Source organism: Mesoplodon mirus, assembly GCF_964341445.2.
Source record: "Mesoplodon mirus genome assembly, chromosome: 2".
Lineage (NCBI taxonomy): Eukaryota > Metazoa > Chordata > Mammalia > Artiodactyla > Ziphiidae > Mesoplodon > Mesoplodon mirus.
In genome coordinates, this window is record NC_138977.1 from 16,363,461 (window position 1) to 16,507,639 (window position 144,179).

Sequence of the window (144,179 nt, forward strand, 5' to 3'; positions counted from 1 at the left end):
ATAAGGATGAGAAATGGTGATTGAACTTTTTAACAAGAAGCATAGTCCAACAGGAGAACTGCCTTACAGAGTAATGAGCCCCAGTCATTTCTACTTTTGACATGCAAGCACATTCACCATTTGTCAAGGGGATGCCTGAAAATGATAATGTTACTAAGAATTTTGTACTCAAGTAACTTTTTTGTATATCTTATCCATGAGCTACTGTGCTTTTACAATTTTCCCATATTTATGCCCTTATATATCGAGACTTAGAGATTGAACCCTATAAGGTTAGGGAGTTAGTGTGAGGTGAGAGAATTGTCTTCATATGTTGAGGTGTAAAATTATAATGGACCATTGCAGAATGTAAAAGACAAGCTCTTCGGAAACTTCACAAATCAGCTTACTGGGCTTCCCTGGTGGCGCAGTGGTTGAGAGTCTGCCTGCCAATGCAGGGGACGCGGGTTCGAGCCCCGGTCCGGGAAGATCCCACATGCCGCGGAGCAGCTGGGCCCGTGAATCATGGCCGCTGAGCCTGCGCGTCCGGAGTCTGTGCTCCGCAATGGAAGAGACCACAACAGTGAGAAGTCCGCGTACCACCAAAAAAAAAAATTAAATAAATAAATCAGCTTACCATGTCTTCTTTTAATTTTAGCAATAATGAAATAGCACTGGCCCTTGGCCACTGGGAGTTGATTATTAGAAATACAGTAAGTGAGGAAGATATTTTACTGGCATAAGTTTGGCCAAATGACTGGGCCCACCCACTACTGATCCTCATATCCATTTTGGCTTTGCAGGAGGGGGACTTAATATCTCTAGTACCATGAGCCTGTTTGTCTTCAGCTCTGTTCCCAATACCTTCAGGAGACTCCCCAATTCCCATTTCAGATAGACAAGTAACAAAAGTAATCTGTTAGGTTCTATCTCCACTGAAGAAAGGACCTGATATTTAAAGAAATTTAAAAGTGGAGCATGGAATAAATTCCTAAAAATAAGATTTGGGAGTCTGTTTAATCTGCTGTCAACAATATTTTGGGACTCTCATCATCGGAATACTTCTTAGGAAACTGGTCAATCACTTTGGAATAATATGGTTTATTTAAAATCTGAAAAACCTGAAAGCATACCATGGAAAGAAGACAATCTATTTTAGCCTAAACTACAAGGTTAAGGTTTGTCTGTTTTAATATACAATTTTAGAAGACTTTCTGGAATCTCACTTAACTCTCTAAACACATTTGAAGTTTCCATGGTGATTATCCCCTTTTTTTCATGGGGAGACCAAGGCATAAAGAGGCGAAGTAATTCAGTTGAGCCATGAAGGACCAAAAGAAGGAGCCAGGATTGAACACAGAGCTCACGCTCTTTGCTAGTTCATGCACCTTTTGGCCTTCCTACCATTTTAGGTGATTTTATTCAGTGACACGCTAGGAAAGAGGAAGAAGGCAAGGATGGAAAGGAAGTTTAATTTGGGGCTCAATAATGGTGCCAGCTGAATAATCTTCTCAGCACCACACAAGTTAAAGTATGCCCATCAGTGTTGGAGTCTTCGCTATACAATTTCTTCAGTGTCAAAGATGTCAACTGCAAACCTTGAGATGTGCTGCGAAAGAATTCTGAGATTGCTCTTGCGTGACCTCACAACAGCTTATCTCTCAGATTCAATAAGAATACAGAGGACAGTCCAGAGCCTGTGCTCCGCAACGGGAGAAGTCACAACAGTGAGAGTCCTGCGCACCACAAAAAAAAAAAAAAAAAAAAAAAAAAAAAAAAAAGAATACAGAGGACGAATTGTGAAAAAAACAAAAGCAAAAACATCTTTTCATTTCTCAGATTAGGGTGGTTTAGTTCTCTTCACAGGTTTTCTTTTAATAAAGTGCTCTTAAATTGCACACTTCTACATAATTAAAACATTCAAGTAGGTTAGAATACAAAATGTTTGTATAAATATTCCCTCAAAATATTAAATTAAACAAAAAGTATCAGATCAAACAAAAGTTTTATTTTGTTTTGTTTTATGATAGAGATAATAAGTTTTACTCTGAAAATCTTTTTAAGAAAAATAAAAAAATACAAGATAAAAACCATCCACAATTCACTACCAGGAGATAAGCACTGTTAACATTTTCTATTTTAAATATATGTATATATTCACAGATATGTATATATGCATATGTACATATAAATGCATAGATACATGCAACAAAATATCATGAAGGTGTTTCCACATTCATAAAAGTTTTTTAATACTATTTTGTGGCAGAATATTCCATCTTATTCCCCAATAATTAATGTCCTTGACAAGTGTTTGTAATAACATAAACTTTAATGAGCATCTTCCTTTTTAGCATAAGTTCCTAAACATATCACTGCAAGTTCAAAGAGTATGGTTCTTTAACATAGATGTATATTGTTTTGATGTATCAATAACTTTGATGTATATTGTCAGGTCACACCCCCCTGAAAGGTCATACTCCAAGAATAAGACAGTAACTTTCCTTGAACATTAATTAAAACTGGGTATTGTCAGAAAATATATTTTCCTAATTATATTGGAAAGGCAAAAAAAAAATATTCTGTTATCTCAGTTCTTGAATATCCATGTGTTTAATTTCTACTGAGATAAATATACTTTTCCATTTTGTTGGCCTTCTGTTTCTTCTATGATGTTGTTATTTTCAGGTGCAAAGTCATTGTTTTATTATTGATTAGCAAAAGGTCTTTTCATATGAAGGATATCAAATCTGTATTATGTATTACTTTTTCATGAACTTTCACATTTTCCTTTTCATCTTGTGTGTTGAGCCAAAAATCTTTTAATTCCTATGTAAGAAAAAAAATCAAGTCTTTCTTTTATGTATTCTGCTTTTGGAGTTATGCATAAAATGTCCTCTCTACCCCAGTTGTATGCAAATAGTCACCCATGTTCTCTTTTAGAATGTTATAATTTTGTTTTTTACGTTTAAATCTTTAACATATAAGAAATTTATTTTGGTATTGGAAGTAGATACCTAACTTTAATTTTTTTAAGATGGTTAAAAACCTGTCAAAAATCACCTGTTAAATAATACATTCTACTCATCACATTTACTGTATATTAAATTCATCTATATCTAATCTCTCCACACACACATATGGGCAAATATACCTATGTATATATGTAGATAGCTATATATATTTCTGTGTCTGTACTTTCTATTTTATACCATCGATCTGTCTCTTCTTGCAGTCGCCACTGTTTCAATGAATTCTTTTACCTTAAAAATACCCCTGATCTATTAAGATAAAGCTGACCTACTATATTACTCCTATTTTTCCTTTTTTTTTTTTGCCTAACCATTTAAAAATGCATTTCTCAGATTTTGTTTTTATTTTTTTCATCTACAGGTCTTATCTTTTAAATAGACATTCTATTATCAAGCATTCTTGGAATAGGCATCTAATGTTTTTCACGGAAATGCCTAGCAGTCAGGCATCAGAATCAAAGAAATCAAAATGCTATTGAATTCCTGCAACAATGATTGTGACCAACATCAGGACTGACCATGTGTGCTGAAAACTCCCTAGTTAAAGCAGAGCAAGGAGCAGGAAGTGAGGTAATGTGAGTGCTCCACTGTGAGTTCATGGCCACACCCCAATTTATTTCTGGAAAGTGCATGTGACATCTATTCACATACATTGCTATCTTTATACTCTCCAGGATATGACAAATAAAGTAACAGCTCCAAAGGCAGTCTGTTTTAGAAAATTACTTAGAAGAGAGGGTAAAATTAGGTTTTATACACAAAACAGACACTTAGAGGCTCTTCTGAGACTTGGTATAACTTAGGATAAAACAACCTAGTTTTTGGGGTGTTTTGATCAATCAACTTGCTCTATCCACTCTTGGAATAAGTCCTTCCCTGCACCGTGCAGCAGTGAAATGTATGTCCTCCTTATAAACAGGTAAAGGTGTACCTTTGGAATAGTTTTCTTGGCAGAACAGATGAATTAATATTGACTCACTGACACTCTTTTGTCCAGGGGCTTCATGCCTAAAGGTATATAAAGCACGATTGGCTGAGTTTAGACGTGTGGCCTGTGGCTGGGGAGAAGTGTAGAATTATTTGCCACACACACAGAGGGATTTCAGTCAGGGCTGAGGCTGCATTAGCACCATGTTTTAATCAATTGCTATTAACATTAAAGAGATCCCTAATACACAGTGTATCTTGCCTGATTGGCATTCTGGTCCAAAGACTCCATCTCTCCCTACTTCATTGATTTGTTACAAGGGCATTCCATCCCAGTGCCATTCCAATCACATTTCCTAGAGAAGAGTATCCACAGGGTCTTATAAGTACTTTTTCCTTTTCCTTCATCGAATTCCAACAATAAGACCAGGAATGAGCAGTGAGCATTCACATGTCTTTACTTAATTCTATTAGAAATATCCTGAAAAACCTCCCTGGCCATCAGATAAGAAGTCTTTTCACTTACTCAAGTCAGAGCATGATCTACTTAATAAAGTTTTGCACTTATCTCCAGAAGGTGGTCTTTACTAATCTGGCTTTCAAGTTGGAAAGAGAGAAGAAAAGTTGATTCTTTGTGGATTCTGTTCTAAAATTTAACCCTCAGGCAATTAAAGCCTCTCTATCCAAACCAAGTCGTTGTTGAATGAGGCCCCTTTATAAACACTCCAAAACATACTTTCAAAACAAAAGTTAGAAAGACTGTAAGATCCATTCTCAAGAAAGATCTCTTTCTGTTCAAACCCCGTCCTGACCTTTTTGTTGAAGAAGAACAAAATAATGTAGTAACAAAAACACAAGTGGCTGCCAAAGGAAGAGAAAAAAAAAGTTCCTGTAAGGGACTGAAACAATAAATCTCCTCTCTGCTGAACTCCCAAAGGGAGTGTGTGCATTTCCTCCTGTTCTTTATCAGAGCCCCCGAAATAAGTAGGCATGGGCAGTGGCTGTTCAAATCCAGCACACCTTTTCCATTTGCTAAGAAGGCCCTGCCAGGCTGGGAGGGAGTTGTCCCTGCCTGACTCTGGAGAGAAGAGCCACTGTGACGATCCACAGGCACCATGAAACTGCTTCAAGGGACCATACTTTGTCTTCTTCTGTCCAGTCTCTGTAGCGGTGTGGACGACGCAGGTACCCTTTTCTCTTATTGTTCTGACGGTGTGGATCAGAAATCACTAGTGGGCGGCTCTGAGCCTCAGTTTACCTTCAGGGGGCCTCCCCTGAGAAGTAGACGCAGCAGTGCATTTGCTGAGTTGAGTGTGTGTGCGTGGATGGGGGTTGCGTGGAGAAGGCTCCACAGAGAGGATGTTTGTTTTCACGGAAGGAAAGTGTTTGCCGCTGCAGCGGCCTTGAAGTGTGTTCCATGGCATCGTAAAGGTACCGGGAATATACAATAGCCTTTTCAGAGAGTAACAATCTGGGGATCAAATGCTGGCTAAAAATGGACTACTTCTCAAAAATGTGCTCTTTTCAGACGTAAGTCTAGAAATAACAAGATTGTCATGTACCGGTGAAAGGCTGTAATCAGAAACATTGCTCTGCAGATGCTGGCCTATATTTGTCCCAACTATCTTTTGACTCTGATAAATTGAGAGGTTGGATGAAACTGCCTGGGGAAGTGAATCTTAATATCTCGAGGGGTGAGGGTAAGAATGGAGGAGAGACACTTGATTAAAGTTTATGGATGCTTGCTCTAGAAATTAACACAGATCTACACATATACATACAATATTTTGCATAACATTTCAGTGAATTTATAGACATAAAAACCCTACCCACTGACTGCAGGTTCTGAAACTTAGATAAAGGATATATATGCACCTACATAAGCCCTGACTATATTAATGACCAGTTGCAAGAAATTATTACATTTGACTTTTAACCCTTCCGGAGGGACTTACTGTAAGCAATTAGATTTAATCAATATTTATTAGGCTCTCACCATGTATTCAGCAGTGCAAGGGATACAAAAATGAGTAAGACATTGTCCTTGCCCACAGTGGCAAATGCACTATTGGGAGAAATAAGCATGTAAATCTAACATAAGACAGATTTAATAGGTGTGAAAACTAAAGTACAAACTATCATAAAAGAACACGGTTGGGACACATTGATTCTGGCTCTGAGGAGCCCTGGAAAAAACTCAATTCTAATTTTATTGTGCATGTGCTCTTTTCAAACTTCACTGCTTACAAAATTCCATTTGCAGTGATTAGGTAGGAAAAAATAAGCACACTCCTTCTTGAACAATATTTATCATTAATTTCTCAAAATATGTATATAAATTTAGTACAGGTACCCAAACACTGCAAAATCACATACGATTGATTACAATCCATCTGGGAGTTTCCAGGGTTAAGCTGCAGTGGGTATAAGACCAGAAAATTTAACTTAGATGAGTTACAAAGTTCTGATTTTTTAAAAATAAAGAATATTTATGAGATGAGAGCAATCAATGCACTAGCTTATAAGTAACTCTTCAGTTTGCATGGGAGAGATAGATAGGAATGGATTACATGCACTTCAGAAAGCAAAGTGGAATAGAATCAATAGAAGCAGCCTACAAAACCTGACCGTAAGGAAGCTGGAAAGCTGAAGGATAACCCAGAGATGACCTGGCAGATTTTTCTATTATGATCATTTTAGGAAAAAACCAGCGTCCTTTAGCTCATTGGTAATGAGCCCAACCTCTCTACTAATAGTGTCTTCTTTCTAATGAACTATTAACCAAAGTAAGATAATTTTTTTAATTTAATTTAATTTATTTATTTATACAGCATGTTCTTACTAGTTACCCATTTTATACATATTAGTGTATATATGTCAAGAGTAAGATAATTTCTTATTTGAGCAGAGACAACGGTTACATAATGACTATCTCCTTCAACCTCTGCCAGGGAGCCTTTGTTAATTTAAGGCAAGTGTCTGTAAAATCTACCCCATTTATCCTAGAAAAAGAAGTGCTGGCCCAGGAGCATAAATTGACCATCGGAGTGAGGCCTACAAGGAACTGGAAGAGATTTTCCCATCCACGTGTATGATTTTTTTTGCACCTGGTTCTGACTGTTTTATGTTTTCCTTCCCAGATACAGTTCAGGAAATGAAGCATTTCCTAAGCTGATTTATTAAGTTCTTTTCCTAACCCCCTGTACCGGAAACACATTGATTTCAAAGCTTTATATGTTCCCCAAGCTTAGAATGCTTAACATATTTCATCAGCAGAGTTGATTATAGGAGTACAGAAGGAGGCATTTCATCTGCCTTAAATTCACAAGTTGTCAAGAAGATCCATGATTTTTTGCATAGTAATTTATTCCTAAATAATGATCTTTTAGAGAAATTGACTACTTTTCTGACTTTTTTGTCAGTTTCGGATTTAAATAAATACAATATAGCTTTTTGTGCTCTTCGTGAAAACCAAGGAAATCTTTCTGCATGGCAGTGAGTGACTTTATTACTTGGTGAGCGGTACAATATTTTATAATTTCCAATTTGGAAAGCTGTTCTATTGAAATATGTATGGGAGGTTCTTGAAAAGGAACTGTCATTCTTTCCCAAGGTTTTCTAAATTGTATTTAAAACTGAACAGGCCCCTGCATGGCTTTTAAACTCCTTTGGCTTTTAAGTCTAGACTGATGAGCTTTAGACTGTCAGGACTGAGAAAAGTTAAATGAAGAAGGATTCCAAGAAAAAGGAGGCCCTGGAAGCAATTTACTTTTCAAGTGCCATTTGCTTTTTGAACTTTACATTAACTTAGGAAAGATTAAAATGTTTTAGCCATCTGCAAGCAGGAACACACTCGCTTTATTGGTGTCTGAAGAAGAATTTAATTGCTTGTTGAAATTCATTTGTTAGGGATTGAACATTCAATGTCATGGAAAAACAAATGGATTGAACACCCTCTAAGACAAACACTATGCTAGACGCTGTAGGTTTATAGCGATCACTGTGACTCAGCCCTTGTCCTAGAAGTGGTGAGGAGAGAGGAGCGCCAAATAAATATGTTTGATTCTATCGTAAGTCTTAAGTGGTAAATAAAGAATGCTGTGGAGAATTCACAGCTAGCTTAGTTTTGGGTGTAGGAACATCAGAAAAGCCTTCATATAAAAGTGGAAATCATGATAAACTTTGAAACTTGAAAAACAGGTTGGAAGGATGGAATTTCTTGAATAGGAACTTTAAAACATCAGTATGTTCCAGTCTAGAAATGTAAGGAGGTCACAGATTGGACAGAGGTTAAGTGTTGGAAACATAGCCTCAGGATATGTTGGATACCAGGATGAGAAATATTGACTCAGATAGTTAATTATACTGGATTCTCTAAATGTGTTTGAGCATGGGAATTATATGATTGGGACCATAAACTGAGAAGATTAATCTGTCAACAGGGTATACATTAGACTATTGCAGTCAGGAGAGAGAAAAGCTAAAGAAAATGGTTCAAATGTTATTGCAAGTCTGAAAGTCTGTCAATAAAATAAAAAGAAGGGTCTAGGGAAGAGCTTTAAAGAAGTAGAAAGTTTGTGACTTGACATATTATTGACTGGCTATGAGAGAGATAGTGACTGAGACGTAGAGTGTTATTTGAATAATAGCAGTAGGAAAATGGATTGGGACCAGACGTATGGAAAGATAGGAGGAGATGGTTTCGGGAGAAAATGATGAACTTGATTTTGGACATGGTGAGTTCGAAGTCTTAATAAGGTATTCAAATAGAGATGTCCAATGGTAGGTTAAAATTGTCTGGTTGGTAGATGGAATGCCCCTGGAGGTGATGGTGGGGGATGAGGGTTCTTTACACTTGTCTGCCAAGAGTTTCTAGTCCTGTCCTGCTCACTGGAAGCTTAATAACATAGTGAAGCAATTTATTTCTCTGCTGGATGCCCATATTTATAACTCTCTTATGGCACTTATTTTCCAACTTTATCTTAGTTATTTGTGTGCATATCTTATCTCCTGTACCAGACTATAAGCACCATTAAAGTAAGGACCATATTTATTATAGTCTGTATAGTAACAGTTCTAAACACATAAGCTGAATGAATGCATAAATGAATGATATGGTTGCCTATCCATTTTTAATTTCTTCCTCTGATAATCACTTTTGTTTACTACCTTATCCTTGTGAAAGAGTTGTGGACAGGTATGAATCACAGAACATAACATGAAAACAAGTGGAGTATTTTGATTCCTGGCTATGAAAGCGCGAGCCAAATATATGGAAAGGGGCTTCTTATCAAAGTAAGTCAATTCCCAAACTCTGGCAGAGGAGATGATGTTAGGGGTAGGTGGACGACCTAGTACCAGGTGACGGTAATTTACAGCAAACCTGGAGGAATAAACTACTCTGACTATAATCACTGGGAGGAAGAATATCTAAATACAATTGATTCTACTTCTCCTTTTTTGGGTATCAAATACTTTATGTAATATCTTCTATGGTTATAAATATTCAAAGAGAAACCTTATTACCAACTAACTTCCCAAAAATACAAAATGGCTTTTTTTTAAAAAGCAAAGTTCACATAAGAGAAGTTGGAAGAAAATTAAATAAATATCATACATCATTAATACATGTGTTATTTTAGGTAACATATGTGTTGCTTCAGAGCAGATTATCTTACTTGTTACTTCCTCTTAGCTTAGTCACTATCAATAGATCTTACCTGAAGTGGGTGATCTATTATAGAAAGAGTGAATCAGTGCGGAAACAAATTCAATGGGAAAAGTTTCCAAGCCTTTTATTTAGCATACTTTGTTTACTACTCTTTTTTTCTTCAATGATCTTTAAAAGTAGAAGTGATCATTCTAGAATTCTTATTTTTAAGAGATTCATAAGAGTTGTCACTGGCAAATTGGCAATTTTTTCTTGCTGATTGTAATTATTCAGATATTGAGAAAAAAAAGATGAACGTCTGAAGGTTTCAAAAAGCTTCTAATTTACTGGATAATTGCCCATCCTTTCCTTGATGACGTTATATTTCAAGCTTCAGGTAAATATTTTAACTTGTGAATAATTATCTAGTCCAAGCTCCTTATATTCTTTTTTCTTAGTCATCACTTTCCAACTTCCTCTTCACTTCTGAGAACAATTTGAGATGTGTTTTTCTAAACCTTTAATGTCAAAGCAGGAATTTACTCTAAACGACATTCCATTCAATTCCTGTGTAGTAAATGTCTCCATTCCTGTTACTGAATTCCTGTGGGTCATGATAGCTCTGTCAGGTTAGGATAATAATGCCTCTTGAGTGTTAAAAGAAGCTCTTTTAGTTAACAAGTAAGATCCTTTTTCTTTTTCTACTGTTGCACACAATATCAGCAGTAGCATGGGAAACATTAGTGGTGTCAATCACATCTAGAAGGGTCACTATATGATTCCCCAATTTTGGCAACCATAAAATAAATAGTTTTCTAAACTTGAATAGGGGTTTTGTGTCTTGTAGAATGACATATCAGTAGAGATAATCATAACTAGTCTCTAAATAGAAGCAGCCACCTACATCCTCTCTGGATGCCTTTAATCTAACCATTGCTATGGCAACCTCTCAGGTGTAGCTTGACAGTATCTTGTCTCATGTGAATGAGTATCTCTTGCTTTCCTGTCTCCTGTTGTTCTCATACTAAGGCATGCTTCACCTACAGAAACCCACCTGGCACTGTTGTGTATCTGAGCTAGAAGTGCAGGAGCCTTAGCACCCTATGAGACAGGCTTTGCCCAAAAGAAGAATGGGGCCAGTGAATAAATGCTTTCCTCTTCTATTGCTGCTCCATTTTCACTATTTTAGTTCTCTACTCCTTTTCTTGAGATCACTTTCCTTTACAAACTTTGTTTTGCATACAAACCCTTGTCTCAGGCTCTGCTTTTTGGAGAAATTCAGGATTGATTATTTTCTGATGGGAACATTTTGGTTTGGATGATAATATATACATGACACCAGAGTTTCTCTGATATTCTAATTGATATTCACTAACTTTCTTCCTCTGCATTTCAAGAAAAAATTCGAAAAAGCTTTTGTTGAATAAGTTAAACAACATTCAAAGCAGGTCCTTTCCTAAGGCAATCATTTGTCTGTATAGAGTCAATAAGGAACTATATTGTGAGGTTGGTAGTCAAAAATGTCAACGCCATTGATTTTATTCTTAGTGTGCTGCTCATCTGAAATGTAAACTGATTTTTATTCTGTTTAATCAGTCATATTCTGGCCTAAACCTAAATTAGTTGTGTCAAAAAACAGAGAATGGAGACTTCCCTGGTGGTCCAGTGGCTAAGACTCTGCACTTGCACTGCAGGGAGTGTGTGTTCCATCCCCGGCTGGGGAACTAACTGCAAGCTGCAAGGTGTGGCCAAAAAAAAAAAAAAAAAAAAAAAAGGAAAGAAAAATGGAGATCACAACCAGGTCTGGTCCAAGTTAACCAAGATATGTATTGTTACAACATCTACTGACATCTACCATTTGTTGTACCTGGCACTTTACACACATTACTTCCATCACAACATTTCAAGGCCAGCTTTATCATTCCCATTTTACTGATTAGGACACCGAGGCTTGGAGATAGTGTAAAGTTATCCTAGAGTGATAGTGCTTAAAATCAAATCGGAGAATATTATTCTTCAAAATCTTCCCTTCTAGCTTGCTATCCTCCAATGCAGTACAACTGCAATAAGTTGAGTTTTTCTGATCAAAAGAATAAGGGTAGAGACTTTCCACTTGAGTCGTTTGGAAGCACTGCTGCCTCTCATAGCCCCTTCAGCACCTCTAAACTGCAAACTAAGACCACAGTGCTATGAATGAATTTCTACTTAGTGCTAATTAGCCACTTAATATCCTGTATTCAATTAATTATTAGGGGATGGGTTAAAGGAATTGTAGTCATTTCCCTACCTACTCACTGTTATGTTGGTTGGAAAAAAATAATGTTCTTGGCTCTGATACAAATGTCAGTGCAGCTAATATGGGACTTAGAAGAGAAGGAAAGAAGCAAAGAGGAAATAACTATTAGTGAAATAATTACTTAGTGTCACGTCTATAATTCTTCTGGAGCCAGACTGTCTGGGTTCAAATTCCAGCTCTGCCACTTGCTATCTGTGTGAACTCGGGCAAGTTACTTAACCTTCAGCTTTTTCAGCTATAAAATAGGGATGAGTACAGTCTTACCTCATAGGGATATTGGAAGGATCGTGTGAGGTAATACACAAAAAACACTGAGAATAGTGTCCAGCCTATAATGACTCTATGTTTTGCTCAGTTTGGGAACTCAGAATCCTACAGATTATAACATCCCATTCCTTAGACAAACTACTTTATTGCCAAGTTGATTCCAATCTAGAATCAGCAAATATTTAAATAATTACAATGTTCATTCTCACAAAGAGAAAAACCAGCACTTAATTTTTCACAATAGAATTGAAGTAGGAATGAAATACGATTGCCAGTTATGTTCTTAATCATAATATATACAGGCACAATTTGACATATACAGACTGGTATATTATCTAAGATGCTTTTCAGATTTGTAAGTTATTTAACTCACTGTATAAACTAATCACTCAAATTAATAAGCAAAATTGTACTTGTGTTTAATGAAAATTCTAACTTTTTAATCTGAGAAGAGTCAACATCCTCAAATATTATTTCTTATCTTAAAGTATTGAGCATTGCTTACTCTTAGAGGTGGGATAGGTTAGTGGAAGGAACTTTGTTCTTAATGTGAGAACCAACCAACTTTGGATCCAGCTTCTTAGTATGCTGAAGTCAGCCAAGACACTAAGTGCTTGTTACCCTCAGTTTCTTTATCTAAAAATGAGAAAAATGATAATTGTTGACACAATATTGGTGTTAAATGATAATTGGAAAACCTATTTTAGATGCTCTGTAAGTCATAAATCACTATTAAAATTTAGTTATTAATATGCAACCTAACATTTAACACACAGAATCAATAGATGAAGAGGAATGTACTTCATAATTTGAGAATTTTTCTTTACTGTCTGGGCCTTTAACTGCCAATCCATCATTGCTCTTTTAGCCATATACCTTTACATATTTTTTATGGCTGCTACACACTCAAATTGCCATGTGTTGAAATTATGCCCAAGTTAAAAAAAACACACACAGAAAATCATTTGTATCACACATTGAACTTATTTTTTTTTCCCACATCTTTATTGGAGTATAACTGCTTTACAATGTTGTGTTAGTTTGTGCTGTACAACAAAGTGAATCAGCTATATGTATATATATATCCCCATATCCCCACCTTCTTGAGCCTCCCTCCCACCCTCCCTATCCCACCCCCCTAGGTCTTCACAAAGCATCGAGTTGATCTTGTGTTACACAGCAGCTTCCCACTAGCTATCTATTTTACACTTGGTAGTGTACATATGTCAGTGCTACTCTCTCACTTCATCCCAGCTTCCCCTTCCCCCCCGAACTTACTTTTAACTGAAGTGGGAAAAGAAACGATTTGTGTGTGTGTGTGTGGGGGGGGGTATGAACTGTGAAGTCGTCCTCCTAGGGCATTCAGTAAGTATGAGGACATAAATGCTGAACTCTCACACACTTTCCCTAGGGAAGAGAGGCCACTCCTGCATTTGTCAGCTCAAGGCTATTCTGACAACTCCTCTGTCCAACAATGAGACGTCCCCCAGTTATCTCTCCCCCTGAAAATCCAATTTTAAAAAGTGAGAATCACCATTTTAAATGCACATAATTTACTAATTTAAAGGTTTATTAATGATAATTGCATTCTTGGGATTAAGATAATTAAATTATGTGAATCTATAAACTTTTTTTTTCTTTTTTCTTTTTCATTTTCTGACGGCCTCATTTGTTGGGTGCAAGTTTTATATCAATTAATGTTTAAAACTCTCTAGATTTGCAAAGTAGAAGAAAATGACAATGTTGTCAATCATTTAAAAACCCCTTATTAGAGTCCATTACAACCTAACTAAACATAAATCTCTTTTTATGCAAGGACAAGGCTTGGAGATAGTGTAAAGGGTAGAGCAAGGACAAGGTCTAATTGATCATTGTTTTCCCCATGACCTATCTCTGAACACAGAGGTGATGCTGACCAACTGGCTCTTGCTTTAATTTGGAGAACTGTATTTCTTCAAAAGCCAGCAGAGTTGAAAATACCCAAGTCATTCCTGGCTTTGTTTTCAGTGACTTGAGGACAATATTTATTTATTTATTTATTTATTTATTTATTTATTTATTTTTTGCGGTATGCGGGCCTCTCACTGCTGTGGCCTCTCCCGCTGTGGAGCACAGGCCCCGGACGCGCAGGCTCAGTGGCCATGGCTCATGGGCCCAGCCGCTCTGCAGCATGTGGGATCCTCCTGGACCGGGGCACGAACCCGTGTCCCCTGCATTGGCAGGTGGACTCTCAACCACTGCGCCACCAGGGAAGCCCACAGTATTTATTTTTATCCTTGGCCTGGGTTGTGGAGAAGCTGTGAGTGTCATTTTAGGATACTGTCTTCATTGGCTGAACTTATTTGATTTGCTTTATGAAGTTGACCTACTGTCTTATATTTGTATGAATAGCAGAAAATGCCTGCCCTTCGTTTACATCAACTGTCCAAATCACACAAGAATGGCGTGATTATCTGAAGGCAAGTGCTGAATCATTCCTGTGTCTTGCTCACAAGAAAAAATTGGTATCCTTTTATTCTAGGCACCATTCATCAGGTAATCCTGAATCATTTAGCTCAGAATAATCCTTACCCCCACTAGAACAAAATGTAAAATTATGGAACTTCAAGACACACTGATTACAGAAGCCACCTCTCTGTTTCTGAAGTCTTGGTTCAGAAGGTCGAATAAATAACTTTATCCTAACTAATCCTGTTCAGAAGTAAAGGTATCCAATAATTCAATTATTCCCAAGTTTTAAAATTGTCACTGATCAATAAATAATCAAAATGCCATCTGGGCAGTTGACGTGGGACTAACAGCTTTTTCATTTGTCAAATAAAAACACAAAAGTCCTACAACGCATATACTATTTTACGAGTGTATTACATAAAAGAAAACCTACTGTATCTCCTTCCATATATTTGGAATATAATGATGTTCTCTTCCCTTCTTTTCTCATTGAGCTCTGGCTGGTGTCACAGACCAACGCTGTGCAACTGTGTGGGGCACACTGTCCTCTGAGCCAAGACCATTTGGCTTTCGTCACCAGCAGCCACAAGCTTGCTGTGTGACTGAGCTAAGCAATTTTTTTTTCTAACCTCTCAAGACTTTCATTTCTCCATCTATAAAATGATGTGGTTTGACTAATCGATACTGAAGTTTTCTTCTGGATCTACAATTGTATGATCTTACTGTAGCAAGCAATTTCTGTACATTTAGCCTCAAGTTATCTTGCTTCATTTTCATTTTGTTATTCCTAAATATGTTCATTCTGGAGCAAGTTGTTCAATTCTGTTCCCTAATGTTTACCTCCTTTGGGAATTTTCAGATAGGGCTGTTAGAACGGATCTTCTTTGCATGTGAAAAAGCCAATTCTCTGCTGTGAGCAACATTTCTCAGAGTACATACCAATGAAAGATATTTTTTCCATTTTTCTACATGGCATTATTTGTATTTGGCTTGGCTGAGGGAGGGGTAGAAAAAAGGACTGAGAGAGAGAGAAGGAAATTTTCTGACATCAGAAAAAGACTGAGAGGAAAAATGAGGTTAAAAGAGATGGAGAAAGTGATTGAGGCTGATAGAGAGACAGAGGCTCTCTGAAGGGGCTGGGATGGAGAAAGGTCAAGAATGAGAAGTGGAGAAAGGCTGATAGAGAGATGGGGAGACATTCCTTTTTTTTTCAACAACTTTATTGGAGTATAATTGCTTTACAATGCTGTGTTATTTTCTGCTGTATAACAAAGTGAATGAGCTATACATATACATATATCCCCATATCCCTTCCCTCTTGCGTCTCCCTCCCATCCTCCCTATCCCACTCCTCTAGGTGGTCACAGAGCACTGAGCTGATCTCCCTGTGCTATGCGGCTGCTTCCCACTAGCTAGCTGTTTTACATTTGGTCGTGTATATATGTCCATGCTACTCTCTCACTTCATCCCAGCTTACCCTTCCCCCTCATGTGTCCTCAAGTCCATTCTCTACTTCTGGGTCTTTATTCCTGTCCTGCCCCTAGGTTCTTCAGAGCCAAATTTTTTTTTTTTTAGATTCCATATATATGTGTTAGCATATGGTATTTGTTTTTCTCTTTCTGAATTACTTCACTCTGTATGACAGACTCTAGGTCCATCCACCTCACTACAAATAGATAGGGAGACATTCTAAATGCTCTAATGGTTTGGGAAGAGCTTTCCCCAATGGCCCTCTAGCCACTTTTACAGATCTAATACCTTGTAGAGTTCTTTCTTATCATTAAATCTCTCGCCAGTTCATTCCTCCATCCATTGCTTTGGCTGAATGCTGAAGTTTTCAAAGCACTTTCACTGATCAAATATCTCATTTAATCCTTGACATTAGCCAGGGGATTGGCCAAGCTGGTGTTACTTGTGCTCATTATCAGAGGAGAAAAGCCCAAGGACTCGCACTTTGTGACTCAAAGCAGTGGCCCTCAATGTTAAAATATCTATTAAAATATTTTTTCCCAGTGTTCACTCCCAGTGATCTCCAGGCCACTCCCTTTCAGTAAAACTCAGAAAACTATTTTTCCAGCAATTACTGCCGATAATTTTTATACACTTGTACATTGAAATACACTCTGAGAAATCCTGGACTAGACTCAAGTTTGTGACTAGTCATCTGAGCTCTTTTCACTGTCCCATACCTGCAAGATAACCAAAGGTGTCTGGAGGTGTTTATCTTTCAGAAAAGTGCTAGGGTGTAGTGCCTTCAGGGAAAATTTTGGTATTAATGCAGTGTAACCTAATTTCTTCTTCTTCTTTTTTTTTTTTTTTGCTTATACTAGTTTAGGATAATAGTAAACTTGATTTGGCCAAGACAAATATTAGTGGAAACGTTGAAATCTCCCTAGTCACATACGCTTAAATTCCAGGTTTTTTTGACCATCTCTTTATAAGGAGATAGTCTTTACTCCCTACTCATTGTAAGATCTTACTGATTGCTTTCCATTCTGCTATTAATCTCCCTTCTGTTTTCATTAATACCAAAAGACCATGAGCCTCTGCTGTATAGGCTGCTCAAGAAAATTAGCCACCTTGAATAATGGTTTGATTAGGGAAACAGCTATAGTAGTCCTATTAAAGTTTCAAGCGGGGTCAGGATGTGTTTGATAATCCAAACACAAGTATTTCTGGTTCCCAGAGAACTGTTAAGAGCCAGAGGAATTTGAGAAGGTAGGGAGGATTAAATGATTAACATTTGAGCATGAAGAGAAATGGAGAAGCGGTGAGGTTATGAATCTGGGCAATATATACAGGAATACCTCCAGTATTAGAAAATGACAAGCAAAACTGTAAACTGGTCATTACCCTGCTATTTCTTAATAAACCAGGATAAGATAAGTTTTAGAAAGAAGTCAACAGCCTCTCTTCCAGAGTTTTACAAACTAGAAACCTCTGATATCTAACTGGCACAAGTGTGTTGTTTGACTACAGGCTACTATTTAAAAATCAGCAAGTTTCACAAAACAACAACGGTGACAGAGAAAGAAAGAGAAAATCTTATTTTCAGCTCTTTTGGCAACTCTGGGTCTCATATGTCCTCACAGCAGCACTCGGTTAAACCTGAGTAATAAGTGCCCCCTTTAAATTGGGGAATGCTCTCATTCCTACAAAAGTATGTGCACTTCCACCCAATCTGACTCTCTCATTTGCTGCTTTGCAGATGTGGGCATAGGGTTAATCCCTTCACCTGTAGGATTTCATCTAAGCATTACATGTGCAATTTGCAAAGCTATCACCATGTGCATGGTGGTTCAATAGATTTTTGAAAGGATAGGGTTCTGGGACAATTTTCTACAACTAACTAGGCTTGTCAGCTCAATCTCAGAATTTTAAAGACATTCCAGTCATCATTTTCTTTTTTCTTTTTCATAAAGATTAATGCTTTTATTACAATATGCTATAAATAATTAACTTAGCCCTGATTAGTACTCTTGTTTCACAGTCTTGAGAAAGCATAAAACTTCGAAAATAATTTAAACAATTTAGAAACAACAAATCATAGCATACGATTAAAATGTTACTTTATTTTTCTTTCCCATCACCTCTTTACAATTTATTTGGTGAACATAAACTTCCTGCCCTTAATAAAAATATTGAGGCTCCATGACCTTTTTGTTTACTCTTAAGAAATGGACAGTTCTGTGGACAACAAAATTTGCAGAGGCTATCAATTTAAAATTAGAATATATGATACAAAATCATAACTGAAAATTCTCTCCTGTAGCTCATGCCTGTGTCAGATGGAATTCTACAATTGGCTTCTTTACAAGTTCTCTATTTTCTGGTTCCCTGTTCCCTCTCCAGCCCCCTTCTGACCACTCCACATTGGGAGCAGGGTAAGAGAGGAATGAGACAGTTGAATGAAACTTATTACTTGACCTGGCACCATATGTAGTGCCCAGAGCCTGGAAGATGGTTAAAACCAATAGCCAAATGGTGCATTTTCATGGGTTCCACAAAGGTGTGCTTTTGGACCTGTCTCCCCATGCAGCAACTTGGTTCATGAGGATGGATCCTAGTCTGGGAGTTCAGTGGTTACTCCTTCCAAAGCACTGGTAATCCTGTGTTACCTCAGAGCTTCTTGATGCTAAAGTGTCCAACTCTCCACACAGTCCCAAGGAACAGGACTCAAAACAGTCCACTCTTTCATTCTCGCTCTTCATTTGGTCCACAGGAAACAGTCTTATATCTCTTTCTCTAACACTCCCTGCTCAGGTAGGCTTATTCTCAACATAGTAATAAGCTTCCCGGTCCTACACCAAAGCAGCTAGGCAGCAATCCTTCATTCTCTTGATTTCCCAGGGGTAAATCAGATCCAAGGCCACTATGCCTTTCAGCTGTAGGGACCACATAGTAAGGTAGGTTTGAATTGCAGGGGGACAGACGAGCCTGGCTCCTTAGGGGTGAAGGAAGTTGGAATGGGATTCAAAAGAAGTATTCTGCAAAGACGACCTCTTCTCAAATAATATCTATATCTCTCTCCACACTTTTATTCTTTTTATGTTACACAGTGGGTAAAGAGATTCAAGGGTCCACAGACAGGTTTTGGATATTTTATTTGAAATTCTGCATACAATGATTTATCCCACCCCTTTGTAATTTTACCTATTTTGGTACCTGATTAAAACTTTAATGTTCACATATTGTGCCAGATGTCTTACACCAACATTTCCTTTGAAACAGCTAAAGACCTGGATGTGTATTTTCTCTGAGTTTATTGTAATCATGCTATAAACCAATATTATAATTAGAACAGTGAAATTTCTGTATGCTTAGAAATGAAGATATTCATTTATAAAAAACCTATGGATATAGAAAAAAGAATCATGATAGAAATTAGAACAATATTTTGAATATGAAGGGAAATAAAATATTTTATAACAGTATATGTATGATACAGCTAAACTAGTAATTAGAAGAAACTTTATAGTCTTAAATGCACACATTAGAAAGAAAATAATTTTTAAAAGGCTAAAGTAAACCCACATAAAGTATAAGGGAGAAAATAATAATAAAAGCAAAGTTAATGAAATAGAAAAGAAATATATAATGCAAAGAATTCATGTGTATATTAATAAGGTTGCTAAACCTCTGCCAATACTAATCAAGCAAAAGGAGAGAAGAAGCAAATCAATAAAAATACAGGATCATCTGAACACATGCAGGGAACACACTTTTAAGAATTCAACATTTCTTCTTGATAAAAACATTTAAGAAGCAAGACTATAGGGGATTTTCTTAATCTGATAGGGTACCTTCAAAAACTACAGCAATCATTATACATAATGGAGAAATGTTAGCTTTCGCTTGAGAATGAGAATGAAACAATCTTGCCTAGCAATGCTACTTTTATAAAACACTGTACTAAATATGCTAGCTAGTTCAGTAAAACAAGAAAAGTAGATAAAAAGTAATTAGAAAGGAAAAATAAAAGCTGCTTATATCTGAATCACTTTGCTGTATACCTGAAACTAATATAACATTGTAAATCAACTGTATTTCAATAAATAAATAAATAACTATCTTTTGTAAATCATCCTTTCAAGTAAAAATGGTATTCTGCAGAAAAAAAACGGAAAGTTCACTTTGTAACTCAAGCTGCATAGGTGCTTTTCCTTGAGACACCATTGTAATTGTTATGCTGCGGAAGTGTTTTATGAATACTTCTTGTTTTGTCGCAGATAACAATAAAAAAAGTACATTCAAATAATATTTAATAACTTTTACTGTCATTAAAGAGATCCTAAGTGAAAAAAGAGAAAACCTTAAGAAATACCACGACAAGAAAGTTATGGAGAGAAATGTCATCAGCCCTCGGAAGCATTTCTGACAAGAACAATCTTGTTTTAGCAAATAAATCTCTATTGTTGTTAATCATACACTATTTGCAAGTTCCCCATTTCCCTCACATCTCTGGAACAAATCCCTTATGAATAGGGGAGATACTGTGTACTTTTTTAAAGTTTTAATTTAGCTATTATTGATTTCCTCCCAGTCTCATTCTGTTATTCTCTTATTGAAGGGTGTCATTCACCTTTACTTACTTAGGGTCAGAAAACTTTCATGTAAGACTTGCCTTTGCTCAGGTTTGTCCTCTTGCATTGAGGTAGCCTTTTGTAAGATGTTTCTACCTGGGATTATTTAGTAGTCAGAGGCATTCATCATATTTAATTTGAGTAGTTGATTTGTAAATCTGCCCCACTAGACTGAAGCCTGACCCTTATGTTAGTGTACCTCAAGATCTCTGGTCTCCACCAGGTCCTTATTGTGAGGCTAGGACCTGTCTTCTGAAGTCTAGATTGAAGCTTGCTTTGTATGCTTCTTGGTGTTTCAGACAGGCTGTCATGAGAAGGAGTAGTGTTTAATCCTCCTTAGGACTTTGATTTCATTCATATTCGGCTTTCTCCTATCTCCATCTAATTCAGGGTAAGAGAAGTACTTTAAAACATTTTTACCACTTTTAAAAACTGTTAAAACATTTATTAAAAGTACTTATAAGCAAAGCCATGTGCTTTGTTTTCTATAAAATCGTTTCAACAAAGTGGCACATCTGACTTTATAATTTAACAATAATACCATATTTGCTTATTAATTGAGATTTTACAAAGCACTTTTACATACATTATCTCTACAAAACCCTAAAATGCAGGCAAACTGGTATATGTTAACTATTTTCAATTTATGAATAGAGTTTTAAATACTTAAGGGAGTTTAATTAACCAAATATATAAATGGGATTAAAAGTTAAAGAGACCCTAAGTGATTGCTAAACTTTCTACATTAATAAGTAGAATAATAACATTTGTAAATTGAACTTAAAAACTTGAGAGAAATAGACTTTTTATTACATGAATTAAAAAAAAACCTGAATATTAACTTCAAAACTAAATTAATCTCTACAAAACCTTTTCTGCACACAAAATATATACTTGGGGACATTAAAAAAAAGCAAAAACACACATTTAACAACTTGAAGAATATACTTGCAAAACATATATTAAATATCAGCATCTTAAATATAAGATATATAAGTGAATTCATTGGACTGGTAAGGGAAATAAATAATTAATTTTATGCCATCACTTAGCACAGTCCTAGAACATAGTAGGCGTTCAGTTATCATCTGTGTTAGATGAATGAAAAGGGACTCATTAAATGTTCAATTGTGTGATTTAAGAATTGCATATTTAGAAATTCTGAGGAGAGGATAGTCACTGTAGATGCAACTAATAAATAAGGATTCATGCAGATAGTACAGCTTCAGTTGAACTTTAAAGAAAAAAATTATCCATGTTCTATAAAAGTTTTATTAAATAAAAAAGAGGGAGGAACAACACAAACAAAGCTACAGAGTAGGAAATAAAAACGCCATGTTTAAGGGATAGAAAACCAGATTATCTATTGGGGAGCAATGGGAAATTTGAGTGCGTAGATTCAGATTTTAAACAAAACATTGAAGTTTCTTCCAGAATACAGCAATTTATTTTTTTAAATTGAATAATCTTTGTACTTGAAAGTAATCCAACAAATTGTAAGTAATGTGGTAGCCAGTCTCCAAGATGGCCTCCAATGATCCTTTCCTCTTGGTATTTAAGCACTTGGGTGGGCCATTCTCACACTTACTTAGGACTGAATTGTGTGAGTCTTGGAAGTCAGTGGAAGTGACGTGTGATTTCCAAAGCTAGGTAGTAAAAGACACATGGCTTCTACCGAGGTCTCTCAGATTGCTCTCTCTGGAGGAAGCCAGCCATCGTGTTATGTTGTGAGAACAGTCAGGCAGAGAGACCCAGTGGAAAATAACTGAGACCTTCCACTGACAGCCAGCATCAACTTGCCAGCAAGGGGAATGAGCCACCTTGTAAATGGATTTTCCAGACCCATCAAGCCCTGAGCTGACTGCAGAAACTGTGAGAGACAATAAATGGTTATTGTTTTAAGACACATGCTTAGGAATAATTTGTTGTGCAGCAATAGATAGCTAATGCAAATGTCATCACATAAAATTTGAAATACATTTGAGTTTTTGACACTCAGATGAACAGAATGAATATCCTGTATCAAGGGAATTTTTCTAGATTGCAAGGTAAATTCTTTTCTCTTAAACTATATCCACAGTAAATATTCGATTAATATTGGCAACATCCTTGCCTATTAAATTCATAAAGTTCAGAGCTTTAATTTATCATTGAAGAACTGGTGCAGATAGAACTAGAATGATGCTTTATTACCTTTTTTTGTGATACTATATTACTACTACCAACAGTAATAAATTTTATAAGCATATAGTTTTTTCTATTCTTCCAACATAGATAATTAAAAAGTTACACATTCTAATTAAGGAAGTTATCATGTTATTTTCATGGCAGATATATTTTACTAATTAATTTGGTTTATAGTTATCATTTGCATTTCTTTTTTTTTTTTTTTTTTTTTTTTTCTTTTTGCGGTATGCGGGCCTCTCACTGTTGTGGCCTCTCCCGTTGCGGAGCACAGGCTCCGGATGCGCAGGCCCAGCGGCCATGGCTCACGGGCCCAGCCGCTCCGCGGCATATGGGATCCTCCCAGACCGGGGCACGAACCCGTATCCCCTGCATCGGCAGGCGGACTCTCAACCACTGCGCCACCAGGGAGGCCCCTCATTTGCATTTCTTGATGTGCTTACATGAGAATTAATTTATTAATGAACTGTATTTGTCCATTTATTTTCTCTGCACATTAGTAAAATAATTACTGAATTTTTTCATCTAATGAAACAAAAAGGTGAAATTTTAGGGTGAAATTTTTAACTTTCATTCACATATTGGGAAATTAAGTTAAGGAGACAAACAATATTAAAGAAACAAATTTGGAAAGGATTAAATTAGTTTCAGATATTATTTCCTCAGATTAAAGAGTAAATCATTCCAACACCTTTTTCTTCTCCTCCTGGAATTCAATTTACCTCTGTACTCACATAAGTTTGTTCTTTGACAATTTTGCTCCTATTTGTTTAAACTGCAGAGATGTAAACTGAATTCATGTTCTAATAAAAAACTAACCACTACTGAGCAAAATAGCAATAGTTACTTCTTAGTTGTATAGCACGATCTCGTCATACAGTTCCAGTGCAAGTATAATTTTATAAAATATATTTTATAATATGATAAGTATCATATTAATTATTCATTTCTTGCTTGGGGGTTCCTTTGCCTTTACACCTTTTTCTGATGTATTTATTTTTACCCTGTTTTACTAAATTTGCACATTTTTTGCTTTTGCTCTTTTGTTGTTTACTTTATATTTATGCCTACTAAACTTTGTCCTGTAAATGAATAATAATTTAATTATTTTTATATTGCAAATTTCCTTACTATTATCCAAGATATTAAAAATGCAGCTCAACACACTCTCCTTTAAAAACATGATTTAGATTCTAACTGGATTATTGTCGGTCATATTGTGCCTTTTTTTATACAGTTGATCCTTGAACAACATGGGTTTGAACTGTGTGGGTCCACTTATATGTGGATTTTTTTAAATAGTAAATACTACAGTACTATGCAATTGGAGGTTGGTTGAATCCATGGATGCAAAACCTCAAATACAGAGGATAAGGAAGAATTGTGGAGAAGGAGGGCAGACTATAAATTATGTGTAGACTGCACAGAGGGTCAGCACCCCTAGCCCCCATGTTGTTCAAGGATCAACTGTGTAACATTTTCTCCACATAGGTATTTGAGACATTGAATAATTATTGATCACCTATTCAGCCCTTAGTTTCTACCTGTATTATCAGTCCCTTAAACAATACTGAGCTTTGGGCTGCTCTGACCCTGATTCTTAAAGAAAGATGGGAATAACGCATGGTGTTATGAGATAAAAAGGGAAGGATAAAAACGGAGTTCAGGCTGACATTCTGTCATATGGAGAAGCTAAAATTTAGGACATTACAAGGTACTTTAAAACTTACTGAGTGGGGACTTCCCTGGTGGTGTAGTGGTAAAGAATCCGCCGGCCAATGCAGGGTACACGGGTTCAAGCCCTGGTCCAGGAAGATCCCACATGCCACGGAGTAACTAAACCCATGTGCCACAACTACCTAGCCTGTGCTCTAGAGCCTGTGAGCCACAACTACTGAGCCCACGAAGCACAACTACTGAAGCCCGCACACCTAGAGCCCATGAGAAGAGAAGCCACTGCAACAAGAGAAGCCACTGCAATGAGAAGCCCGCGCACTGCAACGAAGAGTAGACCCTGATCGCCACAACTAGAGAAAGCCCATGTGCAGCAACGAAGACCCAACACAGCCAAAAATGAATAAATAAATAAATTTATTAAAAAAAAAAACTTACTGAGTGGCCTTAAAAGGCTCTCACCCAGGGCTTCCCTGGTGGCGCAGTGGTTGAGAGTCCGCCTGCTGATGCAGGGGCCGTGGGTTTGTGTCCCAGTCAGGGAGGATCCCACATGCCGCAGAGCGGCTGGGCCCATGAGCCATGGCCGCTGGGCCTGCGCGTCTGGAGCCTGTGCTCCGCAGCGGGAGAGGCCACAACAGTGAGAGGCCCGCGTACCGCAAAACAAACAAACAAACAAACAAAAAGGCTCTCACCCAAAGCAGTATTTCCAGGGTATGTAATGGGTACAACTGGTGGTACTTGAGATAATTTTAGGCATAAATGGAATTAAACAACATTGATTCAAATCTCTATGATACTTACAGTTATACAAGTGTATGTTTGGTGTTATGTCTTACTGTGCTGTAACACTCATTAATTTCACTTTTCAACATAGGGAGAGCAGGACTCAAGCACAGAACCATCATAGTCAATGATATCTTTATAGAATATGAATTTTGTCATAGTATTTATTTTTATAGTTAATTTTTTCAGTGACTTGATTTTAAGAAAAAGAGTAAGGAACCAATAGCAGATAGAGTAGAGAATATGAATAAGCTCATAAAACTTGTACAGGAGTGAATGAAATTTTGGACACACTTTACTAGAGATTAAACCTTAGGAGGCTGCTATAACCAAATATGGCATTTCCTTTTGACAGCTTTTCTTTTCTCACTAGGAAGTTGCTAAAATGGACAAGAGTTTTAAAGACACTTTTATAGTTGGTAAGTGACTCTTCTGAATTTTAGCAAACACATTTCACTTCAACCCTTATCACCCAGGAGAATAGGAAGTATAATGCTTTCAAATGTTACAGAAGTCTCACTAGAAATAAGAAAAATGCCAAAAACATAGAAAATTCCCCATAAATTCTTCCCAGATTTTAAAATGACCCCTATATCAGAAAAAAATCATAAATCCAAGTTTATGCAGCATTCAACACTGTTGAGTTCACAAAAAAAGCAGAGAAATGTTTACAAATAGTAATAAAGCATAAAGGCATAATGATTCAGCAACAAATTTAAACTCAGAAATTTTATTTCAGTATGAAGTTTCAATAGTAGATCATATGTTCAATATAAATTCAACCCAAGTTTGTATTTTCTATTTTTAGTTGGTAGTAATTCTATTTAAAGTGATAGATTAATTATAATAGTTTGAAGATTCTGGCTATTCAGGTAAAACTTATATTTAGCATATAATAAACAGTTAATAAATGCCTATTGTCAAGCACTAGTAATGGGAGATACACAGATAAATGTTAATGCGATCTATTAGAATTGCTTGAAATTGATTATTCTGGTATATTTTACACAATGATTCTAAACTAATAAAAATGTTTAGTTATCACTAATCAGTAGAGAAATGCAAATCAAAACTACAATGAAGTATCACTTCACACCAGTCAGAATGGCCATCGTAAAAAATCTACAAACAATAAATGCTGGAGAGGGTGTGGAGAAAAGGGAACCCTCTTGCACTGTTGGTGGGAATGTAAATTGATACAGCCACTATGGAGAACAGTATAGAGGTTCCTTCAAAAACTACAAATAGAACTACCATATGACCCAGCAATCCCACTATTGGGCATATACCCTGAGAAAACCACAATAAAAAAAAGAGACATGTACCACAATGTGTATTGCAGCTCTATTTACAATAGCCAGGACATGGAAGCAACCTAAGTGTCCATCAACAGATGAATGGATAAAGAAGATGTGGCACATATATACAATGGAATATTACTCCACCATAAAAAGATGAAATTGAGTTATTTGTAGTGAGGTGGATGGACCTAGAGTCTGTCCTACAGAGTAAAGTAAGTCAGAAAGAGAAAAACAAATACTGTATGCTAACACATATATATGGAATCTAAAAAAAGAAAAAAAAAAAAAAGGTTCTCATGAACCTAGGGGCAGTACAGGAATAAGGACCCAGACATGGAGAATGGACTTGAGGCCATGGGAAGGGGGAAGGGTAAGCTGGGATAAAGTGAGAGAGTAGCATTGACATATATACACTACCAAATGTAAAATAGATAGCTAGTGGGAAGCAGCTGCATAGAACAGGGAGGTCAGCTCAGTGCTTTGTGACCACCTAGAGGGGTGGGATAGGGAGGGTGGGAGGGAGATGCAAGAGGGAGGGGTTATGAGGATATATGTATACATATAGCTGATTCACTTTGTTATAAAGCAGAAACTAACACACCATTGTAAAGCAATTATACTCCAATAAAGATGTTAAAAAAATGTTTAGTTATACCATGTTTCTTAGGCATACTGGATAAAAGAAATTAAGTATGTATCGATAATAATGCGAGATTACAGCTATTGGTCTTCTCTCATTAATATTGCTGTTAGGAAAGTAAATTTAATTGTTCTGGCATGAATTCATCTTCAAAACCAGAAAAAATCAGTTTACATATAAATGTCAACTGCGATCTAATGGTAACCTTCACACTTAGAAAACACTTTATTACTTAATACTGGTGGTATCTCAGATTTAAGTAATTATCGCTGCTGCATTGAAGTGCTTGTTCTATAGCTCCATAGTCTATTTGTTCTGATTATCCATCCTGCCATATTTGTGAAGCAAACAATTTATAGCCATCTCTGGAATAATTTGCTATAGAGCAAATTTACACTTATCTTCTGCAGCAAACACATAACTGTGACTCAGCAAATTTGATTCTGAGTCTAGTAAACAGCATTTAATAAAATAAAAATAATTTTATATAATTCAGATAACTCCTGGATATCTCCACCTTTAATGTAAAAACATGTTCAGATTATAGACTTACTTGCTGCTCTGGGAAAAAGCCCAATGCAGCCCATTTCTTCAAATCTTTCTTGGTGGAGGGAGGATTGAATTCTCATGTTCACCTTTCTTCCCACCTTCTTGCATCCTTCAAATTTTGTACTCCACTTGGTTTCTTGTGACATTTTCTTTAACTTTGCACTGGCAACAACCAAAATGTAGTTCCCCTTTCTTTCCTGCATGCCAGGAAGATCCACTTAACTAAAGTCTTGCTGGGTATTTGCAGACTGCATGTGGAATAGGTGACTTTACTGAAGGAAGGGAGGTTTTACAACAGAGTGGTGCAAAGTTAAGAATGTGTTTTAGATATCTCCATTCTTAAAAGTCTTTTGGATGCTTTACCTTCTTTCTTGGTCTATTCTCTCTCCTCTCCCCCCATATCTTCTGCTCTCTTACCCTTAAGGGTAAAAAATAACAGATCATTTCCATTTCCTTGGGCAGAACAATTCAGTTCTCTCTAGCTCTTTCTCTTACATTTCTTATAGTTTTGGACATCCTTTTGAATTTCCAAAATCACTCTGGCAAGTGTACACCTAACTGTTTGTTCTTAGATAAGAACAAATTTTCCATCCTAGTCGTCATCTTGGCATTTGGGAAGGGATTTTGGAATGGTTCATTCTTCTAGTTAAATTTGAATGATATTATGCAAGAGGGCACTACTTTTAAATGATGAGGCAAATTTGAGTTGATTGAGAAATAAAAGTATACAGTCTTCCTTCTCTTTAAATATGGATTTCCTGAGTTCTTCCATTGTCAGCAGAGCTGAATGTATCAGAAAGATACTTTCCAACCAGGCTTTGAAAACATATTCTGTAAACGTGTCTGTTGCCTACTATTAAATAACAAAAATCTGTTGCAATGTTCAGTGTAAGCTCTTTCTTTTTCCAAAGGCTGCATCTGTCCCACAACACGCAGAGTTATTTTTAAATGTGTTAGATTTAGTTAACCCATCACAAGTGACTCTTCGATGGCATCCTAAAGGAATGTTCAAAATATTTTTAATTTGGAAAATATACCATATAAAAGCTAGTCTCCAAAATCAGAAAGTAGACACCGTGACTTCTTCTCTGTTCTTATATAAATACCTGATAGGCTCCTACTGGGCATGTGGTTCCATCTGAGCAAAACTGAGCAGTTTTTCCATCTCCAGTGTGGAGATTAACAGAAAGAAAAAGTATGCTTTTATTCTAGCACTTAGAACTGGCACATATTGGAAACAAAGAGCTATAAATCCCCTTCTCTGTAAGTCTTTGCTTGTTTGTTTCTAATTAAAAAGTATGAGTCATGGGTGTTTAAAGACTGACCCTAATTATTTGCAGGGAATGGATACGACAAGATATCAAATTCTGGCTCAGTTTGTGATGCTATATAAAGTCATCAGTCAAATAAACAAAACTGTACTGTTATTGACATACTGAGATCCACAAAGGAGTGGTCCCCCAATGTTTTGAAGATAAGTACCTCATTTACATGAAAATGGTGAACCCCTTCCCAGTAAGATAATAATTGCACCCACTAATTGAGAAAACAGAATGCTGCTAAATATTTAGCAATTTTTAAACATTTGTATTTCATTAATCACAATAGAAACTATATAAATTTTAAAATGGTAGCATATATGTGTGAATCATTTTTTTCAATATGCAGACAATATTTACTTTGAATATAGATTCAGCGATCCCTGGTTGAAACTCTGTAGATCCCAATAGTACCATGCCCACCGCATGGTAGCAACCGTGGACCTATGGAACAGCAACATAGAAAACCTCTTTCTTCTACTACATGAAACTGACTTTCATGTTTTCTTTATTCTATCCTGTAATCTTTCTGTTCCATTATTATAATCACAGTTTCTTAAAAGAAATGGTAAAAGGATATCAGAAAAAGATAATACTAAAAATAATTTATAAAATCTGGCAAAGTTGTTGTCAAAGTTAGGATGTAATTGGGAGAATCAGGTTATGATTTAGGGAGGAGCTTACGTTTTATTCAGAAAGACTTTACTAGCTTGAACTTACTGACTGTGTTGGACATGGCTCTGTAAGTAGTTAATCAAGTATTTAGGGACAGTATAAGCAAGAAACATCAATTTGACCTATTGGTAGAGCTCTAAAATGTATCTCATGTCATCGACTTTTTAATCAGGATAAATTCAAGTGTAACCTAGATGTTAGCTGCATCTCTCAAGTTTTATATATATTAATGTTTTGCTCTGCACAGAAACCCTATAGGGTATGTTTCTATAATTTTAAAAACAGAGGCTAAAGAGATTAAGTAATTTGCATAAGGTCACATAGCTGGTAAATTGTGGAGACCTGCAGTCACCTACTTCCTACACTACACTGCCCCTTGCTTTATTCCATGCTAAGATATTTTTTCATTTATTTAGTGTCTTTTCTTGCATTCTCAGGAGACCCTGAATATATATGCTAAAAATAATTTGATGCAAATGAAATAAAGAGGGCAAAATAGTTCTTTGATGTGATCAACGTAAATTAATTGGTGATTTTGCTGTAAAAGTGAGACTGAACAATAATATATTCACTATATCACTGTTGCTTTACCCCAAAACAAGAAAGGAAAAAAAATTTTTTGTATCATTTCCCTAAACCCAGAACAACTAACAAATAAAGGACACTGAAAAAAATCATGTCTTAGAAAGCCCTTCATAAATTTTCTGAGTCATATGATATTACAATAAAAGTTGACTTTCTTGCTTTAAAATTTTTTAATAAAGTTGTTTCGCACTAATATTCTATTGATGAACAAGATAAGATATAACTTCAAGTGAAGAGATTTTGTTCTGTTTTATTTAATAATCCCTGATGGATGATGTGACTGGTCAACAACAACAAAAAAAACGGAGGTACTACTGATGACAAATACTTCTTACTTTCAGTAATTTATATATCTTAATTAGTTTCATTTGTTTTCATAATTATTAGCAACAATATGAGGAAAAACATTGTGCTCTAAAGTACTCTAAATAATACTGAATAGTAGCACAGAAATACTGCAACCACAAACATGACATTGCTGTTCTAAGACTAGCCAATGTAGAGGAAAAGCACATGAAAGATGGGATTAGAACATCTGAGTGTAAACAAGGCTCTAACACCTTCTACTGTGACTCTTGGCAAGTCACAATCAGACCTCAGTTTCTTCATCTATAAAATGAAGATAACAGTATTGTCTGTTCTACTATTCTATGAAATTGTTAAAATCAAATGATGTCAGTGAAAGCAATTATTATTACACATGTTTGTGTTCTTGGAATGTCTGTCATTTAAAGTTTTTTGTCACTTCAAATAATGCTTTTTAGGGCAAGAAAAGATTGTCTTTGACTTTTCAGAAGATAGAAATAACTTTTTGTCCTTGTATTTTACCCCTTAATAACTGAATTTACCATCTTTCAACAGATACAAATTAAAAAGCATTTAAAATCAGAGAGTTTTTCTTTACACTTAGAGAAGACAAAAATAGAGTAGATGCGATGATAAATATGACATCTCAAAGTCAGCCAAATATCATTTTCTAGCTTCAAATGCAATACTGTAGACTTTTTTTACAAACTCAGCTGTCACTCATTAAGTGTAGACATGAACACACACACACAGACCCACACACACACATTGCTGAGAAGGAGCTGTCTAGCTTATTGTATATGAGCTCTATTCTTTCATGTAGATACTAGCTTCCCTATATAAAATATTTCATCATTTGTTCTGCTATGTAAAGAAAAAGTTTCAACACAAAGTATTCCAAATATCTATTCCAAACTTTGTCTTTCACATTTTCTCTATTTCTGGGTAGACTAACACCCTAAAGGGAAATACATTTTGTCCAGGTAACATTATCAGATTGCAAATAAACATAATCATTTTCTCCCTTGTAATACAGAATGCCTTTTGGGGCTTAGATTTCTCCCAGGTGATGAGTTTATAATTCTATAAAGCCTTTGTATATAACTGCTAAAGTACAAGCCCCCTTCTTGGTATGTAGAAATGCAACTTATGCTTAATTATTTGCCATAATGGATATTTACATTGTAATTTAATCTTACAGGTAATATAATTTTATAGTTGAAGAGATTTTGTTCAACAGACACTTTTCATAGAGAGGAAACTGAGGCCCAAAGTGGTGAAGTGGCTCACACAGTTACATAATTAGCTGATGTCACAATTGCCAAGGCTGTGTGTCCTTCCACCTCCCGTGGTGTCATTTCATGTATGTCCATCACTCTTCTAATGTCACTGCTGGTGGAAAGTGTCTAGTGAGGCCTTTCCTGTTCCTGAAGAAATGCCAGGAGAGTCTGTAGTGAAGACCCAGGATTTCAAGTGGTGACATTCTAAGCTCAGAGGAAAGCTGGGGGTGCCATTAGAGACAGAAGAGGACCACTCCTCCTCCGTTATCACTGCCCCTGTGTGGAGCCCAGAGAAAGGACAGAGCAGCGCTGTTCCTCCCAGGACCGAGAGGGCCCTGGATTGATCCCCCTCCTGAGACAAGCCCAAGAGACTTGCTTGTAAGGTTTGCTGGTGCCGACAAGAACCTGCAAAGCCTAAGCATCTTGTTTCCTGGGAAGATGCTTTTTGAGCCACACAACCACAGCTCCTCTCTGGGGTCAGAGCAGAGCATGGTGGGAAGGATCTGGGGATGGTTGATCTAAGAGCCCAGGAGTATGGCCAGGTCACTCCTTTCCCCTAATACTCCCACACCTATAAATATTAAATATAACCTTTGCTTTTTTATACTTCAAAGAGCTGAAACTTTCCAAACCTGATACAGTATACAAAAAGTCCCCTTATAATAGAGTCCACAATCTCAAATATCTCGTTATTAGGCAACCTGAGTTTTAAAGAATCACAGTTATTTTGTAAAGGAAAAATACCTGCATTGCCCCATAATTTCAAACCTGACACGTGGGTGAATGGAGGAAACTTGCCTTGGGAGCCTCCACCTGTGTGTTAGCCAGAACACCTTGGATTCTCAGGTCCATTTTGCAGATATTGTTGTTTTCTGTTTAAGAAATTCACCAATGTACTGCTGCCTTCCCGTTCACCCCAGAGGGGCCAGGTGGCTGAGACACCTGTCCATGCTCGAGCCTGCCAGGCCTGGCACTCCTTCCCCACCTCACAGATGGCTGGCAACCCGAGGGGATTCGTCTTTAAGGCATAGCTCTCTCCCACTTACCTGCGTATTTTCCTCTCTGTGAGAGAGATCTTCTTTTTATTTTTATTTTTTTTTAACATCGTTATTGAAGTATAATTGCTTTACAATGCTGTGTTAGTTTCTGCTTTATAACAAAGTGAATCAGTTATACATACACATATATCCCCATATCCCTTCCCTCTTGCGTCTTCCTCCCACCCTCCCTATCCCACCTCTCTAGGTGGTCACAAAGCACCAAGGTGATCTCCCTGTGCTATGTGGCTGCTTCCCACTAGCTATCTATTTTACATTTCGTAGTGTATATATGTCCATGCCACTCTCTCACTTCGTCCCAGCGTACCCTTCCCCCTCCCCGTGTCCTCAAGTCCATTCTCTACATCTGCATCTTTATTCTAACTTATCCCCCAAATTCATCCCACCTAGGAAAGGTAAGCATTCTAAAACCTTTTGTGCTCGCTACAGTATTTTGTTAGCCTTAATTGAAAAAGTAAACTTCAAATCCTTTTTTTTTTTGAGTTGCCACTAGCTCTGATGTTTTCATTGAAAATTAAATTTTTCTGTTTTCCTCTCCCAAAAGATTCTATTTTTAAGTGTCTAATATCCCCAAGGCCCCATTTCAGGCCTTATGTTATATAGCCTCTGTTTTATTTGGCACTATTGTCTTTGCCCTCCTCTTTGACTATCCTTTCTTCTTTTTCTACCATGAAGCATGATTTTTCTTTCCTTCTTGTGCTCATTTATCTGATTCCTTTTGAAATCTGTTCCACGGAGAAAATGATTCTCGTTATCCTAGGCACATAGAGAGACATCACCTTACTTTGATTTCACTTGTATACAACGAGCTATGCATAGTATTAATTATACAGCACCATTTTTTGTTTGTTTGTTTGTTTGTTTGTTTTGCGGTACGCAGGCCTCTCACTGTTGTGGCCTCTCCCATTGCGGAGCACAGGCTCCAGACGCGCAGGCTCAGCAGCCATGGCTCACGGGCCCAGCCGCTCCACGGCATGTGGGATCTTCCCGGACCGGGGCACGAACCCGTGTCCCCTGCATCGGCAGGCGGACTCTCAACCACTGCACCACTGGGGAAGCCCTACAGCACCATTTTTATATGGCACCTTAGCATAACCTTATAGGTGTTTCATGCATGTATAGCTTGAGTATCAAAATAAAGTCTAAGATCCTCTAGGAAAAACATATTTTTAATTTTTGCTTAGGTCTTATTGAAATAAATGCTTAGTAAATGTTTATTGAGGTATGTAACTCATTGGCTAGTAGTTTACTTATACATTTCATATAGGATATCATGAAATTTTTAGATCAATGCAAGTAGAAGTCATCAGGAATACATCATCACGTAATAATTGTTGTTTTCTTTTGATTGAGGAAAAAAATTAACTTCATTTAATTTGGTTGGCAATGAACCAAAGTGACCTGTGCTGTATAAAAGAGCAAGGATCACCATTAATGGAAAAACGTGTTGCTATGACACTGATAATCAAAAGGAGTTGGTGCCTTGTATTTCATGAAGGCTCTCTTTTGATGGGAATATAGAAAGTGGTATCATATTTCATTTATTTATTTTTATTATATTACTATAGAAATATATTTTACTTATATATAAATTTTTGTATATTATACTATGTAATTAACATTTTAATATATTTTTAATGTGTGAGGGAAAATTGAAATTTTCCACTTAACTTTGCTAATTCTTTGCTACTTCTTTTCTGACAAAGAAGATATAGGGTATATGTTGAACAAAAATTATAATGCTAGCAACTACTGACAAAGTACTATGAAAAAGGACCTTCTCACTATTTATAATACCCCAATTTGTGCATTGCCATCACACACAAACGTTAAGAAGTGGATCTCTATTCACTATGAGCCATGATACATAGGTGAGAAGCAACCACAAATGACAACTGAAAATTGACAATTACTTTATTTCAAGATAAAATCTGTATAAAGTTCCTAAAAGCCTAAGGGGTGGCATATATGGGAGATGGCATTGCATGAAGACAATATGAAATAGTAGAAATTGTATGTTGTAAGCTATTGAAATATAAAATTAGCTACTTTACCTTCAATTCCATAGAGCAGTTGATCTAGGTGATGAGATTATTACCTAATAATGGTACTTTGAAGGTTTATAAGACCATTTAGTAGTTAGCATTTTGAATTTACTGTAATTATATATTTCTAAAGAAACTATTCTTCTGTTTCCTTAAAGAACTTAAAACCTTCTTCTGAAATTGTGTTTATGGTTAAAACTGGCAAAGTAAATATTTTCAAAGGGAAACTTCAGCACTATCTCTGCCACAATTGCATTCCACGTACCCAAGTGGTAGAATTAGAAAAATTAACTTTTTACTAATTGGTGCTATGATCTTTTGAAACTACCTTAAACTCATACATTTGCTAAGCTATAAAATGTAGAACTTCTATTACATTAAGATCTTTTTGAAAAGTTCTTTCCAGATCTCAAGTTCTAGAATTCTAAGTTACTGTCATTCAGTATTTGTGTTGATCTAGAAGAAGCAAGATCAATCTTCTTTAGTAGTGGATTTTCAGTGGACTTTAGAAACAGAATTGGTAGGGAAAAAGAAAGCTGGAGAAGCAATTGCTCCTTATGAGGATGGATGAAATTCTAACTCTTAGAGACTATTTGTGAGTTACCTCTAAATGTAATTACAAAGCATGTCTGAGAAGATTGGAGTCGATGACTTGATTATGTGAAAACAGGAGAAAGTATGAATCTTGGTTTCTAGCCATAAACTGAACTCTCAAAGTTCTTATGATTTTTATAATTAAAATAGTTATTTTATTAAAATCCCAATAATGCTTCATCCTTTCATAGTGCAGGAAACTGGTGTTATGGCATCCCTTGTGCTCTCTCAGTTGGAGTGTATGGATATAGGGTAGAGTCAGGATGAAATGCCATCTGTTTCTCCCAAGAGTAGCACTATCTGGTTTGGCACAAGCAAAGCTGTGAAGCACAGGTCTCCTTGTTAAATTATTCTTTAATCATTTTGGAGATAAAGAGAGGGAAAATGCTACCTCACAGTGTCCTTTGAAGAGAAAACACTTCAGAATTAACCATTTTCCTCAATGGTTTATTACGAGATCAAATCAGACCTAGAAGAGATTTACAGATAATACAGTAAAAGCATAACTGATGGTTACTTGAATCCTGGTCAATAAAACCTTCAACAGTGGTAGTTACAGGGAATACTTCTTTTCCACCGTATGAGGAAAGTTTCTATTTGCAGAATTTTTTTTAACTCAGTAAATCTCTATTTTTATTTTTCAATTGTAAATAGTTTTAAAAGATTGGAAATATTTTAAAGCTTTCAGTCTAATATGAAAACATTTTACATGTGTTTATGTATATGTACATGACAGTATGAATGCTTGTTATTAAAAAAGAAAAAAAAAAAACAGTGAGGTATTTTGCCTGTTTCCTCATCCTAGGCACGTAGAGGTAAAACACTGGTGCATCTAGTCACTTCCACATTTTTAATATCACACTCCGTCAAAGGCAGAAAGCAGGTGGAGTGGGGGTATGTGGCTTGGCATGGAGCCAGCTTCCCATGGCCAGATGTGTGATGGTTCAGGGTATCTTCTCTGGAGTCAAAAGTGTCTGGATTCAAATTCCAACTGTATTACTTCCTAGTGTATAATAGGGACAAGTTGCTTACCATTTTTGATCCTCATCTGTAAAATGGTGTTAAGAGTATAAACATTATAGGGTCTTAGAATTAAATGATATAATCCATGGAAAGTACTCACATACTACCTGGCACATAGTGACACTCAGTATTCTTAGGGGTTGTTTGTCAGTCCTTGCCAAAAGAGGGAATACTTTCTGTTGAACAATCTGAAGAACTAGTAATGGAGACATTGATGAGTGCTAATGGATTAAGGCTTTACTCAGGGAAATCCGTGGCCAAATGTGTAGAAGGGCGGTGAGGAGGAGAAGCCTTACAGCACATTTCAACCTTACCACATAAGTAGCTAGAAATGTGTCTTGTTGTAGTTTGCCTCAAGTCATTGTATGGATGAGAACTCACCGACCTCACATGATGACTTCAAGAGGGCCGACCACATTGGTAAACATAAAAATGGCGGCTTTCAATTCTGTTCAACTGGTATCTTCTCATTCTCTGCCCCACTTATTTCCCCATCGTGTTTCCTACGTTTGAATTTCCATTTGGTCACTTCCCATGACTCCCCACAGACTCGTGGATAAAGTCCCAAGTCTCTGGCTTGGTGTTCAAAGTCCTTTACAATCTGGTCTCCAGAATTTTACCAGACACATCCACCATGTCCTGTCATAGGACACAGCAATCCAGCCAAACAGAGCTCTTTGCAGTGCCCTCAAATACCTCTCACTCTCCCACTTCAGACCTTCACTCATGCTCTTTCCTCTTCCTGTGTCACCATATTACTCACTCTTCAAGCTCCAGCCCCTATGTCAACTCTCTCATGAAGTATTCCTTGCTCATGCCAGCAGGGCGGTCATTTTTTATCTTATAAATTCTTGCCCCAATTTTTTCTTGTCCCACAGTTTTCACATTTTTAGCTGGAATCACAGTAAGAGATACATTTTGCATTAACACACATTTCATTCTCAAACACACACACACACACATGCACACACAATGCTAAACAAAAGCTTCATGAAACAATACTTACCCTCATTATTTGCAGTATTAATCTAATATTGCCTCTTTTCTCTTTCATTTGGAAAAAAAAGCTCTGGCTGCAATGTATTAAATAGACTTAAATTACTCTTCAATTGTATCATAATCTGAAGTTTGAAAAACACTGGTCTACACAACTCATACAGAATATTCTTTATTATTTATTGTGTATAGGCATTATGTTCCCTACCAGATTAAAAGCTACTCAAGGGCCTCCCTGGTGGCGCAGTGGTTGAGAGTCCGCCTGCCGATGCAGGGGATACGGGTTCGTGCCCCGGTCTGGGGGGATCCCATGTGCCGCGGAGCGGCTGGGCCCGTGAGCCATGGCCGCTGAGCCTGTGCGTCCGGAGCCTGTGCTCCGCAGCGGGAGAGGCCGCAGCGGTGAGAGGCCCGCGTACAGCAAAAAAAAAAAAAAAAAAGCTACTCAAGGGTGATACTATGTGGTGCAACATAGAGTCTTTTTCATTATCTAATCATGCTTTTCATATTAGTTCCCCAATAAGTATGTGTGGAAGCAAAAAAGGAAAGAAAAAAGTAAGGGAGGGAGGAAAGAAATATGAAAAATATCTCTGGAGTTGTTGATTATACTCAGAAATTAAGGTTGTTGCTATTTAGCAAGTCAACAGAGAGAGATCATTCAAGTTATTTACTGGGGAAATTTCCAGTCCATGGGGTATCTGCCTCTTCAAATAACTTCTTCTTCAATCTCAATTTAAACTTAGAAATTAGTGTTACATCATGGACTCTAGGACAGAAAGAAAAATAGTGAGAATAAAATGACTAATAGAGAAAAGGTAACCTCATACACACTGTGTTCCTTTTCTCTGTTGAGTATTGAGGGGAAGGAGAGGATGGGAGTAAGACCAAGGGTGTGAAGTGTTTCTCCAGAGGTGAAAAAAGCTTTTGACTTGATTTCGGTAAGGCCCGTGAAAAAGCAGTTCTGTCATTCCTGTATGTGCGGAACACATCGGTATGTGCTGCATACATCAAGCAATTTCTGTGAGCTGTCTGTAAACAAAGTCAGCGCTAAGCACTAACACTCCCAAGCCCCTCAAGTCTAAAAAGAAACCAGGAAGTACACTCTATCTCATGACATCTCAAATACTGCTTTTCAATGAGTTGAAAGATTTTTTTTTTCTCAGATTCAAAGAGGAAAATTTTGGATGAAATTTAAAGTTGAGAAGTCATACAAATGACATACAATTACTGTAATGACATACTCAGTTTGACTGGGATTTGAACATGAGTCTTTGTTATTCAAAGTCCATCCTCTCAACTACCTGTTGTACTGACTCTGTATACAGCTGACCCTTAAGTAACATGAGTTTGCACTGCGTGGGTCCACTTATACGCAGATTTTTTCAATAATAAATACTACAGTGCTACAATCTGAAGTTGTTTGAATCTTTGGATGCAGAGAAACCTTGGATAGGAAGGGCCACATATAAGTTATAATTGGATTTTCTATCGCATGGAAGGAAGACGCCCCTAACCCCCAAGTTGTTAAAGGGTCAACTGTTCTGTATACAAAGTAACAACATAAAAATAGTACTTTCCATGAACAGGAATATTTTTTCCACATCCTTTGTAAACATTTGTTTGCTGGTTTTTGATCTGCAACATAACAGTGAGTATACAGAGACAAATCCAACAAATGCAGAATTAAAAAATATATAAATGCCAATAAGTTACAATAATATTATATGAAACAAATCTTTCCATAGATCACTGAGAACTAAATCCTACATACTTCACTTTTAAAAAATAATATTGCAATGGAAGTTTTAAGAATTACTGTAAGATATTGGTTTTCTATTGCCAAAAAATAATTATTAAAAATAAATATATAATATACATAACAATGTATTGTCTTCACTTTTGTGCCTTTGAGAGAAATACGTCATTTGAAAAGGCAGATTTATGGTGGCTCTATCCCCAAGAATGTAGGCTTGTTGCAATTATTGAATTTCATTAAAATTTATTGTCTCTTTAGAATATATATGTAGTATATGGAGAGAGAGAGAGAGAGAGAAATGCTATGTACCAAAAAGAGATGCACTAATACTGAGATTTTAGTATTTAGTAACTTTAACATGCTCTAAAACATTCAGTAAAATATCCACTGCCCAGAGAGTGCCTATTTAATTATTTCATTGGACAATGTTAGTTTAGTTGGATTACAAATATTGTTAAGTTTCAAACTCATACATTTATTCCTCACTAGTTCTGTCAGATATTATTTTGTTTCAGAACCACAGACTGCTTCTGCCAACCATCTTAAAAATTCATGCCATTGGTGAGAAGCAGATGGAGTTAGTGTATGAATACTGAAATCAAGGCTGAATTCATTACAATTAGAAAATTAATTCCAAAACCATACCCGATGCAGTAGTATACATACAGTTTACTTTGTTTAAATATACTAGGCTGTTGATTGGCAAAATAAATGTAAATTTTACTGCAACTGCTTTAACACAATTTACTTTTTTCAGAAGTCAAAAATACAACCACTCCTGTATTATCATCAACTTCTGCAACAAAAACATCTGTACCAACATCAAACACAACGTCAACACCAAATGTTGCAGAGAATTCAACAGTTGAAATATCTACTAAAGGTAGGATTAACTCTTCATGAAATTTACTTTAACTTTAACAAATTAAATTAGTAGCACCCATATAAATTAATCATAGGAAAATAATTTGGGAATCTCATATCTGTGTTATGAAGGTCTAGGTTATTTCACTATTTTGAAACTCATGTGTTATTTTGGGTTGAATACAAAACCATAAGATCACAGTGGGCTTCTTCGATGATATCGCTTTGGGTCACTTCCTGTTTGGGAATGATCCTATTGTGATGGTTACATATACAAAGTTTATTTTTAGAGAAGAAAAAACTGTCATTTCTCAGTCATAAAAATATCTTTCTAAATATTCCAGTTCCCCACTTAAGCAGCACAGCTAACAAGGTGAAACTGTATTCATAACAGAGCTGCTTGTATATTTTGGAGATTAATCTTTTGTCAGTTGTTTCCTTTGTCAGTTGCTTTGTTTGCATAGCACAGGGAGATCAGCTGGATGCTTTGTGACAATTTAGAGGGGTGGGATAGGGAGGGTGGGAGGGAAGCTCACAAGGGAGAGGATGTGGGGATGTATGTATACATATAGCTGATTCACTTTGTTGTACAGCAGAAACTAAACACAACATTGTAAATCAATTATACTCCAATAAAGATATAAAAAAATAAAGTACTAGGTAAACTGTGCAGAGCCAAATGTCTCCTCCCTCAAACACAGCATGTGTATATATAAGAACCAAGATTTTATGAATGTCACATAGTAAAAATAGAACCCTTGCCCTAATCACAAAAGGACATTCTAACATGTTTTAAGAGAAAAGGGAATGCTACCATGAGTAGCAAATCAGTAAGTTGTGTTCACTACTTAAAGCAGATCTTTATCCTTTTATTGGTCCCCCTGTCCTGTATGAGTGCCATCGTATCTGAAACAACATTTACTACATGCTCACTCTACGCAAGGAATTATTCTTCATACGATGAAGATTAAAAAGATGACTAAGGGCCAGTCGGAGCATGCGGCAACTGCAGGGAGTGGGGGGAGGGGCATGGGAAAAAAGAGGTGACTAAGGGTTAGTTACTGCCCTCAGAAGCCTAGGAGAGGGCTTTGTACAGAGTGGGAAATCAGTGGATTGTTTCATAAATGAAAAAAGTTAATTAATTACAGGAGTTTGCTAGTTCCTTTATTATTTATGTTTATTGGAAGTTTCAAAGCCACAACTAAATCAACAAAATGAAATCTTATTTTGGGAAAAAAAGGCACATTACTCTTAGGTCCTATTGACCAGGTAATTTTTCCCACTGGGAAAAATAAAATGATTTTAAATAATTCACTTTTAAAGAGACCTAAGTAACAATCTGCAGTAGAAATTTGCTTTTGGGACCTCTCATACAAAAGTGTGTGTGTGTGTGTGTGTGTGTGTGTGTGTTTATCGGGCCACCCAAGCATTCAGTACTTACATTCTTCACCTTGGACAAAAGAAGCTGGAAAATGGAAAAATATAGACAAAGGTTTACCCAGTACCTATAGAAGGACTTTGATTCACCTTCAGATTTGACTTACGTTTCTTTACTCCATGACAGGTGAGATGAAATTGTAATTAATAATAATGTCATCTATCTAGGATCTACCAGCAAGGAACTCTTAGAAACATCTCTGCTGTCAACGCTGTCTTCAGTAACCACAGTAGTTAATGGTGAAGGTGAGTAATGTATCTGGTTTGCCATCATTTTTCTTTTATGTATATCATCACATACCTTACCATAATAGTCACCCTTTTAAAGTATTCAATTAAGTGGGTTTTAGCATATTCACAAGCTTCTGCAAACATCTGGGACATTTTCATCACCCCCAAAAGAAACCCTACGTCTATTACCAATCACTCCCCATTCCACCCTTCCTCTAACCCCTGGCAACCACTACTTTCTGTTTCTATAGATTTACCTATTCTAGAAATTTCATATAAATGGAATCATATGATATATGATCTTTTGTGTCTGGCTTCTTTCACTTAGCATAATGTTCTTAGATTCATCCATGCTATAACATGTACCTGTAGTTTATTTTTTTCTATGACTGAATGATATTTCATTGTGTAGATAGACCACATTTTGTTTATCTGTTTATTAGTTGATGGACATTTGGGTTGTTTCTACTTTTTGCCTATTGCAAATAATGATGCTAAGAACAATTATGTACATGTTTTTGTGTGACCATGTGTTTTCATTTCTCTTGGGTATTGTCAAAAATTAATGAACAGAAACCTCAGTATTTCAAATAGAGTTGATGGGCCAGAAGAGGGAGCTCTCACACCCTGAGACAATAGCAGAGCCCAACAGGAAGCAGAGACTCTCTTCTTTCCTGGCAAGGACTCAATCAATGAAAAGTCAGGGACTCTTTGTTCACTATCGCCCTCCCCACTTCCTTTTCCCCTCTATAAAAATGTTCTTCTTCCCTTGCCATGTGGGAACTTACACATGACTTGCCATGGTTGCAGACCCTGAATTGCAATTCTCTTCTGATCCCAAATAAATGCATCTTGGCTGGAGAAATATCTGTCAGTCCATTGGCTTCAGGTCAACAGTGAATACCTTGAAGTGGAATTGTGGAGTCACATGGTAACTCTATGTTTAACTTTTTGAGGAACTGATTTCCAAAGCAGCTTCACTATATTACATTCCCACCAGAAAGGTATAAGGGTACCTTCTCTGCACTGATGAGTCTGTCTCCAGTAAAAGGAAAACTTATATCCTGCCTTTAGGCAGAAAAGGGAGATATTTTAATGCATTTGCTACTTCTTAATTGCATTCAGTTTAAAATAATTTTATATCAAAATGCATATTTTGGGGTGACATATTCTGGTTTCCTTTAGTAGTTTGTGCAGTGGATCAAATCAGAGAAATACTTGCTCAACTCAAGATCACAAAGATTTAGATCAATGTTTTCTTCTAAGAAGTTTATACTTTCAGGTTTTAAAATCTTTGATATAGTGTGAGTTAGATGTCCAGCTTCATTCTTTTGCATGTAGTCATCCAGTTGTGCTAACACCATTTGTTGAAAAGACTATTCTTTTCCCATTTGAATTATGATAGCACCCTTGATAAAAGTCAGTTGGCCATAAAGGTATGTTTTTACTCCTGGACTTTCAATTCTAATCCATTTATCTGTATATCTATTCTTATGCCAGAATCATACAGTCCTGGTTATCATAGCTTTGCATTAAGTTTTGAAATTGGGAAATGTGAATCCTCCAACTTTTTCTTCTTTTTCTAGATTGTTTTGACTATTCTGGGTCACTTGAATTTCCATATGAATTTTAGGATAAACTTGTCCTAACTTTCTGCAAAAAGTCAGCTGGGATTGTGATAGGGATTGCATTGAATCTATAGATCAATTTGGGAAGTACTGCCATCTTCACAGCTGTAAGTCCTCCAAATCATGATTACAGGATGCCTTTATTTAGGTCTTCTTTAATTTCCTTTGATAATGTTTATAGTTTTCAGTGCAGAAGACTTTCACTTCTTTTGTTCAATTTATTCCTAATATTTTATTCATTTTATTGCTACTGTAAATGGAATCATTTTCCTCAATTTTGTTTTTGGATTGTTCATTGCTACTGTATAGAAATACAATTTATTTTCATATATTGATATTATATCCTTCCACCTTGTTGAACTCATTTATTGGTTCAAGTTGTGTGTGTGTGTGGTGTGTGTATTCCTTAGTAATTTCTATATATAAGATTTATCTGAAAATGGAGATAGTTTTACTTCCTCCTTTCCAATATGGATGTCTTTTATTTTCTTGCCTATTTGCCCTGACTAGAACTTCCAGTTCAATATTGAATAGAGTGGTAAGAGAGAGCATCCTTTTCTTGTTCCTAATTTTAGGGGAATGATTTCAGTATGTCACCATTAAGTATGATATTATTGTAGGTTTTTCAGAGATGTCCTTAATCAGGTTGAGGAAGTCCTTTTATATTACTAGTTTGCTGAGTGTTTTCATCATGCAAAAGTGTTAGATTTTGTTAAACGCCGTTCTTAGTGTATTAAGATTATTATGTGGTTTTTAATCCCTTATTTTATTAATATGGTATATGACATTGATTTTCATATGTGGGACCAATCTTGCATTCCTGTGGTAAATCCCACTTGGTGATGGTATATCATGCCTTTTATATGTTGCTAGATTTGTTATCAATTATTTTGTTAAGAATTTTCATGTCTGTATTCATAAGAGATATAAGTTTGTAGTTTTCTTCTGTTGTCTTTGTCTGATTTTGGTATCAGGTTAATAATAGTCCCACAGGATGCACTGTGAAGTGTTTTCTTCTCTACTAATTTTTGGAAAAATCTGTAAACAATTGATGGTAAATATTCCTTAAATGTTTGGTAGAAGGTACCAGTGAAAAATCTTGTCCTGGGATTTTCTTTGTGGAAAGCTTTTGATTACTAATTCAGTCTCTTTACTTGGTATAGGCCTTTTCAGATTTTCTATTTCTTCTTGACTCAGTTTTGGTAGTTGATGCAACTGGGGTGTTAAAGTCTTCTACTATTATTGTGTTATTGTCAATTCTCCCTTTATTTTTGTTAATATTTGCCTTATATATGTAGGTACTGCTATGTTGGGTGCATGTATATTTACAATTATTTGATCTTGTGGATTGATCCCTTGATCATTATGTAATGTCTTTCTTCATCTCTTGTTGCAGTCTTATTTTAAAGTCTATTTTGAGTAACTCAAAGTGGAGTAAATACTGCCAGCAGTTTACGTTCAAGAGTTCAGAATGCTACTCCCACTGGAAGGGCTGTGTCCTGGCAAGCTGCCCTCTGCCTGACTTCCTAGAATGCTCTGGAAGGTGCATTTTTCTGACCAACAGTCAGAATTAATTACTTTTTCAATTGCTAAAATGTGGGGGCCAGAGCTGTGTAGACTTAGATGAAAGGGAGGAAAATATTTCATTTTTGCAACTCCAGCCTGAATGGGCAATATTGCACATTGCTCAGCTTGATTTGTTTGTTAATTCAATTAAGCTCAACAGCCCACCTACAGGGGTTTGGTTAAATAAATTATAATACATGGATTTAAAAAGAAGTAAGTAGCTCTAAAATATACCATCATAAAAATGTGTCTAATGTATGAAGTGTTTAATGCACTTTGAGCAATCATACCTCAATAAAGTGGTTTTTTAAAAATAAATTTTAAAAAAAGTCTAAATTGTCTGTTATGAGTACACCCCAGCTTTCTTTTCATTTTCATTTGCATGGAATACCTTTTTCCATCCTCTCCTGTTCAGTCTATGTGTGTCTTTAGATCTGAAGTGAGTCTCCTATAGGCAGTGTATATATGGGTCTTGCTTTTCATTTTTTTTTTTTAAATCCATTCAGCCACTCTATGTCTTTTGACTAGAACAGTTAATTCCCTTACATTTAAGGTGATTATTGATAGGTATGTGTTTATTTTCATTTTGTTAATTGTTTTCTGGTTGTTTTGTACTGCTTTTCTGTTCCTTTCTTCTTCTTTTGCTCTATTCCCTTATGATTTGATGAAAATCTTTAGTGTTATGTTTGGATTTCTTTCTCTTTTATGTGTGTCTCTATTATAGATTTTTGGTTTGTGATTATCATGAGGCTTATATATACTTATCTCTCTCTTTCTCTCTCTCTATATATGTTTAATGTTTTTGACATCAACTTTTACATCTTTTTGTTTTAGGTATCCCTTAAATACTTATTGTTGATATAGATGATTTTACTGCCTTGTCTTTTAACTTTCCTACTAGCTTTATGTGGTTGATCTACTACATTTACTGTATGTTTGCTTTTACCAATGAGATTTCTACTTTCATAATTTTCATATTTCTAGTTGTGGTCTTTTCTACTTCACTTAGGGAAATCCCTTTAACATTTCTTGTAGAGCTGGTTTAGTGGTGCTGAACTCTTTTAGCCTTTGCTTGCCTGTAAAACTCTTTATCTCTTCTTCAAATCTGAATGATATGTTTTCCAATTAGATTATTCTTGGTTGTAGGTTTTTTCCTTTCATTACCTTGAATTTATCATGCCACTCCCTTCTGGCTTACAAAGATTCTGCTGAAAATTCAGCACATAGTCTTATGGGAGTTCTCTTGTATGTAACTAGTTGCTTTTCTCTTGGTGCTTTTAAGATTCTCTTCTTGTCTTTAATATTTGTCATTTTAATTATAATGTTTCTTGCTGTAAACCACTTTAGGTTCATCTTGTTTGGAACTCTCTGTACTTTCCAGAAATAGATGCATGTTTCCTTTTCCAGGTTAGGGGAGTTTGCAGCTATTATTTCTTCAAATATGTTCTCTGCTTTTTTCTCTTTTTTCTCCTTCTAGGACCCCTTATAATGTGAATGTTAGTATGCTTGATCTTATCCCAGAGGTCTCTTAAACTGTCCCCATCTTTTAAAATTCTTTTTTTCTTTTTTGTTCAGCTTGGGTGATTTTTCACTACTCGGTCTCCAGTTCACTGATCATTCCTCTGTATTATCTAATCTCCTGCTGATTCCTTCTAGTGTATTTTTTATTTCAGTTATTGTATTCTTCAGCTCTGTTTGATTCTTTTTTATATTTTCTAACTCTTTATTAACTTCTCAACGTGATCATTCATTCTTCTCCCAAGTTCACTGAGCATTTTCATGATCATTACCTTGACCTCCTTATCATGTAGATTACTTATCTCCACTTCACTTAGTTCTTCTTGGGTTTTGTCTTGTTCCTTCATTTGGAACATATTCTTTTGTCTCTTCATTTTGCCTATCTCTATACATTTATTTCTATGTATTATGTAAGTTGGTTGTGTTTTCCAATCTTTGAGAAGTGGCCTTATGTAGGAGACATCCTATGGGGCTCAGCAGCCCACATCCTTCTGGTCACCAGAGCTGTATGCTCTAGGGGTGCCCCCTGTGTTGACTGTGTGGGCCCTTCTGTTGTGGTGGAACCAACTACTGTGGGCACACTGGTAGGCAGGGCTGGCCCCCAGGCCAGTTGGCTGCCAAGCCGTAACTCATATGGTGACTGCCAGCCCACTGGTAGGTAGGCCCAGGATCTGGCATGGCTGGCTGTGTGACTCAGCAGGTCCCGGAGCTGGTGCCTTCCTGCTGGTAGATAGGACCAGGTCCCAGTGTGGCTGCTGTGCAACCTGGGGAGTCCTAGAGCTGGTGAAAGCCTGTTGGCAGGAGGGGTTGGGACCCGGAGCAGCTGGTTGCAGAGCCCCAGATCTCTAGAGACTGGTGCCTGCCTGCTGGTGGGTGGGTAAGCCCCTGGCACTTCAAGGCTGGAGGGAGGTTTCCAAAATTGTGCTTGTCATCACCAGCATCCTCATGGTAGAACAAGCTCCCCAGAATGTTTGCTGCCAGCATCTATGTTCCCAAGGGGAATCCGCGTTGCTTCCTCTCTCTCTGTGAGGCTCTCCAAGATCAGCAAACGAATCTGACGCAGGCTCCTTTCAAATTACTGCCTTTGTACTGGAACTCAAAGCATGTGAAACTTTGCATGAGCCCTTTAAGAGTGGAGTCTCTGTTTCCTATAGCCCTCTGGCTCTCCTATTACACAAGCCCTGCAGGCCTTCAAAGCCAGATGTTCTGGGCACTCATTTTCCTGGGAGTGTAGGACATGCAGGTAGCGGGTCCCAATGTAGAATTCAGACCCCTCGTTCCTTGGGGAGAACCTCTGGAATTGTGATAATCCTCCTGTTTGTGTGTCACCTATCTGTGGGTGTGGGTCTTGACTATACTACATCTCTACCCCTCCTACCTGTCTTGTTGTGGTTCCTTCTTTGTATCTTTAGTTGTGGAAAATCTTTTCTGCTAGTCTTCAGGTGACTTTCATAGATAGTTGTCCTGTAAATAGTTGTAATTTCTCTGTACCTGTGGGCAGAGTTAGCTCAGGGTCTTCCTACCCCATAATCTTGCCCACACCTCAGGATATATTATCATTTTTTAAAGATTATTTTAAAATTGTTTAAAAACCAAAAAACTGAGTTTCAGAGAGCTTAAATGACTTAACAAAAAGCACAAACTTCATAATAACAATTTGGAATTTGAAAGTTGGCTCTTTAATTTAAAATTTTTCTCTCCATTGAACTAATTCATAATCAACTATTACTTAATGAGTAAGTATTACTATTTTCATCTCAACTATTTAGACTTCACTATTAAATAGTGAGCCCCTCAGGTTTTAACAGTGCTTATATAGCACTTTTCCTTCCTACACAAAATAGTCACAGAATTCTGTAACTTTTTGCCTTTCTTTTCCCTTTTTGGTGCATGTTCTGGTTCTTTCCCTGCTTTTAGGCTATATTTTGAGTGAGATTGCCAGCCTGCTATGAATGGTTATTTCTTTTAGGTTGCTCCTTTAAGTGGAAAACACATACACACATACATAAACACACACAACCAACTTGTTAGCATTGTGTTTTAAAAAGAGTAAATAAGTCCAAGTGAAAGGTGATATTCTTGAGCATAGTATAGAAACATTATTAGCAGATGAATTTCACAATAACACAAGATCTTGTTATTTCTGCCTACTCTGATGTTGTTCATCTTACTTTCAGTGTGGTCAGACAATGTCTGATTTTGGGACCCTCAAAATTAATGCAATTAGTTGTTGTCTAAAATTGTTTGTAATTAGCAGAAACGTTTCCTCATAAAATCTTTTGCGAAAGTCCAAAATGTGAATATATCAGACAAATAGAAGTTCAACCTCCCAGTTTGAAGCAGTGTGGTGGTATGTGCAGGGTGGACTGCTAGCCATTTCTCTCTCTTACCACCAAGTCTGTGAGGCTTCCCTACTGAACCCTTAGGACTTTAGTAGTACAGTTAAAATTTACTGAAATAAGTCATTATTCTGTTTAGTTAAATTCTATTCATAGTAAAATAAGTAATGAATGTGTTCTACAACTGGAAAACAAACAAAGCAATTCTTTTTCACCCTCCACCTAAGCTGGGAATAACCTCATCTGTAATTGTTAATTACAGTTTTTCCAAAGGGGCAGCTCAAATGTTTGAGAAGCTTTTAATGTCCCCATAAGCACTGTTGCTGATCTTTTATATGTAAGAACTTATGGGTAAATAGGATCAATTGATATGAGAAAATAAAGAAGAAGCTCCTACCAATATTTGCTCTGGCTCCAAGAAACACTTAAAATAGATTTTAAGGAAATAGAAAGTCAACCTCTATTTGTTAGTGAAGTCTCTAAGAAAGAACGAAGGGATTAAAAAATTACTACATTGCTCTGAGGGCACCAAATACCTCAACCCACTTGATTTGGGGGATATATAATGCAAAAAGCCACTCTAAGTACAGATATAAGTTTATTCATGACCTAGGATCAGTCCCAAGTTCCTATATGAGCTTACCCTGGTAAATTGGGTTAGAGAATTGATAAATCTGGAGACACCTAAACACCTTATTAGGCCAGGCCTAAACAGCAGGGAGGTCTCAGTAGTCTGCTCTGGCCTACTTTCCTGGGGTCATACTACATGGTACTTGATGGTTTTGCAAGAGGTAGGACATTGCTAAACACGCAATTCCAAGGGACCCTTAATGCCTACCTTAATCTACCCTCTAAATAATATGGAAAAGAAAAAGGAAATTTAAATCTATATAGAAATAAAACTTTCCCCTCTTCTTGTCTCCCACTGAAAGCTATAGTCCTACTTTACGTACATTCCTTCACCAGCACCATTTTGTGCTTCTCCAGAAACTTTGGGGACACCAGGATAGTCTGGTTGCATGATCTAAGCTCCTCTTCCTCAGGAGTGAGTACTAGAGGGAACTACGTCTTACGTTCTCTTTGAATTGTTCAGGTATTTGGCCGACATTCCTTCACATCTTTTTCCCTTGGGTTTAGCATTTTAACTTATTTACATTCTGAGGCATTCCTTTTTACTCCAATGGAGGCGTTCAGAAGAATCTGAGCAAAACCTCAAGAAGCTTCTTTGCCATTCTTTGCCACTGCTTTGACGCATCTTCCTAGGATCATTGGTATAAACATTTAGGCCCTTCACAGTCTTTCTATGGGCTCTTTAATATTACCTCAGAAGTCACTTAAATGAATCAGGATATTAATTAATTTTACCCCAGACTACCCTCATTGTTATGGGTACATAATTTCTATGAAGCACTAGCCCATAAAATGATCCCTGAAAATGGAGCTACTTGGGCAATTGTTTTAGAAAATACTACCCTCCGAGGGTTTTACAATGCACAATAACATCTGTAAAAATTCTCAGTAATCCTAACACAAAGACATTCATTTGATGTTTTTTCAGAATCCATGCAGCTCCAAATAATTTGACTATAAAAGGGGTTTTTAACATAAACTAAATAACACACCAAAGTACTAGTATTCTATAGCGTATGTTTTAGTAACTGTTGACTTCAAAATCTATGCAGCTCCAAATAATTTGACTATAAAAGTGTTTTTTAACATAGACAAAGTAATATACCAAAGTACTAGTATTCTATAGCATATATCTTGGTAAATGTTGATTTCGTCAAAAAGTCACTTATCCCATATTCTATTTCTGAAGACAAAGTGACCACACAAGAAGCTTTTGTTATGTATATTGGACAAAACAATACTGTAAGTCAAATTATGTAATTTCAAAGGAATAAAGCTGCTTAATCCTCTTTGCTTCACAATTTAATTCCATAAATCCTCCCTTTCAAGTCAGTCTGTTGTAAACACACTTTAAATTCCTAATATAATTAATGTTCACATTTGTTGCTTACTCCCAAAAATTTAACCTCCCAAAACATATAACATGAATCTCATATTGATAATACCAAGACAAATTATAAAACAGCCCATATTCCTCATTCTGCTTGGTTCTAGCCAATGGTTCTAACTTAGGGCTCTGGTTGGAGTCAAAGTCTCTTCTCTGCATTTACACTCTGGTATTGATGAGACTTTCTCAAGCATCTCTTGTGTTTGATTCTTTATTCCAAGTTAAATATGGTTTAAAAATTCCTCATATTTTGTCTTTCATACATTCCACCTGTATCAAATTCTAAGACTTAAAAGAACATAAATTTCAAAAACACAAGTCCTAAAGGTAAAGCCACTATTATCTTGATGCTGTGATTTAAATTAGTCTTGCTCAAGCAAAATAATGTTTGTCAAATCTAATACATATATTATTACCTAGACTTAACAGTGTGAGTCACACCTGTAGACCACAGCTGATATATAGTGTTTTCTGGGGGAAAATGGCCAGACAGAAAAACTGAAAGAGAGCAAACTGTATAAGTTTAAAGAACAGCTTTGAGATTGGTTTCCTTTTGCTCTGAGGTGTCAGTCACTTCTTGGCAGAAGTCCAGAATCTACTACCTGTGAACCTGAAGTGCAATTGGGAACATTTTCCCAAGAAGATGTTAATATAAGACTATGATTCTCCTATTTTAATAAATGTAGGTTACCCATTTTCTTTTCTTCTGAGATTAGGATTTGAAATATTTAGTACACCAGTAAAATTTGAAAATGTATGCCTATGGCAGCATTAGTCTCCACATTTTTCATTCTATTCACTTTTCATTTAATACATCTTTCATTCTGTTCTATTTTCATAGTTCACCATGAATATTTCTAAATATTTGGATCACTTTCAAAACATTCCTGTCTCCTTCCATGGCCTAATTGACATGTGTAATTGACAACCTGTCCTGAATTGAGTGTGGGCTCTAATTCTATTCTCATTTGTGAAGTATATTCCACATTAATAATAAGCAATTCTCTAAATAAAATTTTGGGGATTGTACCCCCAGCTACTCCATTATTCTCCTTTTCTCTTTGTATTTTCATAAACTGGCAGCTCCTCACAGCTTCCCTAGCTATACATTCTATTTTTTCCCATCACCGAGACTGTTGAGTCTGCTTTATACGAGGGAATTCTTTAGCCCATCAGGATAGCTTTTTCATGGTTTCCAATTTTAGCTCAGCAGAAGAATTCTTCTCTGAAGATTTCTGAAGAAGAACTTCTGTTCTGATGTTTTCAAAGCATATGTTCTTGGAGTTCCAGTGAGAAGCAAGATCTTTATCCCCACGTTCCTCCGTCCTCAAGTGTTGAGTTTCTGTACCTTTCCCACTTCCATACTATTACAAAGATCAATTTCTGCTTTCCTTATATAATAAGACATTTCTTTTCTTCCTCAAATATTTCCGTCTCAATTTAATACTTCAAGATTCCTCTGAAGTTGGTGACCATTTTCACTCATTCTTTCTCATATGCAGTGTTAATCCTATAGCCTATATTCAAATTTATTCACTTTCTTTAGCATACCAATTTCTAAAGGCTTTTTGCCTGAAGACATATTTACCCACTGTCTATGAGGTCTTCCTGCGAACTATAAACTTCTCCAGCATGAATCTCTCAAATGCACTAAGAATTTGCTTTACACTATAGATGCTTATTGCCATAGAATGAAAGCTGATTGGCACTTCTGGAAGGCACCAGCAGTTCAGGTTTCCAGACCTCTTTGTGGTAGGAGTCTATTAAACTGTCTTCCCCCCATCTCCAGCCAACATCGTATCTAGCTAACACTAAGCGTGCACTAACCAGTATGCCTATCTTTTCTTTACTAACTCAGTGTTCCCCATGCTAGACTTTGAAAAGACTGAAGGTCATCAATCATTTTGTTTTATAATATTTGTGCAAATATAGATTATTTAAAGTAACCTTATTCCAATGCAATTTTTGAAAACTCAGCTTATTTTTTCTTTGTTGCTGAATTTCCTTTTTGCCCCCCCCAAAATGAACTAAATATAATTAAAAGTTTATTCTGTTTACTTCTTGTTATCTCTCTCCTCCCTGCTATTCCACCTACCTGAAAATTCTCTCCTAGACAGCATGGGAATCATACTACCACTTTCAAGTACTACTACTGCCTTACCACCCCCTTTCTAGGGTAGCTGAGCAACTAAGTTTTACATCAGAAAGGTTTGGCTCTCTGTGACTGTGGGAAAATTATATAACTTTTCAGAATCATACGTAAAATTATGATCATAATTACTACTTAATTCATAGAATTACTGTTATGATCAAGTGAAATAACCTATATCAGACATGTAGGAGAGTCTAATGTCCCTCCACTTTTAAAAATGTAGTTAACTGACTCACCAAAAGACAGACATCAAAACACTGGATTTCTGTATCTTGATCAGAAGACTTTAAGTAACTAATCTTCAAGTTGTAACTGGATGTTTATATTAATATTAATGATATGATCTAGTGATTGTTTACACCCCTGATGGTTACTCATTCTTTTTTACATAATTAGGATCTACAGCCAAAGGTGTCACGAAGACTGAGTTCATCACTACAAGAACAACAGTGATAAATCTTCCAAATGCTATTTCAACATTACAAAGTCCCCAATCCAAGAGTAAGTACAAGAATTTGTGCTGAAATGTTAAACTAGTATATTGGATAGAACTAAACTCTGAATGTTTTCCAGCCCACAGCTACCAAAGAACAATGCCTTACTTATATTCTCTCCTAGTCTCTACCAAATGGGACAACAATTTAGCAACTTTGCCTTGTACAGTGATACTCTATCCCTCCATAGCCACAAATGAGTGGATGCCAAGGAGGATCAGTCCAAGCCTGAGCAATAATCTATGATATCACCTGGCACAAAAAGGTGAGCTTGGCCAAAAAATTAGACAACTTTGATGAAATGGAAAAATTCTTAGAAACAAATTGCTAAAACTGCCTCAAGAAGATAGAAAGACTGAAAAGACCTAAAGCAATTTAAGATTCTGCATTAGAAATTTAAAATGGGCCCATGGAGAAAACTCCAAGCAGGATGGCATCAAGTGTGAATTCTATCAAAATATTCACAAAAGAAGTAATACTAATTCTTCTCAAACTCTTTCATGATGTAGAGGAAACATCGCACAGATAATTATCTGAGACCAGTATTACCCTAACACCAAAGATAGAAAAGAATGAAAAGAAAACACAAGTAAAGAAAGCTACAGACCAGTATCTGTCATGAACACAGATACAAATATCCTTAATAAAATATTAGAAAAAAATCTGTAACATATGAAAAGTGATATAAAGAATGAACAAATGGAATTTATCCAGGAATGCAAGGTTGGTTTTACATATGAAAATCAAGTAATGTAATACACCATATTAGTAGACTCAGTAAGTGCAGAAAAAGTATTTGACAAAATATAACACCCACTCATAATTAAAACTCAATTAAATATAAATAAAATGGAACTTCCTCAAACTGGTAAAGGATATCTATGAAAAATATACTGCAAACATTATACTTAATAGTGAAAGACTTAATACTTTCCTCTTAAGATCTGGAACAAAACAAAGATTCCACTCTCACCAATTCTATTCAAAATTATAACTAGAGGTTCTAGACAGTGCAATAAACTGATATATAGATAGGTAGATAGATAGATAGAAAGGGACAGATAGAATCATTCATCCAGATTGGAAAGGAGGAAATAAATGTGTTTCTCTCAGTAGACTGCATCATTATCTATGTAGAAAACCCAAAGATTTCACAGTAAAGCTACTAGAACTAATAAAGAGTATTCTATACCAGAGGATCCAAGATATGCACCAATAAATCATATTTCTTTATGTTAGCAATGGCAATCCAAAAGATAAGGAAATAATTCCATTCACAATAGCATCAGAAAGAATAAAGTATTTAAGAGTAAATTTAACAATAGAAATTCAAGATTTATACACTGAACTATAAAACACTTCTGTGAGAAATTAAATATATAAATGGAAATTTCTGAGTTGGTGAACATGTGAAGATTTGAGGAGAGTGATGCACTAGGAGAGGACATGGAAGCTCCACGCCCTTTCTCCATACCTTGCCCTGTGCATCTCTTCCATCTGGCTGTCCCTGAGTTATATCCTTTTATCATAAGCCAGTGATCTAATGAGGTAACGGAGTGAATTATCAAGAAAGATTTGTCCCCATCAGTAGGGCTAGTGAGTACCAGAATTAACGACTGGGCATATCTGATTCCTTGCCCTGTGTTCTTTTCTTTATTGCACGCTGCCACCTCCCTGACTTTTTTGTCTTAAGGCAGATAGTCATATGAGTATAACTGAACTAAGTAAGACTAGTCAGTGGTACCTGGCACATCACCTGGAGGGGCTCTAGTGGGTGTCTGGGACCCTAAAAAGGACACATCATGGGGTCAGTTTCCAGGCAAGAGGAGCAAAAGAACTAAGGGACCCCTAAAACCAAAGCAGAGCTGAGCCTATTCTGATCACATGCTCTGGACATTCACAATGTGAAGCCTGGTATCAGAGCACATCTGGGAGATGTGGCAGGTGTGAGCCAGCAGGCCATACACAGCAGAGCAGGGAGGGAAAGGCAATGTATGCATTTTTAATGTAATGCACACACAATTTAAATAATACATTTATTTTAGTATTATGTGAAAAGACCACTTGTTAGTTTTAGTGATTCAGACAAGCCCACTAAGGATCAAAAAAGACAATTTTTCATTAGTACAATTACATCTGGTACTTGAGCAAAGAAATCAGATTTTAAAACATTACTGCCAGTGGGAAAGTGCTAGTGAGATGCAAAAATGACATCATGTTGATTCTGACTTTAGCCACACAAAGCCATTTCAAGGGTTCACAAGAAAGATGGAATCATGGGGGAAAGAAAAGTAGAATGTGAGTGTGTTGCTTCTGTATGCTTAAAAAAATTTAAAAGCCAGTGATGAATGTTTTGAACATTTGCTTCCTTAGGTTTTATACTGTAATAATCTACCGTCAATTTTCATAACAAATATATTTGTTTCTATGTATATAACTATCAATAAAGACAGAAATAGAAAAAATTAAACGCAACCAGAGACACTTTACCTAACCATATATAAAATTGTTAAAAAAGCACACAAAAAGAATCCAAGTACTTTAAACAACATAGTCTTAACTGCATACCCTCCTCAGTAGAACAGGTAAAGAGGGGGAGAGAAAAGGAAAACACTGCAGAGAAATCCTGAAATTCACTTGATGAGTTTGTTTTATTGAAATGAATATAGCGAATCTAAATACCTGGTACTACAAGATTGAAAAAACATATAGATGTGTTCTCAATGTGAAAAGGGGAGATACAAATACAGAATAGGGGAAGGAAAAAAACACTGCATTATCATATTGAAACCAAAGGCATCAGCATAACCTCACGATTAAAATTCAAATACGTATTTAACATTGTAAAGAATAAATAAATAAATAAACAAACAAACATTACATGTTTATGGATTGGAAAACTTGATATTTTAAGACGGCGGTTGTTTCCAAGTTGATCAATAATTGATAAAATAGTCAGTGCAATCCCTATTAGAATACCAGCAGGTTTTTTGCATAGAACTTGATAAGCCAATCCTAAAATATATATGGAAATGAAAAGGACCTTGAATAGTCAAAACACTTTTGAAAAAGAGCAATAAGATTGGAAGACTCGAACACAGCCAATTTCAAAACTTACTCTAAAGCTATAGTAATCAAAACAGGGTGTGGTTAATGTGTTAAGAATAGCATGATTCATAATAGTCAAACACTGAAAATAATCCAAATGTCCATTAACTCGCAAAACAGAATATCTCATTTGATTTTCCATTTGGAATTCATCTGTAGTATTCCAAAACATGGGACATCCGTATAATAGAATACTGTTCATCAATTTAAAGAAACAAAATACTGATACATTCTGTAATAGCATGAATCTGAAAAACATCATACAGTGAAAGAAGTCTTTCTCAAAATACAACGTATATGATTCCATTTCTGTGAAATATCCAGAAAGGATATTTTTATAGGGACAGAAAGCAGATAAGTGGCTGCCTACACCTGGAGATGGGCCTGGGGATTGACTGCAGAAAGACCCAAGGAAGTTTTTTGTGTTGAAGAAAAGGTTCTAAAACTGGAGTATAGTGATGGTCACACAATTCTATAAATTTACTAAATATTATTGGGTTGTGTACTTAAAATGAGTGCCTTAAGTGGTGAGTTTCCAAATAAAGATTTGTTTAAAAACAAAAAGAAAGAGAATGTTGATCTAGGCCAATAAAATTCCCTTCTGGGTAATCTGAACTAGAAAACCCAAAGAAACCAAAAAGTCAGAGGAACTGTAGTAGCAAGGTTTTAGTAGAGTGAGTCTGAGACAACCACGGTGATTGGTGTGCATGCCTGCGGCATAAGGAAGCAGGTATTATGAGTAAGCAGAGTTGGTAGAAGAAGAATGGAGAGAGACTATGTGCGGAAATAGAGAGGCCCCGCGAGCAAGGTTAAGTTGTTCAGGCGAGACAGAGAGAGTAGCAGTTCTGAGAGATCCCCTGATTCCTGACAGTTTTCCAGTTCCAGTCCCCATGTATCTTCACAACAAGGACTTCCCTTATTCTGGCCTCTGTGACTGGAAGTAATCTGTACTTTTAGTCAAACTATCCTGAGTAGAAAAGCTAGCAATCTTCTGTAAGAGCCTTATCAGATCCCGTTCATTATAAATACTGGATGTACTGTTGGCATACCCATAGTCCTTAAGGAAAAGCAGCTACAGGTGACTCACAGTCTCCAAGTCTCTTCTTGGGAGACCTCTAAGGTAGAATGACACAGCAAGTGGGGACTGTGGACGCCCAAGGCCCACTGTTGTCTAGAAACACATCGAGAACCTCCATTTCCCCCTTTTTTATTGTAATCATCTTAGGCACGACATAAAAAAGGTTATCTAGAAAAAGTTGAATTTCACACCATAATTGTAAACTAATAATTTTATTTAATTAGTCACCACATAAAGGAACTTAAAGAAGAGGGTCATTTTTCCTTCATAAGAAGAACATTTTTTTGTGGTAGTGTTTTGGGCTCTGATGAATAGAACCTATTTTGTAGGCAATATATGTCTGAAAAGTACCTTTGGCAAACCAAAACCCCCTCCATCTCATAATATGACTGCCCCCAAGACAAACAAGAATAAAAGTGAATACGCATCTGCAAAATGTGTAGCAGTTGAAGATGAAACTCAAATAATTTGTACTTTGCGCTGACACCCACCCAGGCAGTGTCTGATGTGGAAAATGTCATTCAAGGACCATGGTTTATTAAAATTCGCACTTAGAAGTCTGTGGTCAATCCCATGGGTCACTTGAGATTCCTAATTCTGCCTTGATTCATGCAATAAAATGCCCTCTGCATCTCAGTTCTGGAGACTCCTGTATTTATTTAGCTTCTAAACACAGTCTGAAGTGGCTTTCTTCCAAGTAGTTTAAAAAATACACCCACAAAGCCATTTCTTGAAAAATGAAACACCCTGGAAAGCAAGGTAATGAAAGAAGGGTACTTACTGTTTCCCTTTGCATTTGCCATTTGATTAACCAGTTCTATGCTAAGTCCTTTAGAAATTTTGTTATAAAACTCATTCTTTGGGCAGCCATCCTCCCTAGATCTCTCTCATTCCTCAAGATGCTTCCTGCTAAGCATGGACTCCACTTGATATAATGAGTTTGCACACATTTCTATCGGCGTCTGATGAGACCAGGAGTCTGCCCAGATTCCTGGTTAGCAGGGCAATGCTCCCTTTCAATCTCCACCCCTCACACACACAAACATTCAAAATTAATGGAGCCAAGACAGAGAAACAGAAGGAGAACAAAACAATCTATAGGCAGGGGAAGGTTGAACACCTCTTAAACATATGGGCAATGGGTCCTCGGAGAGTGACTATCAGATAAAGACACTGTGGGTACATTATCTTAAATGCAGGCTTGATTTAGAGTAGAGAAGAGTTATTGAGGTCTGTTGCTTTACCCCCTAGAAAGGTGGAATGTAGATCAAAAAAGCATGTTCTCAAAACATTTCTAATCATTTCCCATTCCCTTAAAGTTGTGTGTATTTCTCCTGTTTTATTCTGCCTGTAGAAGATAAATTTCTAGAATTCTAGGATTTTTAAGATAGAAATCCTCATTAATTCAGTGATCTGACTTTATAAAGAAATGAGGGCCCTTTGGATTAATCAGTAAATTAATTTATTCACTAAAAATCTTTTGCAGAGCATCGGTGACCTGACATGCCCCCTAGCTTCTGGAAATTGCCAGTAATTCTCTGCATTCCTTGGCTTATAGATACATCACTCTAATCTCTGCCTCTGTCTTCACATTGTCTTTTTCCCTGTGTGTCTACATACGGCCTTGGCTTATAGATACATCACTCTAATCTCTGCCTCTGTCTTCACATTGTCTTTTTCCCTGTGTGTCTACATACGGCCTTCCCTTCTGTGTCTCCTCTTCTGTCTGTGTCTTCTTTTTTTATAAAGACAATTTCTCGGAATTTTGGGCCCACCCCAATCTGGAATGATTTCATCTCAAGATCCATAATTACACTGGCAAAGATCCTTTTTCTAATAAGGCTGTATTCACCAGTTCTAGGTACATATATCTTTCCAAGGAAGTCAGGGGGAGGGGGATGCCACCATTTAACCCACTCCAGACCATGTCCTTAATTTACCCTTGTTACACCTAGATTTCAACATCCATGCATTTGTCATTGTCCATTGGTAGGGCTACCTCACTGGGCACTGAGGGATGATTCAAAGAAATGTCAATCACAGGAGTCCCCATCCTCCAGTAACTAAACTGTGGGAAAATAGGACGAATTTAAGAAAAAAAAAAAAATGTCATGAAGAACCTAGGGGTAAGAAAGGAATAAAGACACAGACCTACTAGAGAATGGACTTGAGGATATGGGGAGGGGGAAGGGTAAGCTGTGACAAAGCGAGAGAGTGGCATGGACATATATACACTACCAAACGTAAAATAGATAGCTAGTGGGAAGGAGCCGCATAGCACAGGGAGATCAGGTTGGTTCTTTGTGACCACCTAGAGGGGTGGGATAGGGAGGGTGGGAGGGAGGGAGATGCAAGAGGGAAGAGATATGGGAACATATGTATACGTATAACTGATTCACTTTGTTATAAAGCAGAAACTAACACACCATTGTAAAGCAATTATACTCCAATAAAGATGAAAAAAAAAAAACTCTGTTGTAAAATTACAAATCTTTTCTTCCTGAGTTCCCTGTTTCTTCCAGTGACTTAAAAATGTGGCATCCTCTCTGACTCTTTTAATTTCCTTTGCATACCTGATGGTTTCTGAAGAGAGAAAAGTAAAAGGAAGATGGAGGGGAGAAAGCAAAATAGATGCTTTTCTTGCTGGAAACTTAGTCATTCAGATATCTATAACCAGATTTGAAAGCAGGTATAGTTCACATTGTAAGAGATTGACAGGGAAGGAGAGACCATTGCTCTTTCTCCCTTTGGTGGATTTTGTCTTAGCTGAGGAGAGAATGTGGAATAAGATTATAGGTAGAAGACAAATTGAGATGGGCAAATGCCAGGACATAACTCTACTAAGGCAAGTGCGTGGATAAAAATACTTCTCAGGCTTTTGCCACTTAGAGCTTCTGCTACCACAGCATATACAATATTACAGACTTGAAATCTAAAGGGAAAAATCTGACTTTTGTTAAGTAAAAATGAGTAACATTTATAAGTAATCAGTAGGTTATTTAGTCAGAGTTAATAACATTTATATGTAACAAATAGTTGATCGTATATGTTTCCTTTTTGCAAAATTTATCCTAGTTTAGTATGGAGTTTAACACAAAAATCATATATAATTGTAGTAATCAAGTAGCCACTTCAGATATACTACTGGTTGAACATGAGAATGGCCTCTGCCCAAGCCTATGCTTTTCAAGGCACCACACCCTTCTTAAAATAAAAACATAGGGCTCTACAATCATGCCAAGAGGAAGTTAGCTTATTGGTTACAAACAATGATTCTGAAATCAGATAGCTTAAGTTCAAATAACAGCACAACCATTTATTTGGACTGTGGCCTTTGGTAAGCTCCTTAACTTCTCTGTGCCTCAGTTTCCTCATCTGTAAAGTAGTTGTAATAAGACTACACCCTTACAGGATTCATGTGAAGATTAAAAGAGGTAAAAATATATAAAGCTTAAAACAGTGTCTGGAAAGTAAATAATACATTTTAGCTATTACTTTATTAATGATAATCCTTATAAAAGCCAGGCAAAGTTGGTATTTATGATACCAGTTTCACAAGTAAGAAAACAGGTTCAGAAAGACTAAATGACTTGGCCAAGGTTAAATTAAAAGATGAAATTCAAACCCTGTTTTTCTCACCTCAAATCCCATAAAAGTCACTATACCACACTTGTTCTCATTACAACTGTTTTACATAAGGTACCTAAAGGAAGTAGAAAACAACTAGCTTTTAATTGGGTGCATCATATGCTTGACAAGTAGGAGTTCAATCAACATGAGAGGTTGACAGACTGATAGGCTGGCTGAATATAAAGCTGTGATTCTCACCAGGGTGGTTCTCTTGCTGTTACCAGATTTATTCCTGACTGTGGTATTTGTTCCTGCTGCCCTCCTCATCTGTATGGTCCTTCTTTCATCCCCTTGTCCTTCCTCCAATTGCTTATTCAAATTCTACACAACTATCAAGAGCCTCTGCAAGATGCTACCTCAGTATTTCCCACAACTTAATGAGTGTTGCCAGATATGCGTACCATCTGCACTATTATTTATTTAGTACTTTCTTTCAATTGATGCACTTTTTATTCTTAAATTTGTTTGAAAAGTAAACCATCATAAATGAAAAACCAGTTTGACTTGGCATAAACAGAAGCTAGAAAGTCACTATGATGTAAGCAAAATAAAACAAAATTCTAGCTAGATTTTGTTGCTTGCCAAAGGCTCTGAGTGTGAGGCTTGCTTGTCCTTGTTTAAGAAATAAATCAAATACTTACCTGGAAGGGAAGATACCAGGATCATGAAGGTGATTGTCCCCCGTCGAGGTTTATCCATAGCACTCTGGATGTGCTGTGCTGACCCCTGTGATTTCCCCAAATGTGGAAAACTTCACTGAATAATTTGTGATTGTTGGGGACTGCATTTGTACTTCCCGCTGTGGGGTGAAAAAAAAAATGATAAGCACATGCTACGTATTAGTGACATATTTGCATCAAATTGAAATTTTGAAACTTTGTCATTGAAATAAACAAAAAAGCTGAAAAGAAAATAACTTTCTCATTTAGTGTTTCAATCTTATTTAATGCCACTTTCCAGTACTGCATCATAGAATCTCTCTTACAATGCTATGCATCTCAAGCTTTGGAAAACACTAATTTATCTGATCACCTATCCTCATTAGTTCTCTTGTGAATGTCACCATTTATCTATGACATTTATTTGGGAACTTAATTACAATGTTTCTTACATGATATTTAATTAGTTTGTACCATTTCATGTGGGCTGATAAAGGACGAATACTAAGGATAACAAGGTCTTAGTCACAAGTCACAGTTTAGCCAAACCAGAACTCATCTCATGTACAGTGACTCAGTCAATGCTTTGTTTGGAAGGGGGCGGGGGTGGAAATAAAAAGGAAAATTTGAATTGGTCATAGTAAATTATTTTTAAGCAAATCAGAAAAGAATTATATGTGGAAATGGCTGTATATATTTCTTTGTCCTGGGCCTGTTAATGATAAATCATGTTCTGTGTGTAATTATATACAGTTATATATAGCTGTAAATATAATGGCTTTCATAAGATAAGAATATTTAGCAAAGTTACTTGTTGTATTATTGCTTATTATTTCTGTTTTAAAAGCTGATAGTTTAAGCAAAGTTTAGCTTTGGATTAAATTGTGGATTAAAGTTTAGCATTTCAAAGTTCATTTGCATTTCATAAGACTTCAGTTTCATATGAGAGACAAACTCAACCAAGAAATTTTAAGTTGCCAACCACCCTGATTAAGGATTTGGTTTTTACTAAACTTCTAAGTTTGAGACTAGGTTACACACTTATTTGCTCTTTGACTTCACCTACTTCCTTTTCTTAAAAACACATTTGCATTGTGAAATGTATAAATTAAAAAAAAACAAGAATAATACTTTAGCCATATTCCATAGCATTCCTCTCTATTAAGATTTTATATCCACAGAACTGAATCCAAATTTGAAAATAGTATGCCAAATGAAAACACTTTATTATCTTCAGAATAATACATCCTTGATTTTAGGATAAAAAGTTATATATATTCCAGTATTGATTAAATATTTAAGATTTACAGAATTTTGTCCTCAGAATAATAATATATTCATTCATATATAAAAGTCTGGCCCTCTTAAGACTCAATAAAAGGATTTTGAATTTTTTTTAAATAAATTTATTTTCTCTTTGGCTGTGTTGGGTCTTTGTTGCTGCACGCGGGCTTTTCTCTGGTTGCAGCGAGCAGGGGCTACTCTTCGTTGCTGGGAGTGGGCTTCTCATTACCGTGGCTTCTCTTGTTGCAGAGCACTGGCTCTAGGCGCGTGGGCTTCAGTAGTTGTGGCACACAGGCTCAGTAGTTGTGGCTCGCAGGCTCTAGAGCGCAGGCTCAGTAGTTGTGGTGCACCGGCTTAGTTACTCCGCAGCATGCGGGATCTTCCTGGACCAGGGCTCGAACCCGTGTCCCCTGCAATGGCAGGCGGATTCTTAACCACTGCGCCACCAGGGAAGCCCGGATTTTGAATTGTTGTATGTTATTTTTTAAATATTCAGCTACATCTTTAAGGCATAGTTATTTTTCTTTTGTGTAATATGTCCCTCTAAAATCATTATGCATTTTTAAAAACATCTTTATTGGAGTATAATTGCTTTACAATGGTGTGTTAGTTTCTGCTGTATAACAAAGTGAATCAGCTATACGTATACATATATCCCCATATCCCCTCCCTCTTGCGTCTCCCTCCCACCCTCCCTATCCCACCCCTCTAGGTGGCCACAAAGCACTGAGCTGATCTCCCTGTGCTATGTAGCTGCTTCCCACTAGCTATCTATTTTACAACTGGTAGTGTATATATGTCCATGCCACTCTCTCACTTGGTCCCAGCTTACCATTTCCCCTCCCTGTGTCCCCAAGTCCATTCTCTCATTATGCATTTTTGAAGGATGAAAAAAAATGCAAAAAAGGATAGTCAGAAGGTTCTGTCTGATATGAGTTTAAAAATTTTTCATTCTCTGTAAAGTCTATCAGCAAGAAGGTTATGACCTGATATTAAAAGCAGGAGGAACAAAAGGTTTTGATTTCATTTGTATTCTAATCCTCTGGCAGCTGATAAATATTTTAACTGCAACTTTCAAATACAACATTATGCCATGTTCAAAAGTATTTTAACTAGTTATCAAAAGTAGGAATTAATTACATAAGCTTTCCACTCAGAATGGTTTAGTGGAAGGAAAAGCTGTCTCTTTGAGTAAAAGAGAATGGACCTTAGAACCAACAGACCTGAATTATAATCACGGTCCTCCCTTTGAGAAAGCAGTTTCACTGCTTTCAACTAATATTTGCAGATCTGCAAAATGGAAATAATAACGTCTTTCTTGTAGACATCAGCAATTAATATATGGAACTGATCATAAGAGTTGCTTGAAAAATAGTAGCTATAATTATCCAAGCAGGAATATTAAGTAAGGCATTCATTTTCTCTTAAAAATTGAATTCAAAGAGGTAGAAGTAGTTTTATAATTATTACTTTCTATTGTTATTCGTTCATTCCTTATCTTTTTACCAGAGACCTGGTAGTAGGCTCTGCGATTACAGCTCTGAGTAAAACAAGAAATCCTGTCCCCCTGGAGTTACATTCTAACTAACAACAAACAAATTTTTAAAAAATCAATGCCCTGGAGTGCTAAAAGGACTGTTGAGCAGATGAGGCAGAGTGGTGGACTAGCGTGGAGGGAAATGAGGTGTACAACGTTAGATAAGGTGGTTGGAGAAGACTTCTCTGAGTGGTGGAACCTGAGCAGAGTCGTGAAGGGTGGGAAGGAGCCAGTGTAGACCTGAGAGGGCAACACTGAGGCTAGAGAAGAGCAAGCAGGGACCCCGGAGGCAGGAGGAGCCCTGGGACGTTGATCTACCACAGAGATGCCCAGCAGGGTGAAACAGCTGGAGTGAATTGAGGAGGAAGGCAGGAGCCACGTGCTCTGAAGAACTGCCAGCTGCACTGAGGAGAAGAATAACTCCTTATTCTTGGAGCAGCCAAATTCAAATTCCAAAAGAGTTTTCTAGGTGGCTATTGCAGGTACCAAGGGGACAGATATAGGTGCTAGATGAACAGTATTTGATTGAATGGTGAGACATATTTGGAATATATTTTGAAGCTAGAGCTGATGGGGTGAGATAAAGAAGTGAATAAGAAAGGCCACTAGTTTTTGGCTTGTGCACCTGGGAGACAATTGTACCATGCTTTGATCTAAGATGGTGAGGCGGGAGGTGGGTTTGAGGATTCTAGTCAAGAGTTATCAATGGATAAAGAAGATGTTGTATATAGATACAATGGAATATTACTCAGCCATAAAAAAGAATGAAATAATGCCATTTGCAGCAACATGGATAGACCTAGAGATTATCATGCTAAGTGAAGTAAGTGAGACAGGGAAGTCTAATATTATACTATTGCTTATATGTGGAATCTAAAACAAAAAGATACAGATGAACTTATTTACAGGAATAGACCCACAGGAATAGAGCCACAGACATAGAGAACAAACTTATGGCTACCAAAGGGGGAGTGAGGGAGATAAATTAGGAGTTTGGGATTAACATATACATATTACTGTATGTAAAATAGACAACCAACAGGGACTTACTATATAGCACAGGGAATTATACTCAATATTTTGTAATAACATATAAGGGGAAAAATCTGAAAAAGAATATATATATATAATATATATATATATATAATATATATATATATTATATATATACATAAACTGAATTACTATCACTGTGCTGTACACCTGATATTAACACAACATTATAAATCAACTATACTTCAATAAAAAAGAGTTCTGTTTCGGGCATGTTAAATTTAAGATGCTGGTGAGACAATCAAGTGAAAATACAAAGGAAGCAAGTGAATATTTTTAAACTATCATTACTGGGCTTCTATTTGTTTCAAATTTTTTCTATATTTTTTCGTTTGGCAAATCTTGGTTCATGGTGCACACACTCCAAGTTGTTGAAGTGATCTTTGATTATAATTCTCTCAGGTGATTTTATTTGTAGAAGCTCTTCTGAGCTATATTTACTTTAGAGGAATTCCCTAGTTTTCAGAGGAATCTGTATGAACCATTCTGAATCTTCCTCAGTTCAGGAGATGCACAATATCTTAGTAGGAATATGACACATGGCAGTGCCACTCATGAAGTACCTACCAAAATTTCTGTAGTTGTCTGGGTTATCTAGGCGTATTCAAGATGTGGGGCTGTACTAGGTGCTCCAAAAGAGGATTCAGCAAAATACAGCTCACAGGCCAATCCAGACCCACACCTGTTTTTGTAAATAAAGTTTAATGGGAATACAGCCATATATATTCTTTAGGTATTCTGTATAGCTGCATTCACACTACAATGGCAAAGTTGAATAGTCACTAGAGACTTATGACCCACAAAGCTTAAAATACTATTTGGCCCTTTAAGAAAAATTTGGCTGACCCCTGCTCTGAGGTTTCTTCTAATCAGGAAGCCTCTTGATTTTATGATTTGATGAAAGTAAATCAGAAATGAGCTAAGATCTATATCTATTTACCACCTGAAACAACTGTGAGAGTACATTTGATATTCAACATTTAATTTTAGCAATTTTCTTTTCTTTCCTCTAAAGCTGAGATTCAGAGTTCAATCAAAGCCACAGAAACACCAGGTAAGTTAATTTTCTTTCTCTGAAAATATTCCTGGGTAAAATCCCAAGAAAGACAAAGTAGATCAATTGGTCTGAGGACAGGGTGAAATAGCACAAAGGAAAACATTACATGGCAACTAAAATATTTAGGAAATCTTGTGTTTAAAAAAATGCAGTCCCGGAGAATATACAATGATGTGCCTCAGTGCTCTGGGGCTGGGATGAGTGGAACCAGTTCTGGTAAATGCATAAAGCCTGTGGAATTTTCCTCTGTTCCTGGTCTGTTTATGTGGTCAGCTTGCCCTCTCTCAGAAGTATAGAGTGTGTGTTTGCTGTCTTCTCTACTTTCTAACAAAGCCTGGTCCTGGCATCCAAAGAGATGATGTTATAAACCACAGTTAACAGCCTAAAATGTTATCACTTCAAGAAGTGCTCATGCTTTGCCATCGTTAGTTTTAAACTGAATAAATTCTGGATGATGGAGCAGCAGAAATTGATAAAGATTATTGGGCAGAGGAAAATGATAATGTTGAATCTTCCTATTGTTTTGAAATTATAATTGTTTGGGGGATTTTTTGTTTTCCTACATCCTACCTGGTATTTATATAAATGACAAATCTCTTAGGTTCTCAGTAATAACCACCTTTGGTATATATAAAATGAGAAATACATGAAGTAAACTTGTAAGATCATGTAAATTTTTTAAAAATTGGAAAAATAAAGCCATGAAAATTATAAGTGACTCTGATAACATTTTCACAGCAAATGTCCTAAATAATCATCATAGTCTACTTTCAAAGAATTAGAAATGGAAATTATTATGCTTTTAACTTTTCATTATTTATCTTCTACATAATACATCAAATGAATAAAGAAGTTATTTTTATATTGTTAATTCTATTTCACCTTATCACCATATTTTTTATTCTTATTTCCATCTACATTGTCTAGAAATGCAACAGAAAAAAACATTGGGAAAAACAAAGCAAAACAAAGCATAAAAATACTACATCCAGGCAAAGAGGGTAGCTTTACGTTGGCTGATGCTTTGCACTGTTCTGGAGAAGTCCTGTCCCCCTGCTTCATGGATTGGTTATCAAGGAGAAGTTACAGATGAAAGACAATTGGGAAGCTGACAAAGTGTCAGCTCATTTTAAGGGGAGACTGAAGCATCTTTTATTTTGTTTGAAATAATGGTATTAACACAATGCCAACTTTAGCTATAATTGATTTTTAAATGTAATAAAAAGCCCATTTAGACTTTAATTTTGAATTATAGAAACTAATTCTCCTAAAACAAATAATAGACAAACCATTGATTTGAATAGCAGACTAGAAAGAAATGAGGCTGATTCTATCAGCTGTAGAAAAGTCAGTCTCAAACTTCAGATGTATGTTTTGGCTAAAGACTAAATCCAGATACACTCAAAAAAATTCACAAATATTCACCCATATGATCAAGGAGAGGCATCTTCCTTAAAATAATTAACATTTCTCTTTTAGGTAAAGTTGAGGTAGACTTCTTGACCACAGAATTATTAGTACTGCTTCCTTCCATAAATATGAGCTAAATATACATTTAGTTTTTGACTAGAACATACTGGGTTCTCATGTTTGATATTTTCTTTCAGATTATGCATCTGACTTTAATTTTCTTGAAAAATTATGTTTTTACCACTCTCCTGTTGAAATTGTTGATTGTTTTATGTAGGATCTTTTTTTGGAATTCAGGATAAGTACAGAAACTATATATAAAATGTGAATTATAAGCAATTGTACAAAGATATGACATTCAATTTTATGTAATAAAGATAAAAGATAGTCATAGTTAGATGGAAATGATCAAAGTCAGAAGACATGTCCATTCATTCCATTCAACAGAGCAAAGGTAGTATGAATGGACAACTGAGTTTACCAATGCTAAGCATGAGAAATTCATGCCCAGTATCTAAAGCATGTGGGAAAGTCAAACTTCACCTGACCACTGTAACATACCTGGTGAGACTCCAAATTTTGTATAATCCCCTGCCAAATATACAGAATGGTATATTCAATCAATCACCACTAACTGAGGCATTCAATAAATATTTGTTCTGTTCCATCACACATAACGCTAGCTAAGAGTTTGAGTGTTACATGGAGCCTGCCATTAAGGGTTACTAAAGACTAGTCAATATTATAAATAACTATAATAACTCCAGCAGTCATGTCGGTATAAAGTGATGTGTCATAGATGAGCCTCAGATAACCTTATGTTAAGATCAGAGGAGGAAGAGATTTTTTTCCCCTTTATCTGTTGTGGTATACATTGGGTGGGAAAAAGCATTTTAAGAAAGATGAGGAAGGGGTTCATGAAAAATTTAGCTCTGAATTCAGAGCTAATGAGGAGATAGAAAGACCCACTAAAAAGTGATGAAAGACTATTTATTCCCCAGAGATATACGCAGCCATCATGTGGCCATTACAACAATTTAAAGCAATGATAGAATTCACTTTTCTTTAGCCTTATCATTTTCTCACAGACAGGCAGGGCTAATAACTTGTCCTTGAAAATGAACCTCTTGATTTCTTTGATAAGAGACCTCAGCTCCAGAGAAAAATGGAACAATATGCCTCAGAGTATTGGGAAAGGAATAAATCATCTGCCGTTAACTTTCTGAAAATACAACTATATTTGTCAGGGTTTTCCAGAGAAACAGAACAAAAAGAATATATATATATATATATATATATATATATATATATATATATATATATATATATATATATGTATTCGTATATATGCATGGAAATCTATAAAGAGATTGATTATAAAGAATTGGCTCATGCATTACAGAGTCTGAGAAGTCCTAAGATCTCAGTTGGCAAACTAGAGGTCTGGAAAGGTAGGAGAATGGATGGTATACTTCTAGTCCCAGTCCAAAGGGCTGAGGACCAGGAGAGCAAACGGTGTAAGTTCCAGTCTGAAAGCTGGCAAGTTCAAGACCCAAGAAGAATCGATATCTCAGTTCAAAGGCAAGAAAACACTGATATCCCAGCTCAAGGCAATCTGGCAGAAAGAGTTCTTCTTACTCCAGGGAGCCTTTCTGTTCTATACAGGCCTTCAACTGATTGGATAAGAGCCACCCTAATGGAGGGTAATCTATTTCACTCAATCTACTGATCTGAATGTTAATCTCATCCAAAAACACATTCACAGGCACAACCAGAATAATGCTTGACTAAATATCTGAGAACCCCATGGCCAAGTCTAGTTGACACATAAAACTAATCACCACAGCAACATTCTCATAGTCACCAGCACAGTTTGTGAAAGTTCTCATTGTACCCGTCTTCTTTACTTTCTCAACTGTGTTTCAGGACCTCAATTGTATTGTAGACATGAATTTTAATGGAAAATCAGAAGCCAGTACAGACAAAAGTCCCATCAAAACTGACTATTGGCCTTTGGAAAGGAGGATGCTCTGTCTTGATTCATTCATTATGCTTGACATCTTACGTAATGCCTGGGATTGGTTACTCATCTCTCAGAATTCATATAATGTGAAGCATGAATTATTTTTATACAGAGGATTACTTACCTGAATGTTTGAACTTTGAATGACAGAATCTTGATACGCACTCAAACTAGAAATATACCCATAGCGAAGTGATATCCAGAGTTGTTTTTATTAACTTGGAAATTTTATGCTGTTTGAAAATTAGTTGAGAATAAAATAATTCAGTTATGGAATGAAAAATATATCAATATTTATGTGATAGGGTCTGGCATAAACTTCCACTTAGGAAATTGTATGAATCTATGAACCTAGGTATGGCTATTTGGGTTCTCCTCTAGTTCAGGGATCTGATAACTCTCTAAGAAGTGCTCGGCCCTGTTCTTGTGGCTCTCTAGTCTACACTGAAAGGTCATAAAAACTCATAGTCTCAACTGATTAGCTAGCCAACACTCACTTTAAGAACCAACACATTTCAATGATATTGCTAAGGGTGTGAGCTCTTCCAATGAGCTCTACAATGTGCTTTATTTAATACACTAGGAATAATTCTGTCTGCTTGTATGTATATGCAGAGTCTGGTTTGGCCTATTGAAGGACGGAGGTGTTTAGTTTGCCTTGGTAGGAAGAATACCTTCTCGATTGGAGCTGAAATTGAAATAGATAATATTTCATGTAACAAAAATAAGAGGCATGCACTTAGAACTCATTCCGACTGAGGAGCTGCAGCTTAGGCAGCACAGAATTGTGGTTGACTGAACAGAGTCTAGAGTTTGCATTCAAACCCCAGCTCTGTGTGACTTTGGGCAAATTATTTAAACTCTCTGGGCTTCAGTTTCCACTTTATAAAATGAAAATATTATTAATACAATAGTGAGTGTAAAACACTTAGAACAATACCTGGCACATAGTGTCCCATAACTTGAAAATAAAATCCTTTTTAATATTTTCATGTCCGTGTTTTGGATAGCTTATGCTCCCATTCTCAGAAAGCGTATGGCACAGGAAGAGTTACCTATTGAAAAGCTTCTCAGTGTTTTCAGGTCATACCATCCAAATTGTGAATTTAATGTAAGATGATGTATATATTTTGGGAGAGAGATGAGAACATTCTAAAACTTTCAGAATGCTGAGAAAAAAATTTCACTGGTCTCATTGATAATGATACCATTAACAAGTAAGACGAACTCAACTCACTTGAAATCTGTTGGTTGCATGGCATAATGGAAAGGAAACAGATAGGGTTTTGAGTCATACTTGGCTTATGTCTTAGCCCTTCTACTTATTGTCAGACATGTTACCTTATCTCTCTGAGCCACAGTATCTCTCATCTTTAAAGCCATAATAAAAATGTTTAAGAATAAGGTGAGTTAGCACATATGGAAGTAATTAGCACAGTGCCCCATTCATTCTTTGTGCATTGTATATAATTTTCTGGAAATTAATAACTATTTATATTAAATCACAAAAGAAAAATATGCCCTCCTTCTTCAACATATATTTCTACAGAGTTACCTAAAGTAAACAAATATCTAGTCACAGTTATTCCTGGGTTAGAGGATGCTATTACTTCTGGTTAGTTATGTTGATGGCCCAAAGCAAAGTGAAAGAACTTTGGGATAAAAATTGCTTTTGCATAGCTTGAAGTGTACAACTAGGTCAGAAAGTTCAGGTCTGATGAGAGCAGAAATTAATTTTTATCATGTGAAGGCAGAAAAGTTTCCTTTTGTCATTTTGCCCATTAAGTAGATGAGGGGATCCCGTTAAAAGTGAAAATGCAGAATACCTATGACAAAATCTGAATGGAAAGGAACCCTGACAAGAATCTAAATCTTAAAGCTAGAAGAGACCTCAGGGATCATATCAGCATATTCCCCTCCCAAAACAGAGAATGGAACCAACCATACTCATAGCATTTATTGACTGGACTGCTGATGTGCCACTTACTTATATAATAGATCATTTTCCACTCTGATAATGAAAGCCTAGAGTAAACCATGCTCCCTTTCCCGAGTGTCAGGATGCTCAGCATCAATTCTTATGGCCAACACCAGCAACCGTATTGATGCTTGGTATTAACTCTTAGAAGGAGCTTATTTGTTTCTTCCATTTTCTTTTTTTCTGATTTCTCATTTTTATTTTATTCATCTTATGGCCTATATCATTGCTTAAGCACCTCTAATTCTTTCTGTTAAGAATTAATTTATAAGTAAAATTCAATTAACAATAACATGGTATCTCTTATTTTAATCCTTGACATACTGTTTTTTTTTTTCACATCTATCAACTTTGTGCTGTTCACCTTCCCTGTGAGAGCTCCTTAAATGAAATAACTATCTCATGTACTCTGTTGTATTTCCTTCAGCATCTACTGTTGGACCCAGAGTAGGTGTCTATTTTTTTTCTATTACTTCAGAATGAATGAAAAAAATTAATGAGAATGATTTTAAATAAGTACCCATGCTAATATTAAGGCAAAAAAGGAAAACACATGGATTCACTTCCTCCTCAACAGTAGTCACGTCTGCTGCCAAAAAATTTGTTTGTCCATTCAGCAAAACTTATGGTCGCTACTTGTACACACTGCTCTAGCGCTTGGGAAATATCAGTGAACAAAATAAAGATCCTTGCCCTCGAGGATCTTATATTCTAGTATAAGTATAGACAAACTATAATCAATACACGTATTAATTCACCAAGTTATAAAGCAAGGTGGGAGGTGATAAGTGCTATGAGAAAGAGAAGATGTAGAACAGTGTAGAAGGGAGGGATTATGAGTGCCAGAGAGGTGGGGACCATTTTCAGTATTGAAAAAGTGGTCAAGATAAGTCATAAAATAGGTTTGATAAAATACAAGAAGGAAGTGAGCCACCTAATACGTGGGGGAAGAGCATCTAAACAGAGCTACAACTTGAGGAGAGGACTGGTGTGTTAAAGAAACAGGGCAGGGAGAAAGGCAGGGGATATACCAGGCAGATTACCTAAGATTTGGTGGGCTATTTCAAGGACTGTGACTTTTCTGTAAGTGGAATGGAAAAACACTGAGGATTTTGAACAGAGAGGTGACATGATCTGACTCATGTTTTATAAGTATAACTCTGATTGCTGAGGAGAGACTGTCAAGTGAAGCAAGATTATCTTTTGCAAATTTTCGAGGAGAGAAATGATGGTAGCTTGGACCAGTGTGGTCATAGGGTCATAGGGTGGCATGCAATCTCTGAATTCCAAATATATTTTGGAGGTGGAGCCTATAGATATTCTTGATGATTGCATTTGGAATAGTATAGAAAGAGATGAATCAAAAATAACTCTGAGGCTTTTGGCCTGAGCAATTGGAAGGAATATCTGCCATCAGCTAAGATAGAAAGGCTTCAGATTGAGCAGAAATTCAAGTTTGGACATGTTGAGTTTCAGATTTTTATTATTTGCCATTACTACGAATCTGAAATTTAGGAAAGAGGTCTAGGCTGGAAGTATAAATTAGGAGATCATTTGCACTGATATTCTATTTAAACCTTGAAATTGACTGAAATCACCAATGAAATTAGTGTAGTTAGAGATGAGGACAAAGGACTACATTTTGGGGCCCTCCAAAACTGAGTCAGAAAGAAGAGACGAAACCAGCCAAGGAGACTGAGAAGAATAAGACATAAGGTAGGAGAAAAACCAGCAGTGTGTGCTCTACTGGAGCCACATGAAGAAAATGTGTGAAGGAGGAGTGAATGAGTTATTGTGACAAATGCTGGAAAGTTCTTTTTAAAAGTGAGACATGAATCCATCAAATTGCAGTTAGAGACCAGTTCCAATTATTTATAAATAATGAAAAAAATGAATAAGCAAAAAAAAAAAAAAATGAATAAGCATTCTGTTCAATTGAATTTAGCCCCTCAAACACATATCAAATGCGCAAATATCAAAAAGAAGTATAGGAAACATGGTGAAATGAAAATAGAACACACAGTTTTATTTTCTTTCTCACACTAGAATATTTTATCCCCTACTGCCTCTCACACTTTTTCTCCTGTTAATATCTGTGTATGATATGCCTTCCTTTAAGGAAGGTTTGAGAAGGCCGTCAGGGACTCCTCCAGCTCAAGTCCCTCCTCAGAGAAACCCATGGTTCCCAGGAGCAGATCTGCTTTCATATACTTGCCAGGCTCAATCACTGGCTGGGAGCAGCCTGCAGGAGGTATGGCATCAGCACAAACACAATGATGGAATTCAGAGAGCAGGTGGGGAACCTCAGTCAATTACACTGTAGTTTGCCTTCCATGAGGTGCATTCTCATAACCACCAGAGGTACCCTGGGACATCAATAAGGTCTTCTGTCTTTAAAACTTCCAATGATTTACCTAGTAATTGGTTACAGCAAGGGCCAAATGTGTTCCACTGTCAGATGGCAATAGGGTAAATTTGGTTTTTTTTTAACTTTTTACTTTATATTGGAGTATAGCCAATTAACAATGTTGTGATAGTTTCAGGTGCACAGCAAAGGGACTCAGCCATACATATACATGTATCCATTCTCTCCCAAACTCCCCTCCCATCCAGGCTGCCACATAACACTGAGCAGAGTTCCCTGTGCCATACAGTAGGCTCTTGTTGGTTATCCATTTTAAATATAGCAGTGTGTACATGTCGATCCCAAACTCACTGACTATCCCTTCTCCCCATTTTCCCCCCCGGTAACCATAAGTTCATTCTCTAAGTCTGTGAGTCTGTTTCTGTTTTGTAAATAAGTTCATTTGTATCATTTCTTTTTAGATTCCGCATATAAGGGATATCACGATATTTCTCTTTCTCTGTCTGACTTACTTCACTCAGTATGAGAATCTCTAGGTCCCTCCATGTTGCTGTGAATGGCATTGTTTTCATTCTTTTTAATGGCTGAGTAATATTCCATTGTGTGTGTGTGTGTGTGTGTGTGTGTGTGTATACATACCACATCTTCTTTATGTATTCCTCTATCGAGGGGCATTTAGGTTGCTTCCATGTCTTGGCTATTGTAAACAGTGCTGCAATGAACATTGGGGTGCATGTATCCTTTTGGACCATGTTTTTCTCCAGATATATGCCCAAGAGTGGGACTGCATGGTCACATAGTAGCTCTATTTGTAGTTTTTTAAGGAACCTCCATACTGTTCTCCATAGTGGCTGTACCAATTCACATTCCCACCAACAGTGTAGGAGGGTTCCCTTCTCTCCACACCCTCTCCAGCATTTATTGTTTGTGGATTTTTTGATGATAGTCATTCTAACTGGTGTGAAGTGATACCTCATTGTAGTTTTGACTTGCATTTCTCTAATAATTAGTGATGTTGACCATCTTTTCATGTGCCTTTTGGCCATCTGTATGTCTTCTTTGGAGAATTGTCTGTCTAGGTCTTCTGCCCATTTTTTGATTGGGTTGTTTGTTTTGAGGATATTAAGCCTCATGAGCTGTTTGTAAATTTTGGAAACTAATCCATAGGGTAAATTTGGGTATACATTATTACAATAGACTTGGTTCTGCAAGTCTCTTTATTACAAAAGACTTTATTCTGAGGTCTCTGCCTCAAACAGCCTGCTCCAATTTCTGGCCTGGAGTTTGCAAACTAAATTTAAGTCATAACATAGCATATCTGCAATTCAATAATCATTACAATCACCAAAAGTCAAGGTCTAAGAGCAAACTGATGTCATCTAAGAACACCATATACTCCAGTTTCTCCAGTTCCTGACTAGAGCAAAGAAGCTTCTGAAAACATGTAAGTGTCTGAAGAGTCATATAGCTTTACACTTAGAATATCTGAGAAAATTAGATAAATTGACTTTGGTTGAAAGACACAACTCTGTAGGTGCCTAATCACAATATAACAATAGGATATTATTATAAAGTAATATATTAATATAATATAAATTAACATAATTTTATAGTAATTATATATATTATAAACATATCAGTATCAACACTTCTAAGCAATTTAAATTTATTTTTACTCATTTAATTTTCACAACACTATGATGTAGAAAAATTATAATCACCATTTGTAGATGTGGAAACTCAGACACAAAGAGTTTAAGTGCCTTGCCTAAGATTCCACAGCAAATAAGTGCTAGAGTCAGATTTGAGCCCGCGTACTCAGTCTTCAGAATCATGCTCTCAACCATCCACTGTACCTCTCCTGTACCTCCTCTGCCGATGCCGCTTTAGTAGTAACGTGGCATAATAGAGTCTCAATGAAATCCACAGAAATCATAAGCTCTGAACATACCATGGCTCCATCTTAATTGCAGGAAGAATTACATTAAACTCACAATTTATGAATTCAGCCAAGACCTGTAATTTCATCAATATGATCACGCTAATGGACAGGGTTTCTCAAACTGTAAGTTAATTCCCATTAGTGGGTCATGACTATTATTTTTTAAAATGAATTAAAAGGGACTAGAAGACACCAGAAATCATTCAATGTAATAGAGGTGAAGTGTGTGTATGTGTGTGTATGTGTGTGTGTGTGTGCTGGTTTCAGAAATGATTTATTAACTAAAGTTTGAGGTTAAAAGAAAAAAAAATAAGTCTTTGTTCAAGGAGCCAACAAATCCTCTTTTAAGAAGGGTTAATTCTATTGCCTCCCTGTGGATCATTAGCAATAATGGCACTGGACAGTCAACACGTTTTAACCTTTTAAGGAGGAAAGCTTGGAGTTTCATCTGAACCAGATAGATTATACTCAGAACTGTAGCCGCCACCTAGCCTGTCTATGAGAAGGTAATAAGGTAGAATGTGGAGTCTTGAAAATTAACCCTTGGGAAATCCCAGGGGAATTAATGCCATTGGTTATATAATCAGCCATCTCATTCTCTACCAACACAACCAAAAGACCATTCATCCTCACTAGAACACTTGACACTGGAAAAAGCAACTAAGTACCAAGGTTTGAGCTAGTTCCCACTCTTGTATTTAAGATTCCTTTTTCTGCCTGCTCAGTGCACGAGCCTGACATTTTTCTTTGTTCTTACGGGCATATATCTAGCTTCCTCCCACAGATCTCTTGCCTGGCAAGAACAGACTCTTAACATTATTCTCCCCCCACAAATGTCAAAAATGCATAAGCATGCAGTGCGTGCTGGGCTGTGGGTGACAAAGAGGGAAAGATCCAAGGCAGTCATAGGCAATATCAATTTCTTTCATGCAATTATGCATGGCCTTCACACTCCTAAGGGGGCCATAATTGTAAGAGGTGCCTCTTAGTTTATCCAAGAAGTCAGCTACATCTTACTGCATACCCACAGTGGTCAGAGCTTCGTGTGGTGGATGGTGGGAATTACTGCCCTCAAACTCCAGTGTAGAGACAAGGCAAACAGGTGTGATTAAAAGATATTACTCCATATTTCAAGAAAAAGAATTATTTTTCAAAAAATGTTCAAAATACAAATTACATTTTATTACAGATTCACAATAAACGTTGTACACTTATAAAACATATAATTATCTATGTTTCCTTGAAATTTATTGAGATTTATGAGTTTTGAATAATAAATTTTTATTTATTATTTTTTTGTTTTAGTCCTTCTGACTAAAGATGGCAAATGTTGACTTACGCAAACAAATAATAATAATCAATTTAAAATTAACATTTGCCATGGTAAAAAGAGCATGGACAGTGGTGGAAATGCGTCCAAGCAGCAGTTACTCTAGAAAAGGCATACAAGTGTAAATCACTGCTGAGATAAAAATGAAGGGATCTTCTATTATTTTTTTCCCCAGTTCTTCCAACCAAAGTCTCAATTGCAGTCTTTCTCTTTGACCACTAAGAAACATTATAAAATCTGAAGTCCTGTGTACTTATGTCCATTTTAAGTATTTATAGTGAAAAAAAATCACTATCACTCAAAGTTGTAATATCTAAAATGTGATTAATGCTTTTGCATTGATTTGCATTCTTATGGGATGCAGAACTTCATGCAGTAGGTGATACAGTCTGTAGCCTGAGATGAGAAACTTGCTCAAGTATTTTTGGCCAGTTCTTGAAGATATAAGACTAACACCCAAGTTTTCTCATTCCAAATTTAATCATCTCTACAGGAGGAGATAGAATGAACTCGTGATTTAATGTATAATTGTATGTATCCCATTATTCAACAATAAGCAGTTTTTTACAGATCATCAGAAATGCGAATTGTTTGAATCTGCAAAGAAATCCAGTCAGAAGAGCAAATACTATCATCTGACGCTACATTTATCATTTTCCTACAGTTAACACTCTACAACCAGATGCATCGCCTTCCAGAAGCCCTACATTATCTTCAGTATCAGTAACAGTTCTGGAAAACATCTCCCAGTCTCAAGGTATGACTTCTGTGTGTATGAGTGGAAGCTTGCTTCGCTTGACCCTTTCTCACCAAGAAAACCTCACCAATTTAAAAAACAGCTTATTGAGGTATAATTTATACACAACAAAGCTGCACATCCTCAAAAGAGGGAGGGGACACGAGGAAACTTTTGGAGGTGATGACTCTGTCTATTACCTTGATTGTGGGGGTGGTTTCATGGGTATATGCATGTGTCCAAACTCATCAGATTGTATACATTAACTCCTTACCGATCTTGAGTCATAAGACAGAACTCTTTCAGAATGAGATAAAATGTTTTCACTCCAAGACTCATAGCTATAAATCACAGAGGCTCACCTAAACGGGGAGTGGGGAGGTGGGGGGGAGGATTGTGAGAATTGGCACACATTAACCAAAGGTGACTTTTTTTCTTTCTTAAAATAATAGGCACTGAGAACGCAAAAAATGCAAGCTCTTCTTCACCCAGCCCCTCCTATTCCAGTGAGTAATACGTGCATCTTCGTTCAAGGCAGTAGAACTGCAGAAGGTTTGAATGTTACCAATAAGGGAAGGGACTCAACTATAGACAGCCTTTTCTCAACTTTACTGAACCTGCAATCCCATTATAATCCTATATAATTGAAAGTTTCCTCCCCTTGAGTCTGGTTTTAATAAATACACTTTGGGGATTTTTTTTTTCTTACCTTAGTGCTAAGCAGCTACCACCAGGGGTCAAAGTGAATTGATGGGACTAATCTCTGATAAGCCAAAGTGCATGGGCAGAGATCTCCATAAAAATGAATTTTCACCTTTACAAAACTTTATCTTAATGTTAAAAATGGCCTTTTAAGAAAAGTTCCATTTTAGCATAAACACTGTTTATGCTAGGACTGAATAGAGAATATTCATTAATTTCCCTGAAAATTAAGAATAAGATGAAATATATATGAAGCTGTGATGATAAAAGATTATCTTAGGTTTAGGTAAAGTCATTCCATTCAATAAGTCAGTATTGCCTTTACTGAGCTGCTGATTCATGCCATCTTTATTTTGGGAGGCACTAATGATCTCATGTAAGGTCTGATATGAACCCAGCAGAACTTACTTAAAACAAATATTTAACCATAACAGTGGAGTGTAACCCACCCTACAAATGAATCGCCTAGCTATTCTCAACCCCCCGGTAAATATAAGGAGTACATATGCCAGCAGATGAGAACACCTAACTAAATAGTAACTATAACATCTATATCTCTACTTATATCCCTATGACAGCTTTTTCCTTTCTTCACTCTTGTTTTAACCTGGGAAATGACCGTCAGAAAAGAAGGCAGATGCTAAAACAAACAAACAGCAAAGCCCTTCTTTTAATGAGAACAGGAAAAACTCACCCTAGTTTACTGTAGCAACACCACTCCCCCAAGCAGACATTCACAAATACACACATGCTTATCTTTCTTGGACCATATTGTTCCACCATGATATCCATCTATATCCACTTATGTTATTGTATGCCTTTTTAGTCCTAAGATAATTTTACATAAAGATATTAGTGATTTTTTTTAAGAAGCCAACTTTATGAATAGAGCGTTTCCACTAGAACGAGAAGAGGATATATATTTCTTTTTCTTCCAGTTTTATTGAGATATAATTGACATACAGCACTGCATAAGTTTTAGGTGTACAGCATAATGATTTGACTTACATACATCATGAAACTTATCACAATAAGTTAGTGAACATCCATCACCTCATATGGATACAAAATTAAAGACATAGAAAAATTTTTTTTCTTGTGATGAGAACTCTGGGGACTTGCTCTCTTAACAACTTTCCTGTGTAACATACAACAGAGTTAATTCTATTTATCATGTTATACATTAAAACCCTAGTGCTTATTTATCTTATAATTGGAAGTTTGTGCCTTCTGACTGCCTTCATCCAAGCTATGTATTAGTAACTTCACTATAAAGTAGTAAAGAATATAAAGTGTGAATATGGTTCTGACCATAGGGGGCAGCTTCTGCCTGGCCAGTCTCCCATCTCCTCATTCCTTCAGTCACCAGGAAAGTGGGAACTGTCTTCCTTAGGTTTGGAGTTTTATTTCAGAAAGGCTACAAGACTGACATCAAGTGGATACATCAGAAATGACAACTAGGGCAAAACCCAGGAATCAGATAATTATCTTCTTTGCTTAAAAAAAAACTTCTTTTAAATAGAATGATGTTTAAAGAAGAAAGGAAGCATACATGCTTTCCCTCAGTTCATGAACTATTTGTTGTGAAATTCAATAGCCACTCTAACTGACAATGTCTCCAATACTTTTTAGGTATTATTTTGCCTGTGGTTATTGCTTTGATTGCAATAACACTTTCAGTCTTTGCTTTGGTGGGTTTGTATCGAATGTGCTGGAAGACAGACCCAGGTAGGTAACAGTGTTTTGTTTCATTTTGTTTTCCTAAAAGGAGAATATACATGCTCAGTCTAAACTGGAATTTAAACTCTTAAGAGGAGAGAGGAATCATACACAGAAACAAACTGCTGTATTGCTTGATCACAGAGGTAGAGGGAAAGGGGCATAGAAATCCATTGAATACTGGTGAAGGTAAGGAGTAGAAATTAGCTACTAATGGCAGATAATACCGAATACGGACACTTTTTTAAAATGAAAAAGCCCTAGTTTTGTGGGCGGTCAGGGGAATATGGTAGTAAAGAAGGCATAAAATGACATGCGTTAGCTATAGCGAAGATTTGTTCCATTTCCATATAACAGAGAATAAAGGGAAGTATCGCTAAGAATTTCACTTTGGGACCCATAATTTCAAGAAGAGTGTTTTGTGACTTATGTCCCTCCTGGGAGGCATGGCTTCCTCCCTATGAAGGTGTCTTCCACAACTGTGTGTTCTGCTAATTGAATGAGTTCCTCAGGATTGAACCCTATTGCAATTTTTAGAGGGATTCTAGTCCAACAGTTCTTTATTATCCTCCTTAATCTCTCCATTAGCTTTGGAAAGTCTTTCTTCTTTCATTTAAAATGACACTGCCTTCTTTTACAGCCTCACTCTTTTTCTTCTTTTTGCTGCTTCATCTTCTTCTCCCTGCCTCTTGAATATTTATGATTCCCGTAATGGCATTACATTTTAAAGCCTTTTTTAAAATAAACTTTTAAACCTTAGGATAGATTTAGATTTACAGAAAAGTTGTGAAGATAGGTAGAGAGTTCCCATCTGCCCTTATTATTAATATCTTACGTTAGTATGGTTTATTTGTCACAAGTAATTGACCGAAATTGATACATTATTAACTAAAGTCCCGATTATATTGAGATTTCTTTCGGTCTTTATTCAGTCTTTTTTCTGTTCCAGGAACTTGAGCTCTCTTTTTAGTTCATGCTTCCACTGAATCCCCCTCCAGTTCCCGGGAACTCACCTATGTTATCTTAAACTTCAATCTATCTTTCCATGTCAGACACCTTCCTGGTTGTATAATGTAGTGCCATGTATTCTGCTTCATCCATGTTATTCCTTCCCTTAGAATGTCCAGCCCACTGCTTAACTTTTATAACACACCTTAACTTTTATAACACACCTAATCTCCATCTTATCCATATGGATCTAGCTTAAAAACAAACTTAATCCATATTTTTTGACACCCCATCTCTTTAAGCAGAGTGGAGTGTTCTATTACTTCTAATTCCACAGAATTTAATGATAGTATTCATCACACTATAATATAGTTACTTCTCTATAAGCCTGCTCCCCCTGCAAGTCAAACATCTTATTCTGTCTAGGCTGCTGTAACAAAAATGCCATAGACTGGGTGGCTTAAACAACAAACATTTATTTCTCACAGTTCCCGAGGCTGAGAAGTTCAACCAACACACCATCAGATTTGACGTCTGATGAGTGCACTCTTCCTGGTTTTCAGATCTGCCTGCATCTTCTTGGGACGCAGATGGGACAAGAGAGTTCTCTGGGGTCTCTTTTATAAGGGCACTAAGCCATTCCTAAGGACCCTGCCCTCATGACCTAATCACTTTCCCAAGGCCTAGCATCCTAATACCATCACATTGGGCATTAAGATTTAACATATGAATTTTGAGGGGACACAAACATTCAGTCCATAACTTCAGGCAACCCCTCCAAGTCACAAACTACATATGACTCACATGGCATTGTGCATAATAAATAGCAGAGAGAGACTTATGATACGCTTGTTGAGTTAAATTTTGTAATTTTCAGTAAAATAGAACCTTTCCTTTCCTCACTTTAATTCTAAACAGTTCACTAACAGAACTCTACCTAAGTCTCATATACTGTTAAAAAATAAAAATGAATCATTTTTATGAGCCACACTCTTCTTTGTTTACCCCATGGACAATGTGCCCCCAGGACACTAATGAATGCTGTTCCTGAGGCCAATCCCTGACTGTGCAGGGCGCGGACAGTTTGGAGCCTGAGCAGGACAGTGCAAGGGAAAGTAGTGATATGAAAACAGCAGTGTCCATTTTAGCTCTTGCTGTAAAATAAGAAGAAAACAAATCAATGTCTTTCCCTCTGGGAGTTAGTGAATAAAATTCTTAATAAAGTCTGAAATATGTTTCCTCACTCAGTTTCCAGAGGGGAAATAGCATTTTTATAAATCAGTTTAATTTCTCTAAGTTTCTAAACCACCAATCCTATCTTTTATGGGAACTCAACCAATCTAGTTGAAGCCAGTGGGTGTTGAGTATACAGGATAGGGAAAAAAAAAGTGTGGGCTAAATCCATTAGTAAAAATACCCTGTACTGAAAAACTGTTTTGTATAGGAAGATTTGCAAATAAGTTATTTGAAAAGTTGGCACTTTCTATTAAAGGGGACTTTATAGGTGAACTGGATCATTCAGAAAAAATGTATGAGATTCCTACCACTATGGAGAGTTATTCTGAAGACATGCAATAGTTTATAACCAAGTTGGGCAATTGTACAATTAGCCAAATCTATTTGTCAACTTTGTTTTCCAAACAGAATTCACAGCATTGTTATCATTAAATTAGCACCATTAAATGCCCAGCGTTAATCACTCTTCAAGTATGTGGGTGAGACTTCATTAAGTTCAGAAAATTCGTAAACCCACTGTACTCTCTGGAAGCCAATATGAATCAGAGATTTCTGTATGAAATTAAGCTTATCTGGATAATGTTGACAGTAGTGTGAGCTTTAACCCAAATAACAGTGGCATATATGCAGAAAGTAGTCTGCTGGTATGCATCTATCTGCTAATGAACCCATATTGCAGTATTCTAAGAAAAAATATTAAAACAGGCAAACAAGAAAATATCTGCTCATTGTGAAACAGGGCTATGAGCAGTACAGGTGATATCATACATAACAGTTATAATGGGCATTTTTAAATGTTGTTAAAACCTTACTGATGGTAGGGAAGATGAAGTTAGATCTAGTTGGTGAACAGCATACCGTGCCATGAATTAAATTCTAGGGATAAAGATTCATGTTGGAGTAACTTAGCCAAGGTGACAGAAATAGCAGTAGCCAAAATTTTCATGGAAATCAACGTCTTTATAAAACAATCATGGTCAAAGTCAAGGGAATGATATTCAAAGGCATATCCTGATGACAAGAGCTACCTTAGAGATGAAAGGAAATCCAAGAGATGGGAGCCGAGCCATGGAATAAAATCACAGCAAAATCCGGAACAAAGCAAGGACCTTAAGTGATTACATTAAATATTTTGCCTAATAGGCCACAGATTAATGCAAGGTTTGACCAGCACAATCTGCTCCCAAGAGGCCATGCTCTTGTGCAAAATGAATCACTCTGCGTTCTCACGGGCCCGACTTGCTTTCTACCGACCCTCGTGGAACAGCCTGGCAAAGCGGGCAAAAGATTAGTTACAGTTAGTAGGCTCAGTGACGTTTTGTAGGGCACTTCTGAGAAGCTGAATCCGTGGGCTTCAGATGCAATTAGAAGCAATATCAGCATCATGGCTCACCACAAATACAGAGATTTAGGTCCCCAGAGAGAGCAACATATAAAGAAAAGCCAAAAATTCAAGTCTTTGTTTTAAGAAGGTAATTCAATACTCTGAGAAGAATTTGTTTCCAGAGATACTGAAACCTTTTTTGGTGTCTGTGGGGTGTAAATTAATGGATAATAGTTCCACACAGTGATACGAAACTGTAAGATTAAAATTAGCGGGAAGCAGCCGCATAGCACAGGGAGATCAGCTCGGTGCTTTGTGACCACCTAGAGGGGTGGGATAGGGAGGGAGACGCAAGAGGGAAGAGATATGGGAACATGTATATGTATAACTGATTCACTTTGTTATAAAGCAGAAATGAACACACCATTGTAAAGCAATTATACTCCAATAAAGATGTTAAAAAAAAAATTAGTCCAGAGCTAAGTTCAGTGGAGTTAGTCTAGTTGAGACTATACCATGAATGTATTAGCTGTGACTAAGGAATGAGTAGTTACCACGTCTGAGGAAATGGTCAGTGGGACGGGGAATGGGGCGAGAGACTGAAAAGTTAAAAATTGGCTTTAGAGACATCTTTGAGCAGAAAGTGGCAGGGGTCTCAGGTTTTTTGCAGCCAAGCTTCTCACAATTCTAATAAAAATTCCCTCCCCTCCTAGGCACACCTGAAAATGGAAATGACCAGTAAGTAATGCTGCATCATTGTTTTCTTCTAGAAGCTCTGACCCTGTCATTTATATAGGGGAAAGTATCGATCCTCTACTCATACTTCTTCTTCGGGTTTTTCAAGCATTTTGCAGAAGGCATAGTATATGGGGTTTGGCTACCTATTTGTCAGAGAGGTCTCAAGTATGAGAAATTCAACTGAGAAGTTCCAACAACTGGCTCTTAAGCTTGGGTAAAGTGGTAATATCAGAAATCAAAACTTGCCCCCCAAAACCATAGAAAAACATAGTTAGAGTTTTAAAATAGTTTTCCCATTGAAATTTTCAATATGCTTCTCACAATTAGGGAAAAATCATGCCTGCACCTTGAGACAGCTCTGAGTGGCTTTACTTTAACAACAGATGGTTATTTTGCTTCGACTTTACTAAAACAAACAAAGCAGTTGTTAGCAATCCAACCAACTGTTACAATCAAGGTGCCGCAAAGAGACAAACTATTTTAATGTCAAAACCAAATTCTGTGGTTAACTTTTCTGTGTTGATCTGACTTTGTAGCCTGCATTTTTGTGGGTGTTTTTGTATATTCATTGGGATGTGAACTTTAAGAATAATGTCCCTACACCACCTACCCTTCTTAATTAAAAGTAGAGGTTCTTGAGATGTCCAAGGGGAGGAACTGGGGTTTGAAATTATTTTGAGTCTGAGAAGGGATAGGTGGGAACTCTTGTTGAAATAGACAGTTCAGACACTATATTGCAGTATCCACGACCTCATGAAAAGGAATTACCCAGAACTCAGATCAGTCCAAAAGGTTTGGAAACATTTCCATGTCTTCCCCTCACAATTCAGAAGTGGAGGCATGTGCAACATGGACCTCATGACAGGTGGGGTTGTTTTTGTTTTTTTAATTTGGCTGTGCCGCTCGGCATGAGGGATGTTAGTTCTCTCACCAGGGATGGAAACTGTGCCCCCTGCATTGGGAGCACAGAGTCTTAACCACCAGACCACCAGGGAAGTCCCTACATGACCCATCTTGATGTTTAATTTAGCTGATGATCTGATCATCACCGTAACAGAATAACAGAGATTTATTGGCTTGATTCCAGAAATGAAAGTGCTATAAAAGTATATGTGTCTGTACATGAAGACACACAAGTTTTGCCATAGAAACACACACAAAAAATATATGCATGTGTATCTTCTTCTTTCTGTTTGTATCATGTTTACTTTCCTTCACAGATATGTAATGCTAATTACTGTGGTGCTAACTTAATGTTTTCTGTTCCAAATAGACCTCAGTCCGATAAAGAGAGTGTGAAGCTTCTCACTGTTAAGACAATTTCTCATGAGTCTGGTAAGCTCCCAGATTGTCGATTAGATGAAAAATTGTTATTTCAAAATCTAACTTCGATTTTGTTCATGTGAACATAACCAAAAAGCATAACTTCTCTAGAAAAACTCAATCATTAACTCCCAAGAAATACAAAATTCTCCTATGAAGGAAAGATGAGCCCTAGAAATATCATTTTTGGTAAGATTATTAGACTATCTGGCTTTTGGAGGTTGCATGCAGATGTGTTCTAAAGAATGGGTGGTGACTAGAGGCATTTTCTATTCTTCAGTAGTGGCAGAAAAAACATTAAGTATGCCACAGGGTTTTCTTTAAAGTATTGCTGTTGTTTTGTTTCATTTTTGGTAATGGTTGTGTACAGTCAACCGGAACTAGAATTCATCAGTTAAAATGTATATCATATTTTATATCACTTCAAATACTTTAATTGAGCTTCTCAGTAAGGACAAAACACAATTTCCTGTTGATAACATTTACATTTCTTTTTTCTAGTTTCTTAGGTTTTGATTTTGTTTGGTTTGAAATCTAAAAAGATTTTCAAAATATAGGTATGATTTGTATGAATTATATTTGTATCGTAAGCAATGAAAAATGAGATGCTAGATAGTTTTTAAAAATTAAAAAAACAGATTACATTTTTGTTTTGAGTAAACAAAATATTTAAAACATCAATATGACAAAAAAATAAAAAGTAAATAAATAAAGAGTAGTTATGAGTTTTATGAAACAATCTATGTGGCTCTAAATTAAATATCAAGTTACATCAAGACATTTACTATATTCAGTCCCCCCAATTTTACCTATACAAAATACTCCTATAATACATATGTTATGTGAAGTGAGAGCTATCAGATGATAAACATTATAAATATGGTACAAAAAACAAATTTGTAAAACAAAAGGCTATAAATATAGTCCCAACTGAAGAGCAACATATCAAAGGCTGAATGAGATCCCCATTTCAGGTAGGAGATTCTAACTAGACCAAACTACAACAGATAAACAAAAGAGTTGAAAAGCAAGGGTACCCAAAATCTGCAGAGACATGGCCAAATCCCTCATGGGAGCCATTTTCTTAAGAAAGACTTTCATTCTTGTATCTCTTCCACACTTCTTTATTCCCACACTGTTCTCTTGAAGGTAACCATGTGAATGAATGAAAGAGTAAAATTCCTCCACAGATAATTGGAAACCACTCACCAGGTTCTCCTAGCTGTTTACCAGCCTTGACTAAGTAGCTGAGCCTATTCTACTTGGTCAGGGAAAACCTCCAGGCAACCAGGCTAAACGTGAACTAGTCTTGAGTAAGGTTATGAAGGACCCGGAGTGTGACTACACCATTTATCAAGAAAAGTTCTCAGAATCTGCCTGTGACTTGTAAGCAGCATGACAACCTGTAATTTCATGCACGCTCCTTTATCCCCTCGGGATTTAAACCAAACACTCGGCAGCTTCTGGGGGTCTCCAAGCTGTGGACCAGAAGCCTCTGTATAGGAGCCCTTGGCTCTCCTGGTGAGGAGGGGGCTGAGATCAGGACCACCTGCTCTGCTACCTATTTCTACCAGGGAAATGACAATTGACACCAGAATCGCGGCTTTCAGGAGGGGAAATCCACAGAGAAACCTTGTGTTTCTTGGTTGCAGATTTGCTTTCTGCTTCTTCTTCAAGGCCCAAGGATAATTCTGTGTAAGCTACTATCTCCCACCCTCATACTAACTGCAATAATAAGTGGGTAGATCATGGTGGGATAGTTAAGAAGACCCTTAACTACCCAAACTTCCTTTTCTTCATAAGTAGCTTTTCAGGTCATAGGTCTAAGGAGGAAATATTTCTATGGAAATAATAAGATCTAGTCTCTGGTACTTTTATTTCTGCCAACCTCAAGTTAGGAAGCACACTTCTTTTAATAAAATAATCTCTCAAAAGTCAACCTAGCTGATTATAGAAAATATTTGGTAATAGGGGAAAACTAAAATGGGTGACTCAGAGTTGATTTCAATAGCCTAGAACTGATAATCTAAAACAATGCCCTCCGAATTCTCTTTGTACTACCACAGTTTTTATTAAAGTCTGTCCACCATTAACAGGATTTGATGGTTCCTGAAACACCTGCAAACAAATCTCTTTCTACCTTCTTTCAAAACTTATTCAAATATGCTTTCTTTATAAAATTATGCTCACCACACTCAATAGAAATTACATTATTATAATTATTTTCACTTAAATATCTCTTCCCTAATAGTGACACCATTCTAAAATATAACTAGAATAGTCTGAAATGATTAGGTTTTATACAAGTTCACAGGTTTAGCCTAAATTTCCACTATCTCCTATATAAAAATTTTTTAATAGTTAAAAAATACAGAAAAAGAATTTGATAGAACGAATATGTGACTACTTACCACTCAGAACTGATGATTGTTATATTTCATATTATGTGCTACATGGCCTGAGGGACATAGTATTAATTAATGCACCAATGTGGGTAACAGCATGAAATTTGAGATCCAATGGTCTTAAGAATTCATTGGATTGGTCAGTATGTCAATTTATAAACTCTGGTCTTACATCTCAAAATAAATTTTGCCATTTTAGAGGTCAATATATCATGTTTCCAAGGAAACAGAGCTCTGCAGCAACTCACCTTCAGGGGGAATGCCAGTGGATGCTAAGTTTTCTGGGTTTCTACAAGCCTCTATGTGTAATGGTTATTGTTCTGAGTATTTTCTCCGGATAAGACAGTTCCTTGCCTCAAATCCTCCTCCTCTTACTTGGCCGTGGTGTTCATCCAGCCACACTTCCTGCTTCTTCTAAATATGTTCTTTCTCAAGCAGGGTTCTTCCGTTGAAAATGTGGCCCATAATGTTTAAAATTTGATTATTTCAATTGGGAGCTTTCTTTAATGTAAAAGAGAAAGCCTATTAGGGCATACACAAGAATGTGCTTTCAGAAAAAATGAGCACCAAACATAGCAGATCACAGAGTCCTTTAGGAGAACATATAAGATGCCACTCAGGTTTAGTAAGAAGTCTTGCCAAATTAAACATCCTCATGATTTACTACAAGATATACATGTGACGATGCATTTTAAACATGATTCCCACTTACACCACTCCTCAGAAAGTTAACATACATTATCTCATTTCTAACATGTAAGGCTATATAAATATAAAGAAAATTGCCTAAATTAAGGAATACATGATTCCACAAAAGAAAGAAGATACTGTATCACTGAATTTAATTTCAAAGCATCACTTGGTTTTGAACTATTTGGAGGGAGAAAAAGCAGATCTGAATCCGTTTATAATATTCCTTTGCTTAGAAAACTCTGATAAGTTTTTATTACTTAAGATTAAGTTCCAACACTTTAGCATGTCTACAAGGTCTTTCATGATGTGCCAGATTTCACTTGCTCAAATTCTGAACCACTTAATAACATGTACTTCCCAGATGTCACTCATCTCCTATCCTCTGTGTTCCTCACTGAACTCAAGCTCTTTTGAAGGAGGAGACAGCACCTTGGTCTCCTTTGTCACTCCCACCTCCCCTCCTACGCATTGTGGTGATTATATATTATTCATATATTATTAGTATACTAATACTAATCAGTATGTTATGGTAATTACTCATTAAATGTACAGTTACTTTTCTGTTTATTTATGCTTTACAAACGTTCATTAACAACTAGAAATGAACAACTGTAAAGGTGAGGGAAAGATTCGTAGATGTATAAAACCATACAGAGATTCAGCATCTGTCTTCACAGCCCTTCAATAGTTGCGTCAATCATCTCTGCATTTACACCAAGGCTTCCTTGACTGTCCCAGCTGTACGTGGTCTTTCTCTCCTCTAACTGTTGATTGGCAAGTCAGCATGCATTACTGCCTTGAATATCTCTTCGTGGCTTAAACTGCCATTTTAATATTTGACCACGTTATGCATAATGGAGAATGGGGGAAAGTGAAGAATAGAAAAGAATTAAAAATTACTTATGAGAGAAAACCTTGATATGATCAGTATTGGCATTTGGTGTATTTCTTTCCAGTTGTTTTTTTTTTCTAGGTGTGTACGTACTTTGTTTGCTTTTACCATATATATCATTATTGTAACTGTTATTTGAATCATATGGTTATTGAATCTTTCCACACTTTCTATTCCCAGTTAGACAGACTTTGGGAGATACTAAGAATTGAAGTTTTTCATATGATTTGTTTTACATGACTCTGGCAGACAGTAGGGGTTCAATAAATGTTTCTTTTGTTTACTTCTTATTCCTGTACTTTATAGCCATGGATTCCAGGACATGCTGTGCATTTTGTTAAATAAACAATAGTGAGCAAAGGGTTGTAGTGGGGCAGGGGCTGTGAGGGCTGTTGCTCTGAGCCTGACATTTTTTGAAGCAGAAGACTTGAGGAACTCTTGAAGGGGAGTCCCAGGTTTGTTCTTCTTAGGTCTCTGGTACTATTTACTATCGCCATGACAGTGCAGGTAGTGGGTGACATCAATGGAGTCCCCAGAAGACTGGTTTCCTAGCTGGCAGATAAAAGCTGGAGCAAAACAATGACATTTGTTCTCAAAGCTGGACACTTGGACCCATACTGCTTTTATATAATGTGACTGCTGTTGTTACTTGAATCTACATGAAAGACACAGGTAATGTGAAATGCTTTGAACACAAATCCAAGAGCAAGTAAAAATGCTTGGGGGCTTCCCTGGTGGCGCAGTGGTTAAGAATCCACCTGCCAATGCAGGGGACACGGGTTCGAGCGCTGGGCCGGGAAGATCCCACATGCCGCGGAGCAACTAAGCCCATGTGCCACAACTACTGAGTCCACGCTCTAGAGCCCATGAGCCACAACTACTGAAGCCCGCGCACCTGGAGCCCGTGCTCTGCAACAAGAGAAGCCACCGCAATGAGAAGCCTGAGCACCGCAATGAAGAGTAGCCCCTGCTCACCGCAATTAGAGAAAGCCCACGTGCAGCAACGAAGACCCAATGCAGCCAAAAATAAATTAAATTAATAAATTAAAAAAAAAGGCTTGGGGCCTCTCAGCTCCCCATCGTCCTAAGTTAATATTTATCTTTATATTGATGATGGAATAACATTGTTATTTTGAGCAATGTTCCCTGTGCTGCTTTGTATGTCACCAAAGTATTCATGTTGGCCTATAAATTCATTTTCACAAAACTCTCACTGAATTATTTAAACAAAGGACCCTAGAATGTTTTCCTGATAAGATGGCATTTTAAATATATGATGTAGTTTTGCTCAGGCAGAGCCAGCTTATGGAACAAGCAAAATTCAATAATTTATTCCCTAGGGTGCCTCTCTTGCTATCACCTCCCAACTCACACCCCCTATCTGCAGGGAGTGAGTTAGCATTGCTCCTCTAGGGTAAAAATAAACAGTGGCCGAATAAAGCTCATAAATCTTGGTGAACAATTTCCAGGCAATACCAAGAGGTAAGTTGTGGCTCTAATGACGTTCTTGAAGGGAAATTGGACTTTCCTTGAAAAACAAAAAACAAGCCAAGAAACTTTTATTTTCATCGTTATTCACTCCCTGAGCTTATAGATCAAAGCATATCTTCTGTTTTTAGGTGAGCACTCTGCACAAGGAAAAACCAAGAACTGACAGCTTGATGAATCCTCTCCACACCTGGGCAATAAATATGTAAGTTCCCTAATTTCACTCACTGAGATACTCGTTAATATCTGTTTTGTTAGCCTGCTGCAGCTCAGATTATTTTTAAAGACTTTTGTAACCTGAAAAGTTAATAGCTTGTGTCAGTTAAACCATCATTTTCTATTTGTCTAAAAACAAACTCTAAGAACACTTGCTAGAGAAATAAATGTCTTGGGGGCTGTAGAAGATTCTTCCAGTTGCCCTGCCTATCTCAGGAATGATACAATTCATTCTTTCTGCCTGTTGGTAATGTTTCCTCATAGATGCAGTTTGCCTCTGCCTGGCTCAGCATATACGTACTTAACAGTGGCAGTTAGACAGGGTTCTATTGCTAAGGAAGATTTGCAGGACCCAAAATGACAGTTAAAAAAAAAAAAAGTATATGACATAGCAGCTGCATTAAGGTAAGAATGCGCATCACAGCCAAAGGCTGGCTCAGGGAGAGGGGTCCAGAGATGCCAGGTGGGAGGTCCAAATGTCCTCTCTCAGTAAGAACCGTACCCAGATGTACTTCCTCTCTGGAGCCAGGAACCATGGATGTGTGCACAAAGTACCTCAAACAAGGTGATCCAAAATGCACTCTCAGCTAGGGTTTCTTTCTTTTTTTTTTTTTTTTTTTTTTTTTTTTGCGGTACGCGGGCCTCTCACCGTTGTGGCCTCTCCCGTTGCGGAGCACAGGCTCCGGACGCGCAGGCTCAGCGGCCATGGCTCACGGGCGCAGCCGCTCAGCGGCATGTGGGATCCTCCCTGACCGGGGCACGAACCCGCGTCCCCTGCCTCGGCAGGCGAACTCTCAACCACTGCGCCACCAGGGAAGCCCTCAGCTGGGGTTTCTTATACAGTAAGTCCCCTACATATGAACCTTCAAGTTGTGAACTTTCAAAGATGCGAACATGCGTTCCATCAACGTCAGGCATGGGTGAAATTGCACTCTGTCTCCTATACCTCACGACCCTTCAGCTCTACCATCCCCCACCTCCTCTCCCTCCTCCAGTCAGTAACTCTTCTTGCCTGTTCACTCGATGCCAGCCCCTGTATGCCAGCTGTTGTACTGTCCTACTGTACTTTTCAAAGTACCATACTGTAAGAGTAAAAATGTTTTCTTCATTTTTTGTTTTTTTTAATGTACTATTTGTGTGAAAAGTATTATAAACCTATTACAGTACAGTACTATACAGCTGATTGTGTTAGTTGGGTACCTAGGCTAACTTTGTTGGACTTACGAACAAATTGGACTTACGAACACAACTCTTGGAATGGAACTCGCTTGTATTATAGGGAATTTACAGTACCCAGACGGTCATGTAGGCACATTCTTGCTGTATAACTAGATGAGTGACAGAGCCCTCCAGGTGTCTCAATGAGACCAGATGCAAGGTGATCAATCTCGTTACATTAATTGTTAATCAATGCATAACTGAAACCTCTCAAAACTATGGTTACAAGCAACTGCTATTCTGTGTGTTCCATTCTTTGACCAGGAGTCAGTGCAATGCAGGTACATGTCTTATTTCGGTAAAACAACTCAGCCCGTTTTCAGGCCTGTTGGAATTAACCTTTCCAGCTTAGCATGGGACTGTCTTTTGCTTTTCTAGAATTGGGTAAGAAAAGTTTCTTTTGATTTATTTTTCACAAGCAGCATTGATGAAGTGCCCTCACAATTAGTGTTTGATAATTTTTAGAACCTGCAGAGAAATTTACCCTTTAGCAACTAATAGTAAAAAAGCAAAAGAACAGATAAATAGGTGTATGCCCAGAATTGGCCTAAACACAATGGTGGTCACTCTGGGTAGCTTCCGGGGGGAATATCATTGTTATGCCCACTACCTATGTCTACTTCCCAGCACAAAGACAATGCTGTTATGGATACTCAGCCAGTGTTTATTGAATAAATGATGCCAGCCATGCTTCTCTGGCCAGGAGCAGGAGACGTAAACAAAGGAGTGTCATCCAGACATGCATCAGTGTCAGAATTTCACCCTTCTCTAGCCAGCAAGGGGTGGGTTAGGATGAGAGGAATCTGGGCCTTTGCCTATCCTTTTGCAATGCACTCTTTCAGATGCAAGACTCAAGAACCTGAGAAGTGTGAGAAATTTGTGGAGACGTGGTCCAGCCCTCCCTAGTATATGGCAAGCTTCCTTCCGTACAAGCTATGGTTTATTTGCAATGCTGTGGCTAGTAAAAGGATGCTTTCCAGATTGTTAAAATGCTCAAATGTTAGTGACTAATTGTCCAGTTTGGAGGAAGAAGTCTTCTGTTCAGTTGGAAAGAGAAAGAAAGAAAAGTCTCTGTGCAGGAGACAGTCTCTCTACAGGACAAAAGGAAGAGTATTGACCCAAACAAGCTCAACAAAATGAATTATTATCCAACTCCCATTCCTTTCAATTTTTGTACTTTAAAAAATATTCCTAGCCTCTAATCTCATGTCTTTTGATTTGCAGAGGTAAATAGCTTCTGTTGCCTTTCTGAGTAATTGTGGAATTACATAACAATGTTCTGAAGAGTAAAGATGAAAGTAATGGGAAGAAACATGTTTGAAATTGGTCAGTTCTATTGTCTACTTGTCTTACCCTTTTTCAATATATTTCTCTTAGCAACCATTGTACTTTAAATGTAGTAACCGCTGAGTAATTGCTTTCTCCTAGAAATCAGATATCACCTAGAAATAAGATATCAACTCAGAAATTCAGGATAAATAGGAATGCATTTATCAGAACTAGAAGTTGAGAAAAGAAGTTGAGAAGTCTTTGGATTGCTATGCAACAGCAAACACTGATATGGAAACATTCACTCATGTTAAAATTTTTCACCTCAGGATAAATTTCTAGATGTATTTAATGCCTGCTGCTTCGTATAATGATCACCTATTTTGTGCTGAATGTTATATTTAATGGAATTCCAAAATACCTTTAATCTATGATCCTTGCCCTCTCTGCAAAGCTTTGTCTAGTGAGAACATGAAATCACACACAAGAAATAAGAAAATAGAGAAAAAATTAAAAAGCTATATGGGCATGATTGATACAATTGATCAATTCAATCTAGTTCTAAAATCTCTTAAGACTTTTATGTCAACAAGAGGAAGGTTGATAGGAGTTTCAAAAAATATTATCTTTCACTGCAGATTTATTGCTATATTTAGGGACCATAATTTATTTAGAATAAGAAAATGATCATTTTAGTTTAAACTTTCCCTGTGTAATTCATTTTCCTCTCAGCTATTAGCTGATACCTCCCTCAAAATGGTTATTTGTGCAAAAATAACTTGGGGTAAGTTTTGAAGGCCACTGGAATCAAAGATTAGAGATACATTAGCTGTATGTACTTCTATACATATTTGTGCTCACTTATAATGCAAATATGCTCTGTTATCTTCTTCTGAGATTAATTCTTTTATGACAAGAGATTAATTCTTTTATGACAAAGTGACAAGGAATTGATTTGCTGTTACATAGGACTTCTGCTAAGGCCAGAATTTTTATGCCAAAATGTAGAGCAGGAAAGCACATCCTTTTCTTACTGATGCCAACAAATGGTCTGAACAAGTTGGTGAATAATGAGTGTGAAGGGACATTAGCTAATAATATCTATATGGGGAAAATATATATAAAAAAACTAAATGTAAAAAAAAGTAGAAGAAAAATTTGTTAGGTTTTATTATGTGTCTGATTAAGAATTTTCAGACCATGAAACAATATAACACAATGGAAATAATAGGAATTCTACTACATCATGACTTAAAACTTCCAAACATAAAAATTATCATAAAGAAAACTATAAATTATAAATTGGGAATATGTTTGTCATAAATATGAGACCAATTCATTAATATTTTAAATATACAAGGCAGTTATACAAATCAGAAATTTTTTAAATGAGCAAAGGCCATGAACAGGCAATTCACAGAGGAGGAAATAAAAATGGTAATATAAAATTATAGAAGAGTTCCTGTACTGTTACTAATCAAAAATGGAATTAAGACCAAAAAACTTATAACCTTCAATTACTTGAGTTTTTCTTTTTCTAAGTTTTAAAAATCATACTGGTGAAGCAAATAGTATCATATGCTGCATTTGACAGTATAAATTGGATTAACTGGATTAATCTTTGCAAAGAACAGCTTGGTAATATTCACTAACAGACTTAACATATTCACATTTGTCACCTAGCAACTTCACTTTTAGGAAATTTTCAAAAGGAAATGATTTGAAATGTGATTAAAGATTAATATACAAAGAATGGTAGCCAACATTTAGAAACAGCATGTCCAGTGGTATGGAGATTTCAGATAAATTAGGTATGATCCAATCGATGACATTATACAACTAGCAAAAGTGATTATCAAGACAAGTTTTAAATTGCATGTAGACATGTCCAAGATCTATCTTACATGAGGAGGAAAACAATTTTAGAACTGAAAAGAAAGTCTTTTGATTGTTCTGAGAGCAATCCTGTGCTGTAGAAGGGAGGAGACCTACTGCCACCTGGCCGCTCCCTCTCCACTAGGCCTCCTGTCCGTTCTGTTCCAAGCCACCTGCCAGTTTAAGAAGTGAGGGGAGTTTCAGATCAACGAAGAACCAAGGGGCAGCAAGACCAATAACTTGTATGAAAGTCTCATCCCACAGATCCTCAACAAAGTGGAATGTTACCCATTTCTATTTTTCTTGCAGATACAATTCACTGTCCTTCTGTAATTTTCTAAATGATACCCTTGATAATCTAAAAGCATCTTTGTGAACTTCCAGAAAAGCTTAACATGTTTTTCAATTATTTTTCTTACATTTTAAAATGAATAATGGGGGCTAAAAAGAAAACATCACAAGTAAAACAAGATTTATTTTCTGATCCTAGTCTATGGCCTTCAACAGATTTCTTTATAATGCTTTGCAGTAGGTTCCACATCTATAAAACCAGGATAGAATGACATTTTCTCCTAGAACCATTGTGCTGCTTTGCTTATAAAGTGTTGTCAATATGATTAAAGAATCTATCATGGGGGCTTCCCTGGTGGCGCAGTGGCTGAGAGTGCACCTGCCGATGCAAGGGACACGGGTTCGTGCCCTGATCCGGGAAGATCCCACATGCCGCGGAGCGGCTATGGCCACTGAGCCTGCGCGTCTGGAGCCTGTGCTCCGCAACGGGAGAGGCCACAACAGTGAGAGGCCCGCGTACCGCAAAAAAAAAGAAAGAAATGCCCTGCTTTACAGTCCTTTCCACAGACTAAGACTTGACCTGGATCCTGTGTCCACTCTCCGTTCTTCCAACTGTCCCGCAAGACAGGGTGGTAACCAGTGTCCGGCTCCCGCACTGCAAGGCAGCAATGCAACCATCCCCAGCAAAGGTCCTGCCTCACCGACCATGCCATGAGGGAGCAAGATGCAGGTCTCCACCCTGGTCCACTGCCCACCCTCACCCCCACCATATCATCCTCCTCCCAGACTCCAGCAAACCACCAGTACTGTCATCAGCAGCACGGCAGCACCCACCCTGCCATGCCGGGCATGTGCCCCTTTCCCAATTAAAGCACAGAAGCTTCCATCTCCTGCTCTTTGGGGGGGCCAATACAGAAAGTTCTTTCTGTACCACAAACAAGAAAACCCAAAGTAATAAACCAAAGCCCCAACTCTCCTTTCTGTGAAGGAGAAGTACAGAGTTGCCTGTTCACTCTTCTCCCTGATAAGTACACGGCAGCAAAGCATGAAAGTTGTCAATCAATTTCTTAATTACTCACATTGTTACCCCAAGCAACACACCTCGAACGATGTCGCGTTAGTGATAGGGTACAGTGAAGTGCTTTAATCAGAAGAGGAATACGATGAGATTTGTGCTTGAGACACATCACTGAGTGTTCAGTGTGGAAGATTAATTCAACAGGAGTAAGACAGGAAGCCGAGAGGTCAGAGGACTCTTTCAGTATTCCCCGGGAAAAGGACAAGGGCTTCACCAGGTCTGCAGGTACAGTAGGGATACAGAGGAAGAGGCAGAATAGAATAAAGAATTGTCTGGAAGGTAAAGTTCTCCAGAGGTAGGGATTGTGTGAATGTAGGCATTGGGGAAGGAGAACTATTAGGGGTATAGATTATGCCCACACATCTAGCATGTGTGCCTGGATGGATCATGAAGGTAAGAGCAAAGATTGGAATTACGGAGCGAGAGGGAATAGGTTTGGGAGGCAGTCTAGTGGGTTTCCTTTCAGACTCGTTGAGGTTGAAGTGCTTATGAGACATTCCAGTGACTCTACTGGGTGGAAAAATTCAGCTGGTCACTAACATCTCTTACCAAGAGATGGTCTCCCCCAGCATCTCTACTTCTTTACTTTCTCGGAATCTGAACTTTTTTGTTTCCCCCTTTCCCACCCCACAGGCTTACTCTTCAGCTTCTGTGCTCCAGGGGTAGAAAGGGAGAAAGCCCTGTGGATTCAATCCTGACCTCCAATCCTGCTCGCCAGTGTGCACCAGTCACCTGTCCCAATAAAGTGATGTCCAGATGACACGCAATAATCCAAGAGAATCGGAAACCATCCTGGGCCTCTCCTGTCCTTTAAGATGTGAAAAAACACATTATCACATTTTATAGGAACATTCCTAGGGGAGGGAATTTTAGGAGGGGCATCTGTGTGCAGGTAACCTGACAGCCCAGGCAGGTGGCTTCACTGATGAAATGACTGTTCCTTGAGTTTAAAGTTTTCAGAACTAACATTTCTTATCCACGGAGACTTTCCTACTTTCTCAGTGTTCTTTTATTACCTAACGTTTGTATTTATTGTTTTCCACTATGTTGATGCAGGGAAAATTTGCAAGTGTATTATTAAATATTGGGTCGAAATCCTGCCATGCCACTTTGTACATAAAGATATTTTATTCATACTTCCATGTGTTACTTTTCATAAATAGTTGCTGTACTCAACACACTAAAAATATGATAATATGACTGTGAAAAGGGCAATGATATTGTCTTCCCATAATTATGAGTATTTTTGGATTGATTATTAGACTATGAGAACTCACTAATGAAAGGCATCTAATAAGTGAGAAAGGGACAAAGGATTCACGTATCAGACCCTATTCAAGGGAAGTCAATTTACCATTTCTTTGGTCTTTCTCTTTGTAATTCACACCGTGTGACAAGGATGTAAGGGCATTTATGACACTGTACTGCATTCATTACGAAGATAACAGGACTGTGATTTTTCATAATCCATTTGATTGACACTATCTCTGTGCATTTTTATTTTCTTTTAGAAATGTATTGATTTGTTCTAGCAATCATTGTTAAATCTCCAGTTTGTAGAAACCAACATTTCATAAATACATAATTGTGATATTATTTTTCAGTGTATCACTTTCCTAAAAATACCATATGATTATAGCTGCCACTCCGTCGGGGTCAAATTCTTCTGTTGAAGGCTGAATGATAAACCTTGACCACTCCTTGGACACAAGGGATCAAGACATCATGTTGGCTGAAGTTCTGTGGAAAGTTTTGGAACGAAAAAGCTGCCAGTGGCAGCTCTTTAACTTTTACGATTACCTAAGCTGATTTCGGTGCTAAATTATCTTAGTGACATGAGGACAATGTAATAGAGACAGAAGGGTACATTTAAAACTACCTTTTACAATTTATTTTGTTGCAGTGTATTTTTAAATGGTCAGCATTGAGGATTATGTGAATAATCATTTTGGTTTTTGCTCCCTGATGTCTGCACTACTTCTAATCAAGAACACCAAACAAGAATACTTATATTTTTTACTGGTACCTCTTTATGTTTCTTTGAGAAGAAAAATGGGGAATAAAAAAGAAAAAGAAAAAGAACAATAGGGTATAGAAAAAGGTTAGGATCTCCAGTACCTACACTTTCCCTTGAGGGATGCTTTGCCCATGCTTAACTCTAACCTAGAAGCCTTTAAATGGGTGCAACAGTGACTAGAGCATGCCAACCATGGAGCATTTGTCTTCAAAAGAATATTCCAACACCCCCAGAATGCTTTACAGAGCAAAAGCATTGTTACACAGAATGTAGTAAAGATACAAACTCTTCTGCAATTTAAATTACTACAAGTGACATGCTATTTTGACTTCTAGAAAAACCATTTTCTTGACCTTTAATAAATATTGTTCGAAGGGAGTTTATAAGGATCAGGAAGAAGGAAAGCTTTTTAAACATAATGAAAGAATGAAATTCACTCTAGTTCAAGAATTATACATAAAGAATATGCTTTATACTTACAACTATAGCACTAAATCTTTAACAAGTCAAAGTGATAAGAGGATTGGGAAATTTGCAGAGATATTCGTGGCATTTTGTAAAGTCAATCTCAAAGGTAATGTCTGCATTTTTATAAGTCAACTTGAACTTCTGTTGAAATAGGGCACTTGGTTTTCAAGCCAAAATTTTCATTAATCAGATGTTTTTTAATTATCTGATTTAGATGATCGACTTTTTTTTTGTGCCCCCCCTCCTCTCCCACCCCACCCCTATTTTTTTATGCCTGATTTCTTCTAAGTTTTTTATTCTGATAGACAGTTCAAATGTCACTGCAGCCAAGGAAAAAATGTATTTAGGTCAAAGGCAAACCTTTCTGTGTGTTTGTTCTGCATGACAATGTGAATATAATTTAAGTCTATCAATAGTCAAAACATAAACAAGAGCTAATTAACTGGCACTGTTGTCATCTAAGAATAAGCGGACGTTGTTGTCTGACACACTGGTTGTGATCAGTCGGCAGAGAAAGACTTCTAAATTCCCCTTGCTGAGCTGAAATATTCCCTTACATATCTGACAAATCTGTATCTTATTTCTTGTCTACCTGCCAAACTTAAGTTCTTGAGGATCAACTTAGGACACTGACAAACCTTCAACAATGAGCATGCTAGCTCTTCCGCCTGATTTTTCTCCATCGAGAGTTTATGGGGTTCTAAAAAGAAAAGTGGATAAGTCCTTTAAAAGTTGTTTTTTGAGTGGTACTCTCAAAGACTGTGAATTTGTTAATTATTGCCTAATATTGAAGATATCCGTCATTGTGATTAATTAACTAATAAGTACCTTGAACTGAGAATATGTCATGGATTATCTACAGAATTTCTGGTCAAAATTTCCCCACAAACACAAACAAGACTTCTCATGTTCCTTTAAATAAGTATACTTTGTCTTTTCTTCAAGGGGATTTATCCTATGGGCCTGAACACCTTTTTCTTGTTCTGGATACTTTTTAAAGGAAAAACAGTTTTGATAAATAATGAAAAAACATCTATCTTGTTCATCAATATTACATTCCTGAACTTAAAGTCAGAATTCTACCAAAGTGATTACGGATAATATCATTGGTTAGTGACACTGTGTCTGAGGCTCTGTTTCCAGGCACTGTGCTAAAACCTTCACATCTGTCATCTCAGTTAATAAGAAAACAATGATAAGATACAACTTCTAATATTACATTATATTTGTTTTATTATTTTTCTCAGTAGCAGCGTATTCATTTTAGATATATGGAAACCAAGACAGAAAATTAAATAACTTACCCAAGGTGGTACAACTAGTGAGCAGCAAAAATTTGGATTCCAACCTAAACCCCAAATCCCTGCTCTTCATCACTTTATTACTTAGTCTTTCTAATCTCAGTTTACCTATATATAAAAACGGGTTAACAATTATGCTCCTGGCTATAGTTAAAACAGGGACCACTTTATCATCCCATTATAAACAAAGGTGACAAAGTCCTGCATTAATCCTATGAAATCTCCAAAAAACCTACCAAAATTAATAAATTAATTTGTAATAGTTGAAGAATATAAGATCAATATACAGAATCAACTGATTTGTTTAGTAACCAAAAAATGAAAATTAAAAAATATATATACCATTTACAGTAATGTCAGTATATATAAAATTCTGAGGGATAAATTTTACAAGCTATCTTCACTCCTTGTACACTTAAAAACTGTCAAACTTCTAAGAGAAATTAAAGAGTACTAAATCATTCATTAAAAGACTCAGTATTATTAAGATGTCAGTTCTATTCGAATTGATCTACAGATTTATTACAGTTTCAGGCTGAATTTAATTTTCTTCTTTGTAGAAATTGATAAGATGGTTCCAGTGTTTATATGGAAATAAAATGGACTTAGAATAGCTAAAACATTTTTTTAAAAGCCTAAATTTGGAGGACTCACAATACTGGATTTAAAAAAACTTACTTTAAATCAAGACAGTTCAGAACTGACCTAAGAATAGAATTTAATCAATGAAATAAAATAGAGATTACAGAAAGAATTAAATGTATGCTTTTCTCCTATATATACATGAATATATGGTCAACTGAATTTTGACAAGTGTGCCACAATAATTCAATGGGGAAAGGACAGTCCTCTCAACAAATTGTTCTGGAACTCACGTGATGAAAAAGCAAAGCTCAACACTTACCTCATACCACACACAAAACTGACTCTAAAGTGTCATAACCTTAAACATTAAATCCAGATCTATAACATTTGCCTTCTTTAATGTCAGTAAAGATTTCCTAGATAAGGCCCAAAAGGCCAAAATTAAAGACAATGTCAGTCGAACTTTAAACTCAAAATTCTGCTCTCCAAATGAGCGTTAATAAACTGAAAATGCAAAGCCAAAGAAGAATAGGAGAAAATATTTACATTATATATATCTGACATGGCTTAGATCTAGGACATATAAGGAGCTCAAAAAGCTTAAAAATAAGAAGTCAATCTCCTAAAAACAAAAAAAAATTTGAAAAGACAATTCACTAAAGGGGATATATGATTTTCTGATAAGCACATGAAAAGATACTCAATATCAGTTATTCATCAGGAAAATGCAAATTTAAAACTACAGTGAGATACCACTACATATCCACAGGAGTGGCTAAAATTATAAAGGCCAATAATGCCAAGTGTTGATGGAAATATGGAGAAACTAGAACTCTCATACATTGCTAGTGGGAATGTAAAATCATTCAACAATTTGAAAAACAATTTAGCAGATTCTTTCTGAGATAAAATTTTGAAAGTTAAATATATACTTCTTATATGACACACCATCTCCACTCATATGTATTTACCCAAGACAAATGAAAACACATGTCATGCCTATACAAAGACCTGTAACCAAAGGTTCATATTAGCTTTATTCATAATAGCCAAATGCTACTAAACAAATTGTGGTATAGTCTAGTCACACAATGGAATACCACTCAGAAATAAAATAGAAAAAACTACTAATACACCCAACAAAATGAATCTAAAAAACATTATGCATTATGCTGCAAAAAAAGAAGCCAGACATAGTGGAATGCATATTTTATGACTTCATTTATATGAAGCACTAGAAAAGAAATCAGTCCAGTGGCTGTCTTAAGCCGGGATATAAGGGGAATGCCAAGAGAGAGGGAAGTTTTTGAGATGATAGAAATTTCTGTAGTTTGATTATGGCACTGATTACAGAGGTGTACATATTTGCCAAAACTCATGCTGTAGACTTAAAATGGGTTTATTTTTATATGTAAAATATACCTTAATAAAATTGACTTTAAAGGTATTTTTAATAGTTAGTGATGTTGAGCATCTTTTCATGTGTTTTTGGCCATCTGTATGTCTTCTTTGGAGAAATGTCTGTTAAGATCTTCTGCCCATTTACTGATTGGGTTGTTTGTGTTTTTTTGATATTGAGCTGCATGACCTGCTTGTATATTTTGGAGATTAGTCAGTTGTCAGTTGCATAGTTTGCAAATATTCTCTCCCATTCTGTGAGTTGTTTATGATTTCCTTTGCTGTGCAAAAGCTTTTACGTTTGATTAGATTTTGAGCACCCTTCTCTAGTATCAGGTGTTTGTAATATCTGTGTACGCCCTTGCTCACAAACATAAACCAAGCCTCTGTGTGTGTGTGTGTGTGTGTGTGTGAGATAAACTCTGATAAAGGACAGAGTGTCTTTGGCATGATGGCAATATATTATCAGGGAGCTTCTCCTGCTGCTGTTGCAGTACAGTATAATAATGCTGTGTGCATTTAAATTATAAATGTAAGTACAGTGCATTATTTATAGCATTTTGCTTGGAACTAAAACTAAAGCAAATGAAGGCATTTAAAACAAAAACTGTCAGCCACTACATTGCTGTTCCCACTGGATTGCCATTTAATGATCTCAAAGAGCTTAGATGAGTTGATAGATTGGAGGAGGCACAGATGAGGTTTTCATGGGATTCGCTGAGTGTGGTACCACTGTTTGTGGTATGTGTGCTACAAGAGGCAGGTTTTAATTAATTAGTTTTAATAATTAGTTCTACTAGTTAAGAACCATGATTCAGAAAAGTATTGAACTTCACTCTGACATCATCGACAGATGAGCCCAGTCTCAACTCCGTCTTGTTGTTGGGATATGGTCACTCCTTGGGATTGCCATGAATTTTTATTTCAAAAGAAGACTAGTTCCTCTAAAATCCTGCTAGCTGAGCTTCCCACTCTGTGGAGGTTCAGAATGTGGAGTATAGAAATGAAGTTGAACTGTCTGGATAGAGAAATGTGGGAAGTTTTCAAAGGTTGAAGTTTTTAAAAATGTGTGTGGGAAGGGAAAAGAAAGTGAAATCATCTATTAATACCACATTCTAATAGTTATCAACATCATCGTCATCCTCCTCAATAAAGTTTTATTACCTCCTACTAGCCCAGGGTATTGTTTTAGACACAGCAGTAACCAAAAGACACCATAAGTGATAATTCCCTCTAGGAGCTTATTATATAGAAGATAATACATATAGTTTAAGAGGAGGGCTCTTTGTGACTTACTGCTAACATGGGCAAGTGAGATGAAGTGATTAAATGGAAAACTAAATGTTATATGGAATTGCTTGTTCTCCAAGCTGTGTGCACTGGGCACAGAGCACAGGCATGGAATAAACGATGAGCTCTGAGTTAGAGATGAGCTAGGTTCCATCAGTTTTCCTCTCAATTCTGAGATGGTGATATTAAGGTTTTGAGAAGATTAAGTAAAATAATGCATGCAAATCATTTAGCACAATGACTAGCATATAAACCAAGCATGAAAAACAATAACTTCAAAACAAAACAAAATTAAATGTAGCAGAGGGCTAATACAGACAAATAATTAAGTATACAAGTTTCAAGCATAAATAGAAGCCACATCCCGGAAAAGTTTTGCCTCTCTTTCTATAGGTACTGAAGAAACTCTAAATGTAGTTCAGCCAAGTAGAATCTTATGGAGGCAAGAAATAGTTAAAGAATGATGCAGCAGCAGATCTTTTTTATTTTGCTTTTAAATTATTTTTAATGCAGAAAGGAAGGAAAAGGGAAGAGTCAAAAATATTTCCAAAAGAATATATGTGATTTTGATGCTGAGAATAGCTCCTTTGAGGGGCACAATTTCATGCCAGGGGATTATATTTCCTTCTCTCGGTCTATTTTAGGGGATAGTTTTGGCCAAAGATCAAGAAAGACTCCCTTCTCCTTGCTGAACCCAATTAATTAATAAGGTACTTTACTAAAGCAGTGAAAGGTTCACACCCTTAAGATACAAACATTCATCTAAAGATTTCCAGAAAAGATCCCTTTATTTGCTACTCAACTCAGTATTATTAATTAATAATCAACAATTACCCACACTGGATTTTCAATCTTCAGCCACATGAGTCTCTCTCCTGAATTGTTTCAAAGGCCTGAGATTTTCTGTGACTCACCCCACTCTACCCCCATTTTAAAAAGCATGGAGTTTTAAAAATTGATTCATCCAGGGTCAAGGTCAACAGATCACTGGATCTGTCCTTTGAGGTAACCTGCCAGCTTCTTTTATCCCAAGGTGATGAACAGCAATAATGACCAATTATAATACATACTGTCCAATTATGGGCATTGGGAAGCAGGTTTCCATTATTCTGTAAAAGACATTGCAAAGTTTCATGTAGGCAAAAATCCTCATGAAAGTGCAAGCTATGACAACTTAAGCACATCTTGTACTGTAATTATCATCTTATACATAAACTTGCCATAATAACCTTGTGGGTGGGTTGGGTTGCTATTATCAATTTTCCCCTTTTTATATATACGGAAACATATGGTTGGCTCCCAGCAAAATAATTTATTACTAACGAATATGCAGACTGTTTATAAGTGGCCAAGAAAGCTTTGGCTATAATCCAGGTCTTCTGACTTCTAGTTCAAAGCCATTTCCATCAGAGAAGCTGAAATTTATCTTTCCCTAGACTTGAAAGATCAGTTAGCCTACTGACCTTGCCCAGAATGTAATCGTGACTGCTAGATTACCAAAACTGTCATTATGTCAACAAGAAGTTATTCAGCCAAAGATTTAAAGAGAAAATTCTCTTAACAACATCTTAGCTTCATGAGGAAAAAAAAAAGAATTTAATAAGTACTTATTTGGAGACACTTATTATCAGAATGTTTTGAGCTAACAGAATGATTAAAGCTTACATATTCACTGATATCTAAGCAAATTATATCACTAGACTCACAATCCTATGACAACTTTTCGATAGTCTAAAGCAATGCTATTCAATAGAAATGTAATGTGAGCCACATATGTAATTTAAAATTTTCTAGTAGTCACATAAAAAAATAGAAACAGATGAAATTAATTATTTCAATATATATATACATTAACTACGAAAGAAATATGTTCTTTTTTCAAAACTAAGTCTTTGAAATCAGTTGTGCATTTTACACTTACAGTCCATCTCAATTCAGACTTGCCCACATTTCAAATGTTCAATAGCTACCATGTTTCAAGACTACCATATTGGACAGCACATGTCCACGGAGTCTAGGACCCCCAATCCTGATATCTAGTAACTCTATTACCCAAAACTAAAAAGAGGGAGCAGGGAGACAGAACAATACTTTAAAATATCAAATAGTTCAGAACCAGTGCTTAGTGATAGAATCAAATGCTTGTCAAGCTATACAATTAATTCTTCAAAATAAAGTGTTGTCTATATGATTTTTATAAAGGAAAACTATGTTAAATTATAAATCAGTTGTCCTACTAGATACTCTCATTCTCCAGTTTTCTTCTCAAAAAAGACTACAACTAGGTTTTTAAATCTAATATATTGCACGTGGACCCAGCAGATATTTCTGCTTGGTATCAATAGTGAGGTAACAACTATTAAGAATATAGTTAGAGATTAGGTAAGATCATTTTCAATTTTATCAACCACTCAGCATGTTGCAAATTGGTAAAGAGGAACCACCTGTGAACCAACAGGGGCTTATCATTCTCTATCTCTTACACTATAATGTTTCCTTGAGGCATTCACTCATCTGTGTATTCTGTATTCAATTAGTTGTATCTACATTGAATCTGTGACTCTTTTGTCAGGACATAAACACGATTAGGCAAAGCAAAAAATCTTCCCCAGTCATTATCACTTTGGCTTATGGTCCACCACCCTTCTGAATCTAGTACCATCCATGAATTCTAGGTGAAAGTTATCCTCAGTGATCCATGGGTAACTGCATTTTCAAAACCCTTCCAGTTATTTTCCACCCTCTTATTTCGACCACAATTAACTACACACAAATCCCTGACTATTCCAGACCTTAGGTATTACTACCTTCCCCAGAAATGCTCTTCCTCTTAGACCACCATCCTCCATAACTCTTAGACTTTATATCTTTCTCTAAAGACCCACAACAGGACTCAAATGTCACTCCTTCTGTGTTTCATTGTACATTCTATATAACTCTATTATATCTCACAATTGATTGCAATGATTTTAATATAAAAATATATTTGTATATTTAACCTGTGCTCTTTGTATTTACATAGCCACTTCCAAATCCTCATTCCCATGGGGCTGGAAAGAATTCTACCACAGCATAGAGCCAACCTTAATAGGCACTCAATGCATGCATGTGGAATGAATGAGTGATCTTAATACAATTTCTGGCATATCAAAGTTTCCAAATCAAGTCATTAGCCTATGTTATAGCTATAGCCACATTACTAGGTGGAAAGGAAATAAAATTGGCCCTGAAATTTTAACAAAACCTACCTTAATAGGAAAACCTAGTTTAAAATTTCTTCTGGCTAATTGTCGTTGATACATTTTTTCCTAATACCCTAGTAATATAACAATGGTGACATACATCAATTTATTAGGTGAATTATTTACTGGGAACCTAGGTTGTTCCAAACACTGTCACTATGTCAGAGGTAAAATGGCAAGATGGACATAGCTATTGCCCACTTAGAGGTCAGAAAGAAAGATGAAAACTCATACATTTGCCTAAAACTAGAATTAAAATGATGAAATGGAACTGGAAAAGGCCCCACAAATACTTTGCTTCTGAAAAGAGAGCAAACCTGTTTCTCTGAAAAGCAAGATAATGGAAAGGAAAATGTCTTTTTATTTCCTCACTGTTTGCCCACTCAAAAAGAGGATATGACCTAACTAAAACATGGAGCATGAATCCTGTGGCTGCGTGGATTCTATTTTTTGAGGCGAGCAAGATGATCGTCTCATGCTTCTTCATCCCCAAGACACCCTACCTCTCTTTCTATAATACCTCTCTATTCTCCATAGAGAGACTGCAACACTCAGAAAACAACAGGCTAGAAAGTAGGAACAGGTCTTAAGTGCATGCACAAAAAGAGTCCTAGGAATAGAATATTCTGAGTATTCTTCTTTCATCTAGCGTGCTGATTCGAATTGTTACAGAAGGAAGTTGGGGACGGGGAGCTGAAAGGGGGGTGTCACATGATTGAACCTCAACAGGGTTTATCAGGTGAAAGGCTGCCAAACTCCAGAAATGGAAATGGAAACTGTGTAGCAATTTGTTCTCTTGTCATGCATATGAGATTGAACAAACACTCAAGTGGATGGTGAGTGAGATCAAGGCAATCTACATATTGTATGTGTTTATAAACACCAGGTATAGATCCATTTCCTTCAAGGAAGAGTAAACAACAAGCTAGTAAAATACAGCCTATGAAGAAAAGCTGCAGTACAGGAGAATAGAACAAGATAAGGAAGACTCAGAAGGAGAGCATAGGTCTGAAACAGATTTATCATGAGAATCGTCACATAAGCTTAGAAAAGAACATGACCCCTATGACACAAAGAAACCAACATTAAGAGCACAGGTTAAGAGGCAATGGCAGCATGTGAGCACAAGTGTTTTGAAGATTCCAAGGGAACCAGATACAGTAGAATTAAAATTCTCTTTTGAAACTAAAAATAGAACTACCATATGACCCAGCAATCCCACTACTGGGCATATATCCTGAGAAAACCATAATTCAAAAAGTCATGTACCACAATGTTCATTGCAGCACTATTTACAATAGCCAGGATATGGAAGCAACCTAAGTGTCCATCAATAGATGAATAGATAAAGAAGATGTGGTACATATATACAATGGAATATTACTCAGCCGTAAAAAGAAACAAAATTGAGTTATTTGTAGTGAGGTGGATGGACCTAGAGTCTCTCATACAGAGTGAAGTAAGTCAGAAAGAGAAAAACAAATACCATATGCTAATACCTATATATGGAATCTAAAAAAAAAAAAAGGAACGAGAAGGTTCTGAAGAACCTAGGGGCAGGACAGGAATAAAGATGCAGACGTACAGAATGGACTTGAAGACACAGGGAGGGGGAAAGGTAAGCTGGGACAAAGTGAGAGAGTGGTGTGGACATATACACACTACCAAATGTAAAATAGATAGCTAGTGGGAAGCAGCTGCATAGCACAGGGAGATCAGCTCAGTGTTTTGTGACCACCTAGACGGGTGGGTTAGGGAGGGTGGGAGGAAGAGGCAAGAGAGAGGAGATATGGGGATATATGTATACGTATAGCTGATTCACCTTGTTATAAAGCAGAAACTAACACACCATTGTAAAGCAATTATACTCCAATAACGATGTTTAAAAAAAATTCTCTTTTGAGGCAATAAAGAATAGGGAAGAAAAAGGAGGGAAAAGACAAACAAAACAAGGAATGAGAAAAGGTCTGTAATAAATACAGAAAATGTATTTTTTATTAGAAAAGAAAAATCTGTACAATTTTGTACTAATACATTTAAAAATTTTAATGAAATTGATGACTTTATAGGGAAATATAAATAGCACAGATTTACTCAGCAATAACTTTAAAAAGCTGAAACTGCCGAGAATGGCATTTTCTTCTCTTCTGTGTACATTCCTCCTGCATAACCAACTGGAGGCTAAAACTGGTGTGAAGTCAGGGTAAGAGAGAAGGCCGCCTTCTGTTCGCCAGCCCAGAAAACCAGAGTTCTCTAACGGAATTCGACACCTAGCCTTGCTCACCACAAAGTGCTGCAGTCTTGCCTTTGATCCATGTCTTCCATATTTTCCTTGAGTGCCTTGGGAAGAAGAGTGCTGTGATTTGATGGAAGATTTTGTTTCTCCTGGGACTCCTTGGACAACACTAATAGCCCAATCTTGCTGTAAGTTATTAAAACATTCGTGTGCACTCCTCCCTCATTTGTAATTATCTTTCTGAATCCCCTCTTCTCTTCCCTCATTAGGATGTTGTATTAGTTTGCTAGGGCTGTCATAACAAACTACCATACACAGGAAGGTTTAAACAACAGGAATTTCTTTTCTCACAGTTCTGGAGGCTAGACGTCTAAGATGAAGTTGTCAGCAGGGTTAGTTTCCTCTGAAGCTTCTCTACTTGGCTTGTTTTGCAGTATTTATTTGGCAAATGCCATGTGTGTTGTTTTACTTTTTTTCACTTTCAACAACTCCAGAAATAGGATGCATCTTAAAATCACTTTGGCCTAGCTGCAGTCATGATGGAGTTGTCATTGCCTGGACATGTGTATATAAATTCTTGAGGAATGGGTGTGAAATTTACAAGAAATTCTCAGAGACAATAGTTGATCATCTTTTTAAGTTGTGCCATCACCAATGTGCTTGATGGCACAGAGGATATTTTGAGGGTGGGGGGATGGAGCAGAGGAAAAAAGAACACCTAAACTAAGTGTTAAAAAATAAATCTCACAACAATGGGAATGTACTGAATGCCACTGAACTGTGCATTTAAAATGGTTAAGATGTTAAATGTTATGTGATGTATCATTAACCACAGTAAAAAATAAAATGATCAGAAGAGTCAGATTCTGAATATGAAGATGTTTAGGACATGTACTTACAAATTTATTCCATTTTTTCCTTTCATATAAGTACAAGAGTGATATGTGATAAAAATCTATACCTATGCAAGACTAAACGTCTTCTATTAAATACAGAATAAAAATGATAAATGGTGGGACTTCCCTGGTGGTCCAGTGGTTAAGACTTCGCCTTCCAATACAGGGAGTGCAGGTTCAATCCCTGGTCATGAAGCTAAGATCCCACATGCCTCATGGCCAAAAAGCCAAACAACAGAAGCAATATTGTAACAAATTCAATAAAGACTTTAAAAATGGTTCACATCAAAAAAAAAAAAAACTCTTTAAAAAATGCTAAATGGTAAAAAAAAAAGTATGATGTCATACTTTAATTGGAAGTTTTTTTCTTCCTATAGGTAAATGAAATACTGGTGTGTCTTACAATCAATGCATCTTAGATTCAATCAAAGAAAGCATTTAATGAGGTCCTACTATGTGTCAGGCACTGTGGTAAGAATGGAGAATATGGAATGAATGCAGGCCCTGCCCTTCAGGAGTTTACATGGTCTTAGTACATCTAGTTACTAAAATATGCAGTAAGAAAAATAATTAAGGGAGATGGGTGCTATAACACTGGAAAATACTGCTCACGGAGCATACATCAGAGAGGTCTAATCTTGCCTGGGGGATCATGGAAACCCCCTTGGAAAAATGATAGCTAAACTAGGACAGAAAAATGAGAAGGAGTTAGCCAGGAGTGAGGACATAACATTCTTCACAGAAAGGAGTAGCAGGTGCAAAGCCCTGAAAGCGAGCACAAGCACAGCTAACTATGGAACTAAGAAAAGTCGAACGTAAGTGAAGGAGAGAAAGCGGGAGGAGACACAGATAGAGCTGGAGAGGTAGGCAGGGGCTGTATCACACACAGGCCCAGGTCTTCCCGGGTTACACAGGCTGAGGCTCTACGTGTTCATAGGGGCAGCTTGAGGGGAGTTATGTTCTGCACCTGCCGCTTTGCTCATAGGTTGTAAGAATTTCCTCTGGGTCTTTTTTAGGAAGCCATCTGTGACATTTCACAAATCCCCCTCACAGGCAAAGGTGCTTTGTCTGGCGAGAACTCTGCCTTAATTTCGTAGTTTTAAAAGTCTGCTGTCCAATCGAAGCCTTAAAATTCCAACACTTAAGGAAGGTCTTAATTATTTTTATACACTGGTCAGTTTTGAGTCTACTGTCTTTTAAATCAACCCATTATTCTTAAGTTGTCTGGTGCCTGAACAAGATGTCTCTCTATAAGAAGAAATGTCCTTAAAATGTAGTTGAAATTATTTTGTCAGCCAAGCAGATTAATCTTTGAATAACGTGTGTGTGCTCCTACGAAATTTAAAATATTATGCACATCACCCACATTAGCCATTTATACATGTCTATATTTCAGTGTCGATGTGGTTGATCTATCTGCACAGATTTCAGCTCCACAAAAGTAGATAATACAATAACAACAAAAATAACCATATTAGCTTGGATGGTTAATTGTATGCAGCAACTTGACTGGGCCACTGGGTGCCCAGATATCTGGTTAAATATTGTCTTCATCCATTTGGGCTGTTGTAACAAAATAGCATAAACTGAGTGGCTTATAGACAACAGAAATGTACTTCTCACAGTTCTGGAGGCTGGAGTCCAAGATAAAGGCACCAGTAGATTCAGTGTCTGTTGGGGCCCCACTTCCCAGACAGCTGTCTTTTCCCTGTTACCTCACATGGTGAAAGGAGGAAGGGATCTTTCTAGGGTCTCCGTTATAAAGGGCACTGAAATCTTCCATAAGGGCTCCACCCTCACAACCCTAGAACATTTCAAAGACTCCCACCTCCTAATACTATTTCCTTGAGGTTTGGGATTTCAACATATAAATTTTAGAGGGACATAAACATTCAGTCCATTACAAACATTATTTCTGAGTGTGTCTGGGAGGGTGTTTCTGAATGAGATTAACACTTGAACTGGTAGCCTGAATAAAACAGATCACCCTCCTCCATGTGGATGGGGTTCATTGAAGGCCTGAATGGAATAAAAGGCTGATAAAGAACAAATGCTTTCTGCTTGACTGTCTTTGAGCTGGCACCTTGATCTTCTGCCTTTAGACTCAGATTCAGATTGAAATTCACACCATTGTCTCCCCTGGGTATCCAGCTGGCTGACTGCAGATCATGGACTTACTTCTCAGCCTCCACAGCTGTATAAGGCAACTCCTTATAGTTTAAAATATATTATATTATATTATATTATATTATATTATATATTTATATAATTTGTTCTGTTTCTCTAGAGAACCCAGACTAGTTCAATAGCTAACAAAAATAGAGCCCTTAATAGTCCCAGATACTGTAATGAGGTACTTTCATTAAGTCCAATTAGGCTTGTAAATAACTGTAAGGTAGATACCATTATTATCTCCATTTTGCAGATAAATAGAAATTGAAGCTTAGAAAGGTCAGGTCTCCTAATGTCAGTTAATTTATTCAAATTCTCAGAACCAGTGGGGTATAATTATTTATTTTACAAACACTAATAATAGTAAGTATGCTGAACGTGGTTCTAAATATTATCCCAATACTACTCAGTTAATCCTCCTAACAGCTTTGCGGGGCAGACACAGAGGTTGAGTAACTTACTATGAATGAGTAGAACCAGGATTCAAACCCAGATCATCTGACTTCAAAGTTCTGAGCCTAACCATTTTCTCAGTCATTAGAGGCCAGGCTAGCCAAAAATGTCCACTTTATGAAATACCAGCTTTATGCCCTTGGTAGAATCGTTTAATTAGAATTAAACTCTGAGCCTAAATTTTCTAATCTTGAAAATGCCAACTACACAAGATGTTGTATAAATCAAATGAGATGATACACATTTCATTATTATTTTAGTAGTCATTGTGATCCTGCTTAGTCTACCACTTTATAACTATTATTGTTGTCACTAATGATTTCTATTAATTATGTTATCATTAATTAAATGATTAATCCTCACAACTATGGGTGCTTCATTACAAGTATTGCAGACTGTTACTATTTTTAAGAGGCTCTGTGCTAATGAAGTTTTATCGTCTATTAGTTATTGCTGGCTTGGTTCTGTCTCAGTCCTCAACAAGAACAAAGAGGGAGGGAAGGACAACGGGATGAGGGTGAAGTGCCAAGAGACAAAAGGATAAGGCTTGGAAATCCATTCTGAGTCACGGATCTCTCTCAAGAGGGAGAGTCAATGTTTATATTGCCACCATCCCAGTTCTTTTTCCAAGTATTGAGGCCATTTTCTGCCATTCTGTCTTGAAGTTTGGAACAAGTGCCAAAGACAATCCAAATGGTTCCAGTGCCCTTTGCTAAATCCTTTCTTTGAGAATAGTAAAATCCAAGTGTAATATCTGACCAAGGATATGAATAAAGTGACTTCAAGCATACAAAATATGAATCACAAAATACCAAAATTCACCACCAATGAACATAATCCGGGAAGTAAAACCTTCCCATCTCACTTGCGGCTGCAGAATACCTGGCCACTTGATTGACTCACCTCCTACCTGGCTTTGTTCTCAGCCATGGGACCTTCTTCAGCTCTACTTCCTTTTTCCCAATCCCTACACATCTGGGGAGACTTCAAGGTATTTTTTCTAGCTAAAGTCAAAACCTCAGTTGGCTGCATGCAACATTTTCTTTTCCTCATCAGCTCCCACTCCAAAATGCCTTAATCCAAAAACATTTGTGTTGCCATGGTGACTCCTATTGTAGTTGCTAGAAGCTTTTGTAAGATGCAGTATTCGTCTTGTTATATTTCAGTTTTCAAATTTCCAGCAACAAGAAAAATGAAGTTTCCTGTGTCAGAATAGGAAGTGGAGTGCTTAGCAAATTTACAATCAAAGGACAGAGATCTGGGAGCACATAAGACACCAGATCCCCAGGAAAGGGGGCCTTGAATGCTGACTACAGGTTGAGGTATCTCTAAGGGAGAAGATACCAATGCAAAACACAGAGCCTCCTGTTCTTTTTAGCTTTAAATGGTCTTCTCAGTTTCCAGGGGCCTAAATAAGTGATTGAATAATTCAGCCAAAGGAAATTTCCAATATGAACTTGAAAGACCAGGGGTCGGGAAACTACGGCCCACAGGCCAAACATGCCCTACCACCTGTTTTTTTTTAAATAAAGTTTTACTGGAACACAGCCATGTCCACTCTTTTATGTGTTGCCTCTGGGTACTTTTACTCTACAATAGCAGAGTTTGGTAGTTGCAGCAGAGACCATGTCACCCATAAGCATAAAACATTTACTATCTTGCCCTTTACTGAAATGTTGACCAACCCCTGCTATGGGCTGGGAAGAAGCAAAACAGTTAAAGGAGAGAGAGGGTGACCAAGCACAGTTTGGAATTCCATTAGAATATCTGCCTTTTGTCCCTTAGTTTTTCTCTAATGCATTATTCACATCAAATTTAGAGCTCTAAAGTGTGGGAGAAAATCTCTTTCCCTTTTGTTTCAGCTCAGGTCCTCCGAGGAGCAGTTGCCTACACAGTATAAGACCTGCAAGAGATTCATTGGAGAAAATCCCTTTTGTAGGGTGGAGGGGAGGAAACTGGAGGAGCAGGGGAAACCTCCAGAGGGCACCGCAGTTCTGACTCCTGCGGAAGAAGAGGGAAAAGGAGGGAGGGCTGGTAGGAAGGGTCTAACACTGCAGCACAGCTCCAGACGGCCTTGGGTATGTCTAAAGAAAGTCTGCAAGCTAAAGTCACCCATGAGAAGAGTCCTGCCCTCACAGGAGCAGCCCTGCCAAAAGCAAGCCCCGTACAAACACAAGGGAGGACTTGGAAGGCATCACTGGGACCACCCATCAATTACGTTCCCCACGTTAGATCCAAGTGGAGCATTTTCATGGCCCTCACCCTGCCCCATCCTATTATTTCAAATTTATCATATTTCCAACCTGCCCACAATTGTGGAGAGGCCGACGTGCATACAGAGTACTACATTAAGTATTGTGATGCGGAAGAAGAATACAAAGGATAAAAAATTCACTAAGTTCTGAGCAGGGGAAAGATCATTTCAGAACTGCTGGACAATGCAATGATCTCTGACTTTTCCTGGCAGTTGTTTGTTAGGTTCTCAGAGCATCTGAAAAACTCTCTTCCTGACTTTGTTCCGAGCCCTCTGACACTCTGGACCACAGAACAAAGGGTCTGTATTATGCTGATTCTCTGATGGCTGTGCTCTGGGCTTCTCTCCTCTGCTGTCTAGATAGAGTGCATGCTGGTGGAGGAGAGATATTAGACACATGAAATGGAACAGATGTCATACTGCTTTCAAGTTCCCGATTATTATTCCTGCTTTACAATGGAAGCAAGCAGAGATGAGAAAGGGATTTCAAAAAGATGAATCCCTATAATGTTATTTCACAAGGCAAATGCTTGGCAGTCTTCATGTCTTTTCTTTCTTTCTCTGCCCAACCTCCTTTTGTCAAAATCTGACTGAAGAGTCGCTATGACCACCAGTTGAACACTGAAAATCATGCAGCCTGGAATCACTCCAAGAGTGTCAAGCTATTGTTAAATAAATATGTTAGTGGACTGGGGTTGATATTTACAGTGTATTATTGCTCTCTCTTCAAGCAACTTAAAAGGATGACCTGGAGTCTCAAGAACTTGTTACTTAAAAGGATGACCTGGAGTCTCAAGAACTTGTTAACTATTGTTTTAAAAAGCAGAATCCTTCTAGAATGCACTTTAGTTTCAGAGTTAAATGACACCTTTCTTCCATGAAGGAAAGTCGGCAAGTCAGCCTTCTTTCATTGTTTTCTTACCGATACCTTGGAAATCAAGCCAACAGACACAGATATTTGTTCATCTCAAATCTTTGTCACCCTTCTCACTGCCATTTCACAGAGCCTGTCACCTTTCATCCTTCTCCCTCCAATTCTAATTGGAATTAGGAAGAAAATAGAGAAAAGGACAAAGAGCTTTCTGTTCCCTGAAAGTTAAAAGCCTGGTAGCTTTCAAAGCCTCCTATCTCTGCTTTGTGATTTTCTTGCCTTGACAACAACTTTCCTAATAATAAGTTGCTGGTAGAAATTCATGCTAATTCTATAATAGAAAGAAAGAGACCTAAGTGTCCAGACTCTAATTTATCAACCATTATACAAAAAGTAGTAAGAACTACTTTAATGAGATTCATATTAGCAGATGTATTTTTAAGGTCGATCACTCATATCTTAAGAACCAGAACTTACTGATGAGAGTAACTTGGTAAAAATGCATTCTAAATTTGGGTCTCCCACAGTCTTGTCACCCACATCACCCATCCCGGGCAGAGTAAGGGTGTGGAATTCAAATTTACTGAAGATAATAAAACATGAATAATTTTAGAAGATCATAATTAAAATTAATAATGGTTAGAGCTGTCAATACATAGAGAACCCTCTCCTTAATTAATAGGTTTGATGTTCTTTGTTCCGTCCTATTTTAGAACAATATACATATCTGTGCCCATATATACATATAGATGCTGCCATTAATAAGTTATTGATTAAAGGGAAATCAACAGATACTTCTCCTGTGCTGAATTCTATCTCATTTGAGGTCAATGGTTGCCAAAATTTTGAGTTGCCACCTGCCCTTGGAATTATTTTTCTTCTATGTGTTCCATGTTTTGAAACAGTCTACTGATCAAATGACCAGACTTAAATAGAAATTAATTAATTTTTCCATTTCTATTCACCAAGGAATATGTAAGTATTCATCAGAGCTTGTACAGAGCTTGTGATAGTTCACTTATCACCATGAGTTGATATAATTTTAGCCCATAGAGGAGAGACAAGGTTTTATCCAGCAGCTGAAGCAGCTTTATTGTCAGTAGGTTTACAGTTTCCACAGGGTTGTTTTAAAAAATAATGAATACCGCCTGCAGGTCTCCGTTACTAATTTTGTAAATCCCCAAAGAGCTTGGGACACTGTCGGTAAGCATTGTCCCAAGACAGAAGAGCTTTTTCTCAACCTTTGTCCCACTCCAATATCCAGAAGCCACAACCCACTCTTACAAGTAACTATTGATCACAGTGACAGACTATAGCCATGCTGACCAGGGGCAGGGATTCCCTAGAATCTCAGGGAGAAATGGAGTCTGTCAAGAGGGGAGAATGTATGAGTTGAAAAAGTGTCACAAGTGACTCTGATACAACCTTCACGTCCCCTCCTTAGCTGAAAACGACTTCTAGAAGTGATGTAATTCCTCAATAGAAAGGGCATTTGTATATTCAGTTATGAAAATTAAACCCTCTTCTATGAATCCTGGATGTAGGTAGATTACTGGGGAAATTCTCATGATCTGAAATACTTTTATTAGTTTCTCTGTATTTTCAAACCGGGAAGTAATATCTTTTGTCACTTCTGAAGACTGATCACTCTGAGAAGAATACAGTGCAGCTCCAGAATCCCTAGAGGCTGAGTTTGGTGTGTAGAACATCTATCCCATTATAAGCACTCAAATATTACTCAACACTCTTTTAAAAATACAGGAAAGGGGGCTTTCAGGGACTGCAGCCAAATTTCACCACAAATTCCTCCACACGCTCCTCTCATTCCAGCTCCTGGGTGGCCTTCTGCTTTGGAGGAAGCTACTTTGAGCTTCAGACGCTAAGAGACAACAGCATCAGGACACATACTGAAGGTGGGGGGCAAAGCTCTTGTCCCCTTCCCTGTGATTATGAAAAATGCCTCCCATACTCCCAAAGGTAACATTCCAAATGAAACGGTAAACCTGCAATCCAGCAATCTATTTTGGAAACGGTAGTCTCGGATGTGCATGAAGTTGATTTTGTTGAACTTTGATAATCTGCCAATGTCTTCATCATATTTTCCAGGGAGCTGATTATTAGCTGTACTCAAAGTCCATGCACACCTTGAATACATTAGAGTAATCCCCATAGCTTTATCTTTCAAAAGATTTTGAACTAGAGCTTTGCCTACTTTTATTCTCCAGTGGAAGTCCAAACCTGCCAAGGGCTCACAACTGGAAGTATTCCCAAAACCGAGCCTATTTCTTTTCAATATATTATCTTCCTCAGCAGAGTTGTGACAAACATAAGAATTGTGCAAGGTTTTAAGCTTGTAGCTTATGAATTAAGTTTCAGGTAGTCAATACTTTGCATTCATGGGGATGGGGATAAGAGAGATATAGCACAGAAGAAGCTAAAGACATAAACAGAAGGTAGCATAAACAAACTGACTTCCAAATTGAACAAGTAGGTAAGTTTACAACTAAATAACAAAAGGGCTATTATTGAAATATCCTATGTCCACTAGACTTTTTACATGAAATTCCCTGCATAGACAACATAGTTATACAGAAATGTGTTAGAATAATAGACTCACCAAACAGGATACATAGGGCATGGAAGCTTCATTAATCTGAAACTCTGATTTCACACAGGAGGAAACTGCTAAGACACTGCATGTTTAAATGCATATTTTGGGGCACCCAATGGCAGATCCAGACCGTTTGGGTTTGATTTTTTCCATTACAATATCTAATTACACATGAAGTTCCAAAATGCATTTGATTTTTGATCAAAAATATAAGAGTGGAATTGGGAGTAGTAAATCTGGGCTGTGGAGAACACTGAATAACATAGAAAGTAATGATATAGTCGAGATGAACTATTTATTGTATGCACTGTGGTTGTGCTACTGTGTGACTTCTCAGACTCCTCAGTCTGGGAGAACTTGTTGAACTAAATCTCATTAAAACAAAATATCAATTATTAGTTGTCAATAAAAGACTGACTCCATGTGTTATGTTACAGAATTAAAAATGACATTGGCTACTGTGAGTCTGCCTGATGTTCTTCCTCCACTTTGGAAAGACAGAATTGAGAAGAATTTTCTTTAAAATCTCAGACATTTTTGATGCAATGCCAAGTTCTCGATATGGTTACATTTTAGAAATTTACTAAAATCTTATAAAGTTCATTTCATTTTTTGGCATGTGACATAAATCAACTTAATTCAAATGTCAGCACAATTGTGATAATTTGTGACAATTAATCCTCCAATGAATGACGCTTCATTAAAATATAAAAAAGGGTAAACCTCTGATACTCTTAAAGGAGCCTAGCACTTACTGCATTGTACTGAAATTGGGTTTTATTAGAACATCTTCTCTATGTATTCCCTGACGATCCTAACAATATCTTATTTACTATTAATATTCACAGACTCTACAGTTGCCCTGCAACAATCTTAGATCCCTATAGTATTTAGTACAAAAATTTGTGTTACATTGAACTGAATAGAATCCTTTTTATTTCTAAATGAAGGCAGAGGACTAGACTAGATCAGATGTGTGCATTCCAATGCAGAAATGATCAGAAAAACACATCAAAAGGGGATCTGTTTTTTATTTTCTGAGGACAGTGATGGCACACATGGAGGAGAGTTAACTGCCCACTAAAATCTGCCAGAGTACAAAGGTGACATTGAGAAGTGGCTTCATAGGCATGGCTTACATTCCCCAGCCTCCACTGCAGGTGGGTGGGAGCATATGATTAATCCTCACTGGATTTCTGTACGTGTGAGAAATAACTTCCCTTGTGTTGAGCGACTGAATTTTGGTGCTTTCAATTATTCAGCAGCTACTCTGAACCTAATAGAAACCACAAAATATCCCTATACCTACGAGTCCCTTTTATGAAACTTTATACACAAACATCGTTTTCTCCTGGATACGCTGAGCTGGTGAGGTTAACAGTATGTCACCCAGGAGTTGCGACACTGCTTTTGAAGTACTGTATTATGCAACAAGGTTTGCTACTTTCAGCTGAATTCATTATCAAAGTGACTCCGCTGACTTTTCTGCTGGTGGCAGATCTTTGAAGAGCTTATTCCAATCTTTAGAAAATCATCATCATTTTTCTCTTCAATCAAGCACAGGTAGATATTCCCTCACTTTCCTCTCTTCCTCCTCTTTCATTCTCCTTCTGTCACCCACGCCTACTTAGATTTGCTAAATACTTATTCAAATTTCTTTTTCTAACCAAAAGGCCTAATTTTAACTGCATTTCTTATAATCATAAAATCATTATTTTCCATATCTGATGAATAATTAACAATTGAAGAAGTGGGTATTTGCTTGGATTTTACTCATGACTATGTTGAATTCTCCACTGAATTTGAAATAAGGAAATGCAGACCTGTCAATGATATCACCTATTGAAAAATATTACTGTGGTGCTGATCCTTTAATGAGACAGCAAGTAGGCCGCCTTTGGAAACTGGAGTAACTCTTTTATGTTATAAAGATGCACAAATCAAATTTACTTTGCACATATTCAGCACAAGTTCAGATTTATGCCTTTAATAAAGCACAGCAGTGATCTGGTTGCATATCTGAACACTGACATTGTGCACTAGAATTTTCCCAGTGGGTGCTATTTGCCCACAAGCCATAAGAGGAGAAGGCTGCATGGTCCCCATAGGGTAAAAACATTTTCCAAAATCCTGCTGGGTAAGTCAACAGTGAAATGGACTTCTAATGAGGGATTGGGTAGTTAGAACTTCTGTAATCGTTTAGTGATCATTTTATCTGCAAACATTTGTGGTTGGCTAAGTGCTCTCACACTTCAAGAAATGATAATATCTTTATTATTTGAAGGAAATCTGGCTCCCTTTATACTCTTGAATTCTATCCAGTAAAGAGTTCCCACCTAGCTCTTCTAATTAATGAGCTGTGCCTAGCACCCACAGCTAGAGTACTAGTAGTGGGATCTAAGGCTCCAAACATCTCAAGGTGGATCATAAGACCCTGTGTAATTTAGGTAAAGTTTGCCTTTCCAGTTCTATCTCTCATAACACATGCTTCACCAGCATCCCTCTACTTTAGCACACAGACATGTGCCAACACCTACTCTCCAACCTTGTGAGCTGTTGGTACTCACTGTATATATTCTTAAATAGACTTACTTTAGTTCCAGGCTGAATGTCCTTTCCTCCAGAAAGCCTTCTCTCGTAGGTTTCATTCTCTGAGAAGAAGAATGACACAGAGGTTACTCTGCCAGAAGATTTTTAAAGAGTCGTCTTAGGATCCATATCTGATGGAAGAAAGGGAAGAAAACAAGATTGGACAGAAGGGGAAGTATAGCTGTGATGAAATATCAGAAGAAACCTGAGCTGACTCCAGAGGGAGTTTTGAAGCTGACCCTTAAGTGCTGTCCTAAGTTGGGAGACAGGGTGGGGAATTTGTAGCCCAGATCAATCAGGCACTGGGTGCAGAGTACCCGAGGCAGGAGGCATAACCTTGAGTGAGGCAGCTCTCATCAGTCAAGGCAGTACGTGAAGGGGGCCTAGAGCGGAAGGCTTTCTGCCTGGAGGATTCTCAGTAATTGATGGCATCTGCTATTCCCTTCTGAAGGGTGATAAGGAAGCGCATCACAGCACTCACCACACACCTCCTCTCGCTCCACTCAGATCCACTTCTTTAAATGAAAATACTTCATACCAAAATTCATGGGATGCAACTAAACCACCATGTAGAGAAAACTGTATAGTCTTAAATAAATGAGATAAGAATCCAGGACAAGAATTTGGAAGACAAATAATATCAAAGAAAGAGGAGTGAAGAGAAGTTAATAAGAAAAATGGAAAACAAATACACAATGGAGAGGTTCGACAAAGTCACAAGTGACTGAAAAGACCATTAGGACTTCACTGGCAGTCCATTGGTTAAGACTCAGCACTTCCACTGCAGGGGGCACAGGTTCGATCTCTGGCTGGGGAACTAAGATCCCACATACTACGTGGCGCAGCTAAAAAGTTTTTTAAAAATAAAAAAGTTATAAAAAGATTATTAAAATTAATAGGCTGATGGAGAGAGAGAGAAATAACCAGTTTAGTCGTGAAAAAGCTGATATCATTACAGATTTTACAGACAAAAATGCTTAAATTTGTAAGAGATAAATAAATTCTTAAAACATTTTAATATTAAATTACTCAGGTCAATAATTTAAAATTTTCTACCTCAAAAACTCCCGGTCCAGATTGTTTCACTGCTGAGTTCTACTAAACATTAAGGGTGAATAATTCTAATGTACACAGACTCTTCCAAAGAATTAAAAATATGTTTCAATTCTCAACTGATTCAACTGATTTTAAGAATTAGTATTGTCTGGATAGCAAATCCCAGTAATGTCAGTAAAAGAGAAGAAAGTGACAGGCAATCTCACTCATTAACAACAATACAAAAACTCCTAAACTTTTCACAACTCAGAAACAGCAATATATGAAAAGAATACTACATCGTGACAAAAGTGGATTTATGTTAATCCTAAATTTGGTTTAACATTGGAAAATCAGTCAATGTAAGTTTGTTAAGATAAGTAACCAGTAAAGATACAATTCATAACTTCTAAACTAGCTGAAGCAAATAAGAGAATTTTTTAAATCTTGATAAATTGAAGATGATAGAAAAGGACGGAGTAAGGGAAAAGCATTGGACTAAAAGAAACACAAAGTAAGACTGTGGAAATCATTTCAAATACACCAGTAATCATTCCATATACAAAAGCACTAACTTGCCAGGTAAAACAGAGAGTCTGTCAGATTAGAAACACTGATAAATAAAGAAATAGTAGTACCAGCACATTATTTAAGTATATAGAATAACAATAAGAACTGAAAATAAAAGCAATACTAGTTGTTGCTTCTGAGCAGCTGAACTAGGACTAAGGAGCAGTGGAGCAAGGAATTGCCTTCCAATATTCCTTCCAATTTAAATTTTTTTACAAAATGTTTAGAAATAGCAACATATCAATACTACTCTTTATCAATACTTAGGTATCATCTACTTCCAGGTATTCCAAGTATTTTCTCATTTTAAAAGATGCTTAAACGTTTTTATTTGTCTTCTTTTTAATGAGTCTCAGTTTTACTCCTTCTCTATTGCCTTATAACTATGGAAACAAATTCTGTGTCAGGGATTTTTAGAAGAAGGAAAGTTAGATTTTGGTTTTCAGCATTTTTGGAAATTAAATTTCCTATAATGGATTGTTGTTTTAAAAACATGTTTTCCCAATATGCTGATCAAAGACGCCCAAAGATTCTCTGATGATTTCAGAGACTCAAGCAAAAAAAAAAAAAGTTAAGAGTCTCATTTTAAGTGAGCCCAGTGATAATCACTGAAGCCTCATATTTAAGTGTGTAGCTGTATATCAACTGGTTTATCTAAATGTACTACAAGGAACTTTCTATGAAACAGAATATAAAATGCAGACTGTGAGCAGAGCAGGGATTATATATAAAATATATAAGCTGACCAGTAATTTTTCCTGTACTGTGGGGAATTGCTCAGAGGGACCTGAGAAATGAACTTTTTGTTGTTGTTAGTTTCTGCTTTATAACAAAGTGAATCAGCTATACGTAAACATATATCCCCATATCTCCTCCCTCTTGCATCTCCCTCTCACCCTCCCTATCCCATCCCCTCTAGGTGGTCACAAATCACTGAGCTGATCTCCCTGTGCTATGCAGCTGCTGCCCACTAGCTATCTATTTTACATTTGGTAGTGTATATATGTCCATGCCACTCTCTCACTTTGTCCCAGCTTACCCTTCCCCCTCCCTGTGTCCTCAAATCCATTCTCTATGTCTGTATATTTATTCCTGTCTTGCCGCTAGGTGCTTCAGAATCTTTTTTTCTTTTTTAGATTCCATATATATGTGTTAGCATACAGTACTTATTTTCTTCTTTCTGACTTACTACAATCTGTATGACAGACTCTAGGTCCATCCACCTCACTGCAAATAATTCAATTTCATTTCTTTTTATGGCTGAGTAATATTCCATTTTATGTATGTGCCACATCTTCTTTAACCATTCATCTGTCGATGGACACTTAGGTTGCTTCCATGTCCCAGCTGTTCTAAATAGAGCTGCAATGAACATCGTGGTACATGACTCTTTTTGAATTATGGTTTTCTCTGGGTATATGCCCAGTAGTGGGATTGCTGGGTCATGTGGTAATTCTATTTTGAGTTATTTAAGGAACCTCCATACGGTTCTCCATGGTGGCTGTATCACTTTATATTCCCAACAACAGCGCAAGAAGGTTCCCTTTTCTCCACACCCTCTCCAGCATTTATTGTTTGTAGATTTTTTTGATGATGGTCATTCTGACTGGTGTGAGGTGATACCTCATTGTAGTTTTGATTTGCATTTCTCTAATGATTAGTGATGCTGAGCATCCTTTCAAGTGTTTGTTGGCAATCTGTACATCTTCTTTGGAGAAATGTCTATTTAGGTTTTTTGCCCATTTTTGGATTGGGTGGGTTTTTTTGATATTGAGCTGCATGAGTTACTTGTAAATTTTGGAGATTAATCCTTTGTCCATTGATTCATTTGCAAATATTTTCTCCCATTCTGAGGGTTGTCTTTTCATCTTGTTTATGATTTCCTTTACTGTGCAAAAGCTTTTAAGTTTCATTAGGTCCCATTTTTTATTTTTGTTTTTATTTCCATTTCTCTAGGAGGTGGGTCAAAAAGGATCTTGCTGTGGTTTATATCATAGAATGTTCTGCCTATGTTTTCCTCTAAGAGTTTTACAGTGTCTGGCCTTACATTTAGGTCTTTAATCCTTTTTTTTTTTTATTGCAGTATGCGGGCCTCTCACTGTTGTGGCCTCTCCCATTGTGGAGCACAGGCTCTGGACATGCAGGCTCAGCGGTCATGGCTCATGGGCCCAGCCACTCTGCAGCATGTGGGATCTTCCCAGACCAGGGCATGAACCCACATCCCCTGCATCGGCAGGCAGATTCTCAACCACTGCGCCACCAGGGAAGCCCTTTAATCCATTTTGAGTTTATTTCTGTGTATGGTGCTAGGGAGTGTTCTAATTTCATTCTTTTACATGTAGCTGTCCAGTTTTCCCAGCACCACTTATTGAAGAGGCTGTCTTTTCTCCATTGTATATTCTTGCCCCCTTTATGAAAAATAGGGTGACCATATGTGTGTGGCTTTATCTCTGGGCTTTCTTTCCTGTTCCATTTATCTGTATTTCTGTTTTTGTGCCAGTACCATACTGCCTTGATTATTGTAGCTTTGTAGTAGAGTCTGAAGTCTGGGATCCTGATTCCTCCAGCTCCGTTTTTCTTTCTCAAGATTGCTTTGGCTATTCGGGGTCTTTTGTTTTTCCAGACAAATTTTGAAATTTTTTGTTCTAATTCTGAGAAAAATGCCATTGGTAGTTTGATAGGGATTGCACTGAACCTGTAGATTGCTTTGGGTAGTACAGTCATTTTCACAATGTTAATTCTTCCAGTCCAAGAACATGGTATATCTCTCCAGCTGTTTGGATCATCTTTAATTTCTTTCAACAGTGTCTTATAGTTTTCTGCATACAGGTCTTTTGTCTTCTTAGGTAGGTTTATTCCTAGGTATTTTATTCTCTTTGTTGCAATGGTAAATAGAAGTGTTTCCTTAATTTCTCTTTCAGATTTTTCATCATTGGTGTATAGGAATGCAAGAGATTTCTGTGCATTAACTGTGTATCCTGCTACTTTACCAAATTCATTGATTAGCTCTAGTACTTTTCTGATAGCATCATTAGGATTCTCCAGGTATAGTATCATGTCATCTGCAAACAGTGACAGTTTTACATCTTCTTTTCCTATTTGAATTCTTTTCTTTTTCTTCTCTGATTGCTGTGGCTAAAACTTCCAAAACTATGTTGAATAATAGTGGTGAGAGTGGACAACCTTGTCTCTTTTTTTTTTTTTTTTTTTTTCTTTTTGCGGTATGCGGGCCTCTCACTGTTGTGGCCTCTCCTGTTGCAGAGCACAGGCTCCGGATGCGCAGGCCCAGCGGCCATGGCTCACGGGCCCAGCCGCTCCGCGGCATATGGGATCCTCCCAGACCGGGGCACGAACCCGTATCCCCTGCATCGGCAGGCGGACTCTCAACCACTGCGCCACCAGGGAGGCCCGACAACCTTGTCTCTTTACTGATCTAGGAGGAAATGGTTTCAGTTTTTCACCATTGAGAACGATGTTGGCTGTGGGTTTGTCATATATGGCCTTTATTATGTTGAGGTAAGTTCCCTTTATGTCTACTTTCTGGAGGGCTTTTATCATAAATGGGTGTTGAATTTTGTCAAAAGCTTTTCCTGCATCTATTAAGGTGATCATATGGTTTTTCACATTCAATTTGTTAATATGATTAATCACATTGATTGATACATGTATTGAAGAGTCCTTGCATTCCTGGGAAAAACCGCACTTAATTATGGTGTATGATCCTTTTAATATGCTGTTGGATTCTGTTTGCTAGTATTTTGTTGAAAATTTTTGCATCTATGTTCATCAGCGATATTGGCCTGCAGTTTTCTTTCTTTGTGACATATTTGTCTGGTTTTGGTATCAGGGTGATGGTGGCATCGTAGAATGAGCTTGGGAGTGTTCCTGCCTCTGCTATATTTTGGAAGAGTTTGAGAATAGGTGTTAGCTCGTCTCTAAATGTTTGATAGAATTCGCTTGTGAAGTCATCTGGTCCTCGGCTTTTGTTTGTTGGAAGATTTTTAATCACGGTCTCAATTTCAGTGCTTGTGATTGGTCTGTTTAAATTTTCTATTTCTTCCTGGTTCAGTCTCAGAAGGTTGTGCTTCTCTAAGAATTTGTCCATTTCTTCCAGGTTGTCCATTTTATTGGCATATAGTTGCTTGTGGTAATCTTTCATGATCCTTTGCATTTCTGCAGTGTCAGTTGTTCCTACTTTTTCATTTCTAAATCTATTGATTTGAGTCTTCTCCCTTTTTTTCTTGATGAGTCTGGTGAGTGATTTATCAATGTTGTTTATCTTCTCAAAGAACCAGCTTTGAGTTTTATTGATCTTTGCTATTGTTTCCTTCATTTCTTTTTCATTTATTTCTGATCTGATCTTTATGATTTCTTCCCTTCTGCTAACTGGGATTTTTTTGTTCTTCTTTCTCTAATTGCTTTAGGTGTAAGGTTAGGTTGTTTATTTGAGATGTTTCCTGAGGTAGGATTGTATTGCTATAAACTTCCCCCTTACAACTGCTTTTGCTTCATCCCATAGGCTTTAGGTCATCGTGTTTTCATTGTCATTTGTTTCTAGGTATTTTTTGATTTCCTCTTTGATTTCTGCCATGATGTCTTGGTTATTAAGCAATGTATTGTTTAGCCTCCATGTGTTTGTATTTTTTACAGATATTTTTCCTGTAATTGATATCTAGTCTCATAGTGCTGTGGTCAGAAAAGATACTTGATATGATTTTAATTTTATTGAATTTACCAAGGCTTGATTTGTGACCCAAGATATGATCTATCCTGGAGAATGTTCCATGAGTACTTGAGAATAAACTGTATCCTGTTGTTTTTGGATGGAATGTCCTATAAATATCAATTAAGTCCATCTTGTTTAATGTATAAATTAACTCTTGTGTTTCATTATTTATTTTCATTTTGGATGATCTGACCATTGGTGAAAGTGGGGTGTTAAAGTCCCCTACTGTGATTGTATTACTGTTGATTTCCCCTTTTATGCCTGTTAGCATTTGCCTTATGTATTGAGGTGCTCCTATGTTGGGGGCATAAATATTTACAATTGTGTCTTCTTCTTGGATTGATCCTTTGAACATTATGTAGGGTCCTTCTTTGTCGCCTGTAATAGTCTTTATTTTAAAGTCTATTTTGTCTGATACGAGAATTGCTACTCCAGCTTTCTTTTGATTTCCATTTGCATGGAATATCTTTTTCCATCCCCTCACTTTCAGTCTGTATGTGTCCCTAGGTCTGAAGTGGGTCTCTTATAGACAGCGTATGTATGGGTCTTGTTTTTGTATCCATTCAGCCCCTCTATGTCTTTTGGCTGGAGCACTTAATCCATTTACATTTAAGGTAATTATCGATATGTATGTTCCTATTACCATTTTATTAATTGTTTTGAGTTTGTTTTTGTAGGTCTTTTCCTTCTCTTGTGTTTCCGGCCTAGAGAAGTTCCTTTAGCATTTGTTGTAAAGCTGGATTGGTGGTGCTGAATTCTATTAACTTTTGCTTATCTGTAAAGTTTTTCTCTGTGGAATCTGAATGAGATCCTTGCTGGGTAGAATAATCTTGTTTGTAGGTTTTTCCCTTTCATCACTTTAAATATGTCCTGCCACTCCCTTCTGGCTTGCAGAGTTTCTGCTGAAAGATCAGCTGTTAACCTTATGGGGATTCCCTTGTATGTTATTTGTTGTTTTTCCCTTGCTGCTTTTTATATTTTTTCTTTGTATTAATTTTTGATAGTTTGATTAATATGTGCCTTGGCATGTTTCTCCTTGGATTTATCCTGTATGGGACTCTCTGTGCTTCTTGGACTTGATTGACTATTTCCTTTCCCATATTAGGCAAGTTTTCAACTATAATCCCTTCAAATATTTTCTCAGTCCCTTTCTTTTTCTCTTCTTCTGGGACCCCTAAAATTCAAATGTTGGTGTGTGTAATGTTGTCCCAGAGGTCTCTGAGACTGTCCTCAATTCTTTTCATTCTTTTATCTTTATTCTGCTCTGTGGTAGTTATTTCCAATATTTTATCTTCCAGGTCACTTGTCCATTCTTCTGCCTCAGTTATTCTGCTATTGATTCCTTTTAGAGAATTCTTAACTTCATTTATTGTGTTGTTCATCATTGTTTGTTTGCTCTTTAGTTCTTCTAGGTACTTGTGAAACGTTTCTTGTAGTTTCTCCATTCTATTTCCAAGATTTTGGGTCATCTCTACTATCATTACTCTGAATTATTTTTCAGGTCGACTGCCTATTTCCTCCTCATTTGTTTGGTTGGATGGGTTTTTACCTTGCTCCTCCATCTGCTGTGTGTTTCTCTTCTCATTTTGCTTATCTTACTGTATTTGGGGTCTCCTTTTCACAGGCTGCAGGTTCATAATTCCCGTTGTTTTTGGTGTCTACCTGCAGTGGCTAAGGGTGGTTCAGTGAGTTGTGTAGACTTCCTGGTGGAGGGGACTGGTTCCTGTGTTCTGGTGGTGAGGCTGGATCTTGTCTTTCTGGTATGCAGGACCATATCCGGTGGTGTGTTTTGGGGTGCCTGTGACCTTATTATGACTTTAGGCAGCCTCTCTGCTAATGGGTGGTGTTGTGTTCCTGTCTTTCTAGTTGCTTGGCATAGGGTGTCCACCACTGTAGCTTGCTGGTCGTTGAGTGGAGCTGAGTCTTCGTGTTGAGATGGAGAGCTCTAGGAGAGGTTTTGCCGTTTGATATTACACGGAGCCAGGAGGTTTCTGGTGAACCAATGTCCTGAACTCTGCTCTCCCACCTCAGGGCACAGGCCTGACTCCCAGCTGGAGCACCAAGACCCTGTCAGCCACACAGCTCAGAAGGAAAGGGAGAAAGAAAGGAAAGAAAGAAAGAAAGGAAGAAAGAAAGAAAGAAAGGAGGGAGGGAGGAAGGGAGGGAGCAAGGAAGGGAGGAAGGAAAGAGAGAGAGAAAGAAAGGAAGGAAGGAAGGAAGAAAGAAAGGAAAATAAAGTTATTAAAATAAAAATTTTTTTAATTTGTTAAAAAGAAAAAAAATTAAAAGTAATAAAAAAAGGAAGAAAGAAGAGAGCAACCAAACCAAGAAAATTTACCAATGATAACAAGCTCTAAAAAGTATACAAAAACAAAAAACAAAAATGGACAGACAGAACCCTAGGACAAATGGTAAAAGCAAAGCTATACAGACAAAATCACACAAAGAAGCATACACATACACACTCACAAAAAGAGAAAAAGGGAAAAAAATATATCTATATATATAAAAAAAGGAAGAGAACAACCAAATCAATAAACAAATCTACCAATGATAATAAACTCTAAATACTAAAAACTAAGATAAACATAAAACCAGAGACAATTTAGATACTGAAAGCAAACCCCAAGTCTACAGTTGCTCCCAAAGTCCACCGCCTCAATTTTGGGATGATTTGTTGTGTATTCAGGTATTCCACATATACAGGGCACATCATGTTGATTGTGGACATTTAATCCGCTGCTCCTGAGGCTGCTGGGAGAGATTTCCCTTTCTCTTCTTTATTTGCACAGCTCCCGGGGTTCAGCTTTGGATTTGGCCCTGCCTCTGTGTGTAGGTAGGCGGAGGGCATCTGTTCTTCGCTCAGACAGGACGGGGTTAAAGGAGCAGCTGATTCGGGGGGCGGGGCTCTGGCTCACTCAGGCCGCACGGATGCGAGGCGAGCCTGCAGCGGCAGAGGCCGGCGTGACGTTGCACCAGCCTGAGGCGCGCCGTGCGCTCTCCCGGGGAAGTTGTCCCTGGATCCCAGGACCCTGGCAGTGGTGGACTGCACAGGCTCCCGGGAGGGGAGGTGTGGAGAGTCACCTGTGCTCACACACAGGCTTCTTGGTGGCGGCAGCAGCAGCCTTAGCCTCTCATGCCTGTCTCTGGGGTCCGCGCTGATAGCCGCGGCTCCTTTAAGCAGCGCTCTTAATCCCCTCTTCTCGCGCACCAGGAAACAAAGAGGGAAGAAAAAGTCTCTTGCCTCTTCGGCAGCTCCAGACTTTTCCCCAGACTCCCTCCCGGCTAGCCGTGGTGCACTAACCCCTTCAGGCTGTGTTCACGCTGCCAACCCCAGTCCTCTCTCTGCGCTCCGACCGAAGCCCGAGCCTCAGCTCCCAGCCCCGCCCGCCCCGGCGGGTGAGCAGACAAGCCTCTCGGGCTGGTGAGTGTCGGTCGGCACCGATCCTCTGTGCGGGAATCTCTCCGCTTTGCCCTCCGCACCCCTGTGGCTGCGCTCTCCTCAGCAGCTCTGAAGCTTCCCCCCTCCGCCACCCGCAGTCTCCGCCCGGGAAGGGCCTTCCTAGTGTGTGGAAACCTTTCCTCCTTCACGGCTCCCTCCCACTGGTGCAGGTCCCATCCCTATCCTTTTGTCTCTGCTTTTCCTTTTTTCTTTTGCCCTACCCAGATATGTGGGGAGTTTCTTACCTTTTGGGGGGTCTGAGGTCTTCTTCCAGCACTCAGTAGGTGTTCTGTAGGAGTTGTTCCACATGTACATGTATTTCTGATGTATTTGTGGGGAGGAAGGTGATCTCCGCGTCTTACTCGTCCGCCATCTTGAAGGTCTCCTGGAGAAATGAACTTTATACTCATTTCATTTAGAAAGAAAATCTGGATATTTCTATCAATAGATATCAATATTATAGATGAAACAAGACACATTATTTTCAACAATGATAAATGGCAAACACTTACCTAAAGCTTGCCAGATGCCATATCCTCTGATCTAAGAGATTTTATATGTAATTCATTAAATCTTGACAACCTATGAAGAAGTTGCTAAAATTATACCCATTTTATAAATGAGCAAACTGAGATTCACCCAGGTGTTGAGAAGTGGAGCCAGGTTTGAACACAGGCATATGGCTGCAAAGTTTGTACTCTTAGCCCCTGTGATATAAAGGTAACACATAAACATTATGGAAAGTAAGAATAGTAAAGGGAAAAGGCACCCATAATCCTTATATAACTATTGTAAATTGTATGGTCTCTGTCTATTCTACATTATGATTTTGTATCATTATTATAGTACATATTCTGAACTTGGGTTTCATCAGTTAACATATTAAAACTATTTTTCAGTGTTTTTGTATAATTATTACAATTTGGTTTACGTCTTCGTATTTTTCAATCCTATGGATGAAATAATTCACTTAACTGCTCTATTATTGGACATCAGGCTGCATCCAGTATTTTCCTATTGTATGTGTATATAAACCTACTTCAACGTCTTCATGAATGCAGGTTTTACCATGCTTCTAATGATTTCCTTAGGAAATATATCCAGATGTGGAATTATTGAGTAATTAAGAGTGAGTTCTATAATCTACTTTTAAAAAAATAATCTAAAATGTTTCTAATTTTTCTCCAATCACCATGTTACTAGGTTGTTAATCCTTAAAATCAGTGATAAACTAAATCCCACCTTTTAAATTCTCCCTTGCCATAGGTTACTGTCAAATACCCAACAGCCATATGGAGCTAACAGATTAGAAGTTCCAGTTTGTACCCTTATTAAAAATCACTAATCTTATTTTTTTTGAATCTGGCAATAATGTCATCAAGTTACTTTATTTGTCACATAGACTATTTTACAGAAGAACACAATTTCTACCAGCACAACAGAGTCTTTTTGTTTTGCCAAGGAAGGCTGAAACTCATGATTTTTATCATTTCAAGTAGATTCTGTGGAGAGGTTTCCTAGCCACAGCTGGATCAAGCAAAGCCACTATGGAACTATACCCATTTTAATTGCATTTGTTCTGCCCTAAAAGCTGAAAAGCTAAAGCTCCAGAAAGCTAGGCATTTTAACTACTTCTTTTTAATGTACTGAATTATTGAACCAACATATAATCACAGAATAAATATCTTTTTGCTCTGGGTCTGGTATATCACAAAATTATAGAGAAGACAATTTTAGAACTGGAAAAGAACTTAGAAATATTCATTTTGTCCAACTCCTTATTTTATAGATGAAGAAAATGAGGCTCAATAAGTTTAAAATGAGCTTTTTAAGATTTACACAGAGAATTAATGGCAAAGTGAGCCTAGAACTGAGTCTCCTCACTCCTATTTCCCCTCTATGACTATTTTTGCAATTTGAGAAATGGTACAATGAAGTCCAGAAAGACTAAATCCAGGAAAATGAAGGACCTTTAATCATAGGAATCAGGCCCCATTTATATCAAGAATATATGATATTAAACAAAAATTTCAGTAAAGGAGAAAAGGTAGGCTAACAAACGTGTTGATGTGTCCTGGTCATCATATGGCCAAGATGATATGGCCATGATGCTAATTTAGGTCACAGAATATATGGTGAGGATGACCTAGTATACAGTTAGTGATAATTGGTCTTTCTCAAATATGTAAGATAGAGCCTATGATTAAACTGTTTTTAAGTAATATTTTCTTCTCAAAAGAAAAATTCATTAATGTAGGCAAAGGCTGAATCTAAGTTTTTTGGGTTTTTTGGTGTTTTTTTTTTTTTTTTTTTTTTTTTTTTGCAGTACACGGGCCTCTCACTGTTGTGGCCTCTCCCGTTATGGAGCACAGGCTCCAGATGCGCAGGCTCAGCGGCCATGGCTCACGGGCCCAGCTGCTCCGTGGCATGTGGGATCTTCCCAGACCGGGGCACGAACCCGTGTCCCCTGCATCGGCAGGCGGACTCTCAACCACTGCGCCACCAGGGAAGCCCTGAATCTAAGTTTTTAATTACTAAAATTAGATGACATTATCAGAGGTGAAGACCTGTCTGAAAGTGTAGAGAGGCTGTACCATCACTATAATACAGTTTAACTGAGTGTAGCCCACGGACCAATAACATCAGCTTCACCTGGGAACTTGTTAAAAACACAAAAATCAGCCCCACCTAGACCTATCTGCAAGTAGAGCCAAAGAATTCATACTTTAACAAGCTCTCCAGGTGATCCCCATGCATGCTAAAGTTTAAGAAGCATTGTTCTAATAGCATCATCTGCAACCTTTTGCACATGGGGATGATGTAGGAACCTTTAAAAACACTTATGCCTACGCTTCCCTGGTGGCGCAGTGGTTGAGAGTCCGCCTGCCGATGTAGGGAACACGGGTTCGTGCCCCGGTCCGGGAAGATCCCACATGCTGCAGAGCGGCTGGGCCCGTGAGCCATGGCCACTGAGCCTGCGCGTCTGGAGCCTGTGTTCTGCAACGGGAGAGGCCACAACAGTAAGAGGCCCGCATACCGCAAAAAAAAAAAAAAAAAAACCAAAGAAACTTATGCCCGAGTCCCATCCTAGATTCATATTTAATTAGTCTGGGGTGTAGGCTGGGTATTATCATGGTTGAGAATCAACACTCCAATAATTTATTTGGAGCGTTTGTGTTGGTTCTTTTTTATAAAATTATTGAAAATAGGCCTCAGCCAACCCAGCTCCTCCAAGGTTTAGAACAGGGGTCTGCAAAGTGAGTGGATACAAATGACCATTGGAAGATAGGTATAAAATATTAGAACCTCCATTTTAATTTATTTTAAATTTCAATGCTTTAACATCTATTTTGCCTATGTTTATCATCTCTGTAAGATTTTAATATAGTGACACACTTGTAAAATTTATAAATATAAATATAAATAAGAGGATGCATGCTAAATAGCTTTAGTTATCAAAGTTCATGATATAGAATGATGGTTTTCAAACTTGAGTGTGCACAAAAACTACCTAGAGAGCTTGTCAAAATACAGATAAATTCAATTATCCCAGATGATTCTTATGGAAATGCTCCATAGACTACTCTTTAAGAAACATTTATTTAAAGCCAGACTTTGTTTTTCAGTTAGAGCAAAAATGGAGAGAGTTATTTGGAAAGGCAGAACACCCATTCAGGGCCTCAAAGGATGGTAGGACCTCAGTGGGATCATCATGTTTAAAGGCATGAACCTCAGTTCTGAAGGATATCAGCACACTCAAAGGGAATAGCTTCCTGGGGCCAACCCTGGTTACAAAGACAGCTGTGTAACCAGGAATATCAATGAATGGATTGACAATTAGAAATATAACTCTTAGGCAGACTACAGTGGTTCTTACTGGTTGCATTATAGTCCTGCAGAAAACCAATAGAATGAAAAATTCTAAGTATAAATTTGCCTCTGTAGCCTAGAATCAGAATAAGGAGAAATAATCATAATGTGAAGTTTTAATAATTGCTGCCTTCAAAATATGATAGGTGATATACTGCCAAGAAGAGGGGAAGAATTAGACCAAATATAAATATAAATGATATAAAAGCAACACTTAAAAGATAGAGATTGTCAAATTATACATAAACAAAACCAACTATATGCTTCCTACAGGAAACACACTTACAAATAAGAAAAAGACATAATAAGACGTACATATTAATACTAATCAAAAGAAAGCTGGAGTTGGATGGTGTTGGAACACTAGATTGCTATAAGCAAAAAAATGAACCTTCGTCTTTATCATACATCATATACATATAACTCAAAATGGATTATAGATGTAAACATAATGGATAAAATTTTTAAACTTCCAAAATAAAATATAGAAAACAAATCTTCGTGACCTGGAAGTAGGAAAAGATTTGATAGAATATAAAAAGTATGAAATGTTTTTTTAAATGATAACTTATATCATTAAATTAAATATTTTTCCTCTTCAAGAAGTATCATTAAGATGAAAAGACAAACCACAGACATGGAGAAAATATTTGCAAAACCTGTATCTGATAAAGAGTTTGCATTCTGAATATAGAGAGAATATTTAAAAGTTAATAACTGAAAGACATACGACACGCTCTTTAAAAGAGGAAAAGATTTAAAAGGAAATTTCACCAAATAAATACATTATAAGATGCTTAGCATCACTAGTCATTAGGGAAATGTGATGAGAACCACAGCTAGATATAGAACACACAGTACAATAGCTGAAATTGAAAAGATTGACAATACCAAGTACTATGGGCAAAGATGTGCAGCAACTGAAATTCTCACATATCACTGGTTAGAAGGAAAAAATAGTGCAACAACTTTGGAAAACAGTCCAGCAATTTCACATAAAATTAAATACATATTACATGAAAAGTAAAAGTAAAAGTCCCACTCCTAGGTTTTCCCCCCCTGCCAAAAAAAAAAAAAAAACAAAACCATACATCTATATCAAGGCTTGTCATAGACAATCATACCAGCTTTATTCATAGTAGCTACACACTGGAAACAACCCAAATTGGTCAAATAGTGATGGAAAAGCAAATAGTGCCATATCCATAGAATGGATTACCACCCAGATGTGAAAAGAAAGAAATTACTTACATAGGCAGCAGCATGGATTAATCTGAAAAGCATTTAGAATGCTAAATGAAAGAAAGGAGACATAAAAAACTGTTTGATTCAATTCATCAGAAATTATGAAATAATCGAATTGATGAAATTATCGAATTCATGAAATTCAAGAAAATGACAAAACAATAATGACAAAAAATATATCATTGATGGACAGGAGCTGAGGCTAGGGACTTGACTGTAAGAGGTATAGAGGAACTTGTTGAGGTGATGAAAATGTTTTATACCTTGATCTGGTGGTGGGCGGTTCCACAATAGTATACATTTATCAAAGCTCATCAAATGGTATGATAGAATGGGTGAATTTTATCACATGTAGATTATACTTCAGTGCAGCTTAAAAGAAAAAAAAACTGAAAAAAAAATAGTTGGCATGAGACTCACCATTTCATATATGCCTTTCTTCTGGCCATAAAGATTGGACTGTACCTGTTATCTGAGACAATCAAATGAATATTGGTCCTTTGCCTTTTGTAGCCCTCTTTTTTATAGTTATTTAACCAGTCAGATGTAAGTCTGGAGCTGCTTCTAGTCATCCCGCCACTATGATGAGGAACCAGCCTGAGAAGGAAGCCATATTCTATGATTTCACATTTAATCCTAATAACCACACTAAGAGATAGGTATTATTACCCTACTTTATAAATAGGAAAACTGAGGGTTAGAAAGACTCATTTCCCCAAATTCAAAAATATAGCAGATAGCCAAGCAAGTGGCCTGGGTCTATATGATGCCAAATTTCATGCTCATAACTATCATCCAAGAGAAAAAAAGAATACAACAAAAATCTGTAATTTTAGATTTTTCCATATACCATTGAAAAACAAGACATTGTGGTAGCCAGAACAATATCTGTATTCTCAATATATCTAATTAAAATGAAAAATTTGAAATCGCATGACACTTATTCTAAAACCATAGTATACATTGACACAAATTGCTGTTGTTATCGGCCATATATGCATATTTACTAAGCTCTAAAAAATCATTTAAATGCATCAATAAAAATACAGATTGAGACAAAACTACAGTGAGGTGTCACCTCACACCAATTAGAATGGGCATCATCAGAAAATCTACAAACAACAAATGCTGGAGGGGGTGTGGAGAAAAGGGAACCCTCTTGCACTGTTGTTGGGAATGTAAAGTGATACAGCCACTATGGAGAACTGTATGGAGGTTCCTTAAAAAACTCAAAATAGAACTACCATATGACCCAGCAATCCCACTACTCGGCATATACCATGAGAAAAACCATAATTCAAAAAGACACATGCACCCCAATGTTCATTGCAGCTCTATTTACAATAGTCAGTTCATGGAAGCAACCTAAATGCCCATTGACAGATGAATGGATAAAGAAGATGTGATACATATATACAATGGAATATTACTCAGCCATAAAAAGGAATGAAATTGGGTCATTTGTAGAGACGTGGATGGACCTAGAGACTGTCATACAGAGTGAAGTAAGTCAGAAAGAAAAAAACAAATATCATATATTAATGTATATATGTGGAACCTAGAAAAATGGTACAGATGAACCAGTTTGCAAGGCAGAAATAGGGACACAGATGTAGAGAACAAACGTATGGACACCAAGGGGGGAAAGCATCGGGGGGAGGGGGTGGTGGTGGGATGAATTGGGAGATTGGGACTGATATGTATACAGTAATATGTATAGAATAGATAACTAATAAGAACCTGCTGTATAAAAAATTAATTAATTAAATTAAATTTTAAAAAAGAATACAGATTGAGAAAATAATTGCAATAGAAATAAAAACAAATCAGGAAAACAGATTATTTTGTTTCCAACAAGACTCTCCTATACACAAACTAGCACACACACACACACACACACACACACACATAATCATTTGAAATGCCCTATGTGGACTGTGACATGAAAACCTGGAAAAACAGAATACTCATTAGGTATGTTGAGGGAGAAAAGGACCACAGTGTGTTGTATTAAACTAGGACACCTGACTGGGTTAGCTTACTGCTATTTTCTGAGCAGCATAATGATTTGAATGTCTTTGCTACACAAAGGAAAATGCTTTAAGTTTAGCTGTACTGTGGCCATTATGCAAATATGATCCCTCTGTGTCTAGCCTAGTCTGGTTTGCAAAATTAGATATGCCCAGCCATGTTTCAGAAGCTCACTAAATCATTCTACAATAAATACAAACCCAGAATAACTGAGAGAGAAAAGCTAGCAAAAATTCTATTGTCTGAAACTGAGAAAGCAAAATATCCAACGTAGAAATACATTTTCTTTAAGAGAATGGCAACACTGAAAATAATTACAAGCAAAAGACAATGTTTACTTAGAATACAATATGTGGGTTTATTCGTGGACATCTCTGACCTAAAGAAGCAAAACCATTATGTTCCCAAAACAAAGAGCTTTTGTTCTTTCACATTTAGGATATTAGTACCTTCTATTAGAAATTCCTTATTTCAGATTGTAAAAGAATTTGCACTTGCCAAAGTCATCCATCTTTGATATATTCAATAAAGTATCACATTTTATGCATACCCAAATAGTAAGAAGAGCTATCATTTCCTGAGCACATGGCATGTTCCTGAGATTATTCTAAATGCTGTATTAATTCAAGTAATCCTCATGATTTACCTTATGAGTTAAATCGTGTTATTATCCTTGATTCACAGATGAAGAAACTGAAGCCAGAGAGGTTAAGTCGTCGAGGGTCATACAGCTGTCAGATGCTAGAGGCAGTATTTGAGCCCAGGCAGCCTGATTATAGACTGGTCTGCCCATGTTACCACTACTCCGAGCTAACTCTTCCATAGGTGTGATTGTGTGTGTGTGTGTGTGCACACGCATGCACACATGTGCACGTGCACATGTGTGATTCCGTGTCTTATGGATGTGTGGGGGGTATTTTGCCATTTCAAAAATTTTTACATAAAATTTATCATCTTAACTATTTTCAGGCGCATAGTTCAGTGGCATTAACTACATATCCATTGTTGTTCAACCATCACCACCATCCATCTCCAGAAATCTTTTCATCTTGTGAAGCTGAAATTCTGCAACCATTAAATAATAGCTCTTCATTCTTTTCCCTTCCACCAGACCCTGGCAACCACCATCTTACTATCTCTGTCTATGAATCTGACTACTGTAGGTAGCTCATAGAAGTGGAATGGTACAGCACTGTCCTTTTGTGGCTGGCTTATTTCACTTAGCATAATATCCTCAAGTTTCATCCATGTTGTAGCATGTGTCAGAACTCCCTTTATTTTTGAGGCTGAATAATATTCTATTGCTTATCTACTCAGCCATTGATGAACACTTGGGTTTCTTCCACCTTTTAGTGGAAGTGCATAGTGGAATAGTGTTGCTATGAACATGAGTGCACAGATATCTCTGAGCTTCTGTTTTCAGTTCTCTTGTATATATACCCAGAAGTGGAACTGCTGAATCATATAGCAGTTCTAGTTTTAATTTTTTGAGGAACCACCACATTGTTCCAGGAGCTGCACCATTTTACATTCCCAACAACAGTGCACAATGGTTCCAGTTTCTCCACATCCTTGCCAACACTTGTTATTTTCTGGTTTTTTAACAGCAGTCATCTAATGGGTGTGAAGTAGGGTATGTGTTTTAAGTTCTTGGAAGTTGCTAGATTCTGCATTTCGAGTTATGACATACACTGAAGAGGACTTTATCTTGCTTTGAACATTTGCCATGACGATGTCCTTTGCTAAGAAAGAGATAATAGGCATAAGACACCATAAGTTGTACCAGATGGCCCTTCAGGCATGTGATCTCATGCCTTACGTACGTAATCCTGCTCTTCTGGCCACAGCTGATTGGACCAAAGAATGGCACCTGAGTCACAGGTGAACCAGGTTTTTTGATGCAAAAGAGGTGTTCACAAAGGGCATCAAACCATATCTCCTCTTGCAGTTTCCGTCCTACAGTCTGTCTTCACAGGATTAAACTCACAAAGTTTGAGTTTCACAGGGTCAGTTGGTCCTTAATGGCAGGAGAAGGAGAAGTAATAGAAATAGAGATGGAGTATCTGAGACACCACAGTGGTGGAAGATTTACAGGCACCAGCTCTTGAAATCTGACCAAGAATCAGGTCACAAGAACTCTAGTGATTTTGCGTTTGCTTCGACATCTTTTGCCCATAAACACTGTGACCTTTGATACCCTGAGCATGCCTCTCTTCACTGCAACCTGAAAATGTCCAGCATGGAGGTTTTAAACAAAGACATAAAAGTATTAATTAAAACCAAAAAATGTTCTGAGTTTTAAAAGGTCATTATTGATTTTTAAGTAACTTAAAAAACAACAATATAATTTTAATGAGGTCCTTCTGCTTTATATAATTGTGTTCCTGTTTGGTGTTGCTCTGATGCACATCTCAAGATTTCTCTTTTACGTACCTAGGAAAATCAGAAAGAAGTTGTAGGTACAAAGTAACTGAGAAGAAAATGAAAGCAGGATACATAGTTCTGAATTAGAAAGAGCAAAAAGCAAACAGATAATTTCCAAAATGAATAATCCATGAACAGCAGCCACCGTATACTTTCCCTGATTAAAAAATGATCAAGAAAAGCATTTTCTTATATTCAATTCTAAGTTCCAACTTTCAAAATGTGATTTCAATAAGTCAAATTTTAAACTGAAAAACTATCTTGAGATACCAATAGCAAAGGGGGAAACAATTTGCTGTAACCATGTTTTAAATAGTGTGCATAAAAGTTAAAAAAAGAGACACTTTCCCCTAACTCAGAAGTTTTCTCCTGCCGGCACACTTGTGTAACCAGTCGCTGTAGCACCATCCTCCTAGCTAACTCACTCCATTAAAATAAGGGCACAAATATGCCATTTAAATGTGCCCCTCTCATCTGCTAATATAACAACAACAAGTTCTGCACCAGTGGCTTATCTAGTGGCAAAATGAGGGGAGATCCAAGAGGTTAAGCTACACTGACATTTAAATACACAATGAAAATATTGAGCTATTGGGATGAATAGGAACACACCCATGCTGGCAACCAGAAATTTCAGACTACAGCTATTTTTCTTAGCAGAGGTGGTCTATGTCTCCTCTGGTGAAGTCTGTGAGCCAGATTGACAAAGTATATACCACCTTTTGGTCCCAATGGGGGATTAAGCTACACCACGGAGAAGCCACAAACTCCTTTCCCAACAAGGCTACGAAAGTAAAAAGTGTTGAACCTTAACAGGCTCAGTTTGTTCAAATAATTTATGGTTGTGGGGAAAGAGAAGTGGGACTAAACATTGATATACATGGCAACTAACTATGATGCCATTCTGGTTCTAACAGTTCCTTTTTCATTAAGGAATCAGTAATAATATCAACAACCATTTGTTGAGTGATTATTGTACCAGCCACTTTGTATGCACTATCTAATTTAATATCCACAGCAATCCTATGAGGTAGCAACTGTGTTCTGCCTTTAACACAGGAAGTTCAGATATTTGGCCCAAAGCACAAAGCTAGTAAGTGACAGAATAGGTATTTAAAACCCATCTTACCAGACACTACCTGTCCTAGTAGGTACTAAATACATAGTAGTCAATAAAGAATTTAACAAAAATCTGTTGAGTAAAGGATGCCAAAAGCTCCAGTCACAAAATGTTACATGTTCTATGAAAGATGCAATGTGTCTTTCTATAGGACTTTGATTCCTGGCTTGATGTGTGCAAACAAGAATTTTAGAGGCAAATGAATTCTGTCTGCTATTACTTAGCACATATTATTTTGTTTTCAGCATAGAGCAATTTCTTTACCTCTCTGTCTTACTTTCTCTCCAATAAACTGTTTATTCCCATGTCTAGACCCCAGCACTCCTTTCTTGGACAGTAATAACCTCTTTGCTGCCAGTCTGTTAACACCATGGCCAAAGCTATTTTCCATGCCTGCCACTCTCACGTTGTACTTTAATAAGAAACCCCCCAAGGTTTTCCATGGCTCTACTAATTACGTTAATGGGGACTATTCCCTTCAGGAGCTCACTCCATCCTACCTGTCTGTTCCCTCTGCTGCTATAATCCAGCTGTGTTATCTATTCTGTATTACAGAGGGTGGGGTACACGCTCCATCCTAGACAAGCTTTGCTCCTTTCCAGTCCTCTTCATGCCAATGGTTCATACAAACGGCTCCAAGTCATACCTGCAGCATGGGTTGCCAAAGAAGAAATGCAACATTGCCAAAAGGCTTCTTTTGCCTTTTATAAAGTCCTTAGAACAAATCTACTTCACTGTTTACCCAAGGGAATCGTTCTTTACAATATTATTGAACTTGGCAATCAGATGGAGGCTGAGAGGCCATTCCAAATGGATTTGCTGAATCAGCTTCTCTTCTGAGGCAGACAAGTGATGCCACATTCTAGCAAGAAGAGCATTCCAGTCAAAACAGAAGCTGGCCTTTAGTTTGCCCCACTCACTCTATTATCAGCATCCTTCCTTGTTTTCAAGTCTATACTACTTCAAAGAGAATGAGCTCTAATTGAGGATTGAGACATTGTACTCCTCTGAGCCAGGCAATGTTCTTTTCTA

General features: G+C 37.1%; 1 protein-coding gene across 1 annotated transcript; it reads left to right on the forward strand.

Moving 5' to 3' along the window:
* The first annotated feature begins 4,885 nt into the window (after positions 1-4,885).
* Positions 4,886-99,897, forward strand: EMCN (endomucin). The gene is made up of 12 exons (XM_082638300.1): positions 4,886-5,123; positions 40,208-40,333; positions 41,920-41,997; positions 53,599-53,703; positions 67,061-67,099; positions 78,815-78,907; positions 79,339-79,392; positions 81,221-81,316; positions 85,529-85,553; positions 86,827-86,888; positions 92,486-92,559; positions 98,935-99,897. Exons 1-11 carry the CDS (start codon positions 5,054-5,056, stop codon positions 92,518-92,520), a joined length of 783 nt encoding a protein of 260 aa, XP_082494426.1. The 5' UTR covers positions 4,886-5,053; the 3' UTR covers positions 92,521-92,559; positions 98,935-99,897.
* Positions 99,898-144,179: the final 44,282 nt, after the last annotated feature.

Bases quoted from the DNA above. Each gene is read 5' to 3' on its own strand.
- EMCN (XM_082638300.1), top strand. From the start codon at position 5,054: ATGAAACTGCTTCAAGGGACCATACTTTGTCTTCTTCTGTCCAGTCTC. The intron at 67,100-78,814 runs GTAAGTTAATTT...ATTTTCCTACAG, and splicing joins CAAAGCCACAGAAACACCAG to TTAACACTCTACAACCAGAT. The intron at 81,317-85,528 runs GTAGGTAACAGT...CTCCCCTCCTAG, and splicing joins GTGCTGGAAGACAGACCCAG to GCACACCTGAAAATGGAAAT.